Source organism: Talpa europaea (assembly GCF_964194135.1).
Source record: "Talpa europaea genome assembly, chromosome: 3".
In the NCBI taxonomy this organism is placed as follows: Eukaryota; Metazoa; Chordata; class Mammalia; order Eulipotyphla; family Talpidae; genus Talpa; species Talpa europaea.
The window spans coordinates 92,872,162-93,016,340 of record NC_140069.1 but is presented as its reverse complement, the minus strand read 5'-3'; the positions used below and the strand labels follow the sequence as shown (position 1 = coordinate 93,016,340).

The following is a 144,179-nucleotide window of genomic DNA, read 5'->3' as shown; positions in this document are numbered from 1 at the left end:
CCCACCGCCGGGGCAGACCAGGCGCACAGGGGAGTGTGTCCCCACATCGGCATTTTAGAACAGGGACCTTTCTCCAGTAAAGGCTGCTTGAAACTGACAGATGACTCCTGGAAGAACCAGAGGGGAACAGAGAAGCCCACCCAAGATGCCGGCAAGTCCCAACAACACAGTGTCCCAACGCATACGGCAAATTAGAAAACAGACAGTAGGGAGGAGAAGAACCACACGCAACCTAGCAACTCTCCAGAGAAAAAGCACACCACAAAAAGAAAGCCAGCCCCCAGATTGCAACGACAATAACTTGGAAGAATTTCTGAGCCTTCCAGAAAGAGAATTTAAAATTGCCGTGATTAAAAAACTGACAGAAGTCATAAAGGAAAACAATGATAAGGGAAAAATAATCAACGATCAGAAGAATGCAATTGAGTCCCTAGAGAGGGAAAACAATGGTCAGAAGAAAGAAATTGAGTCCCTAAAGAGGGAAGTAAAAGAAATGCAGGAGATCAAAGAATTAATGGAAGAACTAAAGAATTCTGGGAAAAGCAATGAAAGCAGAATAGATGAAATGGAAGAACGAATAAGTAATCTTGAAGACACAGAAATAAAAAGAACCAAAACAGAAAAGGAAAGAGAAGTACGAAGGAAAAAGAACGAAGAAAGACTTCGGGAACTATCTGACTCCATGAGGAAAGGAAATATAAGAGTTATAGGAATACCAGAAGGAGAGGAGAGAGATGTAGGAACAGAGAAAATATTCAAAGAGATAATTGAAGAGAACTTCCCAAATGTGAAGAAGGAGCTGAAAATTGATATACAAGAAGCAAGAAGAACACCAAACTTCCACGACGAAAGGAAAAATACAGCAAGACACATAATAGTAAAGCTCCCAAGAATCCAGGACAAGGAAAAAATAATGAAGCTGGCAAGAGGGAAGAAACAGATAACATTCAAAGGAAAACCAATCAGGCTGACATCAGACTTCTCCGAAGAAACACTACGGGCAAGGAGAGAGTGGAGGGACATAGTCAACAGACTCCAAGAAAACAGATGCCAACCAAGAATACTCTATCCCGCAAAGCTCTCCTTCCTCTTTGAAGAAAGAATATGGACCTTCCCAGACAAACAGAAACTCCGGAATTTCATTGCAACTAAACCCCCACTCCAAAAAATACTACAAGGAGTCCTAAAGCCAGAACCTCAGAGCGACGAATAACAATGAAAGAAGGCCAAAAAAAAAAAAAAAGTTATTAAAAGAATAAATAAATAAAATCAAAGGAAAGACAAACACAATGGCAAATACAGATGTTAACATATCAATATTAACTCTAAATGTAAATGGACTAAACTCTTCAATAAAAAGACACAGAGTTGCAGCCTGGATTAAGAAACAAAACCCAACCTTTTGCTGTCTCCAGGAAACACATTTAGCTACAAAAGATAAAAATAGGCTCAAAGTTAAAGGATGGAAAACAATCCTACAAGCAAATGGACCAAAAAAGAAAGCAGGAACAGCTATACTTATATCAGATAAAACAGATTTCAAACTCAAAAAGATAAAAAGAGACCCCAATGGTCACTACATTATGATCAAGGGGACAATACTTCAAGAAGAAATAACACTCATTAACATATACTCACCAAACGAAGGAGCACCAAAATATATCAGACAACTGTTGTCCTCTCTGAAAACAGACATCAGAGAAAACACATACGTAGTGGGAGACTTCAACACACCACTATCAACAATGGATAGATCAACAAGACAAAAAATAAGTAAAGAAACCAAAGCTCTAAATAAAGACCTAGAGCAATTGGGCTTAACAGACATCTATAGAACACTAAACCCCAAAAAAATGGAGTACACATTTTTCTCAAGCGCACACGGATCATTCTCCAGGATCGATCACATACTGGGGCACAAGACAAACATCAACAGATACACCAAGATTGAAATCATATCAACCATCTTTTCTGACCATGAAGGCATCAAACTAGAAATAAACCATAAAAAGAAGGCAAGGAACTTTCCTACCTCATGGAGATTAAAAACCACACTACTGGAAGACCATTGGACTAATGAGGAGATCAAAGAAGAAATTAAAAAATTTTTTGAATTGAACGACAAGGAGGACACCAATATCCTAAATGTATGGGATGCAGCAAAAGCAGTAATAAGAGGAAAATATATAGCAATAGAAGCTCACATCAAGAAACAAGAAAGAACGCAAAGAAACAACCTAATCTCGAAGCTCAAAGATCTAGAAAAAGAACAACAAAAAAACCCCAAAACCAGTAGAAGAAAAGAAATAATAAAAACCAAAGCAGAAATAAATGAAATTGAAACTAAAAAAACAATCCAAAAGATCAATGAAACCAAGAGCTGGTTCTTTGAAAAAATCAATAAAATAGACAAACCCCTAGCCAGGCTCACAAAGGAAAAAAGGGAGAAAGCACAAATAAACAGGATCATCAATGAAAGAGGAGAAATCACAACGGACACAGCAGAAATCAAAAGAATAATCAGTAACTACTATGAACAGTTATATGGAAACAAGTTTAACAATCTAGAGGAGATGGACAAATTCCTACAACTCTACAATCACCCAAAGCTAGATAAAGAAGAAATAGAACACCTAAACAGACCAATTACAATTAGCGAAATTGAAATGGTAATCAAAAACCTCCCCAAAAACAAAAGCCCAGGACCTGATGGATTTACAAATGAATTCTACCAAACATTCAGAGACGAATTAGTGCCTATCCTTCACAAACTCTTCCAAAAAATTGAGAAGGAAGGGACAATACCAAACACGTTCTATGAAGCCAACATTACACTAATACCAAAACCGAACAAGGACAACACAAAAAAGGAAAACTATAGGCCAATCTCCCTAATGAACACTGATGCAAAAATCCTCAATAAAATTTTAGCTATCAGAATCCAACAATGTATCCATAAGATAATTCACCACGACCAAGTTGGATTCATTCCAGGGGCACAAGGATGGTTTAACATCCGAAAATCAATCAACGTTATCCAACACATCAACAAAAAGAAATATAAAAACCATATGATAATATCAATAGATGCTGAGAAAGCTTTCGACAAAGTGCAACACCCATTCATGATAAAAGCCCTTGAAATTCTTGGGATACAAGGAACATACCTCAACATCATAAAGGCCATCTATGACAAGCCAACAGCCAGTATCATTCTCAATGGTGAAAAGCTGAAAGCAATTCCATTAAGATCTGGAACAAGACAAGGATGTCCACTCTCACCATTGCTTTTCAATATAATACTGGAAGTCCTAGCCAGGGCAATAAGACAAGAGAAAGACATCCAAGGAATCCAAATAGGAAAAGAAGAAGTCAAACTATCACTATTTGCAGACGATATGATATTATACATAGAGAACCCCAAAAACTCCACAGAAAAGCTAATTCAACTCATCAATCAGTTCAGTAAAGTGGCAGGATACAAAATCAACACGCAAAAGTCAGTAGCCTTCCTATACACAAACAATAAATCTGAAGAAGAAGAAATCAAAAAGACCATCCCTTTTGTTATTGAAACAAAAAAAATCAAATATTTGGGAATAAATCTAACAAAAGAGGTAAAGGACCTATACAAAGAAAACTATAAAACACTGTTAAAAGAAATAGAAGAAGACACAAAGAAATGGAGAGACATCCCCTGCTCATGGATTGGAAGAATAAACATTATTAAAATGGCCATCCTTCCAAAAGCAATATACAGATTCAATGCTATTCCAATCAAAATTTCAATGTCATTCTTCAAAGAAATAGAACAATTATTGATGAAATTCATATGGAATCACAAAAAACCCCGAATAGCCAAAGCTCTCCTGAAAAAAAAAGAAGGGAATGGAGGCATCAGACTCCCAGACTTCAAACTATACTACAAAGCCATAATCATCAAAACCGCATGGTATTGGAACAAGAACAGACATACAGACCAATGGAATCGAATAGAAAATCCAGAAATAAACCCACAGGTTTATGGTCAACTAATCTTTGACAAAGGAGCAAAGACTATGCATTGGAGCAAAGAAAGTTTGTTCAATAAATGGTGCTGGGAAAACTGGGTCGCTACATGCAAAAGAATGAAGCTTGACCACCACCTCACACCATACACAAAAATCAACTCAAAATGGATTAAAGAACTAGACATAAGACCTGAAACCATAAAATATATAGAAGGAAATATAGGCGAAACACTACGTGATTTGCACATCAAAGACATCTTTACAGACACATCACCCAAAGCTGTGATAGTGAAGGCAAAGATAAACAGCTGGGACTATATCAAATTAAAGAGCTTTTGCACAGCAAAAGAGACAATAACAAAAACAAAGAGAAACCCCACCAACTGGGAGAACATTTTTGCACCCAACACTAATGATAAAGGACTGATCACAAAAATCTGCAAAGAGCTGATGAGTCTCAACAACAACAAAGAAAATAATCCAGTCAAAAAATGGGCAGAAGAGCTTAAAAGAAACTTCTCTGAAGAGGAAATGCAAATGGCCAACAGGCATATGAAAAAATGTTCAACATCACTTGTCATCAGGGAAATGCAAATCAAAACTACCATGAGATACCATCTTACACCAGTGAGAATGGCACATATTAAAAAAACTAGCAACAACAAATGTTGGCGAGGGTGTGGAGAAAAAGGAACTCTTCTGCACTGTTGGTGGGAGTGCAAACTGGTCCAACCACTGTGGAAAGCTGTGTGGAGATTTCTGGACCTACTAAACATAGAGCTTCCATATGACCCAGCAATTCCACTCCTAGGTATTTACCCAAAGGACACAGAAACATCAATTCCAAAGAACACCTGCACCCCTATGTTTATAGCAGCACTGTTTACAATAGCTAAGCTTTGGAAACAACCCAAATGCCCAAAAATAGATGACTGGATCAAGAAGATGTGGTACATATATACCATGGAATATTACTCAGCATTCAAAAAAGATAAACACATGCAATTTGCTGCAACATGGATGGCGCTGGAAGGGATCATGCTCAGCGAAATAAGCCAAAAAGAAAAAGAAAAATACCGGATGGTCTCACTCATAGCAGGAATCTAGAAAACTTAAATAAGGGACCAGGAAAATGAATAACTATAAGAAAGTGAAAATCAAAATCAACAAAAACTATGAACCAGAGACACTTTTAGGGGGGCGGGGGCAGAAGGGGAGGGATTGGGGTCAGAATGGGGGGCTGCAATTGTATGGGGAATATAACAATAAAATTTATAAAAAAAAAAAAAAAAAAAAAAAAAAAAAAAAATAAAAACATTACGCAAAGACAGGCTCAAATTTGTACTCAGGTGAAAGTAATCACCTCTAGATTAGTGTGTTATATGCTAAGCAAATTCTGACACAGGGGTTATTTGTTTAGTTTACTTTTGATTCACATTAACTTAAGTCAGCTTATGTGGGATTTATTGGTCTTTATTCTAATCCGAGTGGAGCTATGAAACCTATGGAGAGGCAGGTGGAGAGGGGGAGGAGAGGATACACACACAAAATTTTGCATCCATTTTCAGGCAGTTTGCAGACTTGCTGAAGCTTGTTCATTAGCTACATAGGAGCTTGTATTAGTCAGGTCTAGCTTGCAAGTAAGAGAAAACTAGTTCATGTTATCTTAAGATAAAGAAAATATATTGGCCCTTGTAACAGGGAAGATATCAAAATAACTTAAAGCAATGAAGAAATGCCCGTAGAAAGAACTGGAGCTGGGAACTCAATATCATCAAGATGTATGATATCTGCTGTTCGTTTCGGCTTATCACTACTTCTCTTGGCATATTAATCTCCTTCGCAGAGGTGACTTCTTCATGTGGTCAAGAACATAAATAGCCCAGATTCTACTCGAGGAAAGACAGCATTCCTGAGCATCCAGATATCAAAGGCAAAGAAAAACCCTATCTTTGGTTAGATCACATGTTAATCCACTAATCACTGTTGCTCAATTTAGTCAAGTTCAGGTGCCCTGATTACTTCTGTAGCAAGGGAGGCAGAGTCTGCAACTAGAAGAAAGAGGATGGATTGGGCCTCCCTGGTGGCGCAAGAGGTTAAGATGCAATCTGTGAAGCTGTCACCAGCCACTGCAGCAAGAGTTCCATCCCCAGCCAGGGAGCTACCCTCATGGCACAGCAGACTTCTCCTGACTCACCTGCTGCTCTCCTTAGCAGTGTATTTCACTTGATCCACCTGTTCTGTTCCCCACTCTTTCTCTCACCCCCAATACCTCTGGCCTGTACCCCTGTTCTTCTATGTATATATAAATAAATCTTAAAAAAAAAAGAGGATGGATTACTTTAAACACTACAACCACATCTATGGATTCCTGTGTTTGGAATCTAAGGTGATAGAGATAATAGCTAAATGATTATTTTTCTCAACCTTTATTCAAGTTATATTTCAAGTCATAACCAATCAATCATGAAACTGGACAAGATGGGGATAGGCTGGCAACCAATATGTAAACCTGAAGCTGTGTGAGGAGAGTCAGTGTCAGGGCTAGATAGTGGTTACCTGGTAAAAGTGACTTTTGACTTTTTGGGAAACTCAATGTACACATATATTTTTAGTGATATATACATTTTTATATATTGTATATAATATATATTTTACTAATATAAAACTTTATATTTCACTATTATAAAATGAATGACATTAATTGATCAAAATGACAGAACATTTAATATTTTTATAATAAAGTGATTGTCTTCTAATTTTCTTGTTGATTTTTGCTAAAATCTTGTATCTTAGCTAAACTATGTTTGCAATTGATGAGCAAATGTTTGATGAACATGAATGATGGCCAATTATTTTCTTTTTCATAACAAAGGAGATATCAGAAGTTAACTAATTTGTCAATGGCGTAAGTAGTTCTTTGCTAAATTGCGTAACAGTTTGTGAAAACAGGAAGGATAGTTACTCAGTTTGTGTGTGTGTATATGTGTATGATTCACAATGTAAAAGCTGGTCATGACATTTTTAAAGTGGAATATGCCTTTTTAACATTATTTTGACCACTTCTTTAACTCTAGAAAATAAAAAAAAAATACTTCAAGCCTAGATTTGTAATATTTGCCAATTTCTATGCTGTAAATACACTGACCACAGCAGATTTTAAGCTACTAACCAGATATCATTGAATAGAGAGTTAAGAAAAGATGTGAATTAGTACAATACTCTGTTCTATTTGTGCCATACTATAAACACAAATAACCTAAAAATGATAAATAGTAAAATAATTAGGAAATGAAGATTTTTGAGTATTTACCAACTGTTTCACATATAATTTATTCAATTATTAGTGTATATTCTCTAAATTTTTAACAAAGCATAGGTTTGAAAATTGACTAGTAATATTCCAAGAATTTTAACAATTGCCCCCAGGTTGTGCATCAGTCTTAACCAGCTCCAGCAACCTATGAAGAAAGGGGTAGTTAAGGAATAACTTGAAATTATTGCAAGATAAAGAGCTGGCACGAGGCCAACTTTCTGCCATGGCATTACTATGACTTACCTAAAACAATTTACTAAATAAATATAGCTAGGTACATATCCAGTATCAGATATACTCAAAGTATTAACAGTTTTACTTTATAGTTTGACAAGCTTTGTATTATCATCATTTTGACTTTTTCAAATTCATTTTTCTCTTTTATTAATGTGAGAGATTGAGAGGTTATTTTATCACATTTACAAAAGTATAATTTCCATGGGCTTTATATTCTAGCTAGAAAAGGAAGCAAAAATAGAATTTTTGAAAGCCTTTTCTATTCCTTCATTGAAGTGTGTGATTAAAATCTGACTTTTTTCTTCATATTATAAACTCTATCAGAATCTTTCACACTTTAACAATCTTTCTAAAAAAAAAAAAAACTACAGTAGACAAAGTGAATACTAGAAATAAACTGTTTACCTCAGATATAACTGCCATCATTTAATGAACACAATTTGGCTAAGAAATAGGACTAACAGAAAATAGCAGTGAGAAATATTTTTGAGACTTTAATATATTTATTATTGAACACAGAGATTTCTTTTTGTTGGTTTCCTTGCAACTCAAATTCTTATGTATTTTAAATAAAAAAAAAAGAATGGATGAGAGTAATTGCTGAATAAATTAAATTAAAAACTGGATAGTAATTGTGTCATTTAGTAATTATTTTGTCTTTGATGTTGAGAATAGACTTGTTGCTTTTAATCATTGTTGCTGTAAAAACTGATTAATTTTCTTAGTATTCATTAAAATGTGTCTTTATTTCTTAAAATAAGCAAAGAAATGCAATTATGTAAGATACAGCATGCCAAAAATATTCCTAAGGAATTGGTTAAAAAGAAACGGGATAATAAGACTAATAAATTATGAAGAGATAATATGAAGCTTAGGAGAAAAATCTTCAGATATTACTGAAAATAAATTTACATTAATAGTCTGTGATGTCAAAAATGGAAGACTTTGGAAATGACTTCTCATAAATGTCCATGTACTGTAGCAAAATAGGGCTGCTGATGAAGTTAGTGCACCATGTGTACTCTGTGGTTTTTTCTGTCTGTGGTTTCAGATCACAGGGTTGGCCTTTTATGCTCTAGTGGGGCTCAGAAGTAGCCTATAAGCATTGTCACAAAGAACACTTTAGGGACTAGGGAGAAACATGAAAAGAAAGATGGAGAGTTGATTAATCATAAATTCTGAGACTTATCAGAAACAGAGGAAGAAAGGGAGATGTAATTGATCTAGAAACACATAAAAACTACAGAGCTTTCAGGGAGAAAAGTGAAAACAGAAAAAACAAGTGGGCAATCTGGAAAAACAAGTCATCAATTCAAGATGTTTGTTTCAAGAGAGCCTCATAAGATCTGAACTATAAAAAGCAGGAAGTGATTGTGAAAAAGAGAGGTTTTTATTGGCCATTCTAAGTTTGTATTAATTCCTTGAGCTGATGCTGAGTTTGTGGGAGTATAGTAGAAAAATAAGAGTAGGTTTGTTTTTTTTTTTAAAGATTTATTTATTTATACAAGCACTGGGTACAGTCAGAAGCGTGGGAGGGTGAGAGAATTCACCAGAGCCAGAATGGGGAGCAGAACAGACAGACTGATGAAGTACACTGCTGAAGGGAGCAGCGGGCAGCAGGAGAGGTCTGCGCACATGTGGGACCCTCGCCAGTGGCCGGGGATCAAGCCGATGCTGCAGAGGCTGTGGGCGGCTTCGCAGCCCAGCGCTCAACAGCTGTGCCACCGGGAAGGCCCCAAGAGTAGGTTTCAAGTCACAAGTGTCTGAACTCAATTTGATTTGCTATTTGTTAGCTGCAAAATGAGGCAAATTAAATACTCTTTTGAGCCTTAATTTTCCCATTTATAAAAAAAGGGGGCTAACAATGCTTACCATGAAGTTTCAAGGTAACAAGGTCTATAATTTACACAGAGGAGACCTTTAAAAACATTAGTTACCTTGATCCCCAGAGAACTAACTGTTCAGTATAGGAGACTCTTCATTGGAGGGGAGGAGCCCCTTTAAGATATCCCAAGGCAAAACTATCCTACAGTCCCCCAAAAAATTACCAGAATATAATTTTTTGATGGAATACCTGAAACAACACCTGACTGTAGTCCTTCCTTTGTTCCAAATTTCTAAATTTTTGTTAGTTTGTTTCAAGGATGTGGCATCCTTGGTAATGGCTATTAGAACTTTCTGGGAGGTTCTTAGGTTTTTCAGAGCAACTGTTTCCTGATTCTGGTCCATGCTTGTGGCTTCTTCATTCCTTTTCTAGTCCATTAATTTCTGGTTTTCTTTTCTTAGTAGTCTGGATGGAGCAGTGTCTTAAGTCTGTTTCTTGTTCCACCTCCCCCCCCACCCCCACCCCCCACACAAATTTTTAGGTTCTACCTGCCTCTGTCTGAACAGTCTCATCACTGAGGTCATGATTTGTTAATGTGGTTCTCCTTTAAAAGCTGTGTAAATACTGAGGGTCTACTAAAGTAATATTTCTCAAAACATCCCCTCATTTGGGGGCTAGGGGAGAGATTCCTTAGATTGGACATTTTCTGCTGTAGGCATATAGAAAGTATTTGATTCAGGGTATGGATTGCTACATGCCATACCAATAACCCAAAATTATAACATAATTTGTTATTCATGAAAAGTCTAAGGTTTTCATTTTGATTTAGTGGATGGTTTCTTCTGTGTGGTTCCTTCCATCTTGAGTCTCATTATCAACTAATAGAATCCAAAGTCCCTTTGGAAAATGAAGAGAAGAGGGTTGCTACATTCCATTGATTTGAGCTAGTTACAGGACCTTATCTAGATAGGCAGGATTTGTAATCTCCCTTCAATGCCCAGGAGGAAAATGAAATGACTAGGTCAACATAGCCACTAAATGATTTAGAGACACTATTAAATATTCCTTCTTTCCCAAAAGCCTAGGACTCATAGATCAACAACAAATTTGTCTAAAGTCTTTTATATAAAGACAAAAATGAAAATTGGAAAAGAGAAACTCAATCACATTATCACAGTAAAGGTTCAATATAACCAAAATTTCTGGCATGAGAATAAAGTATAAATGTGATGAATTACCCAGAGGAATAGACACAGCATCAAACAAAATGAAAGGTCCTGTTGAAGACCTTTATATAGTGCTACAACGCAATTAAAATGGTGATCATAAAGAACTTAAATGTATAGATAGTATACAAATAGTATACTATTTTGTACTATTTTGCACAGACTGGCTTGCCTGTGATGATAGTTCCCCTGTCAATTTTCTGCCCGAACAGTGCAAACAATAAAATGTAAAGATACAGAGAAAGATGGCTTATATTTTAATTATATAATTACGGAATTGAAAAAAAAGCCTGATCTCAACTGTTTCGTCCCTTCCCCGCCTCTTTTGAGGTTGAATTACATCAGGTAAATGTATAAAGATGATAATTGTCATCTTTGTAGCTTCAAAATACCAGAGGTTGACGGGTGATATATATTCCCAGTATGAATTTCATGACACTGTGAGCTTTAAAATTTGAAGTTATCCCATTTAAGCTTAGTGAATTAAGAGAATAAAATAATGTGTAAATAAGTGAGCCAATTCCATGATTCTATTGAAGGATTCTCTGGTAAATAGCCAGTCACATGCCTCTACTCAGAAGGCAGGCATCTCACTTATAGAAACACAGTAAAAAAAAAAAAATTCCTTCATTCATGCTACTGCCACTCCCACCAATAAAAACAAACATGTCCCATTCAAAGCAGAACATTTAGCTCTCTGTTAGCAACAGAAAGAACACTTCCCCAGCAACAGGAAAACCCGAAAAGGACATCTATTTTTAAAAATAAAATGTGAAGCCTTCAGCATTTTGCTGATTTAGTGAACAAAATTAATCTTATGCATCCAAATTAGGTGAATGTCCTATAGATTTCAAGAATAAATAGCCTAATCTTAGATGCTTTTTATTTGATTATTTGCTTTGTTTGTCATATGCTAAAGTTTGACATTTTTGCTTATTTTTCTGTTCATGGATATTTACAAATAAGGTAGGTGTCTCCTTTCAAGTGGAAAGATAGTGATTCAATTTCTTTACCTTACACAAAACAATTCACAACAGAGTATGCTTCTGCTTGGCCACAAGGTTTTTGAAAAGGGTGATGGTGAATATGCTTGTTGAAGGAAAGTGATAGAAAAATGAACTACAAATTACTTGCTATCATACTACTGTTTTCAAAGTGAAAGAAATCTTAAGGAACATTTGATCTGAGTTTCAGGACATTGTCTCATGCTTCAAATAGTAACTGTATTAATGTATACAGTGTGTTAGTCTTAATCTAATTATTTGTTTCTGTCTCCTAATTTTTCTGAAAAGGCCACTGAAGCTCAACAAATGATTTTCACTTTCAAAGTTTAATCCTATTTAATAGTAAAGACAGCAACACAATGCAAATCTTATCAGACTTTTTTTCATTCCACAGTAGGGACATATGTCTAATATTTCTTCTATTTAGTTGTATATATGTACATAACAAATAGTTTTAAGTTGAAAATTTTAAAGAATACAAAAAGATTACTGTATGTGCTTGAGTAAAGGTAGATCAAATGGACTTTGTACATCATTATTATAGGAAGAATCAGATGAACCACAGATGAGCCTGACCGCTATAAGATGGTCCATTTTAAAGTTGATAAAGTTGCTTCCCAAAGGGTGTGGGTGAATAATTCTGATACTCCTATATATGTTTACTGAAACTGAACAATTAAGTAAATGGCTGGCAGATGGCAGGAACCAGTTTTCTCATTGTTAGAATGAAAATTTACAGATAAGCAAGGGTAGGAGGCTAGAATGACCTATCTGGTAATGGGTCAGAGTTAGAGACATTAGAATAAATTCAGGCTTACCTTAATATAGACAATATAGACACAGGTGATTACATACAGAAATATTTATAGATAGGTGCATAGATATGGACTAATATATAGACATATATTTTCTTACTATAGCAATTTCAAGGGCTGAAAATAAAGGAAACCCTGGGTAAAAAAGAACACACCTAGTACCTAGCTCTTGGTTTCTAATATCATTCACCCATAAAGGAACCAAGGTTCCCTAGAGAAATGGTTGATTCTAGGATTTCGATATGGTAAGCCTGTGGCATCTTGTAATACCAGAAAGTAAAGAAGTGCTTAAAAAAAAAAAAAAAACAAAAATCCCACACTAAGGTGAATATATTGAAAGGACATAGGGCAATTCAAAGAAATCACAACAATCCCAAGCTTTTGTTTGAGTAACAAAATAAAAGTTATATTGGATTTAATCCAAAGTATAAAATAAATATGCATTCATATACATATAAATGATTAAATCTATCAAAATGGAGAAATATTTCCTGTGTAAAATAATTCTAAATAATTTACGTAGACATCCCATTCTCAGGAGCAGCTATCGCTCTCTTTTAACAGAGCATTGTGATTATTTTCTAGAACATAGTGTGGAAAGGAGGGAAAGAATAGATTTATAGTGGAGAAACCTGAAGAACTCTCAGTCAGTCATATTAATACTCTATATCCTTGATAAGCATCCAGGGCAAGTTACTAATTCTCTTGAGGCCTCTGAGGATAAGAAGAAATACTGTGATAGTCTTTTTCAATTGTTAAATATGTGCAAATGTCTTCCACAGGGTCTTCCCTATAGTAGGTACTGAACAGGACTATTAATAACTTAGAACTAATTTTTTTTTAAATATTTATTTTATTTATACAAGCACTGGGTACAGTCAGAAGCGCAGGAGAGTGAGAGAATTCACCAGAGCCAGAGCAGGGAGCAGAGCAGGCAGAAGGACCGAAGTACACTGCTGAGGGGAGCAGCGGGTGGCAGGAGAGGTCTGTGCACCATGTGGGACCCTCCTCTGGTGGCCAGGGAGCAGCCGGGGACTGAACCGGCGCCACAGAGGCTGTGGGCCGCTTTACAACCCAGCGCTCAACTGCTGCGCCACCAGGGAGGCCCAGAACTAAATGTTTGAAAAGTGCTCTAGATCTAATTTTTGTGGTGCAAAATTCTGGTTTTAGAAACTATGAATTGGGTTGTCAGTGATCTAGTAATACCTCTAACTACAGATTTTAACAGATTTGTAATATGGTGCTTTCTATTTAGATCTTGGTATCATTGTGGAACTATTATTGAAGAGACTTGTGAACATTATTATTTTGTTATGACTCTATCTGTTGTAAGCAAAACTTCCTATTATTTTGCCACCATATCTTAGACTTGAATTGTCTCAGTATTTCCTCAAAAAATACCATGTAAGAAAAAAAACACATGCTGGGCTATGAAGCCTTTAAGTTAGACTTCAGATCACTTTTAAATGTCCTGAGATTTCTGCTTACTGTTGCCCAATAAAAGCTGTACCAAAGAATCAGGATATCCTGCTGTTGTGTTCTTAGAATGAATCTCTTCTTTTGGCAATGCATTATTTTAATACTGATTCACTAACTTTGACAATGTACTACTTAATGTTCAGTGGAGGTGGTAGGTGACACTGATAACATTGCACTATGAAGTTAGTAACTGGAGTTACTAAACTGACATAAGAAACCTAAAGTTTAAATGTGACAACTGCTTTTATAGATATTTCCTTGGGAGTTTGATGCTATACTTTTCCAGTTTCTTAAAAAGAATTATAGCTTATTTGTGAATATGTAAAGATTTGTTTGTTTGTTTTACAACTAAAAAATAGGCAAACTGGATATTCTGAATTATTCCTTGATGGTAAAGAAATCATTGGTAGTTGCCTGTTTAAAAGCATCACACACTTGACTTTTGCCTCTAACTTCTTTTTGTCCTCTTTCTTGTGTTAATCACAAAGACTGGATACTGCTGTTGGGGAATCAAATCTTTTGCAATAACAGTCACAGATATATCCTTATCATAGGTTTCTTGAGAAGACGGATTGTTTTGTTTTGTTTTAAATTTGATTGGGAGTCAGAGACCGGAATCTCAGATCAGCTTGCCCAGGTTTCCTCTATAACAACTGATATGATATTTTTGAAACTACATGGAATGAAACTTCAATCTATACCAAATTACATGCTTAATTTTTTTTTAAAAGTCTAGCTGCTTCAGTAAATGTTGTTTCCCAACTATGTAACTCCTCAATTTCCATAACACTTTGAAATGGTATACCTTATTTACTTTGCTTCTCTTGCTAGCAAATTAACTGACTCTTTCCCAAGTTTACTGTTAATATATTTTATCTCATTATAGTCCCATTCCATTACTACCATGGGACAATATCTACCGTGAGATAAGGTGAAGAGAAAGGTGTAGTTCGCAATTCAGTCACAAACTTCTCCCCAGGATCTTAGGGACAGTAAGTTATCCTCCCATAATTGCAAGCTAAGAATATGCAGTGTTGAAGTTTTAAAATATTTAATCTTTCAACACCAAGGATTTTGCTTTTGATTAGTTTTAATTAGGCTTTTCTTTTTGGGGATTTTTAAGGAAAAACTGCTTTCTTTTAAAAAATATTTATTGAGTGTCTACTATGTACACCAAAGCACTATTCTAGGATTCTGAGTAAACTAACAGCAGTAAACAAAACAGAAAACTCCATGACCTTGTGTGCTTACATTCTAGTGGAGGGAAGACAGATGAGAAGAAAGATTAAGTAATTATGTTAGAATGTGTGTTTTGAAAACTGAAGCAAGGAAGAAAGGATGTTGGGGGAGGTGCAAAATCTTAAATGGACTGGTTAGAGTAGGCTGTGTTGAAGGTGACTTCTGAGACAAAAAATTGGAGAGAAGTGAGGGATCTGGTCTTGTAGTTATCTGGTGGAAAGATCCTTCCAGATAAAAAGAATAGTGCAAAGGCCCCAAAGCAAGAGAATACCCTCCAGTTATAGGAACTGGGAGCAGGCCAGTGTAGCTGGAACTAATTGCTTAGTAAAAATGAGGTCAATGAAGTTTTTTAGGTCACAGAAAGGACTCTGGCTGAGGAAATGAGGAGCTAATGGATTTAGCTTGCTCATAACTCTGCAGACAAACTTTTAAAGGTTTAAAGTAAATCCATGTCATATCACAGGTTTGTACAAACCTCGAGTTGTTTATACACTTAATTTACCACCTTTAACATGAAGTGGTAAAACCTTGCTTCTGGAATGGGGAAATGCCTTGCTTCTGGAACCAGGTAAAAACCTTGAAGAAAATGGAATACTCAGGCCAGGTAGTTTTAATTTAAATTAGTTTTAATTTACTAGCTGGTATCTTAATTATTAAACAGCATCCTTCTCTGTTTTCTTATTTACCAGCTGGAACAGTATCTTTTTTCAGGTTTCTTATTGTCTCTAGTATCCTTGTTATCTCTAGTATTTTCCAATCTTATTTCCTATTCATGACTTAATCTGTCAATAACAGTTACACTTTTTTTTTTTTGGGTGTGTGTTGCACAGGTCAGAATTTTGCCAGCCCAGCAATGTGGAAATTATGTATCAGATGTAGATTAAAACAGCAACAAAAAACAGCCCGATTAGTTGAATTGAGTTAAATGAGGATTATGGGATTTTTTTTTCATTTTCATTTCTGTGTTAACTGTATAAATAAACCACTTTGTTTCTTTGGTAACAGAATAGAGGTAACTATCGCAGGTATAGAGGAAGGAACTATCAGCCTCAGTTTCCAAAATGTCTTTGTAGTCCTTGTAAGGAGCTGGAAGGGTTCTGTCTGTTAAGTCAGAAAACACATTTCAATTTCCTTGCAAACTGATTTTTAACATTCAACAGAGTAACTCGCTTTGACAAATGTGTTCAGGTAAACAAAGTACTTTGACTACAATTTGGGTGGCAATGACTGCCCTCAATTGTACAATCATAACCCACCTAGTGGCAGGTTTAGAAGTCCCAGTCTACCTCGGGGACTTCCAAGCTCCTGAGTTCAGCGTGCAGTCCCATTTAAGGTGGGATTGTTTACAATGCCACCTGCTGACATGTGCTCACCGTGATACATTAACACACTGTATCAAAAAGCCAGTAAAACCGTAGAGACAGCAGTTAAAAGCACTTTAATCTTTTTAGAGGTCTCTTACAAGAAAGAAGCTAAAGCCACTGCCGTGCAGATGCTCGCCGATCACCCAATCGCGCACAGTACTAACGCGGTCAAGCTGATATACCTGTGTCACGTCTGCAATTTGTCTCCCATCCCAGTAGAGAACTCGCTGAGGCTTGGGAAGGACAAAGGAAAGTTTCTGTCAAACTCGAGGAGAGAGGGGCTGCGTGGGGAGCAGTTCCAGACCACATTTAAGCCCCAGATCGCGCAGGAGTCGAGCCTCCCGCGAACTCTGCGGTGGGCGCGTGACCAAAGAAACGCGCGAGGGCAGCTCTTCTCCCGAACACCTGCCGCCCGGTGCCCGAGACGCGCTGGTCCGCGGCGCGCTCCGTCAACCGCTCGGCCTCCGGCGATCTCGCTCCACTCCAGGCCCGGCGGACCCCGGCGTGCGGCGGAACACAAACGGCCCCTCCGCGCGCGCGCGCATCTGCGCAAGGCTTGGCCCGCCGTTGGAGCCCCTCTCTCCTCAGCGGAGCCCCGAGTCGGCCCGGCCGCCGGGTCCCGGAGGCCTCGCCGTGGGAGCCAAGTAGGCCGCCGGCACCCGCCTCCGAGCCTCCGCGCGCCGGCGCCATGGAGACGGTCACGAGACGCTGGCGCCGCCCGCAGCCGCCAATGGGAGCGCACGTCGCGGGGAGACGCGGACGTCGCTCTTCCAAGATGGCGGCGCGTCCGTCGCGAGCAGCCGGGCCGGGGGGAAGCCAGCGAAGCCGAGTAAAGCCGCCGCCCGGGAGAGGACTCAAGGAGCTGCTGCCGCCGTTGGCGGCGGCCCGGGCAGTTTTCGCTGCTGCGACGGCTGTTGCCATGCGGCGAGGCTAGGGAGGAGCTCACTTCCCCTGGGTGTAATAATGTTAACAGAGGTAAGCGGCGACGGCGGCCAGTGTTTACCTGTGACAAGGGGAAGGGGCCGGTGCCAGCCCATCGGAGAACATCATTTCTCGCGCCGGCGGGCCCTGCCCCCCGCCGCGGGCCCCGGGGCGCGAGGAGCCTCGGGGATCCTACAAGTGCCCCCCGGATAGGAGCTGTGCTGACTCAACAGAGTGCCACTACCTCCGGCTGCCTGTGCTTCTTTCGCAGTTGCTGCTTGCACGTCGCCCCTGGCACTGGTCTCCATCCTGCTGTCGCTACCTCCCAATTCGTGTCTTCTTGCTTGGTGTCCCCTTACACATTGCTCTGTAACAGCGTTGGTCTCTGCGTTGTTGCTGGTTCCTCTTCCCCTCGGGTTTGCCCGAGGTGCCCCTTCCCCGGTCCTTGGCCTCCAGGGCCCTCCACTTCCCAGCTCGGGCAGCATCTAGGGTTTGTCACTCGGCCCGACCACTTTGTCGCCCATCCCCTACTTTTAATAAGTGAAGTGGACTTTCTTTTTCCGCAGGCTTCGCTTGGATAGCCCAGTTAGATCATTCCCCCCTTCCTGCACCTCGTTACCTTTTGCTTAAGTCTTGGGAATCAGAAAGTTCAGTTCAGTATCCACTCTATTGATTTGCATAAGGGCCCCTTGGTACACTGTGTGGAACAGTTCTTTTTGACTTGAACCTGAAATGGAAGTAGGGCAACTAGGACTAGCCAATCAATTTCCCTTTTCTAGTGTCTAAAGTCCATTGCAAAAAGCAGACTTTTTGAAGAAGTAGAATTTCCCTTTACTAGCAGTACATTAAGGGGAAGAGTTAAATTGATGTAACTAGATTCTTGAGCTAAGCTGATGCAGTGTTATATGCAGGTGTAGGTAGCATTGAAGATAAATTCTGGAACTTGTGAATTTGAGGACTCGAAGTTTTATGAGGATCCCCGTGACCGCTGTCAGGGACTAGTTTGGCATCTAACTTGTTCATCTTTGGCATGAGCTAGATAGGAAACTTTTTTTTTTTTTTTTTTTTAAATAATGGGCAGTGGGAAGTAATCCTGATTGGACCAAAAAGAAAATAAAAAAGGTTTGTGGACGAGTGTTTTGTGAAGAAGTGATGATAATAAGCTTGCCTAACTTTGAGGGACTTCTTTCTTTGATATTTGCAGTCTGGCGTGATGTGTGTCTGGGAAATACTTACTGGTTGATATTTACTTATATACTTATGAAGTTTCTTTCCAGTATTTTGTGATTCACTTTATGTTTTTCATTCCTGGAGTTTTTATTATTGGAGATTATCTTATATATATAACATGCTTCCATTGTTAATATTAGGTTAAAAATAGTTATAAATACCATCGTTCTATTTTTACCTTCAATGTGATATTTTGGTGGGAATAATTAGCCTAATAAGTTTTTGGTGGTGTATCTATTGTACACTATTTTATGAGGTGATCTTTTGATTGAACTTGGTTTAGTTTATCTTGTTTTAAACATTTGTAATGCTTTCACTTGAACTTTTTTAGTGTCTCGTAGTAAAATGATGGTGTCTTGATTTGGAAAGACTGAACTATATAAGTTTCTCTATTTTAATATAATTTCATGTTTCAGTGAACTATTTTAAACAAAAAGTCAATGATAGTAGTAAGATATACTTGAGTGCTTTGTGCGTGTACTGTGCATAACTTCTGAGTGACAGAGCAGGGTACCACCTTTGACAGTCCTTGCCTAGTTCATTCTGTTAACTACTACACTGGATTTTCTCTCCATATTAAATGGAGAGATTTTTATATACGGTTTTTAGTAATCATTTTATACATCAGAAAATTGAAGTCCAGAGACTTGTCCAAGGTCAAATAATCATTAGTGACAAAGATGAAATTAGAATCTCATCTCGCGATTCTCAGTTACAGAAACTCTGGCCATTTTGCTCTCAATGAATAGTTTTCAGCTCTTGATAGATTTTAAAATATCCCATTTCCTTGTTTGAATGTTGTTCACAAGATAAACTGAAAATTATTATCACTTGAGATTTTTTTTGCTTCGCCTTAGCTTTTATTTAAGCAAGGTTTAGAAATAGTCAAAATAAAGTTTTGAAATATTTTAGTTATGAAATTTTGCTCAATATTGGTTACTAAAATAGTTTTATTTTTAATCTTCTGTTAGTGCTAACTTAAAGGATCAGGAGCTTTTAGGGGACGCGATTTAATGTATGTGAGATCTCAAAATGTGGAATGATCAGCTCTGTTTTGAAAAATTCACATATTCAACAGGCATATACTGGGCTCAGAAAGTGATGATTCTTACACTCTGTTTGATTCCCTTCCATCCAGTGTTGAGGTAGTTGTTAATACCGCCACTAGACAGATGAGAAGACTAATGTGGAGAGTTAAAATCATGTAACAACAAACGTTGAAGCCAAGAGTACACTAGGTATACTCTTATTCTGCATTGCTCTTTTTGTGACTCAGTATGGAATGCATCATTAAGTTTTTTTGTAGTTGATAATCATCTATATACTATTCTTAAGCTTTTTTTTTTTTTAAACCAAGATAGAAATGCCAAGTACATAGGTACACAATATGTCAGTAATGGTAAACCTGTGAAACTTTAGCATTTTGTCAAAATAGACCTTTCACAAATGAGAAACTGTGCAAATGATCAATTAAAGACTATATTAAGTTACGCTAAAAGGGAAAATTACTCAGTAGAGCAAATTAATATGTACATTGAACTCTGAAACCTGTGAAATATGATAATTGGTATAAATTGAAAGCATTACCCTAGTAAGTCTTTATTTTTAAAGAAAATAGTTTTTAATTTAGTTGAAAAATAGTTCTTTTGAATTTTTTGGCTTTAATTTGTATTTTAATTCTAAATAAGATTGAATTACTTAGAAAACTTGCTAGGCTTATCTGTGTATTTGTGTCCTTTGCATTTTTTATATAGGAATGAAATATTTTTTCTTTTATGTCCATTTATTCCCCCCCCCCCTTCTCTATTTGCCTGGTAAGGACTTTTTAGTCTTTGGATTATTCCTACATTTGACAATAAAAATCTGTCGTGGTATACTTGAAGTTATTTGTTTAGTATTCAACCACTCGCCTTCCACCCCTTCTTTTCTTCATAAGCCTAAACTTTCATATATCAGCAATGGGATGTTTGCTTATCTGAGAATTTATTTTAGTTAATCTGAATTTTCACAACATTATTAATCTGAGATTTCACAACAAATATTTTACTATATTGTAATATTTATTAGTGAATTTTCTGTAAGTATAGTTCCAAATTTGATGTTTCAAAAGCTGTTAGCATTATTCTTTTGGGAATGTACTACTATAAAGAACTAAAGCATAGAAGATGTGGGAAATATGCTGAATTTGTACCAGTGCTGAGGCATATTCAGGAGCTAGTTTTTGCATAAAAACCCAGTTATCAACTTGTGACACTTAACTTTTGCTTTTAAGAATTGTGACTAAAATTGTAGCTATTTAAACTTATTCATTGTTTGGGTTGTGTGCAAATGAGTAAAAATTACATAGAAATGACCTGTATTTGTTTTAAATTACTTCCATTCAGATTATTAATATTAATTCTTGATTTTGTGTTTAATAAATGTGATACAGATGTGAAAAGGCATGAACTCCAGTACTTTTAAGTTCAGGTTATCATTGTTAGTGAGTAAAATTTTGTAGTTCAAATAAATTTAGAGGATATTTGCCTAAAGGAAGTTAAATACATTTGTTGCCTGAGGACTTCTCATAGCTTTTTATAGATGAATTTGCATCATACTTTAAAGTTTTTAACCATAGTGACTGTGATTTAATGCCAATTTGATTAGCTACTGGGTACCGAGATTGTGAGAGTGTATTGAATGAGGATCAGATTAGCATTTAACTCCTTAAAATAGAATGCCCTCCCCAGTGTGGATGGGCAGTCTCTCTCTCTCTCTCTCTCTCTCTGTACACAACACACACACACACACACACACACACACACACACATTCTGTTGTTTCTCTAGACAATCCTTACTAATGTAGAGACTTACAGAGTCTTGCATTTCACTTTGGGAAATCGTGAGATATGATGAGTTGTGCAACAGGAAAGGGTTCCTGGACTTTTACACATGCATATACACTCTTGCATATAATAAGTGCTTAGTGAAATTGATGACTTGATTTTGTTGATTAATCGATTTAGAAATATTCTTGGCATGGGTTAATCCTTAAACAACATGAGTTATTTAATTTTTAATGATATTACAAAGGGTACTAGCCAGAGTAAGAGCCATAAGTCAAAGGATGTTAAGAGGTAGGATAGAGATTATAAGGGCAGTAGAAAGACATCATGGTCTGGAATGGGTGTGATTTGGCCACTCTACACACAACATTGTTCACTACCTTTTGACAAGCCAGCCATATTGAATATTGGCAGTCTTAAGAATTTTAAAGAACTTTTATTCTCCCTGCCCCCTCCTCCGTTGATTTCAAGTTTTTAGATTTTATAAATATTGTTAAATTATTTTAATTTTATTAATCCAGCACACACCCTTTTGATTAGCAGCTTTTAGCTGATAGAATTGCAAACGAAAATCTATGTGCTTTTTTAAGTTAAGTCCTATGACTAAATGTGTTTTCCATTAAACATTTTGGGGTAATAAAATAGAGATTTTTAAATTTCATAACTATCTTGGAATTCTTAGATAGGAAGATATCACTATATATGACTAGTGTTCAGATGGATTGTTCCAAATTTTATTCATCATTTTCATATAGAAAGTAATAGAGTAGATCATTATATATATTTTGTTTATGATTAAAAGTGTTAACATTAATTGCTAAAAATCTGTAAAATTACTTTTTATTTTATTTGAGGGAATATGGAGTTAAATTTGGGAGTGGTACTGGGAAATCAGAAATTTATAGTTTAAAAGATATAAGGTATGGGCTTATTTATCATAAGGTCGCTATAAAGTGTATGGCTTTTCATTTCTTCGGGTAATGACTATCATCCGGTTCCTTTTGATTTTTGCGCATATAGGGTGCTTTATGTCTTAATATTCTTAACTGTGTTCATGCTTACTTTTGATTAGTGTCATTTCTTGTTTAACAATGATTTATAGAGAATTTTCTTAGAGGAAAGGGAAAAGAAAAAAGGCATGAGAGGATGTTTGAGACAGGTTGTGTTAAGTGGAATAAACTAAGATGCTTTAGCAGAGTGGTAGTGGAAAAGGAGGGGGTAAGAGCTGTAAGAGGAAGAAAATAGGTTTTGTTATGGGGAAGAGGTTCCAATGTAGGCCACTAATAACTAGCCATTTAGTGGCAATGCTGAGTGAGGTTCTTAGTGTATTACTTTTTAAATTGTTTTGAAATTTTGTGGTTTCAAGACTGTCATGTGTCCCCTCAATTGGTGGTAATCTTAATTTGATTTTCTATTTCTGAGTCCAGTTTAATTTTGATATTGTGCCTTATATATTTGTGAGGAGAGGGGAACTTAGAATTAAAGCAGGTGAACAGTTCTTACATTACTTTAACTTTAAAAAGGTGATTGAAATTGGGTAAATAAATAGGCTGGAGGCAAGGTAATGCATACTTATGTCTATGAGCAAATTATACCTATCATAGTAGAAATTAAGCAACACATAAATGACCTATATATTAAGCATTATAAGGATGAGTCCTAACTTCACCACTTAATTTAGATATGACGTTGGGGAAGTTGTTTGAACTTTCTGAGCTCGAGTGCCGTGTAAAATTGGGGCAATAACAGCAACTTCCCATTTGCTCTCACATTATAGTGAAGATCAAATAAAATGGAGGGTACAACTTTTTGTAAACATAAACTGTCAGTCATTAATACAAATGTTAATGGTTAGTACATCAGGTTTTCATGGGGTATGCCTTGCACTAATATGAATTCAAGCTTCTCAGTTGTGGGTGGATCCCAGGAGAAAGAGGAAGTCCTTTGGTGAAGTTACAGGAAAATCTTGGACTGGGTTAAAAAAGTAAAAGGACAAAAATATAAACTGAAAACATGTCTTGTCAACTGGTTATAAGGGTAATTTGTTGTGTGGTTGGTGACTGATTCCAAAGAGCATCTGAAAGGGAAGTTCCAAAATATATTTTTGAAAAGGTGAATTATTTGAGGGTTAGCAGTCATTTGTGGGAAAAGGAATCTTTTTTTTTTTTTTCAGTTCCTTAAACTTTATTTTTTTTTTTTTTTTGTCTTTTTTTTTTTTTTTTATAAATTTTATTGTTATATTCCCCATACAATTGCAGCCCCCCATTCTGACCCCAATCCCTCCCCTCCCGCCCCCGCCCCCCTAAAAGTGTCTCTGGTTCATAGTTTTTTGTTGATTTTGATTTTCACTTTCTTATAGTTATTCATTTTCCTGGTCCCTTATTTAAGTTTTCTAGATTCCTGCTATGAGTGAGACCATCCGGTATTTTTCTTTTTCTTTTTGGCTTATTTCGCTGAGCATGATCCCTTCCAGCGCCATCCATGTTGCAGCAAATTGCATGTGTTTATCTTTTTTGAATGCTGAGTAATATTCCATGGTATATATGTACCACATCTTCTTGATCCAGTCATCTATTTTTGGGCATTTGGGTTGTTTCCAAAGCTTAGCTATTGTAAACAGTGCTGCTATAAACATAGGGGTGCAGGTGTTCTTTGGAATTGATGTTTCTGTGTCCTTTGGGTAAATACCTAGGAGTGGAATTGGCGAGGGTGTGGAGAAAAAGGAACTCTTCTGCACTGTTGGTGGGAGTGCAAACTGGTCCAACCACTGTGGAAAGCTGTGTGGAGATTTCTGGACCTACTAAACATAGAGCTTCCATATGACCCAGCAATTCCACTCCTAGGAATCTTTTATTTTTAATCAAACCTGCTAAATTCTTAAAAGGAATTCTTAAAATTCTTAAAAGCTGTTGTTAAACTAACACTTTTAGACTGTGATTATCACTTGTACAGGAGATTAATTATTGTGAATTAATTTATTCACTCAACCCAAATATGCCTGGTATATAGTAAGTACATGCTAAACTGTTGCTGAAGTGAAGAGTCAGACCTGAAAAATGCCCAGAGAAAAATTACTCTCAGCTAATTTGTGCCATTTTGGCCATCATTCAGTTGAAACCTTGAGGTCTTTTGTTAGAAAAAAGCAAACAGCATAATTAAAAGATGAAGACTTATAGGAAGAAAGGTTGGAGAATGTAATTAAAGGTAACTCCAGGTAAGGTTACCAGTTTGGGGCAGTTGGCAGGTCTGAAGTGATCTTCTTGCAGTTGAAGAGTCAGCCTGTATCTATTGTTTGTATTTACTAATCTAATTAACAGTGAGACTTGGGAAAAATAATTTTCGTAAATTTGTTTTTCCTCTCCCACCAGGACACTTTAAATCTCAAAATGTCTACCAGATTTTAATCAAAGGCCTAGCTGAGTTCCATTACCCTGGTGAGATTAATATTTGGCCCCTCTCACTCCATGTATTATATATTCATTCATTTGCTTATTGTACTTTTTTTGTTGTTGTTGTGTTGGATTTGTATGAACTTTAATGCTCCCTTGAAAGCTTGTAAGTCTGAATAAAAATATTTTATGGACTTAAAAAAGTGGGAAATTTTGGAGGTACATTTTCAGGGAGGACAGCTGCTACAACACTCCATTGGCTAAAATGCCTCCCAGTGTCTCTGTTAGAGACAGAGGATTGTTAGGTCATTTTGCCCACCTACAATTCCATTGTAAATACAGAAATTCTATGTACCAGAAAAGTTCAGAGAAATAATTCTGTTGTATTCAGCTGTGAAAATTAAACTGGATTCATGATCTTTATGTTTGTATAAGAGGTTCATATGTATCAACTGGACTAATTCTTCCCTGTTGGATTATCGTCTTCTTTTCCTCCAATTTTCAGAGGGACCATTTTATGCTGATGAATCTGAAACTCCTAAGGTGACTCCTGCTTTTGACCTTAGCCCCTGCATGGTGGGAGAGTTCTTGGGTTTTTTAGTCCATTTAAACTTGAATTGGTTTTCCTACTGGAACTATTTTTAGCCTGTCTGTAGTTTGGCACATGAGCGAGAGTGTGATTCTTCCTGTTATAACTTCTTTTATTTTCAGGCTAGAGTTATATGACAACATATATGTGAGGAGAATGGCTTTTGGATTTACTGTCAATTTGAGACTTGGAAATTATAAAACTCATTTAGATTGTACTGTTTTAATGAAGAGTTAAGTATGAAATAAAACTTTATTTTAGTAACTTTTAAATCTGATATTAATTACTGGCTTCTGATGCTTTCTCTCCCCCCTCCTTTTTTTAAAATTTGGCTTAAGCAACAAAACATTATTTTCTCACAGTACTGTAGACTGAGTTCAAGATTATGATGCAGCAGAGTTGATTTCTAGAGTCCTCTCTCCTTGTCTTGCAGATGGCGGCCTTGGTTTCTTGGTTTCTTTCCCTTTTAAGAACATCAGTTCTGTTGGATTATGGACTTACTATTATGGACTCAATTAGCTTTATTACTTCTTTAAAGATCCTGTCTCCGTGTATTGCCACACTGGGGCTTAAGAGTTCAACCTATGAATTTGGAGGGGTGGGGTGGAGTGTGCAGTTAAGTCCATTAACACACAGTGACTGACCAGCCCTGAAATTTATTACATTTTGTATATGTGCATGTGTGTGTGTAGCATATGTACTAGAAAGGGCAAGGCAAAGAAAAAAGTATAATATTTGCATTAGAATTCTAGTACTTCTGATGCTTTTTCTTGGGTATTTAAGTGCTTAAGTGCTCAACACACTGTTGCAATAGTCTAATCCTGGTAAACGTTAAAAAAATAAGAGGAAATGGGCTAGAGGAAGGTTGGAGACTGTGAAAAGTGAAGCATAACAAAGTTATAGGAAAAGAAACTGAAATAACGTACTTTACAAATTGTGGGTGTGTTGATTATTTTAGAAATGAAATTTTTAGAAAAATCAATTATGTTTACATATTTTATAATGTATTATAATGGTATTTTATGAATCATAGAAACTTTACAAGTTACTGTCAGAATATCTAATCAAATAATAGGCACTGATGCAAAATTTACAGAACTATTGAAGTTACAGTAAATTGAGATTGTTTTATTTTGGGATTCAGAGTGTTTCATGCCCTCCCTCCTCCCTTCCCTTTCTGTACACACACACACACACACACACGCGCGCACATCTAATTACAAATTGAACACTCCTAATTTCTGAAAAATAGTTAAGTTTATGGTTTGTCAAATTATATGGATTTGAATCTAAGTTTTGTCATTTTAGAGCATTTTAATTTTGGAAAGACTTTTGAGCCTTATTTTTCTAGTCTGTGTAACTTGTAAATTAATAGTATTTATCCCATAGGGTTGTTGTTATCATTAAGTTAATTTGGGAGGTACATTTTTTAAGGAGGCAACTGCTGTCACAATCTTTTGACTAAAATGCTTCTTAATGTCACTGTTAGAGACAAAGCATTTCTACATCTTTTCACCCATATACAGTTTTATCTTTTAACTAAAATGCTTCTTAATGTCACTGTTAGAGACAAAGCATTGCTACATCTTTTCGCCCATATACGGTTTCATTGTATATTCAGATAGTAAGTACCAGAAAATTCAATAAAATAATTCTGTTTAATTTATTGCCTGCTACACGTTAAGTACTATACTCAGTGTTTCTCACAGTAACACCGAATAAATATTGCTTATTATTTTTCAGTTTTAAATAGCATGTGGTTTATTTTCACAATTTAGAATTCAGTGTTTGAAGTTTTTGTTGTTGTTGTCCTTGTTTCATTGAGGAAGTTTTAAAATATCAAATTATGCAAAGTGATTCTCTTTGACTCAGATGATTAATTCTTCCCTTTACATCTCAGTTTTTACTAACTCTCTAATTTATCTGTTACATTAAGAACTAGATTTAAACTGAATTTCAGGAGGTAATTAAGAGAGGCAACTGACGACTGTAGAATATAATTGATCATAAGTAGAACTTTTGAGTAACAAGTGTTTCTTCTGGACATTAAAAATTTTTTTTTAAAGATTTATTTATTTTTATACAAGAACTGTGGTACAGGCCAGATGTGTGGGAGGGTGAAAGGATTCACCGGAGACAGAGCCGGGAACAGAACAGGCAGACTGAATACGCTGCTGAGGGGAGCAGCGGGCAAGACAGGAGAGGTCTGCTTCACCGTGTGGGATTCTCACCGGCTGGTGGGGATCGAACCCACGCTGCGGAGGCTGCAAACAGCTTCACAGTGCGATGCTCAACCACCTGCAGCACCAGGGAGGCCCCTGGACATTAAAATTTTGAACCATAGATAAGTGAAAAGGGAAAAACTTGTAGTATAATCTTATATTATGCTCTAAAAAAAATGCTAGTGTTAATATAATTTTCTACCATGGGAAGTACTATATAGTTCTAGTCAGTGTGATTAAGTTTTTAAAGTAACTAAATTTATAAGACCTATTCTATTGAATTATTATTCTTATAAGGAGTAGAAAGATGAAGAATGTTAAAATCCTTTTATAAAAAAAGGATTTGTAGTTGCTTTGGTATTAGTACTGTGTAGTGGTTTAAGAAAAGGACTTAGGTCTAAGTTATTATGAATTAGATTTGTGCTTATATAAATCTAACTATGGATATTAAACATATAAATAATTTCAGTTCGCTATATATTACAGCTGCCTACTTGCATTCATGTAACACAGTAAATTGTGAAACTCCCGAGAGTACTTAGCTGGGGCTCCTTTATGGGTGAATCTGTGTCTCCATTTTCCTTTCTATATTTATTATTTTTATTCTAGTTGCCGTTGTTTTGTGTATATGTTGTTCAACCCCTCCCCCCATTATTATTATGTTATATGTCTGTAATCCTGCAGCTTGCACTGTCAAGGTTTTCCTTCCAACTTCTACCAAAAGTCCTTCAATGAATTAAACAGGCTGCAATAGAGAATGTAATTTTTATTTTTAAAGTTATATTCCACTTTATAAAGTATAGAAGTATTTTCTATTGTTATTTAAAAGGCAAGTAAATAAAAATTTATGTATATATATTAAACAATACATCACAGTGTAATTTCCTTTTATGATTTTTTGCTACTGGTCTGAATTTGTCTTCATTAAAAAGACTTAATCGGTGACTTATTGAACACTGTTGAACCCTTTTATTATGAATTAAGAGAATCATAGGGCTTTCAAGGTCATTGTTCTGATATTGAGCTGTTACAGTATAGCCTTTTCGAATGTGAGGGAAATTTATCTGAATCTGTACCAGCTCCAGAATATCTGTACTCTGAAAGTAGAACATACTCTGAAAAAAACAAGAAAATCTACATTAAATTCTTAAGGAGTGCTACTTCAGGTTTTTCTGGTCAGTTGATTTTTTGAATCTTAATAAATCACTTTTATTTGATTATTCAGCGATTGTGTGTGAAGTTTTGCCCATTTTTCCTGCATTTTTTTTTTAAATCTACCTGAGTATTGTAAAATAATGATTCAAGACATGCTTGAATTTTAAACCAAGTTCAGTTCATGGCCTTAATTCTGTTATTTAGCTATTTCTTCATCTTTCTAATCATCTTTCAATCATAACATGTCATAAAATTGTTTGGGAATTAGATATATAGAAAGTGGTTAGCAAAGATTCTATGTGAATACTAAATACTTAATAAATGGTGGCTTGTGTTATTATTTTAGAAGATGTCCTTTTAAAGTTTTACCCATTAAAAAAAGAAAAAAAGGTAGAAGATTGGTGACAGTTCACTTTTAGGCAGTCCCTTGAAGATCTGGCTATCTCTTTTGTGATAGACTGTATTGTTTTGGTTTCCCCTTGGATTATATATTATAGAGAAAGCAAAAGTTGAGTTGTGAATATTGGGACTTAATATTCTTATATTGTTACAATCTTGCATAAAGTAAGGAGAAGGGGAACCATTTTTGAATATAGCTTATGGTCATTGATAAAATTCAGATTCTATTCCTGAATTAATTTAGCTAATGAAATAGAAATAGATGACTAGTATGTTAGGAATTGTGAAAATAAATATCAACAGCATACTTCATACTTTTTAACCTTATGTTTATCTTTCTTATTGTAAACAAATTTGATTTAAAACTTTTTCATCTTTGCCCATTACATAATTGAGAAATTACCTTCTTGCTTTAAAAGTTTGGATGCCTGCTGTTGAGGCTGATAATTTTCTGTGTAACTTTTTTCTTTTCTTCTTTTTTTTTTTTTTTGGTTGCTATTAATGGAGGTTAATTCTACGTTGTCAAATGTGTCAATTCCTTCCTACAGATTTTGCCTTCTTAAAAGGATCTTTCCTGGCTATAGATTATACAGTGACATCACTTTTTTTTTTTTGATCAGAATTCCAAAAATGGCCTTTTTATATGTATTTTTATTGAGTTAGTATTGATTTACATTACTGTTTCCATTATGGAAGTGTAGGATTTCCCCCACTAAAGAACCCAAGGAGTCCACCACTTTAGACTCTTGTGCCTCTTCCCTTTTCTCATCCTTCTCCTACTTCCCCTTCCCCCTCAGGTTGTCCCTGTCCATAGCCAGCTTTCAAGGGTTAGTTTTTTGGTTTGGTTTTATCTGACTCATTTTATTTTTCTATATTCCAATCTGTTTTCTACTTATTTTTAGGATTTTTGTGAGGTGTTTGTAAGGGGAAAATATTCATAATTTTTATAATGCAAGTTTTCAAACATACAGAAAACCTTGAAAAATATTACCATTAAAACCTTATTCCTGTAATCTAGACTTGTTAACATTTTGTCATATTTGCTTTATATCTGATTCTGTGTAGCTGAATCGTTTTAAAATAAATTGTAGATATTATATGCCACTTCTCAGAATACTCTCATGAATCTCCCAATAATAATATTTTATTATAATAAAAAATAATAGCTACTGCATTGATTGTCACTCCTAATAAAATTACCAGTCATTCTCTATTATGATCTAATATTCAGTACGTTCAAATTTCCCCAATGTGAACCAGAATCTAATCCAACAATATTGTTGTTAAGTCTTTTTAATCTAGAATAGTCTTCCCATCTTTCTTCTTCCTTCTCCACCTCCTTTTTCTCATCTTCCTTCTTCCCTTCATTGTTGTGGGTGGTTGTCCTGTGTATTAGGATGCAATGAAGGATGTTTAGGGATATTGCTGGCTCCGGTCTCTATGATAGCTTACCCCCACCACCCCTATTGTGATAATCAAAAATGTCCCCATATACTGCTGAATATCTCATGAGGGGCAAAATGCCCCTGGCTCATAATCACTGCATTAGAGGTGGTATTTTTTCTATACTTCATTTTTTTTTTTAGATTTTTTTAGAATTGTTATCTTGAATCCTTTTTATTCCATTGCTCTCTTGTCTGTACTTCTGCAATTTACTTCTCTGTTGTTTAACTAGTAGATGGTAATTTAAAAAATGACCTTATTGAGATACAATTTACTACACTATTCTTTCTAAAAGGTCCAAATAAGTGACTGTTGGTATATTCTCAGAGTCATGCATCCATTACCACAATTTATAGAACTTGTTACCCTTGTAACTGGTACTAGGAATACGTCAGTGAACAAAACATATACAATTTGTATTCTGGTGAGACTTACAGTATATTTTATACACTAACTCCTCACCTGCTAGCTGTCTCTCCAATTCCTTTCCCAAGCCATCACAAATGGATTTCCTTATTCTCGAAATTTTAGTTGGATGAAATTATACAATATGTGACCTTTGTGACTGATTTCTTTCACTTAGCATATTTTCAAGGTTCTTCCATGTTGTAAAATTTTACAGTAATTCAACTTTCTTTTTATTGTTAAAAAACATTGTGTTGTAGATACTCCATTTTGTGTACTCCTTCATGTGTTGGTCAATATTGGGTCATTTCTACTTTTAAGCTGTTATGAATAGTTCTTCTGTGAACCTATATATTCAAGTTTTTGTGTCTACATTTTCCTTTCTGTAAAATGTATATTAGGAATGGAATTAATGGATTGTATGGTAACTCTACCTTGCACCCTTTGAACTACTGGAAACTTTTCCAAAGTGGTTACACCATTTTTACATTCTCACCAGTAATATAGGAGAGTATTAATTTCTCCACATCATCAAGAATATATTTGTTATCTGTCTTATTGATTATGTCCATTCTGATGGCTATTAGTGGTATTTCACAGTGGTTTTGATCAGCATTTCTAATGTTGAATATCTTTTCATATCATTTATATATCTTCTGGAGAAATGGCCACTCAAATCTCGTGCCCATTTTAAAATTGGATTACTTGTCTATTTCTTATTTACCAGTTTTTTGTATGTTCCAGGTAGACCTGTTTATCAGATATATGATTTGCAAGAATTTTCTTCCATTTCATGAGTTGACTTTTTATTTTCTTGTTGGTATCTTTGCGGCACACAACTTGAAATTTTTTGATGTAGTCAAATTTATCTTTATGTTGATTATGCTTTTTTTGGTATCAAAAATATTTAAATCTTACAATGCATTTTCTTTAGTAAATGTCACATGGAGATATCAAATGTAACATAAGCAAGAGAAATAGATAAAAGTAGTACTGAAATGAAGCCTTAGTAGTTTTCTCAAACTTGAAATCTGAAAAAAATATATATTTGGTGACTTTTTTTAGATGGTATGTATATGTTTATAGAAGATTTTAGTAATTTCAGGGCAGTAAGTGGTTGGGCGTACAATTTAGCAGTTCTGGATAATTAACAATCACTATGCTCCCAGAAAACTAGCTACAATAAAGTAAAATTCTGTAGTGTTGCAGTCTTCTGTTGCCCTGCAGTGAATGTTCTTCATAGTTAGCCAAACCCCTTAGAGGAGGAGGAATCATACAAAGAAGAGACCATGTTTTTTCAGCCCTACTCTCTTTTCCTGTGTAATACGTTTACTCCTCCTTGCAGAATTCATAATTGCCTTCTCTTAGGATTATTGGGATGTGTATCCATTTCTTCCCCAGCACATTAATACGTCTCTGGGTTTTTAACTTTGAAAGTTGTTACTGGACTGACTTGTTTTTTTCAGTAGCACCTTAGGTCCAAGAATGATAGCTTAGATCATTATATTCTGTTTATGGGTTCAGCTGCTGCTTCACAGAGTCGCAGCAGTGTGTCCGCTCTCATCACCTCCACCCTCTTAGTCTCATTTTCTATTTAAATATTTAAAATTTTTTATTCAATTAAACCTCAATAAATGCGTATCTGTCTTCTTTTTAAAGGTTTTCCCCATGTGCAGATCTGCTTTACAGGTCATGTGTTTGCTAAGCTATTTCCTTGTTATTACCATAATTTGACTGACTATTTTAACTTGTTTTCTCAAATAAGTTGTTATTTCATATTTTTTCACTTTGTATAGTTCAGGGTTTATGACTACTGCTGGTAGAAATGTTAGTAATACTGATAATGTATTCACTTAAATATTTTAAGTGTCTGTTAATTGAAATTTAATAAAAAGCTGAGGATATGTGTTCTTTGTAGGAAAAGACATGTATAATCTAAAAATAAAAATGTATCTTTTGTAACATACTTTTTGTTAAAAAAATGATATGCTTTGTGAATAGTAAACCAGTGCAGAAGTGTGTTAAATAATAAGGAAAAATATTGTATATCTTTTTTTAAAAAAGATTTATTTATGCATAAAAGAACTGGCGTATAGGCCAGAGGTGTGGGGGGTGAGAGGATTTACCAAAGACAGTGTGGGGAACAGAACAGGCAGATTGATTGAAGTACACTGCTAAGGGGAGCAGCGGGCAAGACAGAAGAGGTCTGCTGCACCATGTGGGCAGCTCCCTGGCCGGCCGGGGATCGAACTCATGCTGCAGAGGCTGAGGACAGCTTCATAGGCTGTGACTTAACCACTTGCACCCCTGTGTCTTAACCCCTACGCCACTGGAGGCCCAGTATCGTATATCTTTTTCATTTTAAAAATGGTCTGGGCACTTCCATGCCTTTATGTATAAACACACATGAGAAAATTTTCAAAAATAATTCGTAAAAGCTAGTGAGGTGAATTATCTTTTTCTTACTTTGACAAGTTTCTCAAGTGTTTATATAATTATTCCAATAGTTTTTTGTTTATTATTGAACTTTATACTCTTCTCCCCTTCCCTTTGCCCTATAGATAGCCATTGCCCAATGGATTGATTTGACAGAGTAACAAACCATGGGCAAATGGAACCTAAGTGTTAATGATCAGAAAGGAAGATAAACCGGTGAAGATTATCACTGGGAAAAATAAATCTTGACTTTATTACATTGATTTAGTTGATTAATCAGATCTACTGTGTTTTTGTTTTGCTTATTCAATCAGTATATACCTTCTGAGAGCATACTGAATATGCCAAATGTTATACTTGGCACCAGGAATGCATCAATGAACAAACAATACACAATTTATATCCTAATGAGACGTACAGCATATGACATATATAAGGAAAGTATACACATAATTTCTAGCATAATGGAATAATAGTATACATGAGGATATGGGCAAAAGAGTGATTGAAATATGCTCAACCTTTGATTCCATTGTAGAAAGGTGAATACAGAGGTGGGCTTATTAGTGAGAAAGTAGAAAAATCTAGTATCTGCGACTCTGACAGTGAACAATAGATGCAGTTGGTATAATTTAGAATGGGGAGAGTGTGGTGGGAGAATAAGACAGTTAAATTTTCACATTTCTTAGTCAGAGAAGACAGGGTGGTTATGGAATCCACAGTATGGTCTTAGAGTGGCTAAAGTGGAGTTATAATGAAAGGTAGTGAAGTTGAAATACTTATGGTATTAAAAGTAGAGTATTGGATGGGTTATCCATGTGTTTCTTGAAATACCTTAAGCTTATAGAGTACATGGGATAGAGAAGAATAGTGTCAAAAGAATTTTGAGTGGATGATTAGGAGAGCCTTGTAGATCAGTGGTTCTCATCTGTGACTGTGTATCGTAATCACTTGTAGAATGTTAGAAACTAATGTTCTTACTCTAATTTCACTGCACTTTGGAAATTCGAGTGCATTTGCAACTATTCAGATTTAATTTGTGAGAGGTGTAATCTGGACAGTGAGGTTTTAAAATGCCCCCAGGTTATTTTAATATTCAGGAATTGCACAGGCACGGTTTTACAGGAAACTGGCTGGGAATTATGGTAGGGACCATGACTGCAACATGAAGTTGGGGTACATGATAAATGAAAGAACAAGAAACCTTTGAGAGGGCTGTAGCAGCTTTTATTTAAAGCAAATAGTGAAGTTGTTGAGGACATAGTTGTTTTATTTTTACCATGGAACAGAGTAAATCCAGAGGGAAACTTCAAGAGGGAGGGAAGCAATGGGAAGTTCGATAAAGGAGGAAAAAGCAAGAATAGTGCAGTGGTGAGAGTATAGGAGAGAATTGAAAATCTCTTGATCCTGAACAAAGATAATAGGACATAGTGGGTTCAGAATCAGTCTGGAAGATAGATTCAGTAGTCTCATGTGGATGACAGTTTGGAATTGAATGAATGGTTCTCAGGTGTCAGTCTAAAACTTTGATAGGCTTAACTTTGTAGGAAGTCCTAATCTTGGGTCCTTCTATCTATTAAGCAGTTTGGATTGATTATGCAAGATCCACAGAGAAGAGGTAACAGCCTCTGGCATGTTATTCCCCACGCATGCTCCCAGGGTAGTGTTAAAGGCCTAGTCAGTTTGTACTGACATTGGCAGGCGGTGGCTGTAGAGTTTGAAGGCCAGGGCAGTTCTGCACATCGTAGCTCTGCTTGCTCAGAATGGTATTCTATTTATCCAACAGTGGCAGAGCTTTTCCTATTTCTTGACTTTGACACTTGCTGCTTTTCAGGAACTTTTTAAATTGCCCATTTACTGATGTGAGCAATTCTTGACTGGTTTTATTTTTCAATGTACAAGAAATGCTATACATTTAGGAATGCTGAAAAGGGAAACCACTCAGACCTGATTAAAGTACAAACTATATGGGTCATTGTTTCAAATTTGCTGTAAGAAAAATTGGTTAACTGCAACCTGTTTTTTTAACCTGACATGTAACTTTTTTTTTGTACCATTAAACTTGGAGATATGAGAACTTTATCAGATACCACTGTCAGCAGAGTACAGTATTTTTTTTTCTTTCAAAATTGAAGCTCTTTAAAGTATAGTGCTTGTAGGCTTTAAGAGTTACCCTGGTTATGCAGATTAACTCTCAAATTACTTTTGAAGAAAGAGTTCATTTAAAATACTTTCAAAAAGTTTTTGATCAGAATAAGATTAATTGTAAAGTTGTAAGTTTGGTAATGAAGTAGAAATAAGAAAATTATATGTTAAGTGGAAGACAGAACTTATAGAATTAAAGTATATCATGTTAACTTGTAATTAAAACTTGTGTTTTTACTAAGCAAAATATGTCATGATTTGATTAAGCTTTTATACTTTAAAAAATTAGATTATTTTGCATAACTTAGGTTATTTTGCATATAATGACCTTATTTCATGTGTCTGCATTGTGAAGTTAAAAGTAACTTTTCAAGCCTGTGACAACAAATATGAATAGATGAGGGTCATGGGAGTTAGGCAACATCAAAAGGATGATTTTAACAACTGAGTTGTGGCATGCATTTTTATTTGTGTTTTTTGTATACATAATTTTTAGAGGTGCTCAGCAAAATGAAAGCTGAGAAACAAGTATGCTAAATGGTGCTTGCTTTACTTTTCTCTTTTTGGATTACATTTATTGACTTGCCTGATGTTTAGGTGGATGTGAAGGGTACTCATTTTTCTACAGCTCATTTGATAATTATTTAAAAACCGCACAAGTCAATTTTCTCAGTCATCTGTGGGCACATTTCACAGTTTAGTTTTACTGATACAGATTCCGAGGATTCATAGTAATGTTACAAAGATTTTTCTTTGGCTATGGCAGCTGACATCATTTAGCTTAAATTTTGTAGACCAAAATTATTTCAACTGTACTGTATGGGGTGAAGTTCTGATAACACAGGTTGACCTTTGTTATATTGGTATATACACTTTTGGCTTTGCTTATTTTGCTTTTCTATAGTCTGCCACCTTATGAAAGTAGGATTGTGACAACACCACTTATAGTAAGCCTCTTTATGGCTTATTTGAGTTTTAGGTGTATATGGATTAATTCTAAATGAGAAATATAGATTATCAACATTCGGTGATCTGTAATTTAATGAACTTTCAAAGTTTGAAAGCATTGATGTTGTTGAAAAATACCCAAGCATTATTTAATCCAGCTGTTCTTCAAGATTCTTTAATTTCATGTATTAATTTATTTTTTATAATCGTGCTTAGATTCTTTATTTTGTATCCTTGGATATAGTTTTTTAGATAGCTATAATCTTAGAACACTTTTGCTCCTTGCAAATTGCCTTTCATTGCATTGCCTTTTAATGTTTATGTCCACTTTAATTTAAAGTCATTATGAGAAGTAATTTTGTTAAAATTTCTAATGACTTACCTATAAGACTGATGCTGAGAACATTAACCAGTACTCCATGCTTTGTTTTTCAGATAAATTCCTATATGATACAATTCTTTAAAAATTCAGAGCTGCAGATATAGAGCACCAGTTAATGAGAGGAACCTTGGATATCATCTGTTCCCAGCCTGTTTTACAGATGAAGAAATTGAGGCTCAGAGAGGTCAGCTATAAGTAGCTGGCCTAGAACCCAGGTCTAGAATTGTGTCTTCCTAACAACTGATCCAGTTTGTTTTTTTTTTTAACTGAAGTGAAGTGAATATAACATTAACTTAACCATTTTAAAGTGAACAATTCATTGGCATTTAGTATAGTCACAATGTTATACAACTACCACCTCTCTCTAGTTCCAAAACATTTCATCACCCCAAATGGAAAACTGTATCCATTTAAGCAGTTGCTCCCCATTTTCTCCTCCTAGCAGTTGGCAACTACCATTCTACATTTTGTCCCTATGGATTTATCTATTCTGGATATTTCATATGAATGGAATCATACACTATTTAACCTTTTGTGTCTGGCATCTGTCACTTGGCATACATAATGTGTCTATGTTGTATTATGTATCAATACTTCATTCCTTTTTATGACTGTAATATACTCCATTATATGTAGATACCACAATTTATTTATTCATTGATGAACATATGTATCATTTTCACCTTTGGCTATTGTGAATAGTGTTGCTGTGAACATGAATGTTACATGTGTTTATTTGAATTTTCAATCCTCTTGGTGGGCATATATATCTGAGTGGAATTTGGGGGTTATATGATAACTATGTTTAATGTATGGGAAATGGTCAAACTTTTTTTTCATATAACAGGTGTACTGAACCTCAGGGTTTTTAAAAATATTTTTAATAATTCCCTTATATTCTACTATGAGACTTAAAAAAAATAATGAGCCAAACATCAGCTTGTTTGTTTAATGTTATAGGTATGAACTCTTATTTGGTACATAGTATACAGTAGCTTTTCAGTCACTCTCATTTATCTTTTTTCCCAGTGGTTTTGTTGACTGTGATTTTGGTTTATTCCTTCACAAAATTTTATGTTCTTTGAACCTACGAGAATGGTTCTAGAGGTTTAAGTAAATGTGAATCTATTTATTATAAAAAGTGAAATGAAAATTAAAAGGAAGGGGCCTCCCTAGTGGCGCAAGGGGTTAAGATGCAGCCTGTGAAGCTATCCACAGCCACTGCAGCGTGAGTATGATCCCCAGACAGGGAGCTAACCCACGTGACACAGCATAAGTCTCTTGTCTTGCCTGCTGCTCCCCTCGGCAGTGTATTTCAGTCCGTCTACCTGTTCTGTTCCCTACTCTGTCTCTGGTGAATCCTCTCACCCCCCACGCCTCTGGCCTGTACCCCTGTTCTTGTATGCATAAATAAATAAACCTTTAAAAAAAAAAAAGAAAATTGAAAGGAAGAATTACCAGCAACACTAATGGTCAGGTATCTTCAAGGAGTTATTTATAGTTTTTTATTGATTTTAGAACAAGTCACATTTTTTTGTCTTCTGCTTTTGCTGTAGAAGTCAATTGATGTTGCTTAATAAGAGTTTCTTGAGTTTCTAAATTTGCCTTCATTTTCTACTACATCTTTGTTAAACCACAGTGCTTTGTATTAAACTCTTGATAAATAGCATTATAGGAAATTTAAAGCAGATAATTTAAGATAGGTTAAATAGTTACCAAATCTTATGTTTCTGTGGTAAGGCTGATTTTGATTTAGTTTGGGCTAAATGATTCTCTGTCATTAAAGTCTGCCTATTTTATTTTAAAGATTTATTTATTTATTTATACAAGCACTGGGTACAGTCAGAAGCGCGAGAGGGCGCGGGAGGGTGAGAGAATTTACCAGAGCCAGAGCAGGGAACAGAACAGGCATACTGACGAAGTACACTGCTGAGGGGAGCAGCAGGCACAGCAGGAGAGGTCTGTCAGTCTATGTGGGACCCTCGCTGGTGGCCGGGGATCTGACCAGCGCTGCAGAGGCTGCGGCCAGCTTTGCAGCCCAGCGCTCAACCGCTGCACCACCAGGGGAGGCCCAAAGTCTGCCTATTTTTTAAAAAATGTTTCATTTTTTATTAGTAAACCTCACTAGTCTATTTGTTTTCCAAGAAAAAAAAAAGTTAAGAGCTAGTGTTGACTCTGGAAGACCTAATTGAGTTAACCTGTTATTAGAGAAAACTTACTTCAAATAAAGAATAATAAACCTATATTTATATCTATATTTATAATGCTGAGGGAAGAATCTGAAGGTCATTTTTGTTTTTACTTTTGTCTTAGAAGATGAGTGCTATTAATAGGTACATAGAAAATGTTTAGCTTTGTGAAAATTATTATGTGGGGCCTCCCCAGTGGCGCAGTGGTTGAGTGCTTGGTTGCGAAGTTGCCCGTAGCCTCTGCGGCACCGGTTCGATCTCTGGCTGCTCCCCGGCCACCGGAGGAGGGTCCCACATGGCGTGCAGACCTCTCCAGCCGCCCGCTGCTCCCCTCAGCAGTGTACTTCGGTCCTTCTGCCTGCTCTGCTCCCCACTCTGGCTCTGGTGAATTCTCTCACCCTCCCGCGCTTCTGACTGTACCCAGTGCTCGTATAAATAAATAAATAAATAAATCTTAAAAAAAAAATTACGTGTGTTAGACTTAAAAGTTTCAAGGCCCAGAGGGATTCTGAAATTAACATGGGTGACCAGAATTTTATTATAAGGTTTCGGGGTGAACTCAGTAAAATAAGACCCTTATTAGATAGCCAGGTTTCAAAATAGAGCAGAAATGACTGCCCTGCCTCATTTCAGATGTATATTGGAGTTAAAGATACAACACTTATGAAAGGCTGGTCCTTTATGTATAATACAGGTATAGCTACTCCTCTGTGACCCTCCTAGCATTAGGCCTTTTTCAGTCCCTATGCTATGGTGCTATGCCATTATTATTGTCTTTCTGTCACTGTCTGTCTTACTGCCCTGTTATCCTTATCGCCATCAACTCATAATTATTAGTTAGATCAGAGTCACCCTTTATTCTAGTCTACCTGCATTATTTAATAGAGAGGTTTTCTGCCATGTCATCTCATAGACCATTAAACCAGCTATAGAAATATACCTTTGTAGTTATTGCCAAGCATGGTAGGAGTTATTCTTGTGATTCAGAGCATGGTGATCTATACTTAAGGAATCCTTCAGAAGATGGTTGAAGGTAGATGGTAGTCATGAATTTTTGAATGGTTGAAAGTATGGTAGTCATGAATTTTTGCAGAGACAAAGAAGGGAGGCAGTGTATATCAGGTAAGTACCTTGCTTATTCTGAAAGGAAGTTGTGTATTTTTACGTTGATGTTATATTTGCTTCAGGCACTGCATTTTGAATTTGTTATATAGTCTGAGTGATGCTCTCCATGGCAATTCAGGGTCTCAAGAATGCCATTTTATACGCCAAGTTTACATTCTTCTTGCAAGTTTACATCTTCTCTTATTTCCTTCTATTTTTCCCTATCTTAATATATTTCAGAAATTTTCGTTATAGCTCTTATGTCTTTGCATTTGTTGTATACATACACACTCACTCTCTTCACACTATCAATTCAAGTTAAATTTTTTTAAAGATTTATTTATGCATACAAGAGCCGGGGCACAGGCCAGAGATGTGGGGGGCGGGGGGAGGGTGAAAGGATCCACCAGAGACAGAGTGGGGAATAGAACAGGCAGATTGACTGAAATAAACTGCTGAGGGGAGCAGCGGGTGAGACAGGAGAGGTCTGCCTTGCCATGTGGGTTGCTCCCTGGCCGGCCCGGGATTGAACTCATGCTGCAGAGGCTGTGGATTACCATAGTGCGGTGCTTAACCCCTTGCGCCACCAGCCACGAGGGAGGCCCTCAAGTTAAATTTTAAGTCTAATCTATAATTCCTTCTTTCATGAGGGAGAAAACAAAGGTTGAGATATTTGTTCACGTGATGTTTTAGAGCAGAGATAGGATTAGAAACTAGACTTCCTCACTATATTTGTATTAAACTGTGAACTGTATATTTAGTGAGATTAAAAACAACAAGAAGAAAACTTTTTTTCTGTGTTCCTGGGATTTACTAATCTTGTTTAGGATTTTATCTAGTTGGGTCTCTGGATTTTAAGGGACAGAATTATATCCCAGTTATGTCATATAAGAAGGCGAATCCAGGACAAGAAAATAAATTGCAGCTGGTCCTATTAGAGCTAAAAACTGACTTTCAGCATTCTCTGTTTTAGAGTCACTGCATCTCATGTTGGCTTTTTGGAATTTATAACTTTTATTTTGGAGAGTCTAGCTCGTATCACTGATGAAGCCAGGTCTCACAAGTGTGCCTTTTCTGCCAAACACTAAGTTGATTGCTTTGTGTAAGGTGGTGTCGGTGTTGGGAGAAAAGTGGACAGGATAATATCATCCTTAGGGCTATGGATAAGAGAATGGAATAAGCACCTGAGCCTACCTTTTACAATATCTAACTTGGTTTCCAATTCGGTTGCTTAGTGTATGCATGCATGTCCTAAGACTGTAGGAGAGTGAAAACAATCCTGGGAATTGTAGATTTTCTTTTGTTTAGAGATAGTCAAGGGTATACTTGACAAGCAGCGTAATTTTTTTTTTCTTGATCTCTTATTTCCTTCTATTTTTCCCTATCTTAATATAGTTCAGAAATTTCCGTTATAGCTCCTATTTGTGATTTCTTAATTTTCTTCCCTTTTCACTGGATTCTTCTTGAGGCTATTAATTTAGTCCTCTTTGAAATGTGTTTTGTCAGACTAAAATCAGATACTTGAATACTTCTTGAAGTGGGTGTATGTATTTACCTTGATTTCCACTGGACTACTCTTTTCTTATTTATTTATTTATTTGTTTGTTTGTTTGTTTGTTTGTTTATTTCGTGGGACCCTCGCCGGCGGCCCGGCATCGAACCAGCACTGCAGAGGCTGCGGGCAGCTTTGCAGCCCAGCACTCAACCGCTGTGCCAACAGGGGAGGCCCTGGACTGCCCTTTTTAGAACATATAACTCTCTTAGTTTATCTTTTGTTTTTTCACTTTTGTTATTGACATAGATACAAATAATATTTTGATTTTTTCATAAAAACAGCATGAAATAATATTGCTAAATCATATCTTGAACCCAACATCAAATAAACTTTACTGAAAATGGCAATACTGAAGTGTTCCTGCATCATTTTCATGGGGATTGATTGATGCCACTCAGTTTTATCTTGTTGCCTTGCAGTGATGCAAGGTATGAGGTACGACACCATGATGAGATGCCACTGATTTCAGAGTTTTCTGGTTTTCATAAAAAAGAGCCATATAGCTTCCTCCCAACCCTTGGTGATTTTTAAGTATTTATTCAGAATACAATAATGCTATGTTGACTAAATCACACCAATTTCTGATATCTTTCTCAAAACTTAAATTGTAAAAAGACCAACTACCTACTGAGATTTGAGATGTGTTTGGTTCTTGTATACATTTGTAAGGAGGAAACTAGGCTGGAAGCCATAGGAAACTATGGTGGAAAAGGAGACAGGCCTTTAGCCCCTTGGTTTGAAAGATTGAATAATGATTCGATCATAAAGTCAGATAGGCTGAGGCCGATGTCATTTTCAGTACATATTCTGGTAGTGAATCCTCACCAACTTTAGCTCCTTGGTCACTAGAGGTCTTACCCTGGACACCATGATTGGCATTTTGAAACTGAATTAGGTAGGGAGGATAGTTTCCTATTTTATTATTTGAATCTGCATAGTAAACTACGGAGTTACACACATACTCACATTCACGAGACACTTTGGTGTTTTGCCCCAAGAATGTAATCCCCATAAATAATGTTTCAGTCAGCGTGTTTCAAGTTCCTCAATATCTGATTAAACTCAGATTTACTAAACTATGTTGAACTCAGAGTATGGCTTACTGTATTATCTTCATTTACTTTTGTTGAGTACAAGTAACGAATTTTATGTATCTACCTATCATTCCATAGGAGAATCAGAGAGATATGGTGGAACTCACCTTTGAGGGAAGAGGAATGATTTTTGCAAGTAGAACTTAGTTTTGATTATGCATGTTACCTTTTAGCATGTTACCTTTGGCATTATGCATGTTACCTTTTCCCCTCCATTTGTGGGGGAAAGAAAAAATTCCATTTGTATAAAAATTGTATTTAATAAAATGTGCCACAAAGTGTTAGATTTTGATTTTATCTTTACTTTTTAACCAAATACTTTTAATATTTTTTGAATTTTTGATTTCAGGAAAGTTTTGTCACAGGTATTAAAAGGTTCAAAACAATATTTAATTACCATGAGTGATAAAAATTTTTAAGAACAGCTCAATATGCTACTGACAGGACTAGATTTTTCTCAGTTAATCAAGCCTGGGGGTGAAAGAACACCAAATCTTTGGTCACTCAAACAGTTTGTATCTGTTCTTAAAAGCTGATCACAGTTTTATCCCTTTTAGCAGATAGAAACTTTCCCAAAGATTCCTCTTTCACAAACTATGCATTTTTTAACTTTCCCATTCTCATATCACTTTATTCCCCAAATAATCAGTTTTTTTTTTTCATTTTTTTTTTAAAGATTTATTTATTTATTTATACAAGCACTGGGTACAGTTAGAAGCACTGGAGGGTGAGAGAATTCACCAGAGCCAGAGCGGGGAGCAGAGCAGGCAGAAGGACTGAAGTACACTGCTGAGGGGAGCAGCGGGCGGCAGGAGAGGTCTGTGCGCCATGTGGGACCCTCCTCCTGTGGCCGGGGAGCAGCTGGGGATCGAACCGGCAGTGCAGAAGCTGCTGGCAGCTTCGGAACCCTGCGCTCAACCGCTGCGCCACCGGGGAGGCCCCAAATAATCAGTTTTATCTTGAAACTAACATCTTGCATTTCCCTCAAAAATATTTTTATTCCTTATACTTTCCTTTTACTGAACACATTTTATTTACTTAAATAGAGCTATTTCTTTTAATATTTCATTAGTTTTAATTTCATACCTTAATTAGAACTCTGTACCCTTTAAACATTCACTTCCTAATTTCTAAATTGTAAACAATTGTAAAAACTATACACCATTATTCTTTTACATTGGAAGACTTACAATTTACTTTCTGTATTTCCTAGACACAAGACACTCTTTATTCATCGACTAAAATTACTGGTTATTGACTCTTACTCTAGCTGGCTTTGACCACATCATGTTAGATTATCAGAAGAATTTATACAGTAGGCCTCCTGAATAAAGAAAATGTGATTTTCTTCCCAGGGCAGGGGTCAGGGGTGGAGAGGAAATTTAGGTGGAGCTAGTTGAAGTATGTACTAATATAGGACACCAACTAAAGTTTTGATCATCTAACAGTTTTCCTAAATTGTGATACTTATATATATGTTTATTGTTCCTCTTGAGATTTCCTCTGTCAGAGTTGTTGATGTCTAGTTTTGTGTATTGTAATGAGGGATTATGAAATCTATGGCATAAATCTCAATAGTTAACAGCATGAGAAATGTTTATTTTTTGCATTTTGTTAAGAGTTGAATAACTTTTGAGCAGTTTGGTTTTTAGTACTTTTGGGACTTCATTGATAAGGCTGCCTTTGTATAGGTCTGTTATAAAACTTACTGATTTATAAACTTATTGATGATTAGTACCATACTGTGAACATTCTCTCCCATTGTGAAATAATCTTTGATTATTTTTATGTAGTTTAAGAGTTAATTTTTTACAGCATTTTTAAATTTATAAGATTGAGAAGGTACGGAGATTTCCCATATATATTTCTTGCTACTACACATGCATCGTCTCCCTCGTTTATGAATATTACTCACCAGAATGGCTCATTTTTAAACCAAGAATGCAGCAATTGACACATGATAATCCAAAGTCTATAGTTTGTGTTTAGGCTCACGCTTGGTGTTGTACACTATGGGTTTGGACAAAAATATAACAACATCTGTCACCATAATATGTTTCTAAAAATTCTCTGTCTTCTGCCTACTAGTCTCCCTCCTTTGCTCTGCTTTCTACTAATCTTTTCAGCATCCATGGTTTTGCCATTTCCAGAATGTCATATTGTTGGAATTGTATGCCTTTTTACATTAGCTTCTTTCACTTTGTAATTTGCATTTAAGGGTCTCCTTGTTGTTTCAAGGCTTGTGATAGTTCTTTTTAATGCTGAATAATATCCTGTTGTCTGGATGTGCCAGTTTATATATCCATTCCCATTCATTTATTTAGGCCATCTCGATTGGTTCCAGTTTTTTGGCAATTATGAATAAAGCTGCTTATATACAGCTATGCACAGTTTTTGTGTAGGTAGGTTTTTAAAATCCCTTTGGGTAAATATGAAGAAGCACAACTGCTAGATTGTAGTAATCACCAAACTGTCTTCTAAAGTGACTGTATTACAGTTTGTGTCTTGCCACCAGCAGTGTGTGATGGTTCTTATTACCCATGTCTTCAGCAGTGTTTGTTGTCAGTGTTCTGGATTTTGGATATTCTAATAGGTTTGTAGTGGGATTTAATTTTAGTTTAGGTTTGTATTTTCTTGATGACATGATGTAGACTGCCTTTCCATGTACCTATTTGTCATCTGTATGTCTTCTTTGATGAGGTGTCAAAGTCTTTGCCATATTTTTATTTCAGGGTTGTTTTTCTTATTGTTGACTGTTAAGATTTCTTTGTATATTTTGGATAACAGTTCTTTATCAGATGTGTCTTTTGAAAGTACTTTCTACTGATGTGGGCTGTCTTCTCATTCTCATGATACTGTCTTTGGTGCAGAGAAGTTTTGAATGAAGTCCAGTTTACAGCTATTTCTTTGATGGATTGTGTTCTCGGTGTTGTATCTAAAAGTCAGCTCTATACTTAGGGCCATGTAGGTTTTCACCTGTGTTCTAGTTTCTTAATACTGTGTTTACATTTAGGTTCATGGTCCATGTTGAGTTAATTTTTGTGAAGGGTGTAAGTTCTGTGTCTCGATTCATTTATTTTGCATGTGGATGTCCCATTTTTCTAGAATCATTTGCTGAAAAGACTATTTTTGGTTATGTGATGTTTTTGGGAAACTCTTGAATAGTGCACTTATCTGTTACAACTTACTTTGTTACCATTTATAAATGGAATCTTTAAATATATTTTGACATGAAAGTATAAATAGCCTTGAGCTTTGGGCCAAGTTCAATAAACAAATAATATTTTCTGTCCTACTTTTGAATCAAAGAGTTCTTTCCCTGTGGCTCACTCTTGAATAGTTTTAGCATTTGTGAGTCTTTTTTCACTTGGAATTTTTAGTTTTGGAAATCACCAGTGTTTCAGTTTGTACACTTGGTAATTAGTTTTGTATTATTCATTTTATGGAAAGAAGTGGGTAACTGTAAAGATTGAATTTTCCAGTTAACTGCAATACTACCTTTTTTTAAAATTTATGTATATTTTACATCATTGTTCATTTTTAAACAGTGTTTGCTTTTATCCCTCCCTCCCCCACCTCAGGTGTAGTCCCTATAGAATTTCCTTCACCAATGCACCAGTGCACCAACACCACAGTCTCCTGTTCTCCTCCCTCCCTCCCTCCCTCTGATCCCTCTCCCTCCTTTTCCCCTGCAGGATGTCTCTGATTTATAATTGTCTGTCTGTTTTTGTTTTGTTTTGTTGTGTACCTGCAATACTACCTTTTGAAGACAGTTTAAAGGGAGTTTCAGTATTCTTTATTAAGCTCAGGAGGCATTATCCTTTCCGTATTTCCAAACACTTTGTAGGTAGTCTTTTTTAAAAAAAAAATATTGGGGTAACATTGGTTTACAATGTTGCTTGTGTTTTAGAAGTGTATGAACTGATCTCCCCTTTCAGGTGTTGTTTTCACACCACACCCACCAGCAAACTGCCATAGTTCACCACCACAGTGTATTGTGCTCCCTTCCCATTTTGTTCTGGGCTCTCTCAGCCCTTCTTCCTCCTTTGGTAGCCTCACTACTATAGTCAGCATTCATGCAGTTTATTGTTGACTCTTTTTATGCCACTTTCCACATCCATGTTAGCATTACATGTGCATTTTACATCTTTGTTAGATGTTGAAAACAGAAACTGTCTGACTCATCATTGTATAATTAAGGCCCAATACATAACTACCTAATTGTTATAGAATCAGTATAAAACTCCCCCAGATAATTCTTATATAAAATGTACACACACCCACACACACACAAATTAAGATGTTAAAACTCATTATTATACACCATTGTAAAAGTATTTTTTTTCTGAATTGAATAGTCAAGTGTGTATTGCTCTGCTACCAAGTCACAATAGAGAACTTAGTCCATGTTAATTTTCTAGACTGTAAACATGTTGCATGTTTGTAGACAATTTTTTTCCTATGGTGGTTACTTAAGAAATGCAAGAGTATGTATAAAGGAATGTTGTAATTATTGTCTGTTTGAAACTTTTTTTAATGAAAAATTTCAAACCTAAAAACTGGTAAGTTTAGTATAATGAACTCTCTATCCTAACGTCCAGCTTAGCTATTTATCAAATCACGGCCAGTTATATTTTGCCTGTGTCCTTCTTCACGCTTTGCTGCACTCTCTACTTTCAAGATTATTTTGAAGCTTATGCCAAGTATATGATTTCGTCTGTAAATACTTCATTATTCATCTCTAAAACAAGGAATTCTTTTTTTTTTTAATATAACCATATTACCATTACACCAGCTAAAAAATAAGCAATACTTGTTAATGTCATTAAGTATCCAGAAAATGTTTTGAATTACTCTGTTTCTTTTCCTCCTTTCCCTCCTCATTCTTCTCCCCCTTTACTTTTTTTCCCCCACTGTATTTCTGTGAAAATCAAGTTGAATAACCATTCTGTATTGCAGTTTCATTTCACAGATTCTGCCAACCCTTCCTCCTCCTTCCGCTCCCTTAATTCTCTCTTCCCTCTCTTTCCCTTGCTCTTCATTTGTTAAAGAAACTGGGTCTTTTCCCCTCTAGTGTTTCCACAGTCTAAACTTCACTTAGTGTCATCTCCATGGTATTTATAGTGTCGCATTTTCTCAGTTTTCCGCATTTCCTAAATGAGATTCTGATTTGATTCCTTCCCTTCCCCCCCACCCCTGCCCGCCCCCCACCCTTAGCAAAACTCTTTCAAGACAGTGGTATATATTATTCTTTCCAGTGGCGTATAATGTCTGGCTCATTGTCTCCTTTTCTCACTTTTGATTGCTAGACACCTAATATATTAAAGATTTCAATATTATGATAGTCAGTCATTTCTTCTTACTATATAGTATAGTTCTTTGAAGGTATACTGAATTTTCATCAACTCTCTGATTACCCTGAAATAGGCCTACATTTTATTTTAAAAAGTTGCTTTGTTAGCATCCTTCAAAGGTGATCATTGGAGTTAAATATTTTTTATCATTTTATGAGCTCAGCTATTTTGAAGTGCTTAGTCCATTGCCATTATTCTTTCTTATTCTATCTTCATCCAGTTGAAGCTGCATCAGATGTCTCCTGAATCCTTTTGACACATACCCCAGTAGTATTTGGTAGCTTTCTGGTGTGGCAGGGTGCTCCAGGCCCATCTTAAACTCATTCCTGCTTTAGACTTAGTTGACTTAGTTAGAATTAGGTTATTCCTGCACTTGCCCTGGTTCATTTTGGTACAGCTGTCAACACTGTATTTTACTGAAAGGATTTAAGATTTTTTGTGTAGTTTTTGTTTTGTTTTCTTCTTGGGGTATGTACCACCAATGATTTACAGAGAAATTACTGTGTTGTAAAATCACTTAAAAGTACTTTCTTGGAGTGGTTACTCCACGTTGTTAGTTTAATATGATAAGACTCATTTCACTTTGTTTTTGATTTTTAGAATATGCTTCTTAAGCTCTTTTTAATATTTAAAATAATTATGCCATTACAAAATTAGGTCTACAGTACAGGGTATGTTTGGAGATGTCTAATTCTTACCTTTTCCTTCTATCCCGTTTTCTTCATTCCTTATAGACCATTTAAAATAGTTTTCCATATATTCTTATGTTAAAAAAAAAGCAAATGTGTGATTACATACTTTTCTTTATTAATATGTAATTGAAATTAAAAAGTAATCAGTGCAAATATGCTGATAAGAAAAGTATAATTTTTTCAAAATGGGCATTTTTTTGATATCTTGATGGATTCTATTAGCTCACATAATTAGAAATGCAATTGTTTTATTTTTTGGTAGCTTTAAAATTTTTGTGTTGATCAATTATTGTTAAGGGAATACTTTTCGTTTTTATATGTTTTGTTACACCCAAAATTAAAAGTAGACCTTTAGCTGTACAATGGAAACATTTCTAAGGAAAAATCTATTTCCTTTTTGATGAAGACTAAAAGCTTTAAAAAAAAAAAATCTTTACTATTTATTGAAAGTTAGTATTAAGACACAAACCAGTATGTATAGCTAGAAAAACATAGTTTCTAAAAAGCTCTTTTGGTTAATTTGTTTCAACTTTGTGTATCTGCTAGACTTTTTATCAGAAATTCAGGAACCTTGGTAAAGTAATTTTGCAATTTGAGGCTGGAAGTCTTTCAGAGCTGTTTTTTGCTGTGCTTCCCATCTACATTTTAAATACTTTTATTATTCTTCCTGTATAAAGGAAAGTATTCAGTAAATACAGTCTTTTGTTTTTCAAACTGTAGTTGCTTCTAGACCCTAATTCAGTGATTTTCAGTGTATGGGCTGTGAGTGTGTGTGTTGTGGGGTGAGGGCAGGTCTGCAGCATAATTTAGTTTGTATCCTGAATAAACAAACACATACAGCAAATACCTTATTTAATAACATTATTTTGCTCAACACTGTTATAACACTGATGAGAAAAGATACTGATTTCTGGCGAGAGCCACTGTCTGTAGGATTTACGCTTTCTACCTACATCTGCGTGGGTTTTCTCCTGGTACCAAAGATGTGCGCTATGCTTAGTATTGTGTCTAACTGGTCCCAGTCTAAGTGAGGTGGATAACCCTATGAGTGTACTGTGTTGGAAGGATGTTCTTGTGCCATGAGCTGCCAAGGTAGGTTTGACTCCAGCTACCCCATGACCCTGAGCTGTGATTTTAATAGGTAGGTAGAAAAGGAATGAATGCATACAGATTATTGTTTACTATTAGAAGTGTTTGAGTCTTTATTTAGAAGTTTAGTGTTAATTTTGTGACTACAAGTGGGCCATAGTATCTTAACTCTACATCAGTTTGCTTATGGCAAAATTGGTTGCATTATACACTTGGCCCTTGAACAACATGGGCTTGAAGTACATGGAGTTTTGTTGTAAACAGACTGTGTGAACTTACAGTACTGGTGAATACAGTACAGCTCTGTAATTGTACTTCTCTCAAGTTTTTTTTTTTTAAATTACAAAATTGTAAACTGAAAATATGTAATACACAAGATATGTGTTAATCAACCATTTATGTTATTGATGAGGCTTCTGGTCAACAGCAGACTGTTACTCGTTAAGTTTTGGGAGCATCAAAAGTTATTCTCTGATTTGTGATTATGTGGGGGGGGTCAGTCCCCATTACTTCATGTTGTTCAAGGGTCACCTGATATTTTGCTTGAAGTCATAGTTTGCAAGAACCTATTGTTAACATTGTATGAAGATTTACTGAATTATGAATATACCTGTTACTATTTCAAATTATGTGTGGGTATTTTGTATTTGATAGGATCTAGTTAAAAAAAAACACTAAATTCAAAGTAGCTCTTTTTGTTTTCTTGTATTTTCTTTTTCAGGACGTTAGGAAGCATAAAGCATTTGGGGCTGGGGAGCAAGATGGAAGAAATAAAGGATATGTCAAGTTGTTTCATAATGCACATTATATATTCAGGAAAATGTACAGAAGTTGTAGTAAACTGCTGTTGTGAGGGAGTGTTTTCTGTTACAAAGAATTGAAAATACATAGGGGGTGATTTGTATGCGTGGGTATCACCTATTTATTGTGGGCACCACCAGTTGGAAGAGGGAGGAAAAACTAAATAGATATCCTTATCTTTGTCTGCTGAGCAGTTAACTAGCTCAGAGATACAAGTAATTCTTTGCAGTGTCTATCCTTTAAACAGACCCACTTTCTCACCTGGTTCAACAGCTAGATTGAAAACTTGCACTGTACCACTAGTCTTTGCTCCTGCTTATGAGGATATACTAGATACCTTAAACAATGGTGAGTGGAAGAGGATCTATATTCCTTTGTTCATGAAGCATGAAAAGATGGGTTTGGGACCAGTTGTTTCACCACATGGACTGATGATCCCTGTGTGACTGCCTCTCTGTCTGCTTCCATGAAAAGGAATAATGGTCTTGATCAGGGTATGGGTATGTTGAGACAGGACTAAGTCCTTGGGTGATTTATTTTGAGTGTGGGACTTCCTGTGGGTTCTGCTGGTAGGAGCCTATAGCTCTGCCTCAAGCCTTAAGGTAGGGGAGGAGCACTTCAATTAGAATCCTTTCTATTTTGCTTTTCCTTGAAGGCCTTTTCTTGCCCTTCACATTTCCTCCTCTTTTCTCTCCTCCTTCCTTTTTTTTTCATTCACTCCCCTCTTTCATTTCTTAAGTAAATTAATTCCATAGTTAGCAAACAGCTTCTTTTAGCCAGACTTGGTTAAATAATTATATAATATTGAATGAAAAAAAAGGTCCCATGTTAAGAGCACATTCTATTGAAGTTCCTTAGAGGAACTTCGAGCTGAGCATAGATGAAAAAAAGTGGGAGGAAAACAATTTATGGTTGCAACAAAGACACTCTTCTTATGAGTATTATTGTTGTTAAACTCATATATATATATAATTTATGTGACTCAAGCTGGCCCTGAAGTAATATTAACTTTAAGATTCTCAGCACTGTCTGTGTGTCTGCCCAGTGCCATATATCTGAACAGATATACCCAGTGAATGAATATAACTCTTAGGAGTGGTTGATACACCGTGAGACTCATGTCAGAAGCCACAATTCATTCTGTGGCACCCTGACAATCTCTGTTCTTCATGTGATGAAAATAGTTATTTTCATTTACTCTACATTGCATCCATTTAGCTGTGAGATTAAGAAAAAACAATAATGATTAACAGAATTACTTAAGTAATCTGCTACAGCTGGACTTGAAAGATCATCTTGTGACTCAGCACTTTATTGCCCTCATAGGAATTCTAAATCAAATGGAGGTTTACTAAATTTGTGGATGTTATACAGAAAGTTAATGGCAAGTAGAATCTGTAGTTTTTGATTGTGTTCTTATTAATACTCTATTATGCTACCTTTCTTATTACAAAAGTCTGTGATAAGGATCAAATGAATAGGTAGAAACTACTATGAGATAAATTTTTCTATTTGCTTTTTATTGTTAGGAAGCATATGTAATCCTTTGCATTGTCATTTCTTGATTATTTGGCATTGTGCAAGCAGGGATCATTTTTGATGGCTCGGTGTGTCCCTGTTTTCAAGGTCAAAGCATTACATTAGGTATCTGGCATGCTAATAAACTGATATTCTTTGAAACTGAAATTCTTTTCATTATATTTAAAGTGTATACATAGATAAACTGATTAATAATAAAAATTATTTATACTCATAGAGGAATTTATCACATTCATTGCAAATGGTTTTCTGAATAATTTCTTAGAAGCCATATTAAGCTGATTAATATTTAGGTAAAAGAATGTACTTGCTTTTGATTTTATAATTATTTCCTTGAAACTTTTTTTTTTAAGATTTATTTTATTTTGTTTTTGCATATAAGAACTGGGGTGTAGGCCATAGGTGCGGGAGGTGAGAGGATTTACCTGAGACAGGGTTAGGAGCAGAACAGGCAGGTCTACTGATATACACTGCTGAGGGGAGCAGCAGGTGAGACAGGAGAGGTCTGTTGTGCCATATGTGGATTAACTCCCTAGTCAGGGATCAAACTCTTGCCACAGTGACTGGTGATAGCTTGATAGACTTTAACCCCTTGTGCCACCAGGGAGGCCCTCTTGTAACTTTTAACTTCAGGCACTTGTTAGATGACAAATTTTTGAGATTCACCAAGTAGTAAACATTTTTTCTAAATTTTATTGTTCTTTATCATCTCAGGAAATAAGAATTTAAGATTTTTTTAGTGGTATTAGGTCAAATGTTTTTCTTAATCTCACTAAATAATAAGACTATATTGTCAGTGAATTATATTTATAGGGACACTATGAATAATATAAAACTTTTTGGACAATTCACTATTTTAATGTTTCAGTGTACACACCCTGACTTTATCTTATTGAGAACTGTTCATTAATGCTTTTTGTAAGCTGTTTTAATCTGTCATCATCATCCTCCTCCTCATCATCATCATCATCATGCCCTTTTTAATTTTTTCCCTACCACCATTCCATATGCCCCTTTCACCATTTCTCCTTCCTTCCTTTCTTTTACTCTCAGAAGTCGTACTTTATTAATATCCATTAGTTTTTTCATTTTTAAAACCTCTGAATTTAGCCTTAACAATAAGTGTTTAACTTTGAAAAACTGACTAGTAAGCATAAATCTGTAAAGGATGAGTAGTATTGCCAATATTAGATTAAATCTCACTGGAGAAGGTAGACTGAATAAAGTATCTAGGTCGTAGTCTGTTTTTTCCAACTTTCCTGAGAATTTACGATAACTTTTCAGGAGTAAGTTTCTGACTAAATCTTGTAAGATAGCATTTATTTCCCACAGTTGGGCATCTGGCAGTATTGTATTGTGGATCAGGTACTAGATGTTTAGCAGAATTATAGTGAGAGGGACTGACCTGCTCAGTACTTTATTCTGAATCGCCATGGCCTACTTTTAGCTCTTAAAAGCAGTCAGAGGAGACCACTTTTGTCAGTGAAATGGTATTTACATCTGATTCAGAGAGCAGGTCATGTGAGCAGAATGGAAGCTACACCAGGTATTTGTCCTCTTGTTTAAAAAATGATAGTGGCCAGGATGAGAAAAAGGGATAATAAAAATAAAAATGAACAAAAGTTGTACCAGCTCTGTGGAGAAAAAATGAAAAAGACTTTACTGATAATATATACAATAAGATATGACTACATGGAAAAATACTGTTTGCCATAGAAAGTTGCCACTATAAGTTCTCCTTTAATAAATCTTACCCAAAATTTCTGCTCATGTGACCTCCAATCATTGAAACCTTCTTAGGCCAACCGATACAGTTGCTTGATTTTTCTCCATAACATTAGTCCCCATCTGATAAAACTATGTCTGATTTGTCTTGTTTCTGCATGTGAAATTTATGAAGGTATGTATGTATGTATTCTCATCTACTAGAGTGTGGACTTATGAGGGTATGTTTTATTCCTTGTGGAATCCTCACTCAGTACCTTGCACCTATAGCACATAGGAAACAGTCGATAATAGGTGAACGGATGAATAAAACTGGCCTTTCTCTCATAATTCATAGCACTTACTGTCTTTTCCATAGTTTTCTGGTCATTGATTTTGTTAAGCTTAGCATCTTATAATGCTTTCTATTACTCTCTTTTAGTTTAATGTCTTTTATTCTCATAAGACTGTCTTCTGTGTGCTCTTGATGGCAGGAGTGGGGCAAATGCTTCCTTTGTATACCTCATAGTGCGGGACGAATGGATGTGGAGATTTGTTGAATGCATTTATTTATTCATGATGATTTCAATTGCTAAAATCTACTTTGTCATTAAAAAAATGAATGTTTTCTTATTGGTTAATACAATACAATTTCAAACAAAAATCGGGTGTTTTGGGTTTATTTTTAAAAATGGAAAATGTTTAGATTTGCTTTCTTGATTTTATGGTAAATTTTGGTATCTAGAAGGTGGAATTTTTGCTACAGTAATTTTATAAATTCTGCAAACAATTTGAGTGAAAGAAAAGTAACAATTTTTAGTGAGATGTAGATTTCTTACCTTGAAATATAAAAATTTTACATTGTCTTTATATGATAAATTGGAACTTAGTTTTAAAATCAAATATTCTAAATAAATGCAAGTGTGTAGTATGCTTCAACCTTTGTATGTGCCTTGCCATTTATACATATACACATTCTTAAAATAAATATATTTTCATGCCAGCATATCATTTAGCAGTTTTTCTTGTGTATATTACAGTCACTAGATTTTAGTCATTTCTGATATTCTGTAAATATTTCTGACTATAGATTTTATATGCTATTTCTTACAGTAAATTTCCAAGAGTATATTTAATATTTTCAGATGCAATTATTTTAGGTTACTGAAACAATACTGTAAATTTTTAAGAGGGAAAATTGAAAAGTTAAGGGTAAAAGTTTTGTTGGTTCTTTAATTCATATGGTGTTATTTATTAAAGTTTCTATTATTATTATTATTATTATTATTATTATTATTATTATTATTATTTTGCTTTATTTCAGACCAGTCTGTCCATATGGGGATGGGGAAGCCTTGTCATTGTCCTTTCTCTAATAACCTTTGGACCCTTTGTGATATTATATTTGGCATTTTATATCCTCTGCTTTGTGGGTGGGTAAGTACACATCGTGATTATTTTACAATTCCTGTGTCATGTTGTTTTGTTCAAAATTGAGACAAATGGCCATGAGAAATGGAAGAATGATTTATTTATGAATGCTGTTTTTGTAAATTGTTTTTGAGTAGTGAGTTTAAAAAAGTAAAATTAGATACTCATGGAAATGAAAGTGGTGAGAGTTATAATTTGTGCCAGAAATATGGGTAGTAAGTACTCTTCAAAACTAGAATTTCAGTTCTAATGATAGAACTAGATAGAACTAGTGATAGAAAATTTTTTGTAATAGTATGACATTTTTAATTTGGTGTAGTCCTCCTTTAAGGTAGAATTTTCCTCATATACTATCTATTATTTAAGATGACAAACATGTTAAATTCTACTTTTACATTGTAGAAGATACTCTTGTTAATTAGGCTTTAGACAATAAGGTTAATTATTCCCCTTAGTGAATGCTGTCGTTTTAGTTAAGAAAATTCAACACACACAATTTTGCAGTTTTCCCTTCATGGTTACTTGGTGTACATACAAGTATTTACCTTGAATTGCTATATTTTTAAAAGAATATTTTCTGTCATGATTTAGTGTTGCTTCTGGTGCAAACCATTTGGTATCAGACATGAATTATATGTAAGAAAATGTATAAACAAGTGAAGTACTTGTTATTTACGTACTCTAACAAAGGTAACCTAGCTGAAATGAGTATTTTGTTGTTAACATGTGTGTGTATGTATATAAACAATACGTTTATGTAATTATGTTTGCAGTGAATATCCTCTGAGTCCTTTTAAACGTCTTTTGAGACCTTCAACATTTGGAGGAGTTGTTTAAACCTATAGATTTAAATTACTTAACTGAATTGAATAATATATATAAATTGTGACCCAAGAGACTGTGTAAAACACTAATGGTGTGACTTCTGAATATATCTACCACTTATATCACCTCTTTCAGCATAGGTTTTGAAAATCATGGGTAGCTGTTTTATATTGAATATATTCACTTATTGTTGAACAAGTGAGAATTAATTAAACAGAGCAGCGCTCTCAAGGACTATTCGTCAAAAGATATTTTCTGTTAGAGTTGGTATTTTCGTGATAATTGCTTAGATAGGATACTGCACAGTGAAATAATTGAGACATGAACGATAGGAATCATATAACTAAGTTCAGAATATTTTTATTGATTATAAAGCTGATCAGAGACTGTATAGATCTGTAGTTATTTGGGCTTCCTAATTAGACTGTTGAGTCACATATTTAAGGTCAGAGCGTGAATGAATACCCGCTTGGTTAGAGCCCTTCCCCACAGAGTTGTGGCTACATTTATCCAGTGTAAGGGAGATTATTCTGAGGTATTTCTTGTAAAATGATAGATTTCTTTTATTTCACTAATATAATAAGTTCTTAGCAAAAGTAAAGGAAAAGGATTTCAGAATACTTTCCAGTACTTCAGAAAGGAAGGAAGTTGTACCTTTATAGACAAAGGTAGATGCCCTGGGAATTCTTGGAAGTGGAAAGATCGTGAACGATTTTCCTTAAATTATTTCATATAAAATTTGGGAAAGGGAGAAGTTTGGTAATCTTTTCATTTAAAAGTCACAAGAACCTTTGTTGATCCCTTTTTAATTCTGTTAATTTATCAAGAAATAATTTCGGAAAAATATTTTGTGGATATGTGTAAAGCTCTCTAAAAATCTTTAGATAAGGTGGGATAATGGGGGACATGGGAGGGGCAATAAAAAGTCTAGATAATAATTGACAGTCACGTGGTAGGATCTGAAATTCCAAGTTTTGTTATATTATGAATTACCTGATGTCATTTGGTACATTTTAAATATAGGAAGTGTTGATAATTTAGATAATACTTAAAGCTGTCCTAAACCAGAATTTATCTTACCTTATCTCTCTATTTTTTTAAAAAATAATCTTTGGGGGATATATTTATTTAAATTCCAGGGTTTTTTTTGTTTTTAAATAATGAATTATTTTTTTCTGTAGAGAATTTGTTTATTTTTGTATTGATAGCACCAAATTATTATCTCATGTCACTCAAACGATAGAATTGTGTGATTAAGATACAGATTTAGATATCATTTGTCTTTATAATTGGTTATTTAGCTACCATTTATTTAATAAAGGCTGGTTTTTCTCAAGTTTGAAAACATTGCCTGAGGTTCATTATGAAATATATTTGATTAAATCTTTGAAAGGCATTGTATAAATGCACAAAATGTTTATAGTTGTTGTAAACCTAAGAATATAGGACTGAGGTGATGGTGCACTGGTGCATTGGTGAAGGAAACTCTATGGGGACTATACCTGAGGGGGGGTGGGGGGAAGTAAATATTGTTTAAATAATGAACAACAATGTAAAAAAATTTTTAAAAATTAAAAAAAAAGAATATAACATCGTCTGTCAATATCTTGCATTACACAAGTCACATATTGACTTTCCATTGAATGACAAACCATCTATTAAATCTGAAAAATTTGGCTGGTAATATTTGTGCTAAATGATAGTAAAATTTTGTTTTTGATTCTATTAAATACTTTTTTAGGGGTTTTGTGGTTACTCTCCTGTTTGGAAAAACAAACTCAGAGAGGTATCTAGAGCAGTGTGAACACTCATTTCTTCCTCCAACATCAACTGGGATTTCTAAGGTAAATAGGGTGAAGGAATGTGCAACCTCAAAGTCTGTTTCTTTGCAGTGATAATAATGTGATTATCTGTATATGGCTTGACAGATTTCCTACAATTCACTAATGTTCACTGTAAATTTATAGGACATATTCCAATCACACTTACAAAATGCATTTTAAAAGATCACCTTTAAAACTGTCATAATGTTAGATGGTGAAAATTTGAAAAAAAGTAGAAATTTGGGGGTCTTTCTTGTCTTAATATAGTGTCATGTGTATGATTTGTGAGGATGTCAAGTATACTGCTTTGAGTGAAATCAATTGTATATTAACAAGAGGAGAAGAAATGGACACTGTTTTTCCTAACTCACTCTAAAAATATTTTGTCATTACTCACTTGCAATTAGGTTACATAGGAGAACCATAGGGACTACACCTGAGGGGAGAAATCAGTTATGTCTAAAAATTGACAACGATGAAAGAAAATAAATAAACAAATTAAAAAAGATACTTTCATTGTAAAAAAGTATCTGATTTTAATAATTTATGTTATTTTATATTATCTTGAATGTTGCTTTTTTCTTTTATTTTTTTCTAATATCATACTCTATGAACAAAATTGTAATTGAGTATATAAGCAGACTTCAGATTTGCATTACCTGCAGTTCTTTTGTGGGGTTGGGATGTTTTGATATTATATGAAGAGATACAGATGGTCTGGTGTTGATACCAGGAACTTAACTTTAAAGTTGTAGAAGATGCACAGAAAATAATAAGACATAGAAGATGCACAGAAAATAATATACAGTATTTTTTTAATTACTGAAATAAAAAATTCACCCTATCTTAGTGGTTCATATTGATACTTTTTTTTCCTTTCACTTACAACTTTTAAAATCTCTAAGATTTTATTTCTGTTTTCCTTGAGGACTCCAGTTACATATTCTTTGAGCTTATTCACCAATTTTGCTGAAAAAAATGAACTTTTTAGTAAATTATTTCTTACCCATCCATAGTTTCCACTCATTTGAGTGGTAGATACAGAGAATGGGAAATATTTTAAGAATTAAGAGACTACACAGTAATAAATCATAGTTGGCTGATTAAGAATTTACAATCTTATTTTATAGTAAGTGGTGTACAAAATAGTAATTTTGGCTTTCTAGTTCTAAAATGATTTTATAAATGCATTTTATGGAAAAAATCTTAGAGATTGCATGTTATAGCCTGAAGCAAGTAATTTATGCACACACACACATTTACACACACTATATATATAAATATATATATGTGTTCATATTTGGGTTTTAGTTTGTATTTTTGAGAAGTGTTTTATTACTTTTCACCCTATTTCTAGGCCACTGATCTTTTGAGGACTACAGAGAAATTGGACTTTTTTTTTTCCTTTGGTTGCTTAATACCATCCCTACATAGAATCAGTACAAATATATTAATTTGACAAATGGTATACAGCTTTGACCTGGGGAGGGATTAAGAAGTGTTTCATAAAGACAATTAATGATTAATTAGACTAACCTAAAACACTGATTTATGTTTTAAAATTTCATTGAATCATGGAAATAATATATCTGTATATTTCCAGTTTTCTCATTTTCTACAATGTTTGTTACTTTTATTAAAATTTTGAAGATAATAATCTCTGCTCCCTGTCCCCCATGTCTCATTTTGTTAACTAGAGTAATGATAATTGTTTTACACTAGTCTCAAGAAATAAGGTTAGTTTTTGACTTGAAAGTAATGACAGGAAGGTAAAATGATTTTAGAGATTTTAAGTCAAGAAACTATGCAATAAAGTATGTTTTTCCTTTAAGTGCTTGGAAGAAATGAAAAGGGAAGCCAGAACAATAAAGATAGATAGAAGATTGACGGGTGCCAATATAATTGATGAACCTCTTCAGCAAGTGAGTTTCAGTATGTGGTATTTGAATTCCATATCTTGTGTTCTAGGTATATTTCTTTTGAAGATATTAAGAAATACTTTCTGCTATTTAATTTGCTGGAAATTCATTATAACTCTATCCTTGGATTCTGTCTTCACTTATTTATGAACTCAGTAGTAATAAGATATTTACTTACTAGTTAAACCTTTTGATTGAATTTGCATTCAGTTTATTGACATATTTTATGTTTCTAGTAATTTTGTAGTTAAAGTGTTACTCTTTAGCTGATCAGGTTTGGCACCAATCAGATATTTTTTCTACTAGCGTTATAACTTTTTAAAATGGGAAATAACTGGTTTGAGCAAAAAATACTAAAAAATTAGATTTAAAAGATTATTCTCCATCTGAATGTTTTATATTGATGTTAGTTTGATTATATAAGGGTTATACGTATGTACTTTAAAATTCTTAACATTTATTTTATCTGATTTGCAAAATATTATATATTAAGTTGTAGAATTTGCTACTTATTGCCTAACTTAAATATATTCATTTGATACTATTGGCAATATCAAAGGTATTAGTATTAAGTGAATTGTCATTTCTGTAATTTAACACCAGTAAAACTGATAATAGCATCTTGGAATAATGGTTCCTTTTTGAGATTAGGGTCCATTATTTTAGTTCTCATTATTTCAGTTCTCATTAAACCTCTTCATTATATAAAGCACTAAAAGTTTGTTGTTGTTTTTTTCCTGTGAACTCCATGTTTACTTGAATTTGGGTGAAGTTTGGCCATTGATAACTAGTTTTTAAAAATTGGGAAAATTAATAATTTGGTGTAATGTAATTATTAAAGATTTTGAAATGGCTCTTAGCATTGATTCTCTCATAATGAAGTCAGTTACTTACCACTGCCATTAAGTATTTGAAAAGTAAATGTATTTTGGCAAATAATCCTTGTTTTCATTTGACAGTTTTTCTTTTTAAATTTTAAAACTTGTATTTTTTTGTTGTTAAATATTTCTGTTGTAGGTTATCCAGTTTTCCTTGAGGGATTATGTCCAGTATTGGTATTATACACTAAGTGATGATGAATCTTTTCTCCTCGAAATTAGGCAGACTCTTCAAAATGCACTCATTCAGTTTGCTACTAGGTAAGGTCATAGTATTGTATTTGTGCAGAAAAATGTGAATACATTGTTTGTATCAATAGGAAAATAGCTGTTTAATGGGTGGAGAAAATTGTGATTAAAAGGTAAGTAGAACACTATATAATATGGTGAGATAACTCTTGATTATCTCTGAGGTAGAGCTTAAGAACCTATAAGTTAGTCACTAAAATTTAACCTTCACTTTTACAGGATGTTTATTGTGATTAAGCACTGTTCCTCAGTTTGTATGCCAGTTTCGTCCTTGATCCAGTCATGTGACTTTCAAAGCCTTTCACCCTGCTTACTGATAATGCTCCTCCTCCCCTCACATTTAACCAAATACTCTTATTTGAGTGCTATGAAAATTAGTTTCAGTGTAAGCTCTCTTACTTTTGGCACATCCTCCTAGAGAGCAAAGAAACCAAGGGAAGATAAATCAGTGGAGAATACTCAGTTTATTTTCAGAATATAAGTATTAAAAATTGCTTTAGGAAACTCTTCTGAGATATCCTAAAATCCTCACTTTACAAATCCACTTAATATATTTCTGCTCATACAACAAAATTGTTTTAGTGTATATCCTTGCATTTAAAAATGACTTGATTTTGGGTTGGGTGGCATTTCCAATTTCATCTTCCAGAAGTTATTTATTTTTTAAAGAATTTCATGTTTGTATGAGTTTGCAATTTTGACTTTTTTTATTGGGGCTGTGTTAATTTATAGCCTTATAGAGGTTTTTGGTGTATGTTTTCTTTCCTCAGCTATTATATATATCACACTATGTCCACCACCAAATATCCATTCACCATATACAACCAACTTACTAGACTCGCCTACCCATTTCTTCCACTGACCTTCCCCTCTGGTAACCACCTTTCTGTTGCCAGAGTCTAAGTGTTTGCTTTTGTTTTGTTTGTTCATTTGCTTTATTTTTTTCTATTACACAAGCAAGTGAAATATGTGGTATTTGTCTTTCTTTTTCTGACTTATATTACTTAGCCTAATTCACTCAGGGTCCACCCCTGTTGTTGTAAATGACAAGTTTTCATCATTTTTGGTGGCTGATTAGTATTCAATATATACATTATATGTGTGTATAATGTGTATAATGTGTATATATATTTTATATATATATATATATATACACACACCACATTCTTCATTATTCATTAATCTGTCACTGAGCGCTTGGGTTGTTTCCATAGCCTAGCTATTGTGAATAGTGCTGCAGTGAGCATGGGGGTGCTTACATCTTTTTGAATAAGAGTTTTCATTTGCTTTAGCTAAATACACAAAAGTGGGATTACTGGATCATATGGTAGTACAATTTTCAATTTTTTTTAGAAATCTACCATACTGTTTTCCACAGTGACTCTTGTATAGGGAACTTAACCAGGGTCCCATAAAGGCCTATAGATGTATGCAAAACTTTTCCCTTCTACTTGAGTGTCTCCATAGATTTCATTTTTTAAAGGGCCTATGAAAATGAAACCAGAAGGATTTAAAAATCACTGAAATCCACTGTTCATATTTATATGTCACTTTGGGGAAATAAGTATAGCATGTCATAGTAAAATGAAATGTGAATTTTGAAACATAATGTGAAGAAAAATATATAGGAGAGTCTGAAGTCCTAGCATTGAACTTTAGCTGTATTAGTTATTAAGCTCTGGGACCTTTAGTGGGCAAAACATGTAAGTTCTTTGAGTTTGGGGGTAATCTATATCTACTTATAGGTTGTTATTAGGATTGAATGACATCACATGTGAGAGAATACTTTTGTAATGATTTAACTCCTGATGTTAATTAACATAGTATCTATCCCCAGTAACAGTTTGGAGAAGTAAATCTTCCTAGATTTTTCTTGAATTGTCTGCAGAATTTGGGCGCAAATTAGGCTAGGATTTAAGGGGATGAATACTTCATAACATATTCTAATTCCTTCTTCAAGTAAGATGTTATGACCAGAAGTCCAGGAAGATCTATATTATAATTCTACCTATACCATTAAATTACAGTGCACTTAAAAGAAAATTACTTAACATGTTTGTAAAGCAATAATATATAGTACTTACTACAAACTTGGAGTTGTGTGGAGCAAATGAGTTTATGTGCATGAAACATTTCTTGAAGTATTTCTTAATAAATAAACGACATTTTGGGTCCTTCTGGGTGGCGCAGTAGGTTGAGCACAGCACTGTGAGACTGTCTACAGCCTCTGCAGCACAGGTTCGATTCCCAGCTGGTCAGGGAGATACCCACATGGCACAGCATACCTCTCCTGTCTCTCACACTGTTCCCCTCAGCAGTGTTTTTGGTTGTCTGCCTGATCTGTTCCCTGCTCTCCCTTTGTCTCTGGTGAGTTCCCTCACCCTCCCGCTCCTCTGGCCTGTATCCCAGTTCTTGTATAAATAAAAAAAATATTTTAAAAAAATGACATTTTGAACAAGTTATTTGATATGCATATGTGCTTGGTTCTTATATAATTATCATTGATAAATATACTTTTAAGAGGCTTTTATATATTTATAAACAAACTAGAAAATATGCGCTGCCATGCTTATTATTTTAGTCATTTCTGTGGAAAAATATAGTGGCATCAGAAACGTAAAATTCAGAATTCTTTCTCTGGTAGAAATCTATTTTTACTTCAGTCATTTTACATAAAGGTCCTTTTTCAGGAAAGTATTCTACCAACAATGTTAAGATCTTCTTTAATGTCAAACAGTTATCTCCACCTCTAGTCAGGCAAGACTACATGATATCATTTACATATAATAGAATATCATTCTTCTTTCTTTCCTCCATTTGAACACTACATTCATCAAGACTTGCTCTTAGTGTAGCTTTTAAAATTAATCCTTTATAAATAATAGCATATCAGTTAAACTGTATTTCTGTGTGTGGTTATCTTCAACAAATTAAGCTGTTTTTGGAATGGTACCAATTGTAGCGGAAACTCTCTTAACTCATCTTTTGTTAGTATTCTCCATTCCCTGTGAAAGACATTGGCTCATACCTCTAGCATTAAAACTAGGCTAATAGATCACTTGCTAGTACTTTTGACCACTCTTTTCCCACCTTTTGAGTTTGAAGCTTATCAGAAATCAATTGTGTGATGCCTGGGCCCTACCCCCAGAAGTTCTGATAAAATTGATCTATGATATGAGCTCAACATGTGTGACTTAGAGAGTAAAGGTAATCAAGTGTGTTAAAAAAAAAACCTTTATTTGTCTCTGAGCGTATATATCCCAGCTATAATTTCTAATCAGATAATTTAATCTGCCCCTACATAGGTAGAATAAAATGAGTATGGCAAGTTTTGAAATATGAGAGTTTACATTTCTCTGAAAACTAAATTGCTTGCTTTGGAATTTTATTCAAAGCTATACTAAATGTATTATAGTTGGATTAGGTGTGCAAAATACAACTGTAAAATACATACAAAAAGTCTTAGCTCTACATTCACATTTTTTTACATGTCTTTAATAGTGCCATTTTAATAAACTAGAAACTGTATCTTTTGCATTATGGAAATGGGTTATTCAAGACAAAGTCCACATTAATATTACTTAGCAAAACCTGAGTCAAAGAAAAGGTCTTAGGTCTACATTGTAAGATTTATATGTTTTAAGGTAGAATTAAGCATATTCACAGTGCCCTCCTCTGATCAATTATTATTATTTATTTATTGTTATTGAAGTACACTATGGTTTTACAACCTTGTTAGTGTTTTGACAGTACAGGATTTCCCCTTACAGGTGTAGTCACTGTAGTACTCCCACCACCAAAGCATCCACAGCCCTCTACTATTATACTCTACCCCCACTCTTTCCCTCCATCCTCTCATTCTCACTCCCTTCCTTCCCCCTCTGAAAGCTACAGATCAGTTCACCTTTCAAAGGCTGGTTTTAAAATATGTCTTTGACCCTTTGCTTGGTTTTTCTATATTCTATATATGTGACACCATGTAAGTGGTATTTATTTATTTTCTCTTCCTGGCTTATTTTGCTTAGCCTAATCCCTTCCAGCTCTATCCATGTTAGTGCAAATGACGAGTTTATCTTTTTTGATTGCTAAGCAGTATTCCATTGTGTGTATATATTACATCTTGTTGATCAGTTATGTTGATATACTTACCATCTGTCAGTTTTCCATGTATTGTGTGTATATCACAGACTCTTAAAGCTATAAATGTCCTTAGAGAGAAAAAACCTTGGGAAGTGATGTGACTTCCTGAATTTCACAACTAATGAAATGACTACTCTTTTACTTGAGTAATGGGCATATATTCCAGTCCAGTATTTCTTTACAGAAATACTTAATTGGGGCCTCCCCTGGTGGTGCAGGCGGTTGAGCGCTGCGCTGTGAAGCTGTTTGCGGCCTCTGCAGCGCCAGTTCGATCCCTGCCGGCTGGCGAGGGTGCCACATGGCACGGCAGACCTCTCCTGTCATGCCCGCTGCTCCCCTCAGCAGTGTATTTTGTCATCTGCCTGTTCTGTTCCCCACTCTGTCTCTGGTGAATCCTCTCACCCTCCTGCGCATCTGGCCTGTGCCCTGGTTCTTGTATAAAATAAATAATAAATCATAAAAAAAATACTTAATTGATTTTGGTGTTCGGTGGTTTTGTTGTCATTGTTACTGATCATGAGCTGCAGACTGCTGAGAATTGATAAGTCAATGAAGCAGTCTCAATCGTAGTCCATATTTTTGGACCTTCTTGCCTGTTTTAGGCATTGGCATTAAATAAACTTAGGACTTGGAGAGGCAAAAAGAGCTATTTAGTATGTGTTCTTCAGAACTTTAAGAAATAAGCACCTGTTTTATTTACCGTATGTTGCCATTTTCCAACTACCTGTTAATGCTGTGACCTGGAGGAGGATTCAATAAATTAGTATGCATTGAGTTTTTATTTAGAAACTGGGGATGCCACTGTGATCAAAATGAACACAGTAGAATTAAATAGACATGTCTCTGACTTCCTCAGATTTTTATCTCAGCAGTTGAATTTATATAGCAGTTGAATCATTTAACTACAGATTGCAAATGCTATACAAAGTAAAAAATTGATGGTGTAAGAAATATAAATGGAGAATCAAACCTAGTTTGAAGGAATAAGGCAGAGGGTGAGTATCAGTGAAGTTGCATGTGGAATTGACATCTTAGATGAACTCTAAAGTGTAAGTGGGAATTGCCAAATGAATGTTTGGGGAAAGAAGGGAAGTTTGTAGAGCATTGATAAGGTGTGCAAACTTGGTGGTAGGAATAGTCTGTACCTCCTACAGAGGCACTAAGATAAGAAGAGGAATATTTAAGTTTGAGAAATGGAAATTTTGCAGGTCCTTAGAACAGAATGGAAGGAAGAAGATGAAACAGATAATGATGAGGACATAAACAAAGTCTTGGGTAGGCAGAATCTTAAAAGTATTTGTGCTTAGTCCTAAAATCAGTTGAACTGTTTAAGGGTTTTTAAAGCTTTTATTTTGTACTATCATATTTATATTTTTAAAAAGATCTCTCTGACTGCTCTATGGAGAAAGGAATGGATGGGGAGACAAAAGTGGATGTGGGAGAACAATGAAAAGGCCAGGAATGGTGGTTGTAGAGATGGAAGATAAGGGCATACAAAATGTATGTTCAAAGAGGTATACATTTTGTAGATGGAATGTTTTTGCTTTTGTGCTTCAATTAAAACTGCATTGCTTATTTGCTTTCCTAGTTAACTTTAATTCTTACAGCCATTCCATCAAGATACCTAAGCATCAGGAGCCTACTACAAATTGTGTATATAAGGGAGAGTTGAACATATCACCTATTCTTGTGACCAGAGTAAATAGTCTCTTATTTTTCAATTCAAAAAATTAAAGCTGGGCCTCCCCGGTGGCGCAGCAGTTGAGCGCTGGGTTGCGAAACTGCGCGCGGCCTCTGCGGCGCCGGTTCGATCCCCGGCTGCTCCCCGGCCACCGGAGGAGGGTCCCACATGGCGTGCGGACCTCTCCTGCCGCCCGCTGCTCCCCTCAGCAGTGTACTTCGGTCCTTCTGCCTGCTCTGCTCCCCGCTCTGGCTCTGGTGAATTCTCTCACCCTCCCGCCCTTCTGACTGTACCCAGTGCATGTATGGACAGAACAAACAAACAAACCAGCAAACAAATGGATGAAGCATGCCTCTATAAAAAAAAAAAAAAAAAATTAAAGCTTATGAGTAATAACAGTAAAATGAAAGGTAGTTAAAAAATTCATTGTGTACTAATTCAGGTTTTTACTGGAATAGGTATCTTATGGGGGAATATTCTAAATAAAGTGATAATGAAACTTAATTGTGGCCACAGTTTAAAAATAATTGATACTATAAACTCTAATACATCTATGTGAAGATCAATAAAAAGAGAGGTGGCTGTACATAAATGGAATGATTTTTAATAAACTTGTAACACTATTCCATTTGTTACATATTGAGCATACACCATCATTTTAGAAAGTACATTGATGTCACCAGAATATTTTCACATTTTGTTAAGACAAATATTAGAAATCATTAGCAGATGTTTTCCTAATTTACAAATGGGATGCAGTGTATTACTGTTTTTTCTTAACATTCTAACTTAGCAAAGTTCTTTTGTGTTGAGATTTACAAAAGACTGTAAATGTATTCAGTGGAAATAAGTCAAGCAGAGGTGTAGAATACTATATTGCTGCTTTACCCACCTCCAACATATTTGTATATTGAAAGTAGAAATCTATATTTAAAATATAAAGTACTTTTTATATATGTGCATTACTTGTTAATTTTCATCTTCTGTTGAATTGAGATGGTTTTAAAATGTCTTCTGTAATTAGTGAGTTTTGACAGCTTCAATAAATTGTATAAATATCATTGTACCATGAAACAGAACAGATAAGAGAAAGATTGTATATTGTTTTCTTCTAAATTTGTTAGACTGAACCTTTCCATAAGAGCAATGGCCTATATCAAGAAAATTCTGCTTTATAAAATTTTCAAATATAGTGATTATGTATGAATTTTTATGTGAAGATTTTTATAAGATGCTTACACAGACTAATTTTTGTTTTAAGGAAATTCTAGAGACTTCTAGGCTAAAATTGTTACTTTAAGTTTTATGCTACCTAGTTTAATATGTGCTTATAGACACAACTCCTATTCTAAATAATCCTTGAGTTCAGGATACCTTTTTAATGTTAATTTTCTTTTTGCATGTACTTATAGTTTACTTGTTCCATACATGTATATAGCAAAACCATAGTTGTGCATTAAAAATTAATATATCTGGGGCCTCCCCGGTGGCGCAGCGGTTGAGCGTTGGGTTGCGAAGCTGCCCGCGGCCTCTGCGGCGCCGGTTCGATCCCCGGCTGCTCCCCGGCCACCGGAGGAGGGTCCCACATGGCGTGCAGACCTCTCCTGCTGCCCGCTGCTCCCCTCAGCAGTGTACTTCAGTCCTTCTGCCTGCTCTGCTCCCCGCTCTGGCTCTGGTGAATTCTCTCACCCTCCCGCACTTCTGACTGTACCCAGTGCATGTATAAACAAAACAAACAAACCAGCAAACAAATAAATAAAGCATGCCTCTATAAAAAAAAAAAATAATATATCTGTATCAATAGCATGTGTTTTTATTTTGAAAACAGCCATCTGTTTTATTGCTCAGTATCATCACTACCCTTAAAAGTTTTTTCTCAGAAAGTGACAGCAATCAAGTCATCTTCTTCACCAGCTTCTTCATTATATCTGTGTGGGTAATTAGCATAATGAATTATATAGTGTACTTTTTTCTAGTTATCCTGTTGCCTAACTTCTTTTATCTACTTGATATTCCTGAAAGGCTGAATTAATTTTAGTGCTAATGTAAGGAAAATAACATTGAAAAATGTTTAAAATTTTTAACCCAAGGATTGGTATAAATTGTTTTTGACTTATCTGTTGTATTTTCTATTTCACTGGTGTACTATGCTAGCTATGTTTCTTGAGGTCTGTTGCTGTTGAGATAGAGTACTAGGTATGTTAATAAAATTAGCAAGAACCTTTTTCCGGGGTAAATATGACATTTTACAGAATTGTTTTGACTGTAGTTATTTTAAATGGTTACATTTTTAATTGCTAGTATACATAAATAGAAAGCAGTCAGACTCATGCAGAGGTATTTGGTTCAGAACTTGGAAAATTGAAATGAAATCCAAGAAATGTCTCCAATGTTCTTTTAAAAGCAAGCAAAAAAATTCTTAGTTCCCAATATCATCTTATGTCTGGGATAAGAAATTGTGTGATATACCTGTTAGAAGACTCATTTCATATTTCACTGGAATAAAATTATTTTATTTTCAGCACTTAGATTCCACTTTTAAGTGTTAGACATAAAATATACTTCAAATAATAGTGTTTAAAGACTTAGGTAGATTTGCTATGTGTTGGGTCATGCAAAAGAAAGGGATGGGATAGTAATTAGATGAAAATGAGTTAGTATAAATTCATTCTATATGATAATCATGTTGTCTTTCAGTAGTCATTAAAGTGAATTATATTTTTTGATTTTAAAAAAGCATTTATATAATGCTTTACAAAATATGTTTTTTATAAGGTCAAAAGAAATAGACTGGCAACCTTATTTTACTACACGCATTGTAGATGATTTTGGCACACACCTACGAGTATTCAGAAAGGCTCAACAGAAGATAACAGAGAAAGATGACCAAGTTAAAGGTAATGTCTTCATTCCATTTGAAAATGAGAATTTTAAAATCTGTTTTTCTTTATCCTGTTTATCTTGAATGATTCCTTTCTTTGCTCAGGTACAGCAGAAGATCTTGTAGATACGTTCTTTGAAGTTGAAGTTGAAATGGAAAAGGACGTTTGCCGTGATCTAGTGTGCACTTCCCCCAAAGATGAAGAAGGTTTTCTTTGCACTTTAACACTTTTGACAGCATAACAGTTCAAATTAGCTAAAAACAAGTTAGTAGAATCAGTGAAGACATATAAAGGTGTAGTTGTTTTTGTAGGGCAGGTAGTAAAGATACTGTTTGTAACTGATTTTATTCTTTAACTCTTAAAGGTAATTTCTAAATTCTTTTTTCTGTTTTAAAGGTCTTTAAAATTTAAAGATGGTAGTTAAAATTACATCTCTTGTCTTCTTTTAAATTATATAGTAAGTTCTAACATTTTATAATTGTAAATTTACTTTTTGATATGTAGTAATTCATCCTCTTGAATTTATTATTTCTACTTCAAGAAATATGTTACCTTAAAATATTTTCTAAGGGAATGATTATAATAATTTCAAATAAAATGTGTGGATTTGAAGACTTGTCTTTTCTTTGTGGGAGATTAAACCAGATAAGTTTTAGCTGAGGATGTTTTCTTATCCTATTTTTCAACTACTAAGAGTCTTTGCGACTTGGCACATTTTTTGATTAACAGGATCAGCTATATAATTATATTCCCAGGAAGTGTCAGCTAGGAACTACAGAAAAGCATTTCTAGCTTTCAAAATTGACTTCTAGATTTTTTTAAATGTACTCAACTTTTATTTCTTTCTTTCATTCCCTCTTATTCCCTTCTTTACTTTTTATATTTATTGTGCAGTTCAATTTTTAATGCTATTTCAGTATTAATTAAAGATAAGAGATAGGAATGATGATGTTCAGTAGCTCTGTGTAATTGAGCCCTGTTAAATGAATACAATAGAAGAGAATTTTTTTCTTTTGTTATTAACAGCCAAGATAGTAGAAGTTCTTTCTTGAAAGAAAAATTGCAGGTATATTTTTAAACATGCGAATAACTTTTATGTATGCAAAGAATGTGTGGTGTAAGTGCAGAATATGTGGGATAAATTAAAACTATTTGGGGGTAAATAGTACATTTAACTGAAATTTCAATGATTCAAAAAGTATGGTAAAATTGAGCAGAATTTAAAAAAATATTATTTTGCTTAATCATTACTATTTAAGCAACATGGAAAGAATTTTTGAGAACTAGGTATGTGCTAATTAATTATTAAAATAATAAGCCAGCACAATGAGAAAACTGCATATTTCAACTTTTATTTATATATGTTATCTCATGAGTAGGTAAAGATGTCATATTTTCAGTGTTATTATAACTACTTTTCTTATTTCTAGGATTTCTAAGGGATTTGTGTGAGGTCTTACTATATTTATTGCTACCTCCTGGAGATTTCCAGAACAAGATCATGAGATACTTTGTCAGGGTAAGCTTAAACTTTACAAAATAAGTCACACTGTAAAGAGATTGAGAGCATTAATTTAAAAATTTCTGGTCTTTGGACTCTATTATACTCTTAAAAATTATTGAGAACCACCAAGGAACTTTATATGGGTTTTACCTATCAATGTTTACCATATATTTATATATTATAAATTTATTATGTATTAAAAAAGAAAATTAGAAAGTTGAAAATACAAGAATGTATACAAGTCCACATTTCATTAGCTGATTGATGGTATATTCCACCCTGGCTTTTCGTTTTGAAAATACTGCTATATGCTCATGCATAAATGAGAGTGAAAGGGTAATAGTCTCAGTATTATGCTGATTATGGCTTTGATACAAACCCTCTGAAAAGGTATTGGGGAATATTAAAATATTAATATTAAAATATTGAAAATATTTCCCTACTCTCAGAGGTCCCTAAAATCCATTGAGATCTCTTTTATTTAGAGTTAGACATTTGGATTTTTTGGTTATAATACCAGGTATGTTTTAATTTTCTTTAATTTTGTCTTTAAATTACCTAAATTTGGCTAAGTAAGACTTCTGTACAGAAACTTATAAAAAACTGAGCAGCTAAGATTCTACTTCTTGTTATTAGAAAATGAGTAAGTCATAGAAGAACAGTAGTTTTGCATTTTTTACTTACAGGTTATAAACTTTTGCTCTATAACTACATTCTAATGTAAAGGAATATGATTTTGGCTGTGATTGTGAAATGAATGTTAGCTATATTAGATCTTACCCTACTTGAATAGGTGAGGTGAAATTTTCTAGTTTTTGTAAAAATGAAAGTTTGTCATCTATTTAATCCTGCAACACAGATACCCATTCCGGAGGTTTGCTTTAATGCATGTGTGTTATTATTTAAGAAATAATTTCCCAATTCCTACCTAACTCAAGTTCAGTTTATATGCTTCTTAGATGGGTATTAGTAATTTGAAGTGAGGGCAAAATGCAAAATTATCAAGGGTGGTAAATACCTGGCATGTCTTTATCACTGGATTTATATCTACCACTTGAAGAAAGATATTGCTAGTTTCAGTATCTCTTTGTCATCAGAATCTTTGTCTAGTTGGTAGTTCAGACAAGTGTATGAGCAGCATTTCATATGCTTAGCTCTTTTCTTTCTTAAGTTCTTTGTCATTGCTCCCGTTTGACTTCATATCCTTTGGTTTCCTTATCTTGTATTTACCTCTTAAATATCCAAGTTCTTCTATCTTGGACCTGCTTCTTGCTCATCTGTTCCTATGATTTTAAACTCCACCTAAATGCTGATGACTTCCAAATTTGTATCTTTAGTTCAGACTTCCCTTTTGACATCCAGGACACTGACCAGCTGCCCATTGGAATTATCATTTGGTTGGCTCACTGTCCTTTTAAACTTTATATGTCCAATATAGAAATATTAACTTGCTTATATAACCTGTTTTTTTACATTCCAATAAATGATATGACCACTTAGCAATTTTTCAAATGAGTTTTTCCAGAGGTTTACAAGGCCATGCACAATGTTGCTTTGTTTATCTCTCTGGCCTTCATGCCATGCACTCATTATAATTTAAACCATACTGCCTTCTTCTCCAACAAGGCCATATTCTCAATTTGACAGGATTATTTCATATTCTTTTTTTCCTGTGCTCAAGTAATTGCCCTTATTCACTTGGCTAAATTGTATTCTTCCCTCATATTTCATAGACATAGAGATGCTTCCCATAGGCCATATAATCTAAATATCCCTCATAATTCCCTATTTCTGTTGAAGCACCCATTTGTTTTCTGTCATAGCACTTACTATATTTTAAAATCAAAATTTGCTTGCTGTGTTTATTTGTTTGATGACTTTTTTTGCACTAATAGAGCTGTTAAATCCTATAAGGGTAGGGGCTATATCTGTGTCATCATTATGTACCTAGTGATTATCATAGTACCAGGCACATAGCCAATATCAAATCAGAGAAGCAGTTTTAATGCAAGAGGAAATCTGTTTGCCTTCTTGCTGTCTTTGGTGCACATGCTACTGCAGCTTTGAGGATTAAGCTGATTTATATTCTAGCTTAAAATAAGTAGAATTATAAAACAATGAATTTGTTTTGCTATAGATTATCTGAAGATCGCTATATATTTTTTTTGAAGGGGGGTTGGATCTAATCAGAGAATACTGCATTAGCAAATCAGTTTTTTTTCCTCTCTCTTGATTTTTTTAAATTTCAATTTTCTTTTGTTGGAAATTAAATTCAGGTTTTTCCAAAAGATATTTTTGTTCAGATTAAATAAAAGATTAAAGAGTTCTTTCCTATATATATGAATCCTTAGTATTAAATTGTACAAATCACAGTATTTGATTAAGATAATTGCTATCTTATTGCCTTATATGGAAAAAACATTTATTTAAAAGTTCTTGGCCAGAGTGACTTTTTAAGTTTAGGCCTTCATATATGACAGTTGGTGCTTGTATTAAAAAATAGAAATTCTATGAAAATGGTTACTTACTTTGGAATATTTAGAGCTCTCATTAGAACCGGTTTAGAAATTGAGTTTATGATTACAACCAAAATTTCAGAACAATTTTTTGTAAACTTTTTTGTTCCGAAGAAGTACATTTTCAAATTTGAACATATGGAGCCAGAGACATAATTTGAATGATGGAATTATATAAATAATTGCTAAGAAGTTATAGACTAAACTAATCTTGAAAGAATAAACAATGCCTTCAAATTTAAGACTAAAATGTTTTAAAAGATATTTCAGAACAGCTAGTGGAACCTCTATTAGTACCTTTTGGAAATACTAATTTACCATATGGTAACAATTGTCAGAGATTTATACAGCTTACAAAAGTAGAATTTATATAAAATATTTTTCTAAATGAAAATAAAATGAAAGCTACCTTCTATGAATACCAGAAATGGTCCAGGTAAATCAGACTTCCAGAAAGAAGAAATAAATCAATTGATTCTTAATTGGAGTATTGATTCTGTAGTCAGTCCTTGAAGGAATGTTTGAAAAATAATACATAGCATGTACAGCTGCAAAGAATTGAAAGGTGTATTGTAGGGAATGGGGTGTAATTAACATTTATAATTTATTTTCTATTAGGATAGTTTTAAAATAGAGCCAGTATAAAGAATGATAAAGTAGACATTTATGTATGAACTTCCCATTTTAACCAATGTTAATATTTTACTGTAGTTGCTGTGTTCCTTTCTTGGAAGGCAACCACTCTTTCAGTTGCTGTGTACTTTTCCCCTTACTTTTTGTTTTTATGCTTTTAATATAGACATGAAATCATAAACACATATAGTGCCATGTTTTACCTTTAAAAATTGACACGGATGCTAACATGCTGTAGGTATCATTTTGCTTATCTTTCACTCATCTCTAGTTTTTATAAGATTTAAAAGATTTTGTTACCAGGTTTTACTTCTGTGTGAACCATATATTTCTTAATATCTTTGTATTAGGAAATTTATATTAACTTATTGACTTGAGAAATATATGAGGTTAAATTTGTTTTTGTATTTTAAAATTTTTATTCAGGAAATTCTTGCACGAGGAATTCTTCTTCCATTAATAAATCAACTCAGTGATCCTGATTATATTAATCAATATATCATATGGATGGTAAGTGCTTACTGAAATAACTGTTTTAAAATGTAAAAATATGGTTAAATGATTAGGATGATTAAGCAACAATTTGTTAATTAAGTATATATCTGAAGATAATGTTTATATTTTCAATATTTGTTTGCTAATACATTGAAGTATTAGCTATTTTTTTAAAGGAGTGTATTGATAAGATAATCTTCCTCACAATTTTTGTGCTGTTACTACTTATTTAAATGGAAAGATATATTTTACTGCCTGTGGTATAGGTAATTTTTTTTAAGATTTATTTTTATTTATGCATAACAAGAATTGGGGTGTATGCCACAGGTGCTCACCAGAGACAGAGTGGGGAACAGAACAGGCAGATCTACTGAAATATACTGCTGAGGGGGAGCAGTGGGCAAGACAGGGCAGGTCTGCTGCACCATGTGGATTAGCTCCCTGGCCCAGGATCAAACTCTTGCCATAGTGGCTGGTGATAGCTTGATTGTGCTAAGACTTTAACCCCTGCACCACCAGGGAGGTCCTAGGTAATATTTTTTTTAAAGCTGCTATTTGGTTTTAAATACAGCTTATGATCTGAACTACTTAATGTTATGTACTTAGATTTTGTTGTATATAGTGGAGGAACATGGGGAGGAAAGAACAGTTGACTAAGAATTGGAAAATCTGTATTCTAAATGTTTTTGTAAATTCCTTAGTTTGTCGTTAAGCAGATAACTTTGAGTTTTCTCATCTTTTCCACATTATCAAATAGTGATTATTGAGTTAACTAGCTCTGTATTCTGATTTTATATATTTCTTTAAAAAAAGTTTTTTTATTTATTTATACTAGAAGCACTGGGTACAGTCAGAGGCACGGGAGGGTGAGAGAATTCACTGGAGCCAGAGCGGAGAGTAGAACAGGCAGAGTGACGAAGTACACTGCTGAGGGGAGCAGCGGGCGGCAGGAGAGGTCTGCGCGCCGTGTGGGACTCTCGCCCAGCGGCCGGGGATCGAACCGGCGCTGCAGAGGCTGCAGGCAGCTTCACAACCCAGCGCTCAACTGCTGCGCCGCTGGGGAGGCCCTATATATTTCTTATTATAATTGCTTTTTCAATAAATTCATGATCAAGAAAGAGTTGCAAATAGGGCATTGATGGAATACAGTGATGTATACTTTTAGATCACTGATTCATTTTCTAAAGCATGGGATTTCTTCTCTGTGGTTGCCTTCTATTAACTCAGTCTATTTTCCTAGGAAAAGTACTTGATCTTTGTTCTCCCATAACCATTCTCAGACTTGTCATTATTTTATTGTAGTTGTTATAATTTCTGCCAGATTGTGGCTACTGCAGGCAGAAATTATTTTACTAATTTTGTATTTCTAGAGCCTTCCATGGAGGTCACTGAATTTAATTTTTCTTTTATCAATTTTTTTAGACTTATTTGGTTCTATTAAGAGCTTAAAGGTAAAAGCAAGATAAAGTGATAAAAGTATGCATATCCTCATAATTGAAATTAAAAACAACATATCCTTTTGTTAGGTATTCTACTCCTGAAATTTATACTAAAATAATAATGAACAAGTTTACCTCATATCATATTTAAGTCTGTTATTGACAACATTGACTTATATTGGTAAAAAACTAAAACTAATTTGTGTTCCATGTAGAATATTGGTTTAAAATATTATAGAATATTTATGACAGAATAGAATGCAGTCATTAAAAATAGCAGTTGTAGTACATCTTTAAAAAAAATTTTTAACGTTTTTTTCCCCACTACCTTATCCTTGCTCTATAACTTCAGAGCATTCATATTACTTATTGATATCCTCTGGTTTTTGAAAGTGTTTTACATTATGAAGTCATCTGCTTTGTAAATGTCCAGTATTTTATGTTACTGTTAACTTGTTTTGCTATACATAATTCTCTCAAATTCCCTCAATTTTGTTGAAAATAGCTGCATTTCATCCTTTCTTAATGGCTTTATAGTACTCGGTGGCAGGAATGTACTATATTATCTTGATCCAGTTGTCTGTCAGTGGACATTTAGGCTGATTCCATGTCCTAGCTATTATAAATATAAGATGATTATTATGGAATATTCAAGTTTTTGTGTTAATGACTTCATATTGTTTGCATATATGCCCAAGAGTGGGATTGCTGAGTCTTTTTGATTATATTAATCTCCCCATCCATGAGCATTGGATAGCCTTGCATCTTGCTATGTTTTTATCTAATTCTTTGAGTAACACTTTGTACCTCACACTCTATAGTTCTTTTGCCTCCTTAAGTAGATATAGACGCATTAAATTCTTTTCGAGTCAGTCGTAATGTAGTTATTTTCCTAGTTTCTTTTACCTCTTATTCTTTGTATATTAAAAGACTATGGATTTTGTATGTTGATTTTTTTTTATGACCTGACACTTTGTTATATTCATCTGTTGTTTCTAGTAACTTCTTTTTTTTTTTTTAAGATTTATTTATTTATTTATACAAGAGCTGGGGTACAGGCCAGATGCGCGGGAGGGTGAGAGGAGTCACCAGAGACAGAGCCGGGAACAGAACAGGCAGACTGACAAAATACACTGCTGAGGGGAGCAGCAGGCGAGACAGGAGATGTCTGCCGCGCCATGTGGAACCCTCTCCGGCCAGCCGGGATCGAACCGGTGCTCCAGAGGCTGCAGACAGCTTCACAGCGCTGCGCCCAACCTGCTGCACCACCAGAGGAGGCCCTGTTTCTAGTAACTTCTTGATGGAGTCTTTAGCCTTCTCTATGTTGTATATTACTTGCAAATAGTGATAGTTTCACTCTTCTCTTTTCTGAATTGTATATCCTTTATTGCCTGTTTTTGTCTGATAGCTCTGGCCAAAACTAACCCCTTTCACTAAGTTAAACAGAAGACGTGACATTGGGCATCCTTGTCTTGTTCCTGAGCCTAGAAAAAGCTTTCAGTTATTTGCCATTAAATATCATGTTCACAATTGGTTTGTGATATATGGCCTTTTATATATTAGGGTAGGTTCCTTCTTTTCCTCTCTTGTTTAGAGCTTTTATCATAAATGGGTGCTGAATCTTATCAAGTGCTTTCTCTCTGCCTATTTATATTATTATGTGATTTTTAGGTTTGTTTTTGTTTATATTATGTGTTACATTGATTGATTTACATATATTAGATTTTCCCTGCATCCCTGGTATAAATCCCATGTGATCATGGTATATCAACCTTGTGGTATACTGTTGAATTTGATTTGCTAATATTTTGTTGAGGGTTTTTGCATCGATTGCATTATTCAGGTATATTGGTCTATAATTTTCTTGTGTTTCGTTTGTCTGGTTTCCGTATTAGGGTAATGTTTGCATTGTAAAATGTATTATGGCAGATTCCTTCTTGTATTTTTAAGAGCAATTTGAGAAAGATGGACATTAGTTCTTTGAAAGTTTGCTAAAATTCATATTTAAGTCATCTCATCAGTCTTTTGAGAAGAATTTTTTTTTTATTGCTGTTTCAATTACATGTTTGTGCTTGGTTTGTTCAGCTCATCTGTTACTTGTAGATTAGTAGTCTTAGTGATTATATCTAGAAATTTGTCCATTTTTTAAAGATTATAAAATTTATTGCATATAGTTGGTCATAGTAATCTAGTAAGAACCTTTGGATTCTTTGGATTTCTGTGCTTTCTCTTTTGTTTGTGACTGTTTATTATGTTCTTTTTTCATTTCTCTTTTTGTTAGTATAGTTAAAAGCTTATATTTTTTGTTAATCTTGAAGAACTAGCTTTTTTTTTTTGTAATTACCCTTTTGAACTATATTTACTTATTTCTGCTCTCACACTTATTGCTTGCTTTTATCTTTTGGTCTTTTTGTTCCTCTTTTTCAAGTTGCTTTAGGTGTGGTATTTTAATTGGTATTTTTCTTGTTTCTTAATATGAACCTGCATTGCAATTGTCTTCCCTCTTAATACTGCTTTTGCTGCATTTCATAGTTTCTCATACCTTGTATCATCATTTTTATCTCAAATTGTTTCTGGATTTCCTCTTCGATTTCTTCTTTTACCCAAGATCTATTGTTTAGTTTCTGTGTATTCATCTTCTCTCTTTAAATTTTCTTATTCTCAGTTTCTGATTTTATGGCATTATGATCAGAGAGAATATTTGGGTATAATTTAAATCTGGTTTTATTGACAGTTGACTTGTGTCCCAAGATATGATCTATTCTCGAAAATGTTCCATGTACATTTGAAAAAAAGTTACATGCAATGTGTTTTGGGTGGAATGCTCTGTAAATATTTGTTAGTTTTATTTAGTCTAGCTCCTCATTTAAGGCTGTTGTTTATTTATTCTTTTTCCTATTAATCAGTCCATTGTTGTGAGTTTTTACGGTCTCCTAATATTAGGGTGTTGTTATCAATATCTTTTTTTAGTTCTCGTATTAATTGTTGTGTGTTTGTGCTTCATCATTCAGTGCATAGATATTTATGAGTGTTATTTTTTATTATTCTATTAGACCTATAATCCTAATATAGTGTCTGTCTTTTATTACTATTTTTAATCTGAAGTCTATTTTCCCACATTAGTTTAGCTCCCCCAGATTATTTTCGGTTGCCTTTGCATTTATAATTTCTACCAGCCTATAACTCTTAAGTGTGTGCTTATCTTTGTAAGATGATTTCTTGTAAACAACAGAAGGTTGGTCTTTGTTTTGAAATCCATTCAATCATTCTACATTTTAACTCGTGAATTCTTTCCATTTATGTTTAAAGAGACTGTTGAGACATAAAGTGCTCACTGCTGTTTTGTTATGTTTTGCTATTTAGGTCTTTTTGTTTTTCAATGAAAGGAACTGATCACTGTTGTACTTTGTAGTAAACTTTCAGAAAATATGAAGAATATATTAATAAAGGATTTTAGCCTGCTTTGCTCTCTAGCTTATACTCTGACACTATATCAGGAGTCATTTATACATAGGTATTATAAAATTCAAATGAGCTTTATTTTAGTTTTTTAACTCATAAATTATTGTGTTAATGATACCTTACCATGTAGTTTATTTTTATTTGAGAGGAAAGGTTTAGGGCACTGTAATATAATTCACTATAATAGTGAATTTATATTAGCTCTTAACAAAGTATTTGTGAAACCCAACAACAATTTTAGATTTTTAAGTAATTTCTAAATAGTAGTACAGACAAATTTGCATTATTATTCTCTAAATATGTATGTCATTTCTTTTAAAGACAATGTTAATGTCGAGTCTTATTTTTGACTGTGGCATATATCACCTATTATGTTCATTTTGTTACCTCCAATTGGAGCAGGCACTTGAACAGCTGTTTACTTTTTTCTTCATGCATTCTTAGTAAATCTTGTCTTTAATAACTTCTTTTTGTTTTATAATTGTAGTTAAATTTATATAAAATGGAAGAAATACCCAGTATTCCAAACTTGTGCTATAATTCTTGTTTACTAGAACTGTTTGAGAGGTCTGGTCTGTCTTTTTTGTTGTGGTTAATCTGTATATCTGTGATGACTAATGCTATTGAGTCAATGCATATGCTTATTGGCCAGTTTTTTTCACAGTTCTGGCTGGACATATACAAACTCCAGTTCTTTGACTCCTTATTAAGAATGAATAATATCTTGACCTTTTCACAGTTCCCCTTAATGTTTGATTTAGCTTAAATTTAACTGACATAGTGATTAGTGTTTTTTTATTAGCATTCTCAACTACCTATTTGCTCTCATCTTGCTTGGTAAAACCATATCTTGATTATATACACCTAACTTTCTACTTCATTTCATTTCTTACACAGCAAAGTAACTAGAAAAAGACAAAAAATAATAGTTACTTCTATCATCACATTGATTCTGTTAAATTTAAGACAGAGAATGCTGCTCTGTTTAAAACTCTCCAGTTTATATTCCATTCAGTGTGAAAACCACATTTGCTATACCTTACACAGTCATCCTCTATTACCAATGATCTTGTTTTCTGTTCCTCTGCTTGCTTTTCTATTCCTCAGCCAACATGGCTTCCTTGCTATCATCAGACATCCTGAGCATACTTTCTGTGCAAGCTAGCATGCTATAATTTTGCTTACTTTGTTTACAGTCTATGGCTTATTAGAATTTAAGTGCAACGAGTATAGTTATTTTCATTTTGTATTGTGTTATAAACACTGGGGGAAAATGTCAGTTTACCAGGCACATGGATGGCTCTCAAGATTGTGCTTTCCCCTTAATAGATGAACACCCCTCCCACCTGCTTTTTTAAACTTCATTTTCAGATCCGTGAATCTAATTGCAACTATGAGGCCTTTATGAACATTATTAAATTGAGTGACAATATTGGAGAGCTAGAAGCAGTTAGAGATAAGGCAGCAGAAGAATTACAGTATCTTCGATCTCTTGATACAGCTGGTGATGGTAAGTAACTTAACTGAAAATATTTTACATCTTTAGTTATAACTATGTTTTCAAACAAAACATTAATTTACCCAACTGTGAGTTTATGCTATTAGTTGCTTCCCCACCTTTGCTGAATCTAAATCTGTTAGCATGTACTAAGAATAAAGCATTATAATTTTCTGAACTTGAGATTATTAACTATTATTTATAGTGCCCTATCTTGTAATTGTCATGATTTGATTTTAAATAGGTTTGCTAAAATTTCAAATTTTCTTTTATTAAATAAAATAATTGTATATTCATTGGTTTTCATGGTAAATCACTGTGTGAGTTTGAAGTATTTTATAGATAGTATTACTGCTTTGTATTTAGACAATAATCATTTGTTTGTTTTTAGATATCAACACTATTAAGAATCAAATAAACAGCTTATTATTTGTAAAGAAAGTATGTGATTCAAGGATACAGCGGTTGCAGTCAGGCAAAGTAAGTAAAATACTTTTTGAATTAATGTTTATGTTATGTTAATATTAAAATATATTAATTGAAATGGTTAGCAAATAACTAAAAGAAGGATATTAATTAGTATAGCACTCTTCAAAAGAACTTTTAGAGAAAATTTCCCTGTATACAATGTGTGACCGTTATTTGTTTAACTAACCTAAGGAAATTAAGTATTGCCTGAAAAATACAAAAGTGATTAATTAAAAGCTTTGCTTTATTTCTTGATTTATTCTTCTACTTATTATTTATTAATAATTCAATATCTGTTGAATTTTGTGCATTGAGCACCATTGTAGATGAACCTAATAGACAAAATTTTTGATGTAGTTTACATTTTACAGAGTCAGAAAATAAATCAAAAGGTAAATTGATGTGTAACGTCCAAAAACATAGAAAAAAAGAATGTAAAGAACATTAAAAGTAAATTAGATAGATATTGTCTAGGAGTGTTTTAGGGATAGGTGTTGAGATATTTGGTGATGTTTAAACATATGTCTAAATAATGTGGAGAAGTCTTAGGGATATCTTTTTAAGAATCAGTCAAGGTGGGAGCAAATTTAAAGGCTCTGCAATAGAAAAAGTACTGAATGAGTTAGTGGTCAGTGTGACTGGTGTGGAATGAATGAGAAGAATTATAGTGGGAATGCGATGGAAGAGAATTCTCAGAGGCTAGATACATGCCATATAAGATAGTTTTAAATTCTGATTGTGATGGGAATCTACTGGAGATTTAAAGTGATTACTTTGGCTCTTTATGATAAATTATGGCAGAGTGATGGTGAAAGAATGGAAACTAAAAGATTGTTTATAAGGCTGCTGTTTTAGTCCAGTAAGAAATGCTTGTGGAGGTTGTGAAAAGTAATTAGAGAAGGGATGTAATGCTAACAAGATTTGTAAATGGATTAAATATAGGGGGAGAAAGAAAAAAAGGACTCAAGGTTAATTCCTGAGTTTTTTGGCCTGAGTAACTGTAAATAGTGTTGCTATTTATTCACAGGTTTGAAACTGAGGCAGGAGGAGGCTTGGAAGAGAGAATCAAGTACTGGATGTTCTAAATTGAGATTTTTGTTCAGCATTCAAGTAGACGGGCTTATTTGTAAATTCAAGTTCAAACAAAAGTTTAGTAATGGAGATAAACTTTGAGAATCCTTAGGATTATCAGATGTTTATTTAAGTTAAGAGACTGGATTAGGTTGTCTAAAAGAGTGTTAGTAAGAAGATACCAAGGACTCAGTCTTGAGACATACGAGTACTAGAGTTTAAGGTGAGCTGGAAGAGCTAACCAAAGAAACAATAAATAACTAGCGAGATTGAAAAAAATCCTAGGAGTGTGATAATCCTAAAAGCCAAGTATAGAAAGGATTTAAAGAAGAAATAGTAGATCAGATATGGCAAAGACTACCAATAAATGGAAGATTTAGAATTGACTATTGGGATTGCCAGTATGGGCATTATTGATAATCTGATGACAGCATTATGGTGGAGTAGTAGAGAGAAAATCTGATTCAGGTCAGTACAGGAGAAAATGGGAAGAGATGAATTAGAAATAGTAACTTGTTTTACATTGAAAATTGTAATTTGCTATTTATATATCTAAAAAGAACTTTATTTTCTATAGTTATTGTGGAGTTTTTAGTTTGTTAAGTAAAAAATTAATCTTTGGTAATATTTTCTGTTTACCCAGTATGTCGACTTCAATCTATGCCTGAGAATATTGAAATTTCCTTATTTTTGAGTGATCGTAGCAGTAGCACTTTTGCCCTTTATGTCTTAAAATATTTAGTTTTGTTTCAAGGATGTAGAGGCAGAAACTACTTGAAAATACAGCTATTTATATTTGTTTTGTTTTGAAATAAATGATGAGCATTTTTCATACATTTAATGTATATTTACTGAACAACTCTAAGAGATCTCCAGGAAATTAACTGAAGCCAAATGGTTTTATTTTTGTGTCCACATATGTCATCAGAAGGGAAGAAAGTTTTACTTTTGTTTCATTGTAATTTAATTTTTATATTTGTTTAAAAATATTTAACCTAATGAGTGAATAGATGAAAAATTCACCTACATTCACTGTTATTTTTAGGAAATAAATACTGTGAAACTGGCAGCAAATTTTGGGAAACTTTGCATAGTCCCCCTGGAAAGCATTCTTGTAGACAATGTTGCACTACAATTTTTTATGGGTAGGTAAATATATTTCATGACGTTATATAGCTCTTGAAAGTTTTAATAGTTGTATTTTTAAATTTTAAATAATTCATATTTAGCATGCCAAATATATTTCTCCCCTACCCTCTTTCTCTGAAATGTTCTTTTTTTCTTTGGAAACCTTAGAAGGTAAAGACTTGGGGCGGGAGGGGAGGTGGGTAGGAAAATGTGCTTGTTACAACTCTAAAGTGCATTTGCCACATGGGTTTTAAAATAAAACCTAGGGTGAATCTACTATGAATTTAAATTATTGAAAAAGTACTTTTTAAGTAATACATGGTATATATAATTCATATGTAGCATGCCAGATATATTTGTTTATATCTTTATTTTGCATAAATGGGGAAGGGACTTTTTTAATGCTATTTTGAACATATATAATCATTTAATACACATTTATATTATAGCAACATTACTTTTTTCTGGGGGACATTTTCAGCAAAACTCCTGATTATTCATTTTCATGATCAAAAATATAAATGCTTGTTGAGGACTCAGTGCCTTATTTTTAATACTTACAGAAATATTAATTTTACAGTTAATCTTTACTGAGAGCAGAAGCTGCATATTGGTGAAGTAATTTATTTCTTGTGAAGTAGTTTTATTCCCTAGATATTTTATCATGAAAAATTAGATTTAAAAAAAAAGTGCTGCCATTTGCATTTCCTATATAATTGGTCTTTTTAGCTTAACCAGTTTATAACTATTTTGTCACTTCAGTCATTTGCTTAATATCTTCAATGTGTAGAGTTTTAAGCATTTGAAACTTTCTTTCTGACCTATTTGTCATATAGCTACATGTATCCCAAAATATATGGCATTAATATCTGTGTTATTGTACATTTTATTTGGTAGATTACATGCAGCAAACTGGAGGTCAAGCACATCTTTTTTTCTGGATGACAGTGGAAGGATACCGGGTTACAGCCCAACAGCAGCTAGAGGTTTTATTAAGTCGTCAGAAAGATGGAAAATATCAAACCAACCAAACCAAAGGTCTTTTAAGAGCAGCTGCTGTTGGAATTTATGAACAGTATTTGTCAGAAAAGGTGAGTATACTTTTCGATTACTGTTTTGTTACCTTCTTTGATACTATTGGCAATAATAATTTTTGTAAAACTTATTATAGCCATTACTCATGCTAAGTGCAAAACATTTTACCTCACGTTGTCTTTTTTAACATAGCATTTCTATTTTGTGTTATTGTACTCATTTTATAGGTGAAGAAACTGACTTTTAGAAAATTGAGTTAACTGACCAACATCATGCAAACATTTCTCTCTAGAACCTTGAGAACCACAAATTCAAAAGTTGACATACTAAAGATGACCATATTCTTGACTTTTTAGAATTTTTACTTTAAATAATTTTTCACATTAAACATCAGTTTTATTTTTGCATAATATCTGTTACATTATATACCTTGAAATGAAAGTTTTGGAAACAAATTAGCTTTTCCTATTTCCTTCCCATCTCATACTGGAACTTCACTGCATTATTAAATCAAATTTTAGACAAGGGTCCTTTTTTTTAAAGATTTATTTATTTATGCATACAAGAACTGGGGTACAGGCCAGAGGTATGGGGGGTGAGACGTTTCACCAGAGACAGAGTGGGGAACAGAACAGGCAGACTGACTGAAATACACTGCTGAGGGAAGCAGCAGGGGTGAGTCAGGAGAGGTCTGCTGTGCCATGTGGGTATCTCCCTGGCCTGGGATCAAACTTTTGCTGCAGTGGCTGCGGACAGATTCATAGATTTTTGTCCTAACCCCTTGCACCACCAGGGAGGCCCAAGGGAGGGGGGTGTCCTTCTTTTAAAGGCCACTAAAAAGGATTGTTTCTAGTGTTAAATAAGTAATAAATGGCTTATTCTTTAGCAATTATATTGAATATCCATCTGGTACTACTTTTCTGTGTGCCGGACACTGATTGTATGTCTTACATAGATCTCTTTTAATCCTTACATAATATTATTTCCAAAGGTAACTTTTTCAGCAAAAGTCAGAATTTTAAGTTCTAGTTTGTTTACAATGTGCTAAATAGTACATGATGGTGAGAAAGTTTTAGCTCTTATTTTAGCCTTCTTAAACATTAAGGTACCATTTTACAAACCAAGGACTTTCTGCCATTTATTTTTAATACTCTGATTTTATTGTTTAAATTTCTTGCTCACTAGGAGATTCTGAAAATGATCAAACTTATTTTTTCTGCATTTTTAGGCATCTCCAAGAGTCACTGTTGATGATTATTTGGTAGCAAAATTAGCAGATACTTTGAATCATGAGGATCCAACCCCTGAAATCTTTGATGACATTCAAAGGAAGGTACTTTATACAGCATTTATCATTATCTCTTGAAAAAAATGTATTTCTATGTATATGTGATTGGATTTTTTTTAAAAGATTTATTTCTTTATGCATACAAGAAATGGGGTATAGGCCAGAGGTGTGGGGGGGATGAGAGGATTCACCAGAGACAGAACATGTGGATTGACTGAAATACACTGCTGAGGGGAGCAGCAAGCAAGTCAGGAGATATCTGCTGCACCATTTGGGTAGCTCCCTGGTGGGCTAGGTATGGAGCTTGTGCTGCAGAGGCTGCAGATAGCTTCAAAGTGCTATGCTTAACCAGGGAGGCCCTATGATTGGATTTTTAAAAGATTACTAAAACATTATTAAACCTGAGTGGTGACTAAAAAGATGAATTATGGTTCTTTTTGTCACAAAAGAGGCCAGGACTTTTTGTTTATTTAATTAACAAATGAAGAAAATTTTTATGTTGGGTTGTTTTATTTGAATCTACCACAATCCATGAATTTAATGCATTGATGATGTATAAATAACATGACTCAAATTTATTTTAATATGTGCCTTGAGCCTTTATGTGGACTTGTGTCATAGAGAGCATTACTTCTTGGGACATCATGTGTACCCTTGTGACTTATAATAGTACCTTATATTATAATGTAATTACTGAGAAGACCAGAAGAAATCATTAGTGTGACATAGTCTTGTTGCTGACATCTTTAGATATGGAGTCTTTGAGGATGGCAACACCTTAATCTAGTTTTGGTGGAATCTTCTATTTAGCACATTATTTGTATTAACAATGACTATTTTGATTTATTTCAAAAAGGTATATGAATTGATGCTACGAGATGAAAGATTTTATCCTTCCTTCAGACAGAATGCGCTTTATGTACGAATGTTAGCTGAGTTGGATATGTTAAAAGATCCTAGTTTCAGAGGGTCAGATGATGGTGATGGAGGTAAGATGACACACACTGAACTTTCTATGTATAAATATTTCTTTCCGAAAAAAAAAAAAAAAGGCCTTTCAGGCAAGAGATTGTTAATTTGAGTTGTGTCAGTCATATAGTTCTCTGGTAGTATCCCTTTCACTGGTAAGTAATAATACTAATCATTAATAGTAGAATTACCAAAAAGATTAAATGAGATAACAGGATAACAATAATGATCCTGAGAGGGTATCATGTACTGTAAAGTAATTTTGAAAAACTATGGTTTTGTTTTTTGTTTTTCATTGACTATAACTTATTCGGAATTCTGCACAGTGTGGGAGACTTTAGAACTGGAAGAAGTATCAGGAGTCTTTAATCCAACCTTTCAGTTTTTTTCAGCTGAGGCTGCTGGAGCCTCTGTCAACATAACATAGTGAAAAAAAACAGATATTGAGTCAGTATATTTAGATTTTACTCCTATGTTACTACTTCCTGCCTGGGAGATGTTGGCCTCACCATTTAGTAACACCTCATTATTCTCCGTTGTAAATCTGGAATCGTATTCTTCTCATAGTAGTATCTTACCTCAGAGTCATTGTCAGATTTATATGGAATTATATATATGAAATTCATTGTAAACCAAAACTCAAATATCAGTTTTCATTCAGGTAGTAATCAGTTATGTAGTAGGAAAGGCAACCCTTAGAGCACAAATCGCCAGATTCTTGGTGACCATTTTATTTGTGACACAGTTCAGAAATATTTAAGCTCTAATTAAATATTACAAGTTTGATGAACACTCTGGTACATTCTACTAAGAAAATAAGCTATATAAATCAGTGGGAAAGATTTGACTAAGTAACTATTTTAAATCACTGTTTTATTTATGATAATTAACTTACAAAAAGATTTTATGAGCAGGACCACTTGGTGATGGAGGTATAATACAGGAGGTAGTGAGTACTACTTAAAAAAAAATAGCTCTATTGTGGTACACTTCCTAGCCTCCCCTCTGCTCTATCTAATAATCTTCATTGTACAATAGTAATAGATTTTACTCTCTAAATTATGTAAGAAATCTAGTTAGAATATTTAATTTTAATTTTAATTTTTTTATATCGATTATTGATCTAATATCTTAAATTTTTAAATATTCTGGTTTGTTTTTAAAATTTGAATAATGTGCTATTAACTGAATTTGGCTGCATAATCAAAACTTGCCTGCATAATTAAGGAAATTTTTTTTTTGAAAGTGCTGAATAATAAAATTCAGTGTACCTTGAGTATATTCTGTAATAGTATTTACTACATCTGTTGAAAAATCTTTTATAAAGCTGGTATAAATTTGCAATACCAATTCTGTTTCTGGAAAGTACTATTTTTTACTTTTATCTACTTAAAAAACTTCTTCATTGTTGTGAAACGGATTTGCTATCTGACCCAGAATGAAAGAAAATAAATTGATTCATAATCAGTGAGCTGATTTTTGAACCTTAACGCAAGAACGCTTAAAAAATATTTTAGTTCTATGGGGATTACACCCCATAGGGGGTGAGGGGAACCAAATATTTTTTACAAATGAGCAATGATGTAAAAAAATTTTAAAAAAATTAATAAATAAAAATAAAAATTCAAATAAAATATATACTTAATAGCAATTCTATAATGTATTTTAAAAATCCAATACATGGCATTAAAGACTTGGAAGTACAGGCACACTGTTGGTTTATGTTAGAATGTAGCTTTCTCACTAGGGCTCCCATTCTAGTTTATTTAAATTCCAATGTACTAGTGGAAAAAAAAATATTTTAGTTGACTTTTAGCTCCCATTCTTAGATTTCTAGCCAGTCTATTTTCTTGTATGTAACTAATGAAAGCAAATTATTTATTAGCCATCTCCTCAAACTTTCCAAAACCTCATACTAACTTACAACAAAGTAGATTAAAATTTTTTTTCAGCCATTGATTTTGTTCTGAAGTTGATACATTTCACTTACATATCAGTCATGAGTAATCCCTTACACTGGAATTATTGAGTATAGCTTGTAATTACATGTGTACGTATATTTCATTGTCTTTCTCTGACTTTGTTTTTTAACTTTTTTTTTAATTCTAATTGATGAGCTTTACATTTTTTTTTTTAAAGATTTATTTATTTATACAAGCACTGGGTACAGTCAGAAGCGCGGGAGGGTGAGAGAATTCACCAGAGCCAGAGCGTGGAACAGATCAGGCAGACTGACTAAATGCATTGCTGAGGGGAGCAGGAGGTGGCAGGAGAGGTCTGCTGCGCCATGTGGGACACTCGCTGGCAGCCGGGGATCGAACCAGTGCTGCAGAGGCTGCAGGCAGCTTCGCAGCCCAGAGCTCTACTGCTGCACCACCAGGGGAGGCCTGAGCTTTATATTTTATAACTAAAAAATTGCATATCTCTTTTAAAAACCATTTGAAAAAAAGCATTTGAAGTGATGGGTATAATTTGAAACATTATTTTCCTTTATTATAACATCTTTAAAAATTTATTCTTTAAAAGCATCTTTAAAAATCTTTAAAAAATATTCAAATTGTTTTTTAAGTTTTAATCACATTTTTCTAACCATTTCAAACAATACTTTCTTTTGTTACTAGAGTTATCAAATTATTAAGTTGGACCTATATTGATTTTAAATGTATTTCTGCCTGATATTGATCAAGAAAGTAAACTATACCTTGTTTTGCTTCTTAATTCTGCTTTTTTTTTTTTTTTTTTTGACTTCTCTTTGGTGGGAAGATTTAAGAGGTGGATAGATCACAGAAGGAGAGGGAGATCTATAATTCAATAAGAAAGATAGAAGAACTTGTTAGTCATTTAATTATCACCTTACTGTTAAATAAGGGGTTATATATACTTGTAATTTCCAGTCTATCTTTTGTGACAAAGGGTCTGATAAACCAAGAAATATCTTTGTGCATTTAGAGTAGTTGAAGTTGAAAAGCAATGCCAACTGCTTCTTTCTGGAAATAATAAAAATTTGTTTTGAAGACCCATTTGGAGATCGAAATTCATAAATAATTTCTTAAGTGCTGGAAACCATATATTAACTTTAAACTGTTTATGAATATTGCTTACCATATATATTCCTTTGTGTTTTTAACAGAGAGGTATCTTAATTGGTAACTTATTTTGCTTAGATAAAAAATAAACACCCAAGGAAAGACTATTGCTTGATATTAATTTTAATAATGTATAATTCAATTTACTCTCTAACATGAAGTTTAAAAATATTTTTTCTTATTTGATTTTTAATTAAATGACTTTGTATATGGAATTTAAATATCCTTTGTTCTGTTATGTAATGTTTGAGGACTTTAGACTTCCAATGTTGTTGAGCCACATCTACCAAGAATAAGTAGATAAATTAAAAATTAGTCTATTTTGCTTTCACACTAAGGAATAATTAATTGCTCTTTTGAACAAAATACCTTCTCTGGGGGCTTGGGGGGAGGCTCAGTCAGAGAGACAACTTAAGTTGTGTATATATTTTCACTGAAATACCTACCTGGAAAACCTAGAGCTTAAGGGAAAAGATGTTGGGAGTAGTGTACCATAAATTTCTTTACTTTTATGTCTTGTGTGATGTTCATTCTTGATGTGAGAAGCTTAGATAAAGCAACTGTTTAAAAAAGTTTTTTTTACTGTATAATTAATTGAATTTCTTTTTCTACAGAATCTTTTAATGGGTCTCCTACAGGAAGCATAAATTTGGTAAGTACTATTGTGGTACTTTATTAAAGTGACTTGAAAATAAAATGAAAGACTGAACCTTAACACATATAAATAAATACTGTGTAAAAAAAGTCCCCAAATTACCTTTAGTATTATAAGGAATTATTATGCTTTTAAACAATTTTTAAATTAGTATATAATGTATAAATTCCTATATTAGGGCCTCCCTGGTGGTGCAGCGATTGAGCACTGGGCTGCAAAGTTGCCCACAGCCTGTGCAGCACCGGCTTGATCCCCGGCCACTGGCGAGGGTCCCACATGGCGCGCAGACCTCTCCTGCTGTGCCCGCTGCTCCCCTCAGCAGTGTACTTCATCTGTCTGCCTGTTCTGCTCCCTGCTCTGGCGCTGGTGAATTCTCTCACCTTCCCGTGCTTCTGACTGTACCCAGTGCGTGTATAAATAAATAAATCTTTTTAAAAAAATGAATAAATAAATTCATATATTGAATTCATTTTTAAAATCATCTGTGAATTGTAACTTAATAAATTGTAACTTAAATTGTAATTTAATAAAAATTAAATTTCATTTTTATTTTAAAAAAACAAACCTGCATGATTTGGTTGCCTTTGATTAAAAATTGACTTTATTATTTTTCAGTCCCAATATTTAGTGTTTATAAAGGACTCTTTAATGCTATAATAGTAAATCTGTGATATAAATGTTTATAATTAGAATCAGTTTTTTTCTGCTACGTTTCTTTGTATGTAGCAAAGAAATATAGATAAAAATCTAAATTTCCTATTCCAATTCACCTGAGACTTCTCTCTTTTACATAAAAATAGTATTAAAGCAAAGGTGTGTTGTTTCTATCAAAATATTTTGTTGGCAGTCACATAAGCATTTACAAATAAGTGTGTTCTATTTCTTTTCAAAGTAATTTTATTTGCGTTATATCCTGATAGTTGTACAGCAGACATTGACACCATCCTACCATTGGAAAGAGTGAGATGCCAAATTCATTGATGTGACTATAGTGAATATCAGTGGTAGAGCCTTGACTAGACTTAATTTAATGATTCCCCACTTGACTTGGCCATTGAAGTCTGGTGGATCACCTATATGGAATTATCATATTTTATTTCTTTTAATAATCAGTCTTTGGTAGATACACCTTTGCCTTTCTTCTTGGAATGTAGTTGCCTCATTTTAAATGGCTTTATGCCATCTGTATGATGGCATTTAAGTTATTTTGATGACTCTTTTGTAATGATCAATACTAGCACAGTAGGACTCCAAAGTTGATTCAGATCCTGTGGTTTTTGAAGTGTGAAATATATGTCTGAATCACATAATGTCTTGTTTTTTAGGTCCACAGAACCACTTCTGTGCTCGGTTTTTTACTAAGAACACTCACAAGCCTCAGCATAGTCCCACTCATGGCTTGGACTTATTACAGTGAAAGGTCATAATATAAAATCAGCAAAAGAAGAAGTGCATGGAACAAAGTCCTGGTTTTCCACGTGGAAAACCAGGCACAAGTTTTTAATATTCCTCTTCTAGGGAAGTCACATTGTACAAATTTAATTAACTCAGCAACAAGTATGATGACAACATATGAAATGTTGCTTTAGGAAAGCTTACTTGAGAGTTGAGTACCCAGGATTTTTATTGGAGGCAAGTTACTTAGGCACCTTCTGCCTAGCACATATCAAAATTCCAGACTTCCAGATGGGAAGCACATGTTCAGCATAAATTACATTGTTGAAACACACAGTTTAGGTGCAGTGAACTGCTCTTACCATTTAAGGGATGGTGAGGAACCTTCCCTAAATCTATGTCTCATTGCCATCTAAGGACCAACTGTGCAAGCTGTCCTAAGAGAGAAATTTAAAACCTGCTATATTAACTCTTTTCTGCTTACTAGATTTTCATTATATTATTATATTCTGTATATGTGTGGGTGTGTACATTTGTGGCAAAAAAGTTTTAAATTTGAACACACAGACTTTTATAAAATAATCATTCTGGGTCAGTCAATAATAATTTTTGCTTGTGGCATTTGCTTTTGAAAATTTAGTTAGGTCATGGATTCATTTTGTTTAATAGTAGTCATAATAACACCTAACATTTTTTGCGTTCATTTTCTAAGCGATTATTATGTCTTATTTAATTCTCATATGACCTATGGTATTACTACTATTATTATATCCATTTTACAGATAAGGAATCTAAACAAAATTTATTTATAAATTGACATAAGAGTTGAAGAATATAGAGTTGACAGCTAACTCTAGTATATGTCAACATTAAAAAAAATTGAAATGTTAATATGTCTCCTTTTAACCACTTTTTTTTTTTTTTCATACATTACATGATTGAGAAGTAGCACATTTAGCAAATTATAATATACGGACAAGCAGTGAAGTAACAAATCTAATGTTATAATTAGGTTGATTTCTATATTATCTTGTTGATACTTTCTTAATCTTGACTTTTCTCTCCTATTTATTTGGAATACCAAATAATATAAAGCTTACAAATGTGGGCAAAATGAGTAATGCATATGTGATAAGGAATTCTTTAACACTTATTTCTTTGTAAAAATTTTATTTTCTGATTTCTTCCCCCAGTCTCTAGATGACCTTTCAAGTGTATCTTCTGATGACCCAATACAACTTCATGCTTACATCTCAGACACTGGTAAGAAATTTTTATGGTAAAATTATTACTTTAAAACTTTATTATTATTCTACATTATTATTCACTTTTTTTTAACAAATCATGTTTTGTTCTGTAATTCTACTTTTAAGTTGCTTTTTTTTTACCTGCAGCACATTTTTCATTAAATTCTGTGTTTATTTGCCTATATATCTGTGTATTTCCTCTCTCAGACTGCCATTGTTAACATTTGAAAAGCTTAAATCCTAATCATTTTATCACTGCTAATAAACTCTGAAATCAGTCTTTTCCTTTTTTTGTTTGAGTTTAGCTTGTAATTGTCTGCTTAACTCTTGTTTTAGGGGACATTTATTTTAATATTTATTTTTTTATATGCAGAGTCAGAATAGATAACAGGTAAATGAAGCTTTTGAGTGTAGGATTTACAGAAATTCAGGAAATGCTTTGATGAGGGGAGAAACCTTGTTAAGATTTTGTGACTCAATAAGCATGTGTGTAAAATGGTTAATGAATTGAGGGGGAAAAATAACTACATCATTGCACTTGGTTATTAGATAATGCCAATAACTTGTAGATAATGATCACTTTCTTACCTGGTTTCTCATTATTCCTGCAGCATAGGAGTAGGTTGGATTACATTACATATAGAAGTATAAACATAGTGAAGTGTATACCTCAATTCCATTTCATGCTTGCATTCTGGAAACGTTAAAGAGATTCATTGTACAGGTTTAAAAGATAATAATAATCTGCATCTTTTAAAAAAGACCTCTTTGCTTTTCACTGGTGCTGGAGTCTGATTTTGCATTCTGTTCTCTGCCAGATTTCTAGAAAAAATTATAATTGCTGTCTCAGTTGTTACTCTTTTACAAATAGTTGGTGCATCACTTACTCTGCTCTTAAAGGCCCTTATATAATAGCCTTGCCAATAAAAACAGAGGTGGTGTTGCTTTTCTTTCTAGTGTTTGATAGTTCTCTCACCTTTTCCTTCCTTAATATTTTTAAATTTTTTTGAAAATATCAATTTTCTTCATTGATTTATCTCCAAATGTGAAAACCTCTGTTCAAGAATAAGCGTTCAGTATATGTCCTGTTACTTCTTTCTTGAAGACTTCAAAGTTTCATATTCTAAAGAAAGTCATTAATGCCCATATTTCCTCTGTGCATCTTTCACTTCTCTGAGATTGTTGATTTTCTAATTCTTTTGTCTATTTACTCAACAAATATTTATTAGATTATTATAGAAATAATCAATCATATAAACAATTACATATGAGCATTATATATGAGCATTTGCTCAAAAAATACTAATTTTACCAGTTAGACTCCAGAGTCATTTTGAATCTAGATTCTATGTCCTTAACATCTTTATTACAGAAAATCAAACTTGTAGTCAAGTCAGTGCTACTCAAGAAATGGTCTCTGGACTCCTTCATTGAGAAATCTTGCTTTAAAAAATATTGGCTAAACTGAACAATGGACTTGGAGACAAGAAATTGATTTATATTATGGTTGTAGTTCCTTTTCTAGTTATAGATTGATAATAGATGGCTTGCATATCACCTGCTGTAAGTAACATTGGCTTAATGGAAACAAAACCTACTACAGTATTTCATTATCATCTCAAAATCAATATACATTAATCTTACTATATAACTTTATATATGTAGTCTTCTTTTAAAATCAAAGTTTATTTCTATTTTCTGCACACTGGTCATGATCTTCCTGCCTGTCATTCTGTGACAAAACCTCATTATCCTTTAAAAAATGACTTCTTACATTCCTCTGTTCTTTCCTACCCCTTGTGGTTCCTTTAGCTCTCATTAATTCCTATTTGATTATGGTTTGCTGCCCAATTTGCCTCTGCTTTCTATTTTCTTTTCCCAAACCTATCTTGGACACAGTAGATAGAGCCATTCCCTTTTTGCCATGCTGACTCCATTGAGTAATGGTAATTCTTTGATATGATGAAAATGTGATATGCAGTTTGATCTGAATTAATCTCTGAGTGAAGAATAACTAGCAGTGAATGTTGCTTATAGTTAATGCATATGAGAGCAAGATTTCCAACATCTTTATATAAAACTATTCTTAGTCTTTTATTTTGTCATTATCAAGAACACTGATATTAGATGGAAAGGGAATGAAAGACTGTTTTGAGCAAAAAGTGAAAATCTTCAAAAAAAACCTGATGAACACCTGAGAGATATTTCTGTGTAAATTTGCCAGTATATGGATTTCTAATTTTCTGTGATTGAAATAATTCATCGAGAGCCTATATGGACCCTTTTTCATCTACCTTGTATACAAAATATTTACTCATCTTTAGAACTTGATTTTTTTCAAAATTATGAATTAATGTAATGTGTTATATCGTAAGCATAATTCAAACTATGATCAATATGGTAAACTTTTCTAAACTGCTCTTGGAAATTCTGCCTTCTGCACATAGAAAGGCTGAAAACAGTAAAGTAAAAATAGTTGAAGTAGAAAATCTTCAGGAGCCATAGACCATAGGAAAAACAAATTTATGGACATGAAAGGGAGTTGAAGCCAAAAATCTCATAGGAGTATATAAAAACTGCTGTCTTGATTTTGATATCATGTTCATGTCCTCAAGTTTAGAAAAGTCAGGGTGGGCTAAATCCATGGGAAGCTGGAATGTTCTTTGCATGTCCCAGGATTACAAAGGGTGACTTGTTGTGGGGGGAAAAAAATATTTAGCCTGCTGCTAGGGAAAGAATGAGAGAATGTCAAGGTCATGGTTGAAAATGGTATCTATCACAAAAACTGAAAGCCTTACTTTTATCCCAACATGGGTGTGTGTAGACTCAATCATCCTCAAGTTACATTATAAGGTTTCCACCAAGCCTGACAGTGTCTTAAAAATATTCATAGAGATCCAAAGAAAATTGTAGACGTAAAAAGTACAGTGTTTAAAGTTAAGATCAGTGAATGGATTAAGAAATAGACCTTAAATAGACTAGTTAGCTTCTGGAGATCTGGAGAAATAAACTTGAATAGAGTGAACTGCAGCATAATACAGAGATAAGAAAATGTAAAATAAGAAAGACAAATTAAAGATAATTATTCACAGTGCATCTCTTAAGATTAGTACAAAATAAAATTAAGCTTTTACTTTAAAGACTCTGGCTTGAATGGTTTGTGGTAAATCAATTAGGCAAATACCTCTTTTTCTTAATCCCCAGAATAAACTACACTTGCAAATTGTTGATAAGTATGAGAAAAAGAGAGATTTGCCAAGAGTTTTCGCTGTCTGTTTAGTTGAAGAGCTTTTAACTGACGTATACCTGTGTAGTGAAGGCTAGTACAAAAAGCTATTTTTTTCCTGTTATTTTTCCTTTATTAAATTTAAGACATTCATGCTAACGTTACTACAGTATCATAATCATTAATAGGTAACTTTTGGGAAAGTGAGTCCAAAGTAAGCATCATTGTGTAGTTGTTAGTGCCAACATAAGCTTGTAGTTTGTTTCGTACTGTAGCCATCATATGTAACTCATGATGGGTATGAGTACAGAGGATGAGAATCTATTTTATCTTTTGATGACATCCTTTTGTCTCAGTCTGTCATTTCAAATTCTTCATTTCATGTTCTCCTTTTTGTTTGTTTTTGTTCTTCATCTTCCTCCTTTTTGTGTCTTTTGTTCCTCTTCATTTTGTTTTAAATGACTAGTATATGCTGACTATGACCCATATGCTGTGGCAGGCGTTTGTAATGATCATGGCAAGACATATGCATTATATGCCATCACTGTTCACCGGCGCAATCTAAACAGTGAGGAGATGTGGAAAACCTATCGTCGTTACAGTGACTTCCATGACTTCCACATGCGAATCACTGAACAGGTAATGAGGTTTTTAAAGCTGTGTACTTTACGTTGTTTTCCTGATTCAATGTTTGATTCTAAATAGTTCTGAGAATGCTAAGGTATTGATCAAAGCTAATGAAAGAAAATAAGGTAAGAGTTTTTATATAATGAGCATAAGTTAGAGTGACTTTGAACATTTAACTAACCAATCAAACCATTTGGAGTAGTGACAAATATAAGTGGTGTACCTTGGAAACTTAATGTATGCTTCTCACTTTAACATTTGTCTATGTGTGTGCACACATGCACATGTGTACGCCTTGTGTGTTGTGCTTTGCAGAAGTCTTTGGGTTTGGTTTAAAGTAAGAACAAGGATCAGTATAGGACTTCTGGTGTATTTTTAGAAGCATATTTGACAGCTATAGTTATTTTAAATGGTATTCTTACAGTGTACCAATTGATCCATTAGTTAATTTTTAAGAACCACAGCTAAATTAAATTTAACATAATGTTTTCATTTCTTGCTAAATACATGTTTTATTTCTTGTAAACCTTTTTGTCTTATAGAAGTATAAAGAACCATAAAAGTAACAAATGTCAACAAATTGTTTCTGCTCTGTTTTTTATTGAATATTTTTTAATTTTGGAAAATAATTACCAATAAGCTGCCATTAGATGAATTGGATAAGTGAGCTATGAAAATTGTTTTAATTCTGCAGATTGATTGATTCAAGGTTTTTAGATTTATATTGCTTTTAAGCCAATATAAATAATAATAAATGTTGACATTTAATTGGATAGGCTGAAGTTTTGAAATATCATATTACTTTAGTAATCAGAAAATATCTTTTTCACTTAAAAGAGTGGAAAAAATAACACTGGCCCATGGTAATATCACTGAAATTTTTCAAATAGAGTAAGAGAAACTATTAATAACTTAAGTGATTAATAGCAGGTTGGTGGTGACTCCAGCAACCCAGATTAAAAGAACTATTTTGAATTACATTCATTAAAAAAATCAATAATTTGGCCATGTCTGTTCTTCTATTCATTTGGTTTAATTTCTCCATGTTTGCTTGATTTGTAAATATGCAATAATGGAAGAAATAATTGCTTTATTTTTTCAAAAATTACATTTCTGATGCTAATTTATTTATTTTTATTTAAGTGGAAATTTCCCTTTTATTATTGGGCGATAAAGAAAACGTTTGCACTCAGATGGAAATGGAAAAGTCAACCCCCCAAAGCATAATGATTAAATTAGTGTAGCGGCAGGAAGGGACAGAGCAGGTTCTTTATGACCCGAGCAGACAAGGTAAAGGAGGAGTCCTGTAGTCCTTATTGGCTTTTGCAGGCTTGTATTGGGATTTACCCAGGTACACGGCAGGCAAGGGTGCCGGGGCAGCCAGGAGGCTGGCAGGCCACCCAGCTCCCGGCGAGTCATCCACTCTTTCTGGGCTCTCCGGGGTTCTCTCGTGGCCTCTGCTTCTCTGCTCCTTTTGCTCTGCTGTACTGGTGTCTCTGTGACGCCGCCCTTATAAGCCCAGTCTCAGCCCAGGTGAATCCCATCTACATATGTCCACACCCTACTCCAGTTGCCCACCATGAGGTATTCATCCTTAATCATTAATTAATTTGGGGTTCATCATTAATCCTAATGGCAGGAGTCTGATGCTAATTTAAAAGCACATATCTTCTCTCTTCCCATCACTAGACTTTGAACACGTCAAATTTTAAGATTATTTGAATTGCTGTGGGTAGTGTTACTTCTCAAATTAATGGGAATTTGGTATATTATGAAATTAATAATTTTCTTTCCATCATTAAGAGGAACAGTCATTGCCTTAATTTTCTGGGCTAGGACTGTACATATTATGTTTACATATTGAAAAAAGTGAAGAACATACTTTCAAAAAACCTTATTATTAGAACAGTCTGTAGAAATTTCACTTTATACTACCAAAAATTAAGTGAAATTGATAAAACACAATTCATTTTTGAAAGGACGTAGTACAAATGAAGATGATGTCTTTTGCTTTGTGTTTTTGCCTTTTGTTACCTTTATACTTACACTAGTGATCTTTCTTAGATGTTTATTTTTTTTTTTAAATTTTAAACATGCTAGTTTATTTTTTGCCAATATAAGATTTTTTCCCTCAGTTTCAGTCATCATAGTTTTCCCACCAGCAGTGTACCCACAATCCTCCACCACACTCGGCTGAGTGCCCCCCAAACCTTTCTCTACACTCCCTCTCTTCCTCCACTCTTCCTCTCCTCTTTAATGTCTCAGAGCCTAGGTCTACTTTCAAGTGTCAGTCTTAATAGTTTGTCTGACCCACCCTTTGTTTCTATTTCTCTAGATTTCCCATGCTGTTCACAGAGGTGAGACAGGAAAAGTCTGCCTCACCATGTGAGTTGCTCCCTGGCTGGGGATCAAACTCGTGCTGCAGAGGCTTACAGATAGTTTCATAGTGCTGTGCTTAACCCCTTGTGCCACCAGGGAGGCCCAATTAGTATTTTTCTGAAACCTAAATTATCACATGCAAGCTTAGTTTTTTAATCTAGTAAAAAATTAGTAGTAAAATACTAGTAGTATTTTATTTACTAGTAGTAAAATACTAATGATTTTAAAAGTATTAAGTATTTATTAAAGTAACTGCCATTTTTCTAAAGACCCTATCTTTAAATATAGTCCCATTGTGAAATACTGGAAGTTGTCTTTCCTCATTATACAAATTTGTGGGACTACAAGTCAGCCCATATAACACTTAGTAACGCCAGAATAAACTGCATTCTGTAAAATTGAGTCAATAGATTAAGATAACATGGATAGGTAATATTTCAGGATATTAAATATTCTTTAGAACACCCTGAGAAAGTAAATTTATTTTGTTGGGATGTGATTTGCAAAAATTAACTCTTAAAACCAAGTACTTTCCATTGAGCACTTGATATTCAATGAGGAACCATCCTAATGCTTTTGGAACCAGCGAATATGTGACTATCAATACAGTATAACATTTTCCCTATAAATTGTGTCTCTCCTTTTTCATTTTTTCTCCTCCCTTGTCTGGAGCAAAAGAACTACTTTTGCCTTTCATGTATAATATGTAATGAATGTGTTCATATTTTAGCTCTAAGCTACCACAGGATTTGCCGTTTCGTTTAATAGTTCATTAGAATCTTCCAGTTTGGAGATAAAATTACCCTTCACCTTTCATTTTCTCCTCTCTTTAATCTTTGCAACAGGAAGGAGTTTTCTTTACAGAGACATTATTGTTAATTGTTTTTGAGCAAAGAACAGTTTTAGAAAGATTGTTTGGATTCAAGATTTGTATCATATGGGAAAAGCAGGGAGTGTTCTTTAAGATTCACATACTTACTGGTGGCCAGGAATAGTCCTCTCTTAATGACTTTGCTCTTACGCTATTGCTAACAGCAATCATGTTTAAAATTATGTTTCAACCCAATGGGGGTATGCAAATACTACCTCAGTTAAAAATAAAAGAATTTTAAAAATCTGTGCTTCATCAAGGCACAGCAGACTGTACTATTTATCTGGACCATTGAATGCATGCAAATGTTAAGTCTGTAAGTGCTATATATACTTATTTTGTGTTTGTGACTTTGCAGAGACAAAATACTTGCTGTTAGCTCTTCATTCCTTTTTTTTAGTAACCTCTAATTTTATTTTTCAGGTATTGGGTTGTCGGAAAAGTCATGATACATTTATGTGAAGAAAACGTAGAAAAAAAAATGTCATGACTTTTTCCACAACCCAATAGTTTGTGAGAATTATCAGTGTTTATTATAGTTACAGCTAAACAAAACTGTAATATAGCTGTAATCTTGATTTTGAAATAATTAGCTCTACTTTTGATAATTAGTTGTTACAATGATTAATTGATTTGAAGCCATCAGTATATATCTGTTTATGAGATTGTTTAACACATCAGGAACTCATAACCTTAATCATTATATCTTATTTGCTAACACTTTATTTACAAGTCAAAGAGTTGTTATGGAAAATATTTTTTAAGGCCTATATAATGAGAATTTTGAAGTCTCAAAAAGAGAGTAATAATTAGAGTGGACCTCTCTCATCTTCATCAGCTTTTCACATTTGTCATTCCTAATTGAAGATACTTCTTTATAATAAATAACATTGGAACTGTAGTTTGGACAACATTTTTCTATTTTCTGATTTTTGTTTAATATAATAAAATATATTGCAAAATTAAAGATGCTTTTGATATATAGAGAAATTGCCATGGAAAATACTTTTTTCATTTTGTAAACAACTAAGATTATTGAATGTGTTTTGTCTTCTAGTTTGAAAATCTGTCAAGCATATTGAAGCTTCCTGGCAAAAAAACTTTTAATAACATGGATCGAGATTTTTTAGAAAAAAGAAAGAAGGATCTAAATGCATATTTGCAGGTAAATCTGTATTATTATTCATAGATTTTCATTTTAATATAGCACACAGATATAGCAGATTTTTTAAATTAAGAAATGTTTTATAGTGGGAAACAACCACTTTTGAGTAGCATGTCAGATGTGACTTGCAATCTGTGCAGTTATTTATAAATAATGTTCTGTTTATTGTTTAACTTAGAGTTTTTCTGGACACTTTGTGCAAAGAATTTTGCATCTTTGGGTTTAAATAAATACATACACACATACACACATCCTCATTCTACATTATTGTAAAGTCCAGATATTTTGTGGTAGGTTAAACATTTAAATATTTCCAATTCTGTGCTCAGTGAAATAAGCCAGAAGGAAAAAGAAAAATAACGCATAGTTTCACTTATAGCAGGAATATAGGGGAACCAGATATGACATCAGTGTAAAAAATAATAACAGTACAAAATACAACAAAGCAAAAATGGACAATTATAAATCAGAGACATACTGCAGGGGAGGAGGAGGGAAAGGGATCAGAGGGAGGGAGGAGCACAGGGGACTGAGGTGATGGTGCACAGGTGCATTGGTAAAGGAAACTCTATGGGGACTATACCCGAGGGGGTGGGGGAAGCAAATATTGTTTAATAATGAGTGATGATGTAAAAAATAAAAAAAAATAATTAAAAAATAAAAAATAAGTAAATAAATATTTCCAATTCAGTAAATAGCAGCTCTTTATGATGTATCTAAAGCTAGCAGATGTTTATACTCAACCATATGTGTGTTACTGCCTCCCGTGGTCCAGAATAAGTCTAAGACTCTTGATAATCGAGGAGAGGAGTAGATCTGAGAGAATATTTCTCATGGGTAGCATCCAGGGCATGTAGATTTCTCGGGTGGGATGCAAGACATATCTCGCAAATTACTTATTGCATTAGGTGTTAGGATTCCCAGAAATAATTGTGTTTTAGACCTTGTTTCCCAGATAACTATCACTAAAAAGTTTTTCTTCCAAATGAATGGCTTATGAAATTTTCCAATCTATAAGACAATGTCTCAGTCCAGGTAGATGGTTTTTCATTATTTAGCTCTCCACTCTACCCTGTAGATCAGAGAATTATCAAATTACAGCCTGCAAATCAAATCCATCTCACCATATGTTTTTATTTGCGTTTTATTGGAACTCAGCCACCCATTTAGTTTACTATTGTGTACGATTACTTTCATACTACAACAACAGAATTGAGTAATTGCTATCTGGTAATTACAGAAAAAGTTTGCCAAACCCTGCCTTAATATTTTGTGAAACCCAGCTAATGCTATACTGGATGTTTTGATTAGATAGTTTCTCTCTCTTAAACTTTTAAAAGTTTGATTAGGTTAGTATATAACAATAATTTTAATTCTGCATTGTTACTGAATGTATAGCAAAAGCATTTAAATCTCTGATATTGTTCATCTTGTCATCTCCTGGTTTGAAGTGGAATGTCTGATATAATTTATACAACTATCATTAAACATTTTGATATTTTTATTATATTTTAATTCCATTAAAATCTATCAATTACTTATGAGTTAGAAAAATCACTACCTTTTTTCCAAATCTGGTGCCACAAATGATCTTTGTGTCTATGTACTATGAACTTCTTAGCTAAAGAGCTCAATGTGTCAAATGATGTGTTCAGTTGAAGGAATTAAACTGGAATGTTAGATCATATCATTAGCAGTTGTGAAAGCAATACTTTTGTAACACTTGAAAGTTTTTGTTTGGAATATTTTATGTATTTTTTATTAATGTCGACTTTAGAATAATTATGTGACTAATACAACAGTTTACTAGTGCGAATCTTCTTAGTATAAAACATGAAAATGAGATAGTAAATATATTTGGATAGCTTTCACAGTAGATGCACTGAAATTCAAAATAGCAGATGGGAAGAATGTACACCAAACTGTTAATGGTCACAGAATTATTGATGACTATTTTAACTGCATAGTTATTTGTTAATATAAAATTAAAATCTTTGTACATTCTTAACTTCCTGGTAAAATTATAAATAGTAGTTAATTTCTAGCATTTTATCAATGTGAGATTGCTCTTTGTTTCCTGCTAGTTACTATTAACACCTGAAATGATGAAAGCATCCCCAGCTTTGGCTCATTATGTGTATGATTTCCTTGAGAACAAAGCCTACAGTAAAGGGAAAGGGGATTTTGCTCGAAAGGTAAGTAACCACTGCATTGGTTTTCTTTATAGATGTGTTTTTTCATACTTTGTTAAGGAAAATAAATTTGTATTTGTATATAAGCTTTAAAACTAGAAACTTTGATTATTTTCTTCTATATGATTATTTTCTTGTGTACTTTATTCCACCTACTATTGATAGGAATACCTGTTATTAGCCTATTGTTGATAGGAATATCTGCTCAAACTGGGGAAGATTGGTTTCTTAGACCACAACTTTGGAATCAGACTACCTCTAGATCAAATCTCTGCTTGGCCATTTACGAGCTGTAACCTGCAACCTACTACTTAACCTCTTTGTCCTTTAGTTTTTATAAGAAATGAAGATATTCAGCCTCACTCTAGAGCATTGTGTGAATCAGATTTATTACAGTACCTGACACATATTTAACCTCTAAATTAAATCTAAGGATCTTTGTTTTAATAGTAGTAGTAACAGTAGTAGAAAGAGCAGGAACAGCAGTTGGGGATACTGGGTGAAAGGCATATAGGAACTCTGCAACTTTATAGAAGTCTGAAATTACTTCAAAATTAAAATAAAAAAAAAAAAGGCTTCCCTGCTAGTCTTTAAAAGATTAGCTTTTAAAAAAAGATTAAGGAATTTGTACAAAAAGTAAGAATTAACAACTATAAGCATAATGTAAAATATTGGATTTTAAAATCTAAATAGATGTTAAGATTTCTAAGTGGAATGTTTTGTTTAATAGCATGTTTTAGGATGTTTACCTTATAATGGAAAAAAATATCGTAGTATTATTTTTGTATTTCATGATTGAAGCAATTGATTTTCTAAAGGGCTTTATTATTAATAGAAAATCATTCCAGTTTTACATCATTCTGAAGTTTATCTTATTTTCTCTCTTAAGATTGCATCAGTTTTAAGATAAATAAATTGATAGCAGCTTTTTGAGATAAAAGGCCATTGTGCTAAATCTAAATTTATACAATTTATTTTTATCAACCAACTATATATGTGTGTGTGTGTGTGTGTGTATGTATGTTTATATCTAGATGTATACACACATATATCTGGTTATATGTCAATTTAAAAAAAATTAGTACTTGTGTATAAGGATTCTTTTGAACCATTTCTGGATTTCTACAGTAAAATACATTTTTTTATCAATTATGTTGGTGATCATCAGGGTCCTCGTCACATGTTTTAGATTATCAGAATAATTTTTATGCATGTCAAGAATAAGAGTTTTCATTTCCTTTTGGCTAAGTTATTTTGTTATTTTTCCTTAATTATACTTCAGTTTAATGAAATAGCTGTCAGAGAAAATCATCCACATATAGTTTATTGTTGAATTATTCAGACCTTGAGAAATAATGCTTTATAATTAATTGCTTGTACATTTGTGTACAGACCAGTTCCTAGAAAGAGTAACTGACTAGCAATCTTTATATCTTTCTATCCTGCTTTAGATCATGTTATGAGGCATTTTTAGCAATAGTTAGGGATCTAAATTTAAAATTCCACTATTTGTGTTGTTACCAGTAAAAAAAAAAACCTAAGGTGATAATCGAATTATTAGACATCTATGTAAATCTATGTAAATCAGGCTATGTGTACACTTGGCAATCTATAATTTACTCTTCTGCCTGAAAATTTTCAGGTTTCTTTTTTTTGTTGTAAACATCTGTTTTAAGACAAAATCTGTTTTTGGACATGTCTTTATGTAATGATGGACTCTGCTTTTATTCTCTAAAATTTTTCTTCCTTCAGGATTAGGCATCAGAGTCACAAAGTAGAAGTTTTTCCGTCCCTCTTGGCTTCCCCTTTTATCACTCCCATACAAATGCTTGAACTTTACCTCCAAAATGAGGACAGTGGTATAGGGAATTCTGTAGGTCTAGTATGTGCACAGACAACTATTTTTAATTGTTATCAATCCATAATACAGATATAGGTTGTCTTATCTCAAGATTATCAGTACCTAGATAGCATATGAGGTTTTAAGCATATTACCAAGTCTAAGGATTGTATTAGCTGAAGCCACACTTCTACTGTGAAGTGTAAGGTATATAAAATTCTAAAATACTTTTGAGGATATTCAAATAATTTTTAATGTAGATTGTGGATTAAAATGAAATTCATGTATTTTATGCTTCTGAAATTATATCTCTTCTATGAACTTAGTAACTTAGTAACTGTACATTTTAAGTGTAGTATTCTCATGTTTATCTCTCTTAACAACTCTGCTTGTATTATTATGACTTAGTTTATTTGTACTGTTACTACATTGAAAAAAAATACTTGGCTATGTTGTTATTATTGAAAATAATGTCTTGATTAGAACGTGCTGTTCTGGTTAACCAAATGTGATGAGAATTACAATTGCATATATATTGTTTTATTATATATATGTAACTTTGCCCATATAATATATAATAATATAACTTTATTATATTATTATATAATAATATAACTTTATTTTATTATTATATAATAATATAACTTTATTTTATTACAAATATATGTTTTACATATATTTACCTCCATATCTCTCTCTTTACCAGTGGCAAGTTTTTTAAGCCTTCTTCATCCTCATTTCTGTCCTTTGGTTCTAATCTAAATTGTGACAGATTCTCTCTTAAAGGTTGCATATTTCATCAAGCATATCTTAAACAGCATCATTTACTCAGCTTAAGCCAGGGAGTAATTAAAACTCCCAAATCTTTTACACTTTACCTTAAAAGTCACTTCTGTTGTTACTATTATTACAATACTTATTTTACCTTTTTAATTTTTCTTGATGGAAACCTGAAAGTATATTATAGTGAAGATGTTCTGACTTCTTGATAGCATTTATTAATAATCTGCTATATTGCTTAAGCTGTGGGACACAGTTTTTAAATTTCTTTTTGCATTGAACAGACTTCTGTGGTAGTTTCTATGGCATCAACACTTTCTGGGAAATATTCTTGTAGTTTTTTATGACTGGTAGCTTTTTATAACTTTGGTCTGATTTGGTGTCTTTTTGTTATAGTTGTTTTTCCAGTCAAAAATCTCAGAGAGTTGCATTTGCAACTGTATCGGTTTCTTTAGGTGTCTCTCCCATTCTTTGTTGAAATTATTTGACATTTGTAGAGTTAGAATGTTGATTTTAATGCTTCCTATTGCTCTGGAGATTTTTATTTCTTTTTATATCTCGCAACATGTTTTCTTTTATAGTTATTTACTAATTTGCGACTTCTTTTTTTCTTCTTTGCATTGGATTTCAAATTCCCACCATAGATTATAATCAAACATGTAATATAGCCAAAAATTATTTTTAAAAAATTAATCTTAGTTACCTGTTATTTATTTGAAGTTTATTTTATCTGCTCAAAATAGCTGTCATTATTTTCTTAAAGTATAACTGAAGTTTGTTCTATTCCAATTGCATCAGGTTCTGTTTTGTAAAACTCCCATTTTCCCCCAAAAATCTTAATGAGAGGCAACCAAAGCTTATATTTATTTTCTAACGGTGACCTTAACACTCAAAATTCTTAAATTTTGACTGTGAAAATATATTTTTGAAAACAAGAGCTTTATACTTAAAATGTAGTGAGATATGATAGATTGGAAAATTATTACCTCTTATGTGTTGCATTATGTATTTTCCCAACCTTCTCAGTTAAATCAATAAGTATACACTGAAGTTATGATAAAATATCTTTTCTTCTTTAGATGGACACTTTTGTAAATCCGCTTCGCAATTCTATGAGGAATGTTTCAAATGCAGTTAAATCCCTTCCTGATAGCTTGGCAGAGGGAATGACTAAAATGTCAGACAACATGGGCAAAATGTCAGAAAGATTAGGTCAAGATATAAAGCAGTCATTTTTTAAGGTAAGAAGATGTTTTCATTAATTTCTAGACAAATTTTTTAAGTCAGCTAAGCATTACTGAGCTCCTGTGTAGATTTGCCTTATTTCCTTTTTGTTCTCTGGAGACATAGTTTTATAGAATAAAAAACTCGAGAGAATAAAATTATAGCAGAAATAGATACTGTGAATTCCAGTCACTCCTTAGTCTCTATATTATGGTAGAATTTTATTTTATTTTTCTTATTGGTAAGTTTTTATTAAGATGCTTTTTTAAAAAAATTGTTTATTTATATACATTTTATATCATTGTTCTTTTTTTTTTAAACAGTGTTTACTTTCTTTTCTCAGGTGTGGTTCCCATAGATTTCCACCACCATGTACAGTTGAATTGGTGGAGGAAATTCTATGGGGACTACATCTAAGGATGGAGGGGGGAAGCAAACATTGTTTAAAAATGAACAATGATGTGAATATATATATAAATAAATAAATTTTAAAAAAAGAATTTCTACCACCAATTCATATGTGCATTGTCAGTATAGTCCCTTTTTAAAAAAAAATTTAAGTGAATTTTAAAATTTACTTAGTTATTTATAACTTGGAAAGTTTTACACAATGGAATACTACTCAGCAATCAAAAAAGATATACTCATGCTATTTGCAGCAACATGGAAGGAGCGAGAAGGATTATGCTCAGTGAAATAATACAGCAGGAAAAAGAAAAATATCAGATGGTTTCACTTATAGGAGGAATATAATGGAACCAAACAGGTATTAAGGGGAAAAATAAAGACAAAACTAGCAGGCAAACAATAAATTGGAGACATTCAGCAGGGTGGGTGCGGGGGGGAGGGCGGGGAGGAAGAAGGATCAAAATAGGGGAGGGAAGAGCAGAAGAGACTATGGTGACATCACTGGTGTCATGGTGGTGGTAATTTTATGGGGATTACATCTGAGAGTAGAAATCAAGCTTGTACAAAAATGAATAATGATGTGAAAATATATAAATAAATTAGAAACAATAAAAGCAGGAAAGTTAACATTCTTTATACTGTTTTATTCCATTATGCCATTTTTATCCTATAATGCTATGAAATGTAATAACAAACAAGTACTATTATGCAAATTATCAATATTTAACGGGTACTAAAGTCAGACTTCTGATTCAGTAGATGAAAGGGAGGGAACTTTCACCATCATCAGTTTCTGGGGGTCATACTTATCTGTGTGTGTATATACCTGTGAGTGCTATAGAAGTATTTCCCATGAGCTTTTTCATTATGTAAGCAGATACATGAAGTTAACCAAATGGTTTGTTACATTCCTAATTTATGTTTATTATAACTTTGACCTAGTTGTTTAAGATATAATGAAGACTGTAAAAGAAAGCATACAGCTATTGGAGTTTTCTGTTTGTTAGATCAGGTTTGAATGAAAAAGAAATACATATATAAGCACAGATTTTCTTCACTGTAAGAGACAACTCCTAAAATAGTGTGTGTAAATCATACTTCTCTGTTAATTCTCATACTTTCCCTCATCCTTTGTCTTTATTTCTAATTATGGAGAAGTACATTAACACTGAAATGAGGATTGTCCAGTACCACTTCTGCTGATTAGTACTCATAGAACTCTGTACAAAAGTACTGGACTTTGTACTCAACAATAACACTATAGGTTTCAAATAGGTGATCTTGATGTTCTTTCCTGTGCTGGCACATCATTATGAACTAACACTTTTCTTTCTGTCCTTTTCTCCCTATAAAGTGAGGTAACTTACATTATCTAATAATTGGTTAACTAATTCCTTAATCTACTAACACACTACCGATCTCTGTATGGTAAAAAAGATTGAAGTTCTTTCCTCTAACTGTGCTACTATTAATTTTTGATCTTTAAGTCATTTAACCTATATAACTTTCAATTATTTTTTAAAGATATGGATGATTGACTAATCTGCCCTTCCAACTTAAAAATCAGTCCTCTTTTAAAGAAAAAGTCTTTTAGTAATTAAATAATCACCCTTTTACATTTGGTTTCTGATTTTATACTGTTAGTACTTTTGTTAATACTATATAAACTTTTCTTATAATATTGTAACAAAAATCAAATCAAAGACTGGGGGGGGTTATACTTGATACTAGTTTTGATTTATTTTTAGGGTGTGTTCTTTCGTTAGCTGCTTTAGTGTGTTTATTTTGTCTTTTAAAATGTTAGGTGCCTCCTTTAATTCCGAAGACAGATTCAGATCCTGAACATTGTCGAGTTTCAGCTCAACTTGATGATACTGTGAGTTAATTTTGATAGTATTCATTTTTAATTCAAATCATACTTGGCAGCTCATTTTAGCTTTTTAATGAAGTATAATATGTGTACCTATCATTAATGTGCATACATTATGTTAATTTTGTTGAATTCTTATAAACTGAGCGTACCTATCGAATGCATACTTTAACAAGAAACAGAGCATTACCAAAAAGTTATTCCAAAAAGGTATTCCAAAAAGTTCTCTCTTCCTGTCTCTGTCCTCTTCCCCCACCAGTTATCATCACTGATTTCTACTGTGCTTTTATACTTTATATTAAAAAACTATGAGGTATGTGTTCCTTTAAGTCCAGCTTTTTTGGGTCTTCATTGTGATATTATACCATGTTGTCTTGTGTAATTGTAGGGGTTTTTTTTTTTTGTTTTTTTTTTTTTAACAATTGTGGCCGTAAGTAGATTTCAGTTTACTCATGTATTATGAAGAGTGTCCCTGTCAACATTCTGGTACATATTGTAATTAAAAAAAAAAAATACTACACATTTCTTTAGGGTCTTTACATAGGAATGGAATTGCTTGATTAGAGGGTATGTATAAGCAAAGTCTTACTAGTTACTGCCAAATAGTTTTCCAAAGTCTTTGTACTACTTATACTGAGACCACCAATGCATAAGATTTCCAGTGATCCACATCCTGTCAACACTCAATATGTTGCATCTATTTAATTTTAGCCATTCTGAGTCTTGCAGCTCATGAATTTCCATTTCTTCAATGACTTTTGAAAGACTGGGCTGCTTTCCTATGTTTAAGAACCATTTGGGTGTCTCACCCATTTTTCTGTTCGCTTGGGTTTTTTTCCTTCTTGATTAATAAGAATGCTTTATATAATCTGAATATTTGTTCTTTGCCAGATATGTTTATATACAGATCTTGCTCTGCTTCCAATGGGGGTATGTCCCAATAACCCCATCATAAGTTGAAAGTATATTTTGAAAATACATTTAATACACCTAGCCAGCAAACATCACAGCTTAGCCTCACCTACCTTAAACATTTTCAGAACACTTACATTAGACTACAATGTGGGCAGAGTCATCTCACACAAAGTATACTTTATAATAAAGTATTGAGTATCATGTAATTTATTAGAATACTGTATTGAAAATTTAAAACAGACATAAGGAAGCATGAAAACACAATATCCAACACAGTAGCAATACAGTATACTACAGCATGTCAGTTGTTTATCCATCTGATTGTGTGACTGACAGGGGGCTATGGCTTACTATGCCCAGAATCATTAGAGAGTATCCTGTCACATCACTGCTAGCCCCAGGAACAGATCAAAATTCAAAGGATGGTTTCTACTGAATACATATTACTTTAAAGTTAGAAAATTGTTAAGTGACGCTAAATCCAGAAACATCTTTATTCTGAATATCCGGTACTTTTATGTCCTTCTGTGCACTATAATCTGTGCTTACTGCAAAGTCACAAGGATGTTCTCTTATGATTTTTTTTTAAGAAATCTTTTTTGTTTTATCCAAAAAGACACCCTACTGAATGGGAGAAAATATTCACACATCATACATCTGACAAAGGTATGATATCAAAGATATACAAAGAACTCCTAAAGCTATACAAAAACAAAACAAATAACTCAATTAAAAAATGGGCAAAAGAACTAATCAGACTCTTCTCCAAAGAAGACATTCAGACTGTAAACAGGCACATGAAAACATGTCCACCATCAGTTATTATTAGAGAAATACACAAGGTCACAGTGAGAATGGCCCATAGTTGAAAAGACCAGAAACGGGTGCTGGTGAAGATGTGGAGAAAAGGGAACTCACCTGCACTGCTGTGGGAATGCAGACTGGTCCAGCCCTTATGGAAAGCAGAATGGAGGTGTCTCAAATCAATAAACATGTATCTGCCATTTGACCCAGTAATTCCACTCATGGACATCTGCCAAAAAATTGAAAAACACTAATTTGAAAGGAGACTTGCACTCCCATGTTTATTGCTGCACTATTTAGTATAGCTAAATTATGGAGACAGCCTAAGTGCTCCTGAACAGGTGAGTGGATCAAGATGAGATATGTATACACGATGGAATTTTACTCAGTGATCAAGAAAGATAAACTCATGCCATTTGCAGCAATCTGGATGGAACAGGAAGGGATAATGCTAAGTGAAATAAGTCAAGAGAAAGATAAATACTGGATGATGTGTCTAATATGTAAAATATAAAGTAACTAAACTAAGAGTCAGATGAAGACAAACGTAAAAACTAGCCCTTGAATGCTGACTGTAGAACCCACGAATCAAGGCGGGGTGGGGATAGAGTTAGGTAAGAACAAAGAAGGAAGGAAGCACAGTGGACTATGGTGGTGTACTATGGGTGATTAGATGGTAGGTGTATTAGAGTGGTAATACCTGATGGGGATATCTAAATATTACCTCAATTAAAAATAAATAAATAAATAAATGTAATTAAAAAAATCTTTTTTTGTTCAATCATGCCAAAATTTAGACTTGCCTTTCATCTAGTGGATTTTGTGTGTGGAATGAGGTAGGGGGCTCCATTTGATCCTTTACTGAGAAGGCTGTCTTTCCGGATTGTACTGTTTCTTCTTTGTCACAAATCAGATGTATTCTGCTCTGTTAGAAAGATTTATTTTAAAGATAAGACTATTCCCTTTCATTGTTTATGATTGATTTTCTTTGTAATGAACTGTCTTAAACATAACATTTTACTTATTTTACAAGAATATTTACAAGTATGTTTTGTTACGAGTTGTACCAGCATAATATCTATAACATCATACCTTTTGTTGTAAGGTTTTTATAAATTAACTGTTTATTTGAATTGTCATGGTATCAATCTCAGGAATATACTTGATCAGAGAATATTCTTGATAAGAGCAGTTTTATTTTGGCTACATAAACCACTCCTGTTTTAAATGTGAAATGAAGGGATGGTACATTAAGACAGTGTTTACAATATGACTGAAAAATTTATGACTTAAATTTCAACATTGGTAAGAATATAACTGGCAAGCATATCTTAGTAATGAAAGAATTATAAAATTACTGGCAATTATATCTAGTTATGTTGCAATTCTAAATCTGTGTTTGTTTTTTACTTTTTATTTGTTTTTCACAACAAAGCATTTTTTTATATTGCTAATCTAATTTTTCCCATAATAAAATGAAAATTTTTAGTTGTTAAAGGTTAAAAGAAATTTCTAGTAATTTAGTGAAATATACCTTTTTTAATGTTATCTTAGTCAAGTACTGCATTTTATTTCATCTTTTCTTTTTCCTGAAAATACCTGAATACAGCTCACTAGCCAAGGCAAACACATTCTATGTTATGTTTTGTCTTATTAAATAGAGAAGTTGAGAATTTTTTTCTTAAAGATGCTACAGAAAATAAGCAAAGAAGCTAACATTTGCCTTTAATGGACTCTAGTAAAAGAACTAACATCTTTTCCTAAGACCCTCATAAAACCACTTTGAGAAGTTTTCTTTTCTTTTTTGTTACTATAGCCTTGGAATTTACTCATCATGATAGGTTTATAAATTCTGTAGTCAATCAAAATGACTTAAAATACTTTTTTATAAATTGATATGAAATGATCGTGAAGGCTATAGTCTTACCTTGTCCTATGACTGACTTGTAAAATATTATCAGTCCTTTTGCAAGAATAACCATTCTTATTAGATAGGTAACTCAAATGTATCCTGTTTCTTTCATATTTTGTCAGGTGGATGACAATATTCCACTTAGGGTAATGCTGCTTCTTATGGATGAAGTATTTGACTTAAAAGAAAGAAATCAGTGGTTGCGAAGGAATATCAAAAACCTGCTTCAGCAGCTTATTAGAGCCACATATGGTGATACTATTAATAGGTACCACTCTTTTTTTCCTTCTTCCCCACCCCACTTATCTTTTACTTAGTTTTTAGATTTTCAGTTTTTCTCAACTTTTATAGGAAAAATTTCTCCTTTGAGCCTTTTAAAGGGTGTTGCTTTCACAGATAATTTGTTTATTCTATGAAGGTAGTATTTCTTTACCTTCTAACATTTTGACCATACTCATTTCACTTTCTTGACTTTCAGAAAAATAGTTGACCATGTTGATTGGATGACCTCACCTGAGCAAGTGGCTGACTTAGTGAAACGTTTCAGGTATATCTTAAGACATAGTCACTTCTTTTAGTAGAATAGAGTTCATTGTTATCACTAATTCACTTTCATTGCTTTTCTTTTCTTCCTGGTCATAAAGTTGGTTTTTGTCATCACTGATAAGCAAAATGACTTGTAACAATTATGGTAAATATTTGCCCCATTTCAAAAAATGTGAAATTTTTCAAGATAATTAAAGTAGTGGTGTAGCAGTGGCATGGTCATATGCCCAGATACCTATTTTGATTTTTTTTCTCAGTTGTATTTGCTTAACATTGATTTTTAATGAAAATATTTTAAAACATGTAGTCTTTGACCATGGTTTAATATTTTATTAAACCTCTGAAAAGTATTCAGATTAATAACAGCGATACCCCATCATATTTTCATTCTGTAAAAATATTCTGAGCCTCTCCTCATGCCTAGCCCTCTGCCAGTCACCAAGATTTTTTTTAAAGCTTAGATGTTTCCAATGTGTGGAGCTAAGAATGACTGCTGTGGGTGGGTGGTTTCTCTTTCTCAGACAAAATTCCCTGATGATAGCTTAGTTACTGTGTTCAGTGCTTGCCTTTGACCTGAGAATAGGGAACAGGAATCAAGCATACTGTGAATGTGAAGGAGAGTAAATTATATATGTGAAAAGAACACTGAGATCACGCCAGCTCTATGGGGAGGGTGAAGAGTTTGTTTTGCGTTCACTTAGTTATAAGAAAACTGAGGGGAATTAAACACACTGTAGTTGTGTTTAGGTGGAATGTTTAATCTCAACGAGATCAAAGGCCTACTTTGAGTTTAAATAGCTGTGATATAGTCATCTATATATTACACCATGTTATCTTTGTCATTTATTAATGTTGGTGAGTTATTCCAGAATTAATCTTTTTCTTGTGAATATCCTTTTATACTAAAGTTGAACCCTGTAATTAGTTACTGTTTGTTGAATATTATACCTATAAAATTTCAGAAACTTTCCCTTTTTCTGTTTACATGTGTGTTTTCTATACAAAATTGGGATAATTTTACCAATTTGCATCATTAGAAAATGAAAGTATTTACAAAATTTATTTAATCTTCTTAAATAGAGATGCCTTTTGGCCAAACGGCATTTTAGCAGAGACTGTTCCATGCAGAGATAAAGCTATTCGAATGAGAACAAGAGTTGCAGGAAAAACTAAATTACTTTCAATTATGCCAGGTGAGTTAACATGTTTGGTAAAAATTAATTTGTAATTCTGAGTTTTTGGGCATTGAACTTGCTAATTTAGCTGCCTTATGATTAAAATGACTACCATTTCGATGACTTGATACTAAGCACTGTGCTTGGCATTTCACATATATTCTTTTTTTTTTTTTTTTTTTTAGAGGCATGTTTTTCTTTATTTGTTTGCTTGTTTGTTTTTGTTTTGTTTATACATGCACTGGGTACAGTCAGAGGCGCGGGAGGGTGAGAGAATTCACCAGAGCCAGAGCCGGGAGCAGAGCAGGCAGAAGGACCGAAGTACACTGCTGAGGGGAGCAGCGGGCGGCAGGAGAGGTCTGCGCTCCATGTGGGACCCTCCTCCGGTGGCCGGGGAGCAGCCGGGGATTGAACCGGCGCCGCAGAGGCCGCGGGCAGCTTCGCAACCCAGCGCTCTACCGCTGCGCCACTGGGGAGGCCCTCACATATATTCTTAACTTTTACTCATAACAACATTATGTAGCTAGACTCTATTAACATCACAGGCTTATATGTGAACAAACAAAGCTTGGACAAGTTATTTTGGCCATCCAGGGTTTTATAGCAAGTAAGTGACAAATAGAACTCAGCTCTGAATGACTTGAAAGCCTGTGCTTTTAACCACTTCACTTTGCCACCATGAATCATTTTGAGAATAATTGATAATAAACATGTGAAAAATGGGAGGACTAGTAAAAGAATATAAAAGCTTGAGACTTTCAGGAATATTTATTGCTCTTAAGAGAACAAATTCTTTCAAAGTGTCCCTTTACATAGAAACAAATCTTTATTAAAATTTGATTGTAAAGAAAGTATACATAGTGGCATTCTCTTGATCTTGTTAGAAATCACCTCTTTAGTTAACCTCTTTAGAACATCCTGTCTCACTTAGATCCACTTTGTCCTTTTTGGCTTCTTTCAATACTAGAGGCAATATAATGTGAAAGCAATTTTGTGTGACTTGGGTGCTGATTTGGTCCCTTCTTTGTTTATGATTATCTTTGAAAATACCTAGATTTTTTTTTCCACGTTTTAATTGTGGATGTAGATTTATTTATGGAAAATAAATAATAGCTCTTTAATATAATGCCCATTTCTTTTTCAATAATTTTTCTTTAAAACTGTATTTTATTCTAAATTTTAATCCTTGTCTTTCCCTTTTATCAGTTAAATTGGAAATGTTCCATATTAGTAATTCTGCTCTATGAATTATTGTATTGCATCTGGAGATAAAAAAGCAAATTCTGCAGAATAGCATGTTAGAAAAATGGAAAGAAACAATTTAGGATTTATTTAACATACTGTTGGAACAAACCAAATTGTGGTTTATTTTGACTCAATTATGCAGTGAAAAGTATCTTTAATTCATTTGTTCAGTAAATATTTATTGAGTGTGTATCATGTGCTAGACATTATTCTACATTAGTTCTTGCTTTCTTGGAGCTACATTCTATTGGGGGTAACAGAAAACAAAACAAATAAAATTTAATGTGTTAAAAGTGTTAAGTGCTGAGGTAATAGACCAGGAAAAGGGAACTGTCAGTAAGCTGCAGTTATAGAGTAGCCAGGAAAAACCTCCCTGAAAGATGACAGTTGTGTGAAAACATGAAGGAAGTGTGAGGGTACATGTGTATGAATTTAATAAATATATAATCCCTTACCTGATTTTTAGTAAATTCACCAATTATTTGCTTTAAATCATACTGCACCAATAATTAGGTTGCATACCTTTTAGAAGTTATGTATTTCTTTCTAAAGCAATGAAATAGCTACTTTTGGAAGCCCTGACTATCAATAACTGAGAATAATTATACATATTGTTCCCATATTCAAACATCTCTAGTAACTTCATGTTGTCTGTAACCCCCAGATGTGGTCATCTTGACAGGCACAGCACTATTATTTTTCTATTCTTTCTATACTTTATCTTACAGGGATCTTAAATCCAGCCAAACTGTGCTGCCTTCATTTCTTGAGCTTGTCTTTCTTTTATTATTGAACTTAATGTTCATTTGCTTATTGATGTTCTTTCCACCAAAATTGATTCTTCATCTATTTGCATTTTTCAAAATCCTGTTCAGGTAGCCAAGTCTTCAGATGTCACTTTCTAACAGAAAATCTTTTCTTATTATCGCATGTGGATTTTTCCCACCTGTAAATATCTTTATATTTTTACTATTTTAATGACATTGCTGCTGTGTCCCAAGTTTTTTTAGATTATAGATTAGCTTTCACATATCTTTTTTTATAGCATTTCTCACTATGCGTTATATGTAGAGAGAATATTTGTGTAGTGCTTTTGAATTTACAGATCCTGTTTACTTCTCATTAAAGCCTTATGAATCCTTACAGTTAACAATAATATTGTTAATATAAACCCCCAGTTTTATAGATGAAGAAACAAACTCAGGATGGGTAAGTATCATGTAGGTATTAAAGATATGGATTATAACTCTAACTGGATGATTCTGAGTCTGGGTCCTTTTTTCTCCTGTGTGGTATTGCATAAGTGAATGGATGTAGACATGTATAAATTTTAAGTTTCAGTTACAATAAGTAAGTTCCAGATTGACTGGAAACCTAATGTTTTTCAGTTATTCTGCTGTGTACTTCACATATTTTAATTTAAAGCATGGTTTAGACATTATGTTTCCTTTACTGAGTAATAATTTATGTTTATTTTTCCATCCTGTTCACACAGATGAACTGAAGCACATTATTGGAGCTGAAACAACACGGAAAGGTATTCTTCGTGTTTTTGAAATGTTTCAGCACAACCAGTTAAATAGGAGAATGGTTTATGTCTTCTTAGAAGGCTTTTTGGAAACCTTATTTCCACAATATAAATTCCGTGAACTTTTCAACAAACTGCATTCACGGTCAAAGCAGATGCAGAAATATAAACAGAAACTTCAAACTACTCAAGCGCCTTCTTTACAGAAAAGGTGACCCTGCAATCTATGAAGCTGGTATTCATTTTGTCCAAGACTAATGGTATGGACAGATCTTCTGGGGCTTTACTCATACTGTTGTGTCTGCACCAGTCTTTTAGTGTCTCAAATAGATTATTAATAATCCATAAGACTGTGAGTCTTCACATCCTCGTCTGTAATCCAGCCACTATGAAGAGAGATTTCTGTGTCTTATATGATTTGGTGCATATTTTTGCAACATTGAGAGGATACTGCCCTCATCTCAAGCAAGAATGACATCTGTCTCTTCTGTTTCAAACTAAACAGCATTCTCCAGCAATGACAAAGTGCCAGAGTGTATATATGAGAGCTAAGGAAAGCACAAAACAATGGTTCACAGAAAAACTGGCTAATTTGCTTAGCAGTGGGAGACTGTGCAATTGTATGAGTTTGAGAGATTGATTTGCATAATGATTTTATAAGTCTTTATCAGAATTTTGATACAGTGTGGTTTAGCCAATGAATGAGCTTTGGAACAGCTGTTTGGGGAACGTGACAGAATGCCATTAAAATATAAACTTATACCTGGATTATAGTTTTGTGACATAAAACAGTATAAAATAGAACCAATCAAAAATAGAACTTGATTGGATTTGTTATTCATTGGTATAAAACAAATTTTAATTGATGTGCTTTAAGGGCTCTATCTTGCTCTTATGGTACTACTCAATCATAAGTTTTCTTTTGGCATTCTGTGTGCAAAAAGAAGCATGTGGTGGCTCTCATTTAAGTTTCAAAATTATTCCAGTTTTCTTTATCTTTAAGAGATTACTGATTATACAGTAAGGGGTATAATTTGTTGAAAGAACTGCCAAATACATTCTGTCCTAAAAACATGGAAATAAAAAAAAAATTAAAAGTTACCATTTAATAATTTTAAATTGTGTAATCTAGACATACCTTAGGTAATTGCGAAAATAGCAAATCAATGGATTAAATGAGCTTATTAGTCATATGTAGACATACAGATCCCTGAATCTAGTGTATATATATGAAAATAATGAAAACAGAACTATAATATTTTTTAAAATATGCTTTTATTTATATTTTGCATAATGTAAAATTCTACTAAATAAAACCAGTTGGCAAAACCCCTCAGTGTATATGTTTAAGTCCCTAAAATAATTTTATACCACTACCAACAAAATACCTTTTCCAATTTTGGAGACTCTGTATTTCCTGTAGTTTTTTCATTCTCCATTTGTCCATCTTGGAAAACTTCATATTCCTTGTATGCAGAATTTCTGCATAGTTTTAAATCCTTCCACTGACTAAGGGTTTGAGTATGTCAGTGTTTTTTGTTTTAAAAATATTTAACACTAAAACCTTAAAATAGTGAAGCTACTTTTCAGACCACTGAGCCAAGATCCTGGTATTAAAAGAACGTCCGTCCGGGTGCTTTAGACAAAGGGACAGAATTGGTATCCCAGTTATTTGGGAGCTTTAAGGTTGGAACAAGATATAATTGTCTTGTTTTCACTGAAATCCTACTTAAAAAGTGAAGCCTAATAACAGAATAAAGCCTTCCTTTAAAACTTTGTAATAATCATATTTATTAATAATGCTATTGTGCATACTTATAGTATGCATATTTTGAGCATGTGTTGCATGTCTTCAAAATTACATGAATGAAATCCCTGTCATTGCAATTTGCAAATGAGAAAAGATCCTTCTTTACTCTGACAGAAGAAATTATTTCTTCTTAGTATGTCTCCCTGCCCTGGTCCCTTCCAATGCCCCAAGCTTTAAAAGTGACAATATGTGAAACGTATAGGAAGTATCAGCACGGCCATAAGTGCAATGACTTTAAAATAGACCCCTGCCCATTTCAAGTATATTTTTGACGTGAATAAATATAAGATTATACAGAAGAATTCACGTAAGAGTCTAACATGTACATGTGGAAAAGCATTTCTGGAGAACTTGAGGAATGCTAGTTATCAACCAGGGAAAGAAAGGTATGCCAGATAGCAAATTTTCATAACAGAGCCCTGCAAGATAACTGCAGTCATACCAAAAACTATTTGAGTAAATGGGTTTTTAATAATTTTTGTTTAAAAGAGTTTATATTTCAAAAACAGAAATGTCGAATGGCAGTCTGTGTAAACGGTTGTGCATCTTCTTTATGCACATCTATGTTTTACATCAGAGAGAGCCGTGGTCATGCTAAAATCAGAGATACTTTTTGAATGACTTGGTCAAGCTGTGTGTAAAATATTTAACCCGTGAGTCAAGTACAGTGTACTATGTTTAATAAAGCTATTCTACTTAATGCATTTATTGCATATATGAATATATACATGAAGAGGCTTTATGTCTTCAGATATTTGATTTTTGAATGTGTTTTTAAAGTCAGTGGTGCCTTTAGGCAAGAACTTTCTAAATTAATCATTTTTTGGTTTGGATTTGATTTTCCAGGTAACATGAACTACTTAGAAACCATCACTACTAACTTACAATTCATTCACCTAAAAGAATTGATTGTATGATTTCAATATAGTGCTTAGATGAGCATTTCCTACATTACAGGAGTTCTGAATTGTTGCTGAAAACAATTGTGCCATTTACCTATGGATGCACTTGGTTAGCCTTAATTTTTTTTTAAAAAAAACATTAAAAGACTTTCTTGAATATTTTATTCACTCATTTTAAGTTTATACAGCTGGTTTTGGGAAAAATCACAGAGTTAAGTGCTACCAGAAAGTGTACCAATTTTTAAAAAGTTAAGAACGATATAAATTTCACAATCTAAAATTTTAATTTTGTGCAATATTTTCATTTAACGCATGTGTATTTGAGTAATTGTAAAATAAATTTTTAATGTTTTGAAATCTAGTTTAAACTGTCTTCTTAACAACTTACATTCCGTTGTTGCTGCATCCTTTTATTTAAGGACTTGTTTTAAAAGTCTTTTTTGTCACTCCTTGTAAAATTCTTTTGTTATTAGTAAATTTTGCTTATAGGAGCATGACTCCTGTATTACAAGGGAAAAATATAAAGAGCACATCTTAGAATTATAATTGTTAAAGGTAACTTGTGCATATTATTGTACAGTGTCAACTAGTTGTTCTATCAATACTTTCCTCCTTTAACAAAGAAGGAACAGCAATCAGAATGTCAGATATTTTTATTGAACTGAAAAGATTAAAAAGTTTATTTGGTTTGCGTTTGTTCTGTCCATTAGAATATACTAATAAAGTATTAACAAATCTTTTTGTTGAATTTATGTAGTGGTGATGCATTTTTATTACTTAAAAAATGCTTATTTGAATGGCCTTATTATCTATATTTTATTTTAGCAATCAAGAAATTAAAATTCCAGTTGATTGATAAACTAATGAGTGATTACTAATACAACACTCACTGACTTTTGTTTTTCCTTTTATGGGGTAAGTTGCCATCACAATAAGAAATTCCATACTTTCCTATCATATGAAAGTAAAAGTTTTCCATAAAAGAAAGATCTATAGTAAGTCATCCATTAACAAATTCTATTTGCTCTCATCTTAATTTATAGTATGCCTAATATTTTAGATGTTTTAGTTCTAAAGGTAAGAGGTTCAGTTTTCAGCAGTGACTGATATTTTCAGTCTTCTTGGACCTGTATTCACAGATTCTCAGATGTTATCACTATAACCCTACCAGGGACATGCACAGCGAACACACCTTTCAGAGCAGTTATACCTGCTGTTTAACTCTTCTGCACAACTGTATTTGTTTATACCTTGATTCAAAGAAAGGGCTAATAGAAACTGTTGAGTTTCACTTAAGGTCAGTACGATTTATCATTGGTACAAGTCTCCATCCCTAGAGGTGAAAACATAGCAAAGAGAATTTAGATGTAGATAAAAGGACAAAAAGAACAAGTGAAATTGATACTGACATAAATACATATATTGTAATCAAAAAGCTGGAACAACAGATTTGTGTATTTCCAATAAAGATTCTCATAGCAGTCATATAGCACTTACTAGTTTCAGCAACTTTATAAGGTATAGATAGTATTATCTTCTCCAGTTTGTAGATGGGAAAACTCATGTATAGAGTGATTGGCCCAATTATCCAAAGTTTCACAACTGTAAGTGATCAAGCTGAAACCAGAACCCAGGTGGTCTCACTCTATAGTCTCTCAGTTTCTCAATAGTGCTATTGATGTTTTGAGCTCTGTAATTCTTGGTTGTGGGAGCTGTCCTGGACATGATAGGTTGTTAGCAGCATCTCTGGATTCTATCCACTAGATTTTGTAGGTAATGCTCCCACTGTCTTGACAACCAACAATGTTTCAGATGTTGTCAAGTGATGTCTGAAGGCAAAATTATCAGCAGTTGAAAAATGTTGATTATGCTCTTGGTCACAAAAACAAGATATATTAGGGGCTGAAGACTTCAGTTCTGGGTATCTATGTCTTTTCTTAAGGCAACAACTGATAAATTTGTGACTTTATCGAGAGGATGTCAATGCCGAATTCTTAAGAGGAGAAGGAGTCTGAGGTCAGCAAAATCAAATGTTTTACCTTGTCTTTCTTTAGCTTCTGATAATTGAGATCTTTGTCCCAACTTGTGATGAAGAAAATAGGATTTTTCTGGAAAGAGGTGTGAGATGAATGATTTTATGAGAATACTTATTTTACTCCTGTGGCCAGATTATTAAATCAGTAAACATGGATAACTGTGGGATAGTTTGATTTTATATAATTTACCCTAAGAAATAAAATAACCGTTGGCCTTTTTATTTTGTGAGCTAGTCCTTATAGAGCTTGAAATTTCCTTATAGTCTTTGTAAATTAATCTCTTTTCTAAACACCTGTAGGGTAAAGAAAATATCAGGCTTTTCTGCCCTTCCGCCATCAGGATAGATGATGGATCCTTGTCCTGGATGCATGCCTGATGGCGGGCACCTGGAATAGGGTGTGGGCATAGGTAGATGGGATTCAGCTGAACTAAGACTGTGCTTTTAAGGGCGGCGTCACGGGGATGCCAGCAGCAGCAGTATGAAGCCGAAAGAGAAGCCGAGAAGCAGCAGAACGAACGCTAGAGAGCCCAGATAGAGTGAAGACTTGCTGGGGGGCTGGGAGGCCCCCAATAAAAGACCTGCAAAACTACTGAGGACTCTGATTACTCCTTTACCCGGTCTGCATGGGATCAGAAAACCTGCACTGTGGCCAGTCCTGCCTTTACAACACCCTTGTATCTGAGTTTTTGATGGGTAGACATCAGAGGCACTCACTTTGCCTCCAGGGGTGAACCTCATTCAAGAATTAGAACTCTTGGGCCTACCCTGGTGGCACAGGGGTTGAGCGCTGGGTTGCGAGGCTGCCCGCAGCCTCTGCAGCGCAGGTTTGTTCCCCAGCTGCTGGCGAGGGTCCCAAAAAAAAAAAGAATTAGAATTCTTGCTGACTTTTTTTTCTCCCCTCCTCCCCCTACAGTCTTATAATTAGTGAACAGCTATTGCATTTCTCAATAAGTAGAGCAATGTTTGGAAGCTGATTTTTTGTAGTTAGACCTTCTAATTCTATCAAGCGGCCATTTCGGGTGGTGGCGGGGGTCTGTTTTAAGGATTCTAATATATGCTGACATTTCAGCATAGGTTTTGTCAGGCTGTTAACCTCACCTGGGATTAAGAAATTGTTAATGGGCCTCCCCTGGTGGCACGGTGGTTGAGCACTGGGCTGTGAGCAGCCTCTGCAGCTCTGGTTCGATCCCCGGCCACCAGCAAGGGTCCCACATGGTGCAGCAGACCTCTCCTGCCGTGCCCGCTGCTCCCCTCAGTGTGTTTCCTCGGTCTGCCTGTTCTCTTCCCTGCTCTGGCTCTGGTGAATTCTCTCACCCCCCCCCGCGCTTCTGACTGTGCTCAGTGCTTGTATAAATAAATAAATAAGTCTTTAAAAAAAAAAAAAGCTGTTTATGTTAAACCTACATTAGTTACATGTTTCTTATGCCAGAAATAGAATCTTTCACATCGTGTCTCTTGAACAGTATAAATTTTTTAAAAATTGTAAAAAAAAAGATTTTGTGCCTGCTGCAAAGAAAGCAGCTCCTTGCCATCTTTTGTGTCTCTGATCTCTCTCCTCCCAATGGCACTACAACAAATTTGAAGTGCCAGCAAGGCACAGAGCAGGTTCTGTATGGATGTGGGCAGACGGGTAAAGGAGCGGTGTTGGAGCCCTCAGTGGCTTTTTCAGGCTTTTAATCATCTTTCTGTGCCATTTGTAGTGAGGCAACCAGGTGCAGGGCAGGCAAGGGAGCCAGGGGACCAGGAGGTTGGCAGGCCTGCTAGCCCCCAGCGAATCTTTACTCTCCTGACTCTCTGGCGTTCTCTCCTGTTCTCCTCGCTGGTCTCCACTGCACTTTGCTGCCCGCCAGTCCTCCGCTGCCGCCGCTTACATGCGCAGTGCCTGGCTCAGGTGCGCCCAATGCTGCGCCCCGCACCGAACTCCAGGTGCCGCCATCTGGCACGCGTGTAGACCACGGGTGGCGTCGCAGGCGCCAGTGGCGGCAAAACGGAAAAAAACGGGTAACTTCCATTTGCCCTACAAATTGGTGAGTTTTGTTCTTTATTTTTAATTCATAGATGAAGTTGTGACAGTAAATCTGCTAGATCTTTGTGTGTGTCAAGAGCAAACCAAAACCAAAAAAAAAAAAAAAAACCCTTTCCATGTAAAAAGAAATTAACCTTTCACAAACGACTGTAAGATTGTTTGCAGTTGATACTACCCACTTTATAGTCACTTCTGAAAATTAATCGGACAAAAATTCATTATCTATATGCACTACTTGGGATATTCAATTCAAAAATGCAGATTAACCATCAAATAGGAGACAGTGCAAACAACGTTTCAAGGAAAAATTGAAATTAATTTCATATGGTTTTAAAGACTTGAGACATAAGCTTTTTCCTTGGTTTTTGTAACAATCATATCAGTGAGTATGGCTATGTGATGGCATGGGACTGTAAATTGAATAGGAAAGATTATTTCTTGCTTGTTGTGAGCTTCATGAATTTTTAAGCAACTGGAGAAAGCTGAGGTAGCCTGCTAGTTGTTTCTCATTTCTTAAAAAACAATAACAACAAAAATCCACAATGAACCAAATAAAGATAAGGAAAAGCTTTGTGTGTATTAAAAAACAAGACTATATACACACAGATACTGAAAAAGGAAGAAATTCAACACTTTCTCTGGAGTTCCCATACTTTGTCAAAGGTTGGATAAAATTCTTTTATTACAAAAAATATGAAATTTTCTAAATATGTTTATTGATATATTTGTATTTCATTGCATATCTACATGCAATAGCTCTTCTCATAAATTTAATGGAGCTCTTATTGCATAGAAATTGTATAAATTTAAAATAAAAGAACCAAATAATTTTCAGAAGAGTGTAAAAAAGTCCAGGAAAAAAAAAAAAAGACCTTGCTAAAGGTGGTGGATAAAAAAGTTAGCCATTCTTTAATTAAGGACTTTAATAACTATTACACAAAATTAGAAATAAAGGTATTTGTCATCATAAGAAAAATGCTAAGACTTTGTTTTAATAATTTGATATGTGAATGTAGGAAAAAATCACATATTACTAAACAAAATGACTACTTGTACTAATTAGGCAAAATTAATAATTTTGGTTTGAAATAACTAATGTCTTTGCCCTAATGTGAAAAATACTATTACTCTTAAAGGAATTCATACAAAACTTGGATATGTTTTCCTTAAGAAAATCTAATTTGATTTTCATAAATTTCCTATTCCAATTTAAATGGATCAAGTAAGTTGTAGTTATCTTCACAGAACATTTAAGATTATAAAGATATATAAAAATGTGTTTAGCAAGAATTATGAGTTTTTAACAAAGGGTGATTTTATTCTTCATGGAATATCTGGACACATTTTGATTGTTGAAACTGCAAAAGTTGCTATTAGCACCTAAATGAGCAGAGGCCAAGAATGCTGCTGAATATCGTCCGACATCCCACAACTAAGAACCATTTGGTTAAAAATGTCAATAGTGCTGAAGTTGTGAAGCCCTGATTTAAAGAAAATTTTATGGTTCTGTGAAAAAAAGATTTATTGTTCTGATGCTAGAGATCACAAAGTGATGATGTGGCTGCCTGGGTCAGTACAGTAGGTTGCTATAGTATGTATTTCCATTTTCAGTTTTTAAAGGTAAATTCAGATTGCTTTCATAATGGTTTCACTAGTTCATGTTCCCACCAATGTTGTAATAGTTTCTTTTTCTTCACATCATCTTCATTACTTGTTGGTTTGACTTTTTTTTTTTAAATATGTAGCATTCTCACATGTCAGTATCATTGTGTTTATAGTCTACATTTCTCTTATTAGAAGGGACATTTTTTCTGTCTTTTGACTTCTGGATATCCCCTTTGATGGCTTGTCTGTCAATGTCTGCTACCCATTTGTTAATTGGATTATTTAGCTTTTACACTTGAATTGTATGAGTTTTATATAGCTTGGATGCTAACCTCATATCAGTTATATATTATGTAAATATTTTCTCCTATTAATGTGGTGTCTAATCATCTTATAAATTCTTTTGCTGTGTGGGGGGTTTTTAACTTGAAGTAAACTTGTTTATTTTTGTTTTTAATTTCCTTGCTATAGGGGTTGAGTCACCAAAAATATCTTTTATTATTGATATCATGGAATGGTATAACCAATATGATATCATTATTCCCAGCACCATTTATTAAAGAGACTGTCTTTTCCCCAATTTATGGTCATAGCTGCTTCATCTTAGATTTGGTGCTGTTATGTATGTGGAGTTATTTATGAGCATTTGATTCTGTTCTGATGGTCCATGTATCTTTTTTTATGCCATTACCATATTGATGGTCCATGTATCTTTTTTTATGCCATTACCATATTGTTTTAATACTGTTGCTACTGAAGCTTAGATCATTTTGTTTGTTTGTTTTTCTAATATAATCACTTACTACTATTAATTTCCCTCTAATTATTCTTTAATTGCATCCCACAAACTTGGAATTGTTTTTTATTAATTTATTTTGGTTTTTTGCCCCATGGGTTATTTAAAAATGTAGTTTCAAAACATTTTTTTAATTTCCCATATATCTACTGTTGATTTCTAGTTTAATTCTGATTTAGCCAGAGAATATAATTTACTTTTAAATTTGTTGAGGCATTTTCTTGGTTGTCCAGAATATCTTCATAACACTTTCATGTACACCTGATAAAAAACGTATACATTGCTGTTTGGGCAGAGTGTTTAATGATTGTTAGTCAGGTCAAGTTTATAGGTTCTGGTGTTTGAACCTATGTTTTTACCAGTCCTTCTCTGCTATGTCTTTCAGTTACCTAAAAAGAAGTATTGAAGTCTACGGTTATAATTGTGATTGTATTTATGTTTCCTTTTAGTTATGTCAGATTTTGGTTCATGGTTTTGAAGATTTGTTCATACATGCTTAAGATATTTATGTCTACATGATAAATTAACCCATTTATCATTGCCTATTGTTTTTCTTTATCCCTGCTAATATTCTTTGTTCTGATGACTACTTTGTATGATTAATAAAGGCCTTACAAAAATATATTGCAGGCCTGATTTAGCCCATGGTTGCAGTGAGTTGATTCTATGTTAAGAGGTTTCTTATTGACACAGTCGACTGCTTTTTTGTTGTTGTGGATTTTTTTTTTAATCCCTGCCTTTTAATTTGGATATTTACGTGATTCAGATTTATTTTAATTACTAACATGGTTGAATTTAAATTTACCATTATGCTAATTGTTTTCTTCTGTTTTTCCCATTTTTCTTTGTATTCCATTTCCTCTTCTTTTTGCCTTTTTTTAATGATTCCTTTATTTTTTCTAATGACCTTTAGCTTTATCTCTTTGAAAAATTAATGATTCATCTAGGGAACTGTCAAAAACTAACCTAATATCGTGCTTTATGTATTTTTTTTTTTAAAGATTTATTTATTTATTTATACAAGCACTGGTTACAGTCAGAAGTGCGGGAGGGTAAGAGAATTCACCAGAGCCAGAGCCGGGAGCAGAGCAGGCAGAAGGACCGAAGTACACTGCTGAGGGGAGCAGCGGGCCAGGCAGGAGAGGTCTGCGCGCCATGTGGGACCCTCCTCCAGTGGCCTGGGAGCAGCCGGGGATCGAACCGGCGCTGCAGAGGCTGCGGGCAGCTTTGCAACCCAGCGCTCAACCACTGCGCCACTCGGGAGGCCCTATGTATGGTTTTTAACAGTCATAAAGCAATATATTTCCAACTACTGTCTCTTATTGTACAATTTTTTTTTTTTGCATACATTACAAGCCTTGTAGCAAACTGCTCACTTTTTGTTGGCGGTCAAATAACTCTTAAAGTGATTAAAATAAGAAAAAGTATCTTTTATATTTATTTTTACCATTTCAGTGCTTTTTATCCTTTTGTGCACATGCATGTTTCCATCTAGTAATATATTCTTGCCTGAAATTTTTGAATTTAATATTCCTTGCGGTACACATCTGCTGCCATTAAGTTCTGCCTTTTTTGTAACCTACAAGTCTTTATTTCATATTTATTTTTTGATCAATGTTTTCAGTGTGCATAGAATTCTGTTTGACTTCGTGTTTGCTTTCTATCCCGAAACTTTAAATATTCCACACAATCACTGTAAAAAGATCAATTGTTGTCAAGGAAATGGGAGGAGGAAGGGAGGATGAAGAGGTGAAACAAAGGGGATATTTAAGATGAGGAAACTTTTCTTTATAAAACTAATTCTGGGTTCATGTTATTAAGTATGCATCAGGACCCACAGAACTATATAATATAAAGGGTAAACCTTAATATAAAGTATGTAGCTAATAATAAATAATGTAACTATCAATAGCTAATGTAACTTATGTAATTATAACTAAATTTCTTAATTATTATATTGTAATAAACAATGGTAACAAGTATGCAATGCTAATACAAAACTTAATAATAGGGAACTCCTTTAACTCCTGTTTGGAGTTAAAGGGTGAAGATTGGGTGGGGTAGGTATAGGAAATTCTGTGTACTATCTCTTTTTCTTTTGCTAGTTTGTTTCTTCAGTTATTTGTATTTCACAAATGAGTGAAACCATTTGGTAACTGTCTTGTACTTTCTGACTTATTTAGAACCATACATTTTGTCCTAAAATGGGTACTATTTCATCTTTTTGAATATATGAGCTTATTCCATTGAGTATACATTTCACAATTTCCTTATCCAATCATCCGTCAATGGACATTTATGACTATTGTTAATAATGCTGCTATGGACATAGGAGTGCATACGTCTTTTAGCATTAGTATTTTCCTATTTTTTGGTTAAATACGTTGAAATGGGTTGTTTCCATTTTTTGTTTTTTTGAGTATCGCCATACCTTTTCCACAGATACTACGCCAAATTACATTCCCTCCAACAGTGGTTAACTGTTCCTTTTTTCCACATCCTTCCCAGCATTTGTTGTTTTCCATCTTTTTAATATAGGTCATTCTCACAGAGGTGATACGACATCTCATTGTGGTTTTGAGTTGCATTTCCCTTATAATAAGTGATGTTAAACAGTTTTTCATAGGCCTTCTGTATGTCTTCTTTCGACAAGTGTCTATTTAGTGCTTTTTCCCATGTTTTGATGGATTGATTGTTTTATATTATTGAATTGTATTAGTTCTTTCTGTATTTTGGAAGTTAAACCCTTGTTGGATATATGATATGGCAATATCTTCTCCAGTCTATAGGTGGTAGTTTTGTTTTTGTGGTGGTATCTTCTGCTATTAAAAAAAAAAAGATTTTTAGTTTGACGTAGTTCCATTTGTTTCCCTTGCCATTGGGATTGTATCTCCACTTCTCTGGTTGATGTCCAAATGTGTGTTCTCTGTCTTTGCATTTAAGTATTTTATGATTTCTGGTCTTATATCCAAGACTTTAATTCCTTTTGAATTAATTTTTGTGATGGAGTTATGTAATGATTAGTTTTATTCTTTTGCATGTAGCAATTCCCCAGTTCCATGTTAAAGAGACTTTCTTTTCTCTATTGTACAGTCATGTCTAAATATTATTTATTTTGTCTTCTACTGTTTGGGTATTTGTACATTTGTGTCTTCATGTTTCAAAATTCTCTCTCCTGTCAGTGTAAGTCTGTTTAATATGCTTTTTGTCCTCATTTCATTTGGTGTCTCTTTTTGCATTTATTTTATATCTTCAATCTCTTGAGCCCTAGTTCCTTTTTCTTTTATCATTCCTTTGGGAGTTATTTCCCTATGAGCTGAAGGGTTTTTGTTTCTGTTTGTTTTTGTGAAACATTTCACCTGTTAAGAGTTAAACTTTCTAGATGATAGCCACACATCCCTTTGTGGAGCCATGTCTATATCTCAACTGATTGTTGAGTTTATAAATTACTTTGGGGGATTTTTGCATGTACATAGGGCAGCAGAAAATAGTAAGTGCTAAAGAGAAAAAAGATTCCATTCTTCAAGTCCCCCTGCTCTCTGGTCCTTAAAGCACAACCTCTGGTCTTGATACTGAGAAGTGGATAATGATGGAAACTTCACCTTATGCAGTCATTTGGTTTATTTCTGTTGAGCCATAGTCATGCAGGTAAATTTATCAAGCTCCAGTTTGCAACTTAACAAAATATAATCATGTACTTTTACATTCCTTGCCTAATTCTGTTTCAGAGTGGCCCTTGATAGGTTGCTTTATGAGACTGCTCTGTATATATGTGCAATCATCATCTTAGCTAATGTTTAATGAGTGTTTGACATGTGAAGTGCTTTACATATTTTGCTGCACATTTGAGCCAAGTTATATAATCTATGCAAGTTCACAAGTTACATAATCTATGCAAGGTCACTTGGTGAAACCAAAACTCTAAATTGCTTTCATACTTGCCTCTGAATAGTGAGGTGCGTGCCACTGAGTAGAAAAAAGATAAGCTTGAAAGCAAAGAAACTAAATCATATATCAGGGTGGGGACAAATTTCCAGGGCATGTATGAGGTATAAGTATATGAAGTTGACCAGTTCATGGATTGAGGAGCCCAGAATATATCACTCTGGATAGTATGATTCATTCAAAAAGGAGCTAGACATATGAATGTAAAAATGTATTAACAATGCATATCAATTAGTGGGCCTGTTTCTTTGACGTGATGATCATGGATATGGACCATTTCCTTTGAAATATCAATTCTTGCTCCTTTGCAATGATTTGGAAGGAAATTTGTGTGACTCCAAATATTTACCAGAGGTAAAACTGTTGTTCTACACTCAAGACTTAAAGATTTAGTGCTGATTTAAAAAACAGAAATAAGATTTTTCTAAGTTGTTTTATATCAATACTGCTTTTAATCTCCTAACAAAAGGCCCACTTAAGTTTGACCTGGGGTTCAGACATGCCTATTGGATGGGTGGAGCAGGATGACCAGAGCTGCCTTGGCCTGAAGGGCTGAGAAGACTTGTGAGATGGAGGAGGTTCCTAGAACGTCTCTGAGGGCATCGGGTTCAAGTAGGGTAGGCCATTGAGGAAAGAGTAAGTTTGCCTCCCTCTTGTTTAGATAGTCCTCAAGTCCTGTTTCTACTTTGAGTCTGGAGATGAAGGTAATAATGAAAGATCAGGTCAAAAATTAATCAAATCAAGACCCTGAAAGCTCCAGATGCCAGGAACTTGGGTGATGGCCCCTCAGCATGGAGTTTAGTTTTGCGGTCTGGACAGAGAAATATGATAAGGGCCTCAGCAGCCTTGGTAGTACCTTCTGTAGCCATTAATCAAGACAGTGAGCCAGAGCTGGTGGGAAGAAAAGGCTGAAATCTAAAGGGTAGCTAAGAAAACCTTGTAGAGGAACAGAAGCTGCCTCCTGGAACCGTTCAGGAGGAATTCCAGGCTTATGTGGGTCCCCCAGTCAGAGAATGATCACCAGTGACACACTGTACCTTAATATTTACCTGCAGACTTCTCACAAAGCTCATTATTGCATGAGGGTTTTGTGGCTGTTGACTAGAAATGCTGCCCTTTTGGTCTCCTTATAATTCGTGAATCATCCAGGGCACATGAGAGATGCTTAGTCTTTGCAAACTAATCAGTACTCTTGTGACTCAAGCTTCCTAATAAAAATGCCCAGGTTTAAGTAATAACCTGACAAAGTTGGGAAATGACAATAAAGGAACAGTTGTTGTATTCAGCTAGTCCTTGAAGAGGTTGGTTTCTAAATGACATGCTCTTTAAATCTCGACACAGTGTGGAATAGTTGAGCACTTGAGATGGCTAGGGAACAGAGCTTGCTACTACTCTTGGAAAATCTTCCAGCAACAGGTGTTATTTCTTTTTCTTTTTGGAACAGCAAAAGGTCAAAGAAGCATGAAATTTCCCGTAGTGCAGCTTAGCTGCTAATCATACACAAAGAAATGAAACTATGATGGAGTTGTGAACAAATGCATTTGGCACCTGTTTTTGCCATCTTGGTTTGTTTTCCTTCCCACAGCATTTTACACCTCCTAATTTAATTTGTGACTGACCTCCTTCCTCCCAGCTGTTCAGGTCTAGAGAGCACATACACACATTCCAACTGAGGTTATTAGAGCTTACCGTGAGCCAGGGATTGAGCCGACAGCACTGGCCAAATCATAAGCAGGGCTTGAGGCCTGGCCCTCCCACGGCCTTATCCCACTGTGTTCGGTAACCTGAGACTAGGAATCTGCCAAGTTCCAAAACTCTCAGAAAGTCTGTCCCATTCAAGTAGGGCTTTAATTAGAGGTTTAAAGGACTGGGTTATAGAGTGGACTCTAGCAGCTTTGTAATATGAAAAGTGACTTGCTTGAAGTAGACCCTGTGACATCATCACCCTACTCCTGAGTCAAGCTGCTGTTTTGCCCTTGTTTCTGGAGAACAGGGGCAGAGCCTGGAAATAGGATAAAGTCTCGCCACACGAGGAGTCTGGAAATTGGAATGTTTGATTTTGATCTTGCACTTTCAAAGAATGCCTGTAGTGAACAAAGCAATACACTTTGTCTTTTGGACTGCAGAAAATGAATCTAATCTCAGTCGTCAGGGCTGCTCCATGCTCATTTTCCAAAGGACACCTGGAGAGCTGAGTGAACAGAGTGATCTGATTTTGAAAATCTGGTCAGATGAATGTACCAACAGACAGGGTTCCTCTTGACCTGTTTGCTTCTGAAGCCATGACTGTAAAACCACTGTTGTTACTTCTGTAACTTCTCCAGGACAATAAGGGATATTGACAATAATATGGTACATTAAACAAGCCATAAATTTATCTCTAGGACTAAAACAATATTTGAGAACAAAGGCAAAAAATAAAAAATAAAAAAGCCTCCGGCTACCTTGTAAATCAGAAATATGGTTCCCAAAGGGACAAAAATAAGTCCAGAAATAATCCAAAATGCATAAGATAATTGATTGTAAGATAAGTAGGGCATTTCATATCCGTGGGACAAAGAAAGAAGTTTAATAATGGGTGTTATGAATATAGTGAGCTCCTTCATGCTTCACCTGTATATCAATGATAAATATAAGATATGTTTTTAAAAATTTCATATTTCAGAAGTATTCCATATTTCTAAAAGCACCAGAAAAAATACTAGGAGAATTCATTTGTATCCTTGAAGTGGGGCAAGTTCCTAATAATGACTCAAAATCCAGAGCCATAAGATTAAAGGTTAATTAATTCAAGTACACAAAATTAATAAAAATTTTATATGGTAAATTATATCAAAAGCATATCAAAAAATCAAACAACAAATTAAGAACCTTAATTTGTTTGTGAACAACCAAATGCTAAGTTCCCACTGCTTAAAGATCTCCCCCAAAATTAATTTTACAAAAGTTTTATTTTAAGAATAAAGAGTATATTTTACACATTTTGCCTCTTGTTTTGGCTCAGTAGCAACTTCATACTTTTTTTTACCACTGTGTCTCATTGTTAGAGGGAATCATGATTTCTTTACACAGTGCCCTATCTATAAACATATGGTTTTATTTTTTCCGACAGTTTGCTCTAAATCATTTTTCGAGAAGAATTATGCTGTTAAATGCTTACACTCTGAAGCCAAGTTTCCTGTGGACTTGAATCTAGGCTATTATCAATTTCAAGCTACATGACTCAAGGCTTAGACCTCTCTTTTTCTTGATCTGTGTAATAGATTCGAAGTTAGTAGTATCAACAATGTGGATTGTTGTGAGGATTCAGTGTGTTACTCCCTAGGCAAAGGACTTGAAAGTGCATTTGCTCATAAAAATCACCATGGAAGTGTTATCATGGTGCAGGACAATATAAATTTGACTGGCTCTCTAAACTTCTGTGTTATAATGCTGAAAACTCACACTGAGAGAAAGAGAACATAGGGAGAGATGCTATTGCTTTTGTGGCAAAGAGTAGGATCCAATGGTGAGGAAATAACTTCCTCTCTTGTTTATTGACTTTTAGGGAAGAGCTGCTTAGAAATATAGAATGCAAAAAAAAAAAAAAGAAATACAGAGTGCCAGGGACTGCCTGTGTGTCAGTGAATGTGGAAGCATCTCTGGAATCTGAATTTTGATAAGCATGCCAGGAGAGTTGCAAGTGGTTCTAAAACATATTTTGAGCCAAGTACAGCTAACTTTCCCCTGGGTGTATATTCAAATTTTAAGCACAGTAACTTACAGAACTTATCTGACGCCCCCTTCTGGACAGTTTAGAAACTACATAAACAAAAGGTGACTGACTTGAACCTAAAGGTCTTGTGGCTTTTCAGAGTTAGTGTACCAGGAAGAGTCTGAAATCACAGTCAGATAGCCAGTCTAACCAAGAACAAAGTCCAGGAGAGAGGCCCTGGGGTGAAAATCAGAGTAATCAGGTAAAGGCAGAAGGCAGGGCACAGAAGAATTTTCTGATCTTTGCTTTCTGTTGCTATCTATTAATATATGTCCAGAACTTACTTACATTATGTCAGTTAATTTTCACCAAAATTCTGTAGGACATGAAAATAAATCTTCATGACCTTGGATTAGACATTGGTGCCAAAACCACACAGAAGCAAAGAAAAAAACATAAATGGGACTTCATCAGTGTGAAGTGTTGTGTGTCACTTAGTACTATCAAAAAACAGATAACCTTCAGGGGGAAAATATTTGCACAGCATATATGTGATAAGGAACTTGTGTCCAGAATATGTAAATAATTCTTACAACTCACTTATAAAAATACAAATTATCTAATTAAAAATGGGCAAAAGATCCAAATGGATATTCCCCTGAAAAAGATAAAAATAATTAATCACATGAAAAGATATGCAACATCTGTAGTCACTAGGGAAATGCAAATCAAAAGCACAGTTGAGGTACCCCTTCATATTCACTAGATGACTTCAATAAAAAAATATGGACCGTACGGGAGGTGGAGAAATTAGGAGCCTCTAATGCTGCTGGTGGGAATATAAAATAGTGCAGCCACTTTCAAAATTGTTTGATAGTCCTCAAAATGCTAAATATAGAATTACTTTATAATCCAGATAGTCCACTCCTTGGTAATTTATATCCATAAGAAGTGAACATGTGTGTTCACACATAAATATGTACATTAATATTCACATTAGTGCCATTCATAATGGTCCAAAGTTGGAAACACGCATCAGCTGGTGAATGGATAAACAGAATGGAACATATTTTTTAGAGTCTAACAATTATTCCCCTTGTGTTTGGCCAGTTTGTTTCCCTTGATTATTTTTCACAAACGAGTGGAATCATCTGATCATTGCCTTTCACCTTCTGGCTTATTTCATTTAGCATAATCAGCTCAGATCCATCCATTTTGTCCCCAAAGGCACTAACTTTTTAATGGATAAAAAGTCATGTTTACTGAGGTAGTATTAATTATAATACTGTATAAGTTTTAGGTGTAAAAGTTGACACCTCTGTGAACAAAAGTTATCACAACACACTATTTCATCTTTTTTTAATAGTTGAGTGGCATTACATTGATTATATATCCCACAGCTTCTTTCATCTGTTGAAGGGCATTTAGATTAGTTCCATTATCGTGAATAATACTGCTATGAACATAGGAGTACATAAGTTAGTGTTTTCATATTATTTTTTAAATTTATTTTTATTTTTTAAACATTCTTTTTTATTTTTTCACAGCAGAGGATTTCTCCTCTCAAATGTGGTCACCATAGTTTTCCCCCCATCAAAGTGTCCACACACCTCCATTGCACTCTCCATATCACCCTTACTGTTCTCTACTTTATCTTCCCCTTCCCTCCTGAGGCTCTCATACTCCTAGGTATCTATCCAAAGAGCACAGAATCACTATTCAAAAGGAAACCTACACTCCTATGTTTATTGCATCCCTATTTAAAATAGCTGATATGGAAACAACCCAAATGTCCCAAAACATTTGGAGCAAGAAGCTATGGTATAGGTATATGATGGAATACTACTCAGTGATCAAAAATATAAACTCATGCCATTTGCAGCAACATGGCTGAAAATGGAAAGGATTATTCTAAGTATTCTCATATTCTTTGGGAAAACACCTGGCAGTGGTGAATGGGAAGGGAAAGTGACAGGGCATTGGCACTGGAGATTTGGTGGAGGGTGAGTGAAACATAGGCACATATGGAGGTGCAAAGTTGTACTCTCCAAATTATGAAATTATGTAAATGATTGACTAATAAAATTTGAGGGAAAAAATTAAGTGTTAATACAATGCAATATTGTTCAGTAATAACAGGGAATAAATATAAATATTGTCACATAGCTAGACCTTGAAAACATGCTAAATGGAAGGTCATATAATGTATGGTTCCACTTATATTAAATATCCCAAGTAGGGAAATCTACAGACAAATAGCACATCAGTGGTTACCAGGGGTTGAAAGAAGAGAGGAAGCTGTGGAAGAGGTGGAGTATCTTTTAGGGGGGTGATGAAAATGTCCTGAAATTAGATAGGTGTGATGGTTAGATAACTTGTGCATATGCTGAAAACCACTGACTTATATAAATGTGTGAATTTTATGGTATGAGAATTATGTCTCAATAAAATTATTAAACTAGAATTAAAAAATCATCTGAAATAGATAGTATTTCTATAACACCTATTAATAACTTGAGGGTGTGCTCTCAAGAATCATAACTGTAAGAAAGTGAGAAGTGGGGATTAGGGCAGTTAAGAGTTCCCACTGTGGCTTACACCCATTCCCAGGAAGGCTCCGAAACAGCACTACGAGGTGGGCTATTCCTGAGGAGACACTCAATTGTGGGTGTGGCATACAAGGCTCCTTTCAAGTTAGACAAGAGCAGGAAGCTTCATCACCCTGGTGTAATACTGATATGCTTAAGTGCCCCAGGGACTGCTCAGTGGAGCACCTTGTTAATAAGATTAGAGCCATGGGTGGGAGTTAGGTGTATACTCACCTTCCCTAAATACCATAATCCAGTGTTCAGTATGACCCACCCTTCTCTGTCAATAAAAAGGCTAAGATCTTGCTCTTGGGAGGATCCTGCATTCTACAGCCTGCTCCACAACTCCTCTTTATCACTGCCTTGTTGCTAATGCAACACTCAATCACAGCATCCACAGACTCTAGGTGAATAGATTTTCAAAGGATTTAATATGAGCAAGTAGAATTTATTCCTGATTACTAGTATGGTTTGATATTAAAAAGTCTACCACTATAATCCTTTGCATAAATAAACTTCAAGTGTATTAAAATCAAATATTTCATGCTGAACAGATATTTGATAAGTTTTCTAACTTAACAGTGATTTCTAACATATCTATAGTTTCCTGTTATACATGTGACTAGGTTTTTCTGATTTAAAAAAAAAATTAGCAAAAGTAACTGAGGCTTGCTGACTGCCAAATGGGCTAGTGATGAAGCCAGAATTCAAAAGCAGTTGTCAACTCCAAAGCCTGGATTCTTGACTAGCATGTTCTTCCTGAGCTAGAGAGAGAAACTGAAGTAGTTTTCATAAGAGATCTGTGGTCTTAGATCTGCCAGGGAGGGAGCTATTTCTTAGGCTCAGGACTGGTTTTATAATACTGAATTTTTGAACATGGTTCTGGTTCTGGCTAACCTTTTCATTGAGGACTACTCTCAGGATGCTGAGCTCATGCATTGATCGCTAAGACAGGACAGGCTAATGTGTATAGCACAAAGGGTTCTGTTACATTGCAGAGAATATTCGCTGAGTCCAGATGCTCTGAAATTGTGATGTGTTTCACCATCACCTGATAGTCTTTTTGAAAACACAAATATCCAGGTTCCACTTTCCACATATTGCATAGTAGCACCCACTCTCTGGTGATTTTAAGATCAGCTGGGCAGAATAAGGACAGGATATCAGTGGATAACTGGTAGGCTCTTGCAAATAGGCACTGCTAACCAAGGAGCTCCAGGGGAGATTATTTCAGTCTCCTACCCCAGAGACTAGAATAGCCTAGAGACCTTAAGATCTTAGAGAGTTATGGTGTGCAAGAAGGTGAACCCTACCTATTGTCTGAGATACTCAGGCAGCCTTACTTCAAGTAGGGAACCACAGTATTTCCCAAAGAGGAAAACTTTTATTCTGTGAAATGCCATACATGCTTTGAATATATTGATAAAAATAATTTGTCTGCCTTGAATGCTGCTCAAAAAATCAAGAAAAATAGGTTAAGTAGAATTATTCCCAAATCCTTCCATCATATAAAACTATTTTGTACTTTAATGAACACAATCCAGAATATGATATGACTCTGAGCCTATATGCAGTAGAGAGAATCTTCAGCAATTTTACATAAATGGAATGATGCAACCAACACATGGATATCTTGTGAATTTGCTGTCCATATCTTTGGGAGCTCTATGTTTTAGATAGAAAATACATCATTTTTAAGTATTTGCAATGGTTTGGGTTTGATTTCCTACAGTTTTATAACTATCACCATTTTATATGAAGCATGGAAAACAAGTACATATCCCAAATCAACAAATCACAAAACTTGCACTGATTTTTATAATGCTATCATCTTTTTCTCTTTGTGTATTGCAAAGCTACTAATAAAATTAAAAATAAAGAATACATTAAAATAAATGGTTCATTTCTACCATAAATTTTTAGCAATGCAAAAAATACTAAGGTTGTCAAATTTCTTATTAGTGCTTTCTAGATACATGAATGTGTACAAGTCCTTTGAAACAAAGATTGTGGTGTTAAGAGAATTTTTAATTTTTTTAAAGATTTATTTATTTATGCATACAAGAGCTGGGGTACAGGCCAGAGGTGAGGGGGGTGAGAGGATTCACAGAGACAGAGTGGGGAATAGAACAGACAGAATGACTGAAATACACTGCTGAGGGGAGCAGCAGGCAAGTCAGGAGAGGTCTGCTGCACCGGTGGGTTGCTCCCGGGGAGTGAACTCGTGCTGCAGTGGCTGCATACAGCTTCAAAGGCTGCATCTTAACCCCTTGTACCATCAGGGAGGCCCAAAATTTTTTAAATTTTAAGTTAACTTTCTTATATATAGAAGACATAATACTGGATTTTTGTCACTGAGTTTCTTTGCAATTATAAAATTTTACTGGGATAGGACCTTCTAGGTGGTGCAGGTGGTTGAGCACAGTGCTATGAACCTGTCCTTAGCCTCTGCAGTGCTGGTTCGATCCCCGCCTGCCTCAGAGCAACCCACATGGTGAGCAGACCTCTCCTGTCTCACCCGCTGCTCCCCTCAGCAGTGTATTTTGTGAGTCTGCCTGTTCTGTTCCCCATTCTGTCTCTGGTGAATCCTCTCACCCTCCTGCGTATCTGGCCTGTACCCCGGCTCTTGTATAAATACAATAAATCTTAAAAAAAAATTATACTGGGATAAGAATCAACTTACTGTTTATTCTGTAAACTTCACTATACTTTGTAACATACAATGAAAATATATTCAGTGAATGTGCACTGACAGAAATTCTAGTGTTTTTTTTTTTTTTAAGATTTATTTATTTATACAAGCACTGGGTACAGTCAGAAGTTGCTGGAGAGTGAGAGGATTCACCAGAGCCAGAGCAGGGAGCAAAGCAGGCATACTGACGAAATACACTGCTGAGGGGAGCAGCGGGTGGCAGGAGAGGTCTGCGCGCCATGTGGGACCCTCCCCGTCAGCCAGGGATTGAACCAGCACGGCAAAGGCTGTGGGCAGCTTCGCGGCCCCGCCTCCCCGGTGACACAGTGGGTTGAGCGCAGTGCTGTGAAGCTGTCCACAGCCTCTGCAGCATGGGTTCGATTCCAGGTCGGCCAAGGAGATACCCACATGGCATGGCGGACCTCTCCTGTCTTGCCCGCTGCTCCCCTCAGCAGTGTTTTCTGTCATATGACTGTTCTGCTCCCTGCTCTGTCTCTGGTGAATCCTCTCACCCTCCTGTGCTTCTGGCCTGTGCCCCAGTTCTTGTATAAAAAATAAAAAATAATAATAATCATTCTTCTTATCTTCAGGGAATTAGACAGACTATAATCTACTTTTATACTGCATGATGGCTGCACAAAACTTGCTTATGACTGAAAGTAAGGAGGTAGAAATCTAGAAAAGAATTAAGTGAAAGAAATTTGTTTTGAAGTTTTTTATGTCCTATGACATGAGAGTTGGTCCTAAAAGTATTAGTTGTTTCTTAAGAGAAATGCTTGAATTAATTTGTAGGAATAATGTGAAAAAGAAAATCTTTTTTTTAATTCATAGGTTAAATGGACTGTCGATTAAAGAAACATCTGGAACAAACTGACAGAAGTCTCTTATGTTAAATTATAGTACACTTAAATATAAAGATATGTATTTAACTCATTTTTCTCCATTTGTAACTGCCTTTTCCCACCATAGAAATGCATACTTTTTTTTTTTTAAGAGGACTCTGCCTTCTTCTAGAAGATATTAGAATTCACTTGGGATATCTATAAATAGGCAAAAAAAAAAAAACCACTTAATTTCAAAGGGCTTTGCACATAATTTAACTTTCTGCTTGTTACCACCTTAATCCTTATAATTGGGCAGCTTGATAAAAGTGAAAATTAAATTTTCTCAAAAAAAAAACATGGAAATACCAATCACTTGCTAAGATGTTTTCCCTTTTATATGCCTCAAGGGACTGTATTGGCCCACAAAGTCTATAAATCCATAGTGTACAGAATTGCTTTCCCCACCTCTTGAATATGATGGCAATGCCTGGAGAGAGGATAAGAACAGTTCCTAGTTTTAGAAGCGTTAATGTTAGGAGTTCTACCATATATTTGATTTTTTGCATTTAGCATTTTTAGTTATTAACCAATTATCACATATAGGTGATGATAGAGCAGAGAAACCAGAGGGAGAAAATGTTGGAAAATAAGTGTCAATTGATATGAATAGTGCTGGGCATGCCCTACTTTCCTTCCAAAGAACAGTGTAAAATGAACTTAAGAGAGCCTTTTCACATTGGCACACACTTATGGACACCACAGTTGGACAGAAACCCCTGCTTGTGCAGAAGGGACACTTGAGGTCCCCTCTGAATGATGTCCATGATTACCCTTCACACAGCAGCTAGAATGTTGAGATGACTGGCTAGAAGCCCAAGATAGAGTTTTCAGCCTTTTAGATGCCTGCTTATTTAGAGAGAAAATCATATTTTTCAGAAAAAGGCCTGTTTAAGTTCACATGATCCTTGCAGTGACTCACATTAAAAAGGAGCAGGGAGATCCATGCTGATTCCTATTACCCCACTGGGCAGTTTACTTCCATTTAAAATGATGGCCAAAAGCAGTTAAATCACCTGTGACGGTATGAGACTTAACTAGGGGACAACAACATGTCTGGAAATTGAGAGGCTGAAGCTCCCAGTGTGAATGTGATTCACCACTTTCTACTTCCGTGTGTTGAAATAACACCAGAGCTGCAAAAGTGTAAGGAGTGTTGGTAGGAATGAAGTAGGAACCAAGGCCAGAGCTGGCGAGCCAAGGACCACTTTGCAGTTTTGCCTCATGAAGAGATCATCATTAGATAAACATTACAGGCCTCTCATTTAGATTTATCACAATGGAGGATTCTTTTTTTCAATAACAATTTTTAATTTAAACTACAATCTTAAACTACCAAACTATACTAGATATTATGAGGTGAGGTGTCTATGGGGCATTCCATGGGAGCAGGGAGACAGCTCACAGGGTGGGGTGTCAGTAGCTGGAGGGGCCCCACTCCCAGGCCCCAGGAAAGCCCCTGGCAGCACAGAGCCTCTAGGGAGGAGCCCCAGGAGCACCAGGCTGATGTGGAGAAAGACCGTATTTGACCTCCCATTTGGCCAGCTTCTTTCTGACGTGTCTGTTGCTCACTTTGAGCTTCTGGAGCTCCGTCTGCTTGGCCATGGCAGCCTCCTGGCTCTCCCAAGCCCTCTGCTCCCAGCGGCAGAGCTCTCGCCGGTGGCAGGCAGTGGCTCTCCGCAGAGCTGTGGTCTGGGAGCGGACGATGTTCTGGTACAGGTCCCGGGCCTGAAGAGCAGAGTCCAGGCCCTGGCAGGCGCCGAGCAGCAGCTTTACGATGGTCAGGTGCTGCTGCTCCTCCTCCGCTCTCCTGCCCTCCAGCGCCAGGACCCGTTGATGGTAGGACTCAAGCTCCTCCTGCAGCTCCTCCTGCAGCTGCCCCTGCAGCTGCTGCATCTGGCCATCCAGGAGGGTGTTCACGGCTTGCAGGTGAGCCTTGCGATTCTGGAGGCCAAGGATTCCCAGAGCCGTTTTCAGGATGCCCAGGTCGATGGTAGGTTCCTTGGGAGGCGCGGGCTCCGCGTCTGGTTCCTGGAGGGCTTCAGGGACCGCTGTCTCCTGGCTGGTCTTAGGACCTTGCTCAGGGTATGCGTCAAAAGACGGCTGAGTTCCCAAAGGTCCTTGCCCTCTGCTCAAAATCTGTCTGATTTTGAATGTAAAGCCCAACAGGGCAAAGTAAAAGAGTGACTGCCAGGCAGCTTCCCATACTCCTGGAACCTCTGCCACGCAGTCAAGAAACACCAGCAGGGCAGCCCACAGCTGCTGCAGCAGCATCATGACACACATGGCCATCAGGGCAGGCTGTCACTGGTTGGCCACCAACTGCCAGTGTCTGTGGGCCTCACTGACCACACAGAACACAGTGGAAGGTTCTGTCTCCAAAACAAACAGCTGCCTGGCAACAGGGCTCATCACCTTTGGCCTGGGGGAGGGGCAGCCAGTGGGTACTAGCCACCCCCCTCTACCCTTGCTCTGCTCATGCACAGGGAGAACACACGTTGCTCACTCTGTGCAGTGGGGAGGGGGCAGGTGGATGGGGCCCAGGGCTCAGGCCCCTCTGGGCCACGTGGCTCACAGCTCACCTGCAGTCAGTCAGGCCCTGCCATTCCTTCTCTGCAGGAGGGCATCCTGCCTGTGATATCTCCTTATCAGC

The 144,179-nt window shown here is 34.4% G+C and overlaps 1 protein-coding gene across 5 annotated transcripts; it reads left to right on the top strand.

The window, feature by feature from the left end:
* Positions 1–55,455: 55,455 nt before the first annotated feature.
* Positions 55,456–118,764, top strand: SNX13 (sorting nexin 13; the record flags this gene model as incomplete). Of its 5 annotated transcripts, none has more annotated exons than XM_084230048.1 (25): positions 55,456–55,562; positions 58,123–58,225; positions 60,037–60,126; positions 61,141–61,262; positions 69,847–69,968; positions 70,058–70,159; positions 71,384–71,472; positions 75,033–75,116; positions 81,374–81,512; positions 81,892–81,980; positions 84,085–84,184; positions 85,065–85,258; positions 86,431–86,535; positions 87,347–87,479; positions 91,160–91,197; positions 93,789–93,858; positions 97,568–97,707; positions 102,003–102,110; positions 104,195–104,305; positions 108,002–108,163; positions 110,359–110,430; positions 114,178–114,323; positions 114,534–114,602; positions 115,682–115,794; positions 118,517–118,764. In XM_084230048.1, the coding sequence occupies 23 exons, from the start codon at positions 60,049–60,051 to the stop codon at positions 118,762–118,764; spliced, it is 2,634 nt and encodes an 877-aa protein (XP_084086174.1). The 5 variants fall into 5 exon arrangements, with proteins under 5 accessions (XP_084086174.1, XP_084086175.1, XP_084086176.1 ...); XM_084230049.1 differs by having other exon boundaries at positions 55,459–55,562; positions 60,040–60,126; XM_084230050.1 differs by lacking the exon at positions 104,195–104,305 and having other exon boundaries at positions 55,459–55,562.
* Positions 118,765–144,179: the final 25,415 nt, after the last annotated feature.